General features: G+C 40.2%; 1 protein-coding gene and 1 non-coding gene across 7 annotated transcripts; both read right to left on the bottom strand.

Moving 5' to 3' along the window:
- Window positions 1-38,855: 38,855 nt before the first annotated feature.
- Window positions 38,856-114,018, bottom strand: LOC148018087 (WD repeat protein). 6 transcript variants are annotated; one of them, XM_087661765.1, is made up of 10 exons: window positions 113,717-114,018; window positions 107,206-107,304; window positions 89,555-89,667; window positions 89,200-89,474; window positions 88,982-89,044; window positions 88,690-88,832; window positions 88,557-88,594; window positions 88,410-88,458; window positions 88,159-88,323; window positions 38,856-39,104 (listed from the first exon to the last, which is right to left on the bottom strand). In XM_087661765.1, the coding sequence occupies exons 2-10, from the start codon at window positions 107,264-107,266 to the stop codon at window positions 38,938-38,940; spliced, it is 1,074 nt and encodes a 357-aa protein (XP_087517891.1). In that variant the 5' UTR covers window positions 107,267-107,304; window positions 113,717-114,018; the 3' UTR covers window positions 38,856-38,937. The 6 variants fall into 6 exon arrangements, with proteins under 6 accessions (XP_087517891.1, XP_087517890.1, XP_087517893.1 ...); XM_087661764.1 differs by lacking the exon at window positions 107,206-107,304 and having other exon boundaries at window positions 89,200-89,347; window positions 89,420-89,474; XM_087661767.1 differs by lacking the exon at window positions 107,206-107,304 and having other exon boundaries at window positions 89,200-89,335; window positions 89,420-89,474.
- LOC148018088 (U6 spliceosomal RNA) lies at window positions 82,955-83,057 on the bottom strand. The gene has a single exon (XR_015687801.1). It is a non-coding gene; the product is annotated as a U6 spliceosomal RNA (small nuclear RNA).
- Window positions 114,019-144,179: the final 30,161 nt, after the last annotated feature.

The following is a 144,179-nucleotide window of genomic DNA, read 5'->3' as shown; positions in this document are numbered from 1 at the left end:
CCTGAGGACAAAGGAATGTTTGTTAAGAAAGATATTCAGTTGTCAGATTCAGTAGTCTTTTGTTACATAAGGTAAGGATTTTTGGCTCAAATTTTTTTAATTGAATGATAGTGTTGTTTTGTTCATTGCAATTGACATTCATTTGGTTTTGCTTTTGGTTTTAGGGCGTTGATTTCTTCTCTTAGCCAAGAAATCTCTAAAACTATATTTATCATTGATCCACTGTTATCAGTGGAATTGTTTTCAAAATCTCCTTCAAACCTAGAATTATTTTTCAGATTGCTTGATCCAATTACAAACTACCATATTTTTTTTCCTTACGTTGAAAGGTTTGCAATTTTGCAAAGAGTTTAATGTATACTTCTTTATAATATGCATTTCTTACTAACGTTTTACTTTGTAGAGGACATTGGAGCTTAATATATATTGATATTTTCACTCGAGAAATTATCCTTACGAACTCTCTTAGGGGTATCCACGGTCAAGCAAAAATGTGCGTTGAATACAAATCCTCACTTTTTGGTTTTTTGTTTATTTTATTTATTGTACTTTTTTTATAACATGTTTCCATTGACAGCGATGGGAGGTTGGTGGTAACCTTTTTGGATACTACATATGAGGATATTGCTGATACTCAAAAACCATATAGTTTTCTCTTACAAGAAGTACCCTTACAAAATGATGCGTATTCTTGTGGATGGAGAGTAATTTCAAATGTTTGTAGGATAATAGATTCAAAGATTCTCAAGATAGATGGGGTTAATGTAAGTATCTTTCACATTCTGTTTTGAGCAACATTATTAGATTTTGAGCAACAACATTATTATCAAATTTTATAATCATTCCATTTCTTTGTTTTTACGCCCTACAAGTACGAACTATCACTCACCTTACAACTTATTACAATTTTCCTTGCAGTGCAAAGATTACCCCGATTCATACACATGGTGGATAAGAGAGAGATGTATTGAGTTAATTTTGGATAGGGCAATCACGCCAGTGGACCCCGACTCTCCTCCACATAAATCCTTAACTAAGAGTAAGGCAAAAGGCAAGTCATCTGGAAAGACAAGTAAGGCAAGCTCCACAAAGACAGAAATGCCAACACTTTCTCATCCATCTTCTCATCTACCCCCTCAAGAGAAGAGGGCCCATGTTCAATTTAAATTCTTCAACCAACCAAAAAAAAAAGCCACTGCAATAGCAAGATCTATCTTTTCAAAAAGTGACGAAGAAGTTACAATGATGAAAGAAGACAAATAGATACAAATGGAAAGATCTTTGTATATCTACACTTCAATTTTGTAACTCTTCATTCAATGAAAAGCTTTTTGTCCAATGTAATGTTTTCAATTTTATGGCTTGAAGCTTACAATTGAAGGAGGCAAGCAACTCATACAAGAGAAAAAGCGTTCAGCTCTTTTCCCTACTACTTTATCATTTACTTTGAACTTATATTCTGGGGATGTACAGACTAGCATCTCCAAGGTATCCCTTACATCTTTAAGATTCCAATTGGAAGTGATATTTATTTCCTTTTCTATAACTTGCACCTTAAGATTGAAGGGCATGCAATCTGTATCTGAATCCAAGGGAATCCACATGCCTAGTTTAAGTTTGTATATGCTATAATCAAAACCCAAAGCAAGAGTTTGTCATGCTATATTATAACACAGAGAAAAGGATTGGGGGCATACAATACACCTCATGGTGTCGCCCTTATGGTCAACATCTCTAGATTTCCAAAGCTTCCCTATAATGTTATCTAGTTCTACGCTTGCAAAATTTCTACTAAGCCAAGATACTTTTGTTCTCTGTAAGTTTGCTATTTTGAAGCAACCCACAAAGATATGTAAGGGGATAAACCATGACAGGCGTATTCTTCTTGAGATCCTTCCAGCTATCATGGACTTTTGAATATCTTGACATATTTTGAATTTAAAACTACGCATGGTTGCCTTATCAGGAACCTCCCAAATAAGAGAGGAGAGACTTGGCAATGGCAAATCCTCGATATGTCCATATGTACCCTCTTTAGATGGAACCACATATTGTGCATAATATATAAAAATTCTTCTCTCATTGAAAGAACTGACGGTCTCATCAGCATATGTAATGTCCGCAAATGCCTTATGAATCACATTCAAAGTTCCACTCAAACTCTCCACAGGTTGCCATTCAATACTTGTTGATGGAAATATATCTACAACAAAGAATTCAATAGTAATACTTGCTTAAATTTAAAAAAATATCAAATATGTTATCAACTTAAGACTTACAATGTGTTTGCTAGCAACCATGTTCATTAGGAGATAAGTGCATATCCCTGGCCATGTAAACATGTTGCACTTTAACTAACCACCCTTCATGCGTAATTTTGAAAGCAATGATACGCCCCTTCCAGTGATGTTTTATATCCTCTCTTTTTCTTCTTTTGACCTTGTGAGAGCTTTTGCAAGAGGGAAACATGGTCACCCAATCATTTATGCAAAAGGTTTTGGGCTCCCATTTTCCATCTACTCCTTGGCCATAGACAGTGTAGGAGTTTACTAAACGAGACGGGCGCCTTTTGGATGCCATACTTAGATTGAAATCGCAGAGAAAAGCGCTCACTGAGAAAGGCAAATGAGCAAAGAAAGAAGCTCACCAAGAAAGACGAATGGACAAAGAAGAAATAGTGAAAAGACTAATGAAAATATAGTCGGGGTGCCAAAAGCTCCCGACTTTCAAAAAAGTTAGTATTAACTTCACAACATCGTTATCATAACTTGTTTTGTCAGATTTTATAATTAAATAAGGACTTCGGGACCATCAAAACATGTCAGAGTTTGGAGATTTTGGCTAAAAGAGAGAAGAGAACCACGGAGTCCACTCAACTATCTCCAAAAAGGAGGAGACAAGAATACCATATTCTTGCACACGTGGCAAATTCTCTTTGGCCCTTTCCTTAATCACGTGATTAACAAAAGTGCATTTTTTGAAGCGTTTTTGGGCCTAATGAGAGACAGCTGAAAGCTACTTGATTGATCTCATGAGTGATGGTCAACTTCTAGCCATTCATGCCCGATGTATCACTATTAAGCCCATAAATTTGATTCTTATTCGTAGGATTTGCAATAACAAGGATACATTTAATCTTAATGTCAACAATATGCTTTGAGAAGCTACCTTATAAATGGATCTATGTTTAGCTCAGGTCTAGTTGTAGATTTTATGGAGCTTGGTTTTTGGTTATCCTTCTAGTAGACCTTCAAATATTTAATTGTAGTGGCCTTCAAAATGAAGCTAAATTTTGCCTAGCTCTAGTTGTGCTTGGTACGATGTACTATCTATCATGTATTTTGTGGTTTTGTAATATTATATCTGATATGTGATATTCTATTTTGCCCATGACTTGCATTTTGTGAATTTTTAAGTTTCCAATGTTGCAAGTAGTTTCGTTGAGGATAAATTTTATGTGCAATCATGCATACGTTGATGAACAGTTATACTTGGGTCGATATACTATATCTTTATTGTATTTTATGGTTTGTCAATACTATATTCGATATCTGATATTCCATTTTGCCCATGATTTGTATTTTGTGAATTTTTAAGTTTCCAATGTCATATATAGTTTGGCTAAGAATACATTTAATATGTAAGTACATACACTCTATCACTAATCGTAGTTTGGCCAAGAATACATTTAATATGCAAGTACACACACTCTGTGAATTGTTTTTATTCTCAGTGAAGTATAATCCAATTAATGCATTCTTCCAAAAAAGGATTCAATCGTCAATTTTATAAATCGAAATCTGGTGAAACTTCACCCATGTGTTGGGCTTCATAAGGATTGATAAACTAAAAAATTTGCCCCATTAGAAGTCTCTAGGACACCTAATTGAAGACTCGTGTGTGTGGAGCCCAGATTTTCCAGATTCAGGGCCCCACATGCGAGCCTTTGGCTAGGTGTCTCATATGCTTCTTATGGGGCAATTTTTTTTTTTGGGTGGTTGATGTGTCCTAGAAGAGTCCACATATAAAATTTCAAGTCAATCTAATCACTGGTCGTATATTTTCTAAAATCTGGATACATTAATTCAAGTTTATGGATTTCTAAAAAATTTGGCTATAAGTTGAAAGTAATATTATCACCCATTTTGGTAGTCCCCTCGAGCTGGTAAGTGATAGAGGTACTCATTTCCTAAAGAAAATCATGGAGGAGCTGATGAGGCCCAACAACAACTTAATACAAAGGTTTTGGAGTTGATAGGAGATCCCATGCATGTTCAATGTGTGGAAACACTAAAGGTTGGGACCAAAAATGCATATGAGGTGAAGTTCACTGAACTCAATAATTAATATTTAGATTTGAACAAGGTGCAGTCGGCAATGGTAATGTACTACAATATGTCTGTTGAGGAATGTAATGGTAAATTCCAGTTTGTTATAAAATTAGATGAAAGTGAGGTCATCAAAGGAGTAAAGCTTGAAAGAGTTAGTGTAACTTTGATGAATAGAGCTTTACAATTCGACAAGAACAACCCAGGGAACTTTAATGTTCAATCTGAGCACCATGTGTGGTGGCTCACTGCATTTGAAGTTCCTAAGGAAACATTTGAGGTATTGCAGCTATTCTTTATGCAGACAAGCATTCCAAGCATCATCAATCGTTAGGAACATCGTGAGATGCTCTTGGTTGAAGGGTATGGTCAATACTTGGTTGAATGGCATCTTGCTGGAGACTTGAAAACTTTAAAATGCATGTGTGGAATCTCCAATGGTGCAAATACAAAGAATCCATGCCTATATTGCTTGACAAAGAGGGTGGAAGGAAAGGACGGAAAGAAAAACTGGCGAAAGGTGACAAGTGCTGCACTAACGCGCAATAGAGAAGATCCCACTTGGAAGCCCATCTTCAACATTCCCTTGGATCGTATTCACATTTGTTCATTGCATGCTTTTGTCAGAATCATGGAGAAACTTGTATATGAATACATTTGCTTTGCTTATAGGATGCAACCAAAAAAAGAAGCCATTGCAACGTGTAGGAATGTGGAGCGAGTGCTATCAGAAATTGGGCTACACAAGCATCAAGTGACCATTGAAAAAGATGAGAAGAGATCAGGAAAATCTGGTAACTTGCCAAAAAAGCCTTGCTTTGGAGGAGCAAAGGCTAGGAAGTTTCTCTCAGTACCCATCAATGAGGAAGGGAATGTCATGGTTCGTAGGCCGCATGACTACGATGGGTGGAAAAAGTTACATTTTGCAGTTCCTGATCGAAGTAATGGAGGAAAAACAAGATTGGCCAAAGCTAAGGTTTGGATAAGTCTTAACAAATTGGCTCCCTTACTTTGCAAGATGGTGTTTAACAATGAAGATAAGCAAGAATTTATCAATGATATTCATAGCTTCTATGAAAACATGGAAGCATGGGGCAAAAGCTCTATCACACATTACATGGTGCATACTAAGTTAATATTTTAAAATTGTATGAATTGTATAAACTATTGAGCATAGTTTTACTCATGTGTGATATATGTCGTTGTAGCATATCCTTGAGGCACATGGGCCATACTTTACAGAAAAGGGAAGCATTGGAATTTTCTCCACACAAGGGATGGAAATTTCACATTGGATAGCGCATGGTGCATACCAAAGAAAAACTAACCATGGTGGAGGGGTGAATGGTAGCAATCCAATGATCCAATTGCTATCTTGGTGGTACAGGATTATAGTAGCGGATGAAACTAAACTCTCGCAAAAGAGAGCAAATGAAAGTGCTGATGAATCGGCTACAGACATGATGGAATCACGTCGTGTCACTAAAAGAGTGCATTATGAAGCCTCAAGTGCCAAAGAAAACCATGCCAAGTGGCTAGAAACAAGGCTTCGACAAGGCAGCAAATGGGTTCGAAAAGAGCTAAGATAGTAAGATAAATAATGTGAGTCAGTGTGAATGCAATTCATAGTTTAAGAGATAAAGAGAGAGTGTGCATCTATGTGAATGAGTCTCACAGTTTAGGGTTATATAAAAGAGGGTTTCATTTTTTATCTTATTCATTGAGTTCTCACATCTCTTGTGCAGGAAAGATGGCTAGGTCTAAGGCAGTTGCAAATAAGCTTTCGCTCAGAGCCCCATATCGTGTTCAGCCCCTTGGATCATCTACTAGCTCAGATGCACCCCCTTCTCAACCTAATCCACCTTCCTCAAGTCGCCCTCACAAGGGTCCTCCTCAGCATCCCCACAAGAAATGCAAGTGGAAGCCAGGTACAGTGGCCTTGAGCACACTTTTTTTTTTCATATGGATCATACAACTTTGGTCGACTTGGTCAAGCAGCAAAATATCATTGGTTCCACAGTCCATATTCAAGGCCACAAATATACCTTGTTTGCAAATAGAGTACAAGAGAAGTTATGCCTGCCTAGCCATGATGAAGTGGCGATCCACCAACATTCTCCACTGCACACACATTGAAGAAGTCTTCGACCCCATGCTCAACAAGCAGTACCACTGATCAACCTTATTAGACACCCACAAACCCAAACTCGATGTCGTCAGGTTCTTGGTTGAGACCTTCTAGCTCTACATGTTAAGACATTTAGCATCTCCAAGAAGGTAGCCTCTCTTTGTCAAGGTGAGGCACCTATCCCAGAGGCTACCCTCCATCAAAACCATGAAGGTGATGTATGGACAACACTTTACCTTGCTCTTTCCTCCACCCACTCTCCTTAACCCTCCCTATTAACTTTTATCACCTATAGTGTGGATGTCATTGAGTCTCAACTTGAAACTGGAATCACATATGAGCCCATCGCTAATCCTCCCCAAGATCCCATGGAGTAGTGTGTTGAAGACCAAGTCCTCAAAAAGGAGGACCAGCCTACCAATGACAATGCCAAGCAGCCTACCAAGTAAGACCCACCACCCCAAGAGAACCAACCTCCCTAGTCCCCCAAAAATTCCACCTCTACTACCAGCCTCTCCTCCAAACTCGCCCTCATCAAGTCAAAGGACCAAAAGTGACAACGAGGGGAGGAGACTCTATAAGATAATAAGCCCCTAAATGTTACTTCTACCCTCACTAGTAAAGATGGTAGCTCCTATCGGCTACCATGCCCCTCCTCACCAACTTATCCCAACAATTGGTGCTAAACCCTAGGAGTTCAGTTGGGAGATAGCTCATCAGTCTCATTGAACTTTATCAATGGATTCTTGATCAAGCAAGCACATCACCAGTAGCAATAGAACCTCCCTTGCTAAGTGGATTGCCTCAAGTAGGCCAACACCACCTTCGCCAAGCAACTCCAGCAAAAGAATACTGCTCTTCAAGAATACTAACAAAGGCTAGAGGTATGCCAAGTGCCTTAAGCGGTGCAACCCCACTGTACTTGGAGATGATTGAAAAACTCAAGTGTGACTATAAAAGGGAGTGGCTCAACTAATGGAAAAATCTCAAATGAGAACCCAAGCTGCCATGACCAACTCTTGCTCCAAGCTCATGTCTCTACCGCGACAAACTAGATGAGTGAAACTCTGATGCTAAGTCCACTCCCCTTCCTTCACCATAGTAAGATGAAAGTGCCCTTGCTAGCTCTACTTCCTCTCTCTCCCACTTTGCATCAGGTTCTATAGTCAGGTTCAAACTTGTCACCCTACCTCGGATCGGACTATCCACACTCTAGATCCTTGCAGACCCGCCACCCTGGGAACAAGCAATTGCAGCCAAGCACTCCCTATCCACTGATAAAGGAAAACAAGTTGCCACAAAAAAGCCCATTAGTACCCTGAGCGAGGAGAATGTATCTCCACAACCCCCAACTCTAGACTTCTTTGACTTCTCTGTTGGCATTAGTTCCACCAAATTGAAGTGGTAGATCATGGTGGAGTAGTGCCAAGCATTGGAATAGTGAAATGCTGAAGCACAAGAGAGGATCTAGGTGTTGTAGCAAGTGATGTTGGACCCAAATCGAAACTAGAAGGTGGAATGACCTTCTTTGGTAGTACATTGTAGAGGAGTAGCAAGTTAGAGTAGCTCGAGAGATGAAGAAGGCTGGTATTCCCCATCTAAGCCAGGATTCAATAGATCCACACCCTAGACCAAAGCATCACCAGATTGCACACCTCAACTCCAAGGCTAGAGTCAAGAAGGAACTGTGCTTGGATCAAGGAGAAGACTCCCAAAATCTTGATGATCCAAGCAAAGATCAAGGAGGCAAAGATCCCAATCCTGATGATCCACTTTTTGAAGACCCCTTCACTCCCATCTCTCATATCCTAAAGTTAGCAAATATTAACAGACTTCGGACCCACCAAACCAAGTCTGAAGCCCTCTCGCTAAAGCAATGGCACCACATCCATGCCCTTTCTCACTATCAAGTCTAGACATAAACTCAAACTAGAAGGAGTCCTAACCAAGTTTGAAGATCTCTCCCTAAAGCGATGGCACCACATCTATGCCCTCCTCAGTACTGAGTTTAGCCATAAACTCAAAGTGGAAGGAGTCTAGGCCTGCCTCATCCCAATTACCTTCAAGTATAACCAACTACAACAACAAATCTAGCTCAGACTCATCTACCTAGAGAAGCTTGCAGCTGAGCTCATCTATCATAATGTCCCATAGTCTCCCCTTTAGACTCACATGGATCTTTGGCTATAACAACACTACCTCTAATATAATGCACTCCCTCCATTCCCCTTATTCCTTACTACCTCCCATCCCACCTCTTTCCCTTATCACCCCACCTCTGCTCTAGCAAGGCGATGCACCCAACACAAAGGATGAAAGGTGATATCAAAACATGTAATTCTATGGGCCTGAGTCCACCATGCATACCAGTATTAAAGGAGGCAATAGTTGGCAATCTTTAAAGCTAGGAGCTGCTAATGGTGAATTAATGAGCTGACAAGTGCATGAACAATGAAGATCATTTGGGATGGCACATGGGCAAAAAGAATGTTGCAGTGACCAATAGACTATATAAGGGAGTGATGAGATCAAGAGTTCCACAGTCAAGGAGATCAAGGGATCAAGTATCCAAGGGAAATTAGGATTTGAAGGAATAGGACTCCCATGCTCGACTATTAGATCTTTCGTGTGTACCTTCAACTAGTCCTTTGACTGGCATCTTGAGTGTTACCTAGTACTAGAGCTAACACTTGTATTTTCCTCGATCACAGTATCTGATAGTAGTACTATCATTTTCTTGTATTCATTAGTTGTCTTGAGTTCATGAAGGTTCCATGATCCCTCATCACCTATCCCCAATATTGACTCGATAACACTTCTATCTCTCCTAAGATAGTTGTATTGTTTCAAGTAGTAATACATTCAAATTATTTTGTTATTGAGTATTATTGAGTACATTTGATATATGTTCTCTCATTGTTGTGACTATATCAAGCTTTGCACTCTGGACGTTGATTGTAGAGTAGGATATTGGTGTCCATCTATGTTGGGTTTGAGTATGACCTCACACCACTCTGTTGGCAATAGTACTCATGCGTGAATAGCTTCTCGTAGGAGTACTGCACCAGATAGCCAGGAATAGAGCAACCTAATGCTTTAGATTTAGGCTTTATTGTATTGATTTCAACTTCTACTTCGTTATTATATTGGATTCAATCTCTCTCATGTTATTGCATTAGATTTAAGACATATTTGTATTAAAGTCAACTACTACTCTATTATTCTAATGGATTTAGTCTCTCTTCTTCTACTATTATATTAGATTTAGGGCTTATTGTAATGGATTTGACTCCTATTCCATTATTTATTGAATTCAATTTCTCTCATGTCATTCTATTGGATTTATTTGATTATTGTGATCTCCTTTGTTTGCTTGCAAATTTAGATGGTCTCATCAAATTCTACCACAATGAAATAGGGCATGTCGAGTCACCAACTCCATAAGCATCAATAATTAATCATAATTTTAATGAGTGTAAGATGTAAACACTTAATTCATTATACATGCATCGAATAAACAAAAAACAAAGACATGAACACTTGGTGTCATTGTAGTCTAACATCAATGCACTAAATAGAAGACAAAGACATGAACACTTGGTGCCATTGTAGTTCGATAAATTATGAGAGATCACATGCAAAAGCCAATGTTTATAGATTCAAATCATATACTTGAGAAACACAGTAATTTAGAAATAATTGGGATGAATGTATAACCCTAAAAACTTAGTTGATTAAATGTGTGTTGAATAAACACAAAACAAACACATGAATAGCTCGTTAGATGAAAATTTTGTTTAAATAAATATTTTATCGCATAATAGCCTAATATAGCATGCATGTATTGAAAGGTGGAGCAGAAGGTGGAAGCATGAGAAAAAGCAAGAAGAGAACAAGAACTATGGAAGTTTAAGCAAGAAGAGAGACACCAATGTGTGAGAACTCCACAATGTGTGAGAACTCTAACAATCACAATGTGTGACTTGCCTTTCCTTATTCTATTTGTTACTAAAAGAATAAAGAATAAAGTGACAGTGTCATATGTGCCCACCACCTATAGTGTACATGTGTATGGGTCAGCATACAAGCAAATATAGGCAACTAGACACAAGTAGCATTTAGCCCACAATAACCTCCCACTTAAAGATGAATGTGCCTCAGTAAGGAGTAAATGGAAAAAAAAGGTACAATATGTACGTAGAGTATAACAGGATGAAGAAAGACGTCATCTCATCCTACACCTATCATCTTCCTAAGGATAGCATATCGCTCTATTGGAAGACTTTTAGTGAGCAAAACTACACAATTCATATCTATACAAATCTTGACAAGCTTAATGGACTCTTATCTACCACCTCTTTGATAAAGTGATAGTATATCTCAATGTGCTTTGTCCTCGCATGGAAGATCAGATTACAAGCCAACTAAATGGCACTCAATGAATCCAAAAGTAGTGTAGGAGTCATAGTCATACCAAGAGTTATAACCAAATATCTTAACTATAGGGCCTCCTTGCAAGCCTCAATAGCTACAATGTACTCAGCCTTGGTAGTAGATAGGGTTGTGCATTTCTACACCTTGGATATCCAAGAGATTGCACCTTTAACATAGGTAAAGACATACCCAGAGATGGACTTCCTATTGTCTACATTCTATATAATTTGAGTCAGTGTAACCCGGAACTCTTGTATCCCGGCCACCATAGCAAATGCCCACTTCTATTGCATCTTTAAAGTATCTAATGATACCCTTCATGACATCCGAATGTGTCCTACCAAGTATAGCCATATAATGTACTACAACTCCCACTGCAAATGCTATGTTAGGAAGAGTGGCTATCATAGAATACATAAAACTATCTACTATGGATGCATATAGAATCTTAGCCATCTCTAACTATGGACAATCAGCCTAACTAACCTTTATATGAGAAAGTAAAGGACAACCAATCGGCTTAGCATCCTAGACATGGAATTTCTCAAGTACCTCTATGTATGCACTCCTTCTAAGACAATTAGAGAAGTCCCTTAAAGTGATCATGCACAATGTACATATCTAGTATATGTGAGGCATATCCCATGTCCTTCATCTTACAACTAATCTTAAGCTACACTTTTAAAGCATCCAGCTTAGCATGAGCACTCCCATGTTATAAGCATATCATCAATATAAAAGCATCTCATGATGATACTTAGGATTAGGGTACTCACTGTTGAGATATCGAGCTCCACTCGTGATATGCCAGGGTGACCGTTGTGCATTTATATCACCGACTTGTCAGTTGCAGATGCGGTTGGTACACCGCCCACGAATAATAGCTAGATGACAGCTATCCTTATCTACTCTAGTTCGTGGCTCAGTTAGTATGCCACCTTAGTTAGTTGAGTTTGATTTGAGACCCATATATAGGGTTCTTCTATTTCTTTGTACTAGAGTTCTTTTGGCTTACACAACTAAGAAGAGGAAAACTGTTTTCAGCCTCCACCTTTGTGTGTATTCCCCCATTGTGCAAGCAAGAAAGCTACAAGTGAGACTCCTTCCTTCTCTCCCACAATCTTGACATGGTATTAGAGCCTTGTTCATGGTAAGGAGCTCAAGAAACCAAACCAAGTTCGCGGTGTTCTGGTAAGAGGACCAGTGTTGCTTTCATTTTTCTATTTTGGGAGCAAGTCTCTACAGGTAGCACAGCCGGAAAGTGCAAGAGTGCATTGTCTCAGATTGAGAAGCCCTTCGGGGTGTAGCAAGAGGGCCATTTCGGGCCCTGTTTTGGAGGCGGCAGTTTTCTGCACGCACTCAGGAAAAGGCCCTTTTTTTGCTGTGCGACCACTGTTCTACAGGTCGGTGAAAAGTTACTGTAGAAATTGCATCGTATGCCTATGCGCAGAGACATTGGGAGTTACAGAATCATCCTTGTTGCCTGTTGATGCAAAATCATCACTAGGAAGTGACTGTGTGGTCAAATACCACTTTCGTCAGTTTTGCAGATTTGTCCTGTGAGGCTGAAGCTGTCTTCTTTGCAGTGACAGAATTTTTTGCAGTGTTCTGTAATGCCGTCTGATTCTCTTTCATAGATTGTCACTGAAAAGCTTGACAAGAACAACTTCCAAGCATGGAAGTTTAGAATGATAAATTTCATTATGGGAAAAGGATATTGGGAATTCATTGCAGGAAATAAAGAAGAACCAGTTCTTCCTCATGTTCCCAATCAACAGCAAATGCAGGCATTTAAAGCATGGCATAAGAGAGCTAGGAAATTTATGTACTGCCTGTCTATCAGCATTTCAGACTCTATGATTGTGCATATTCAAGATGCAAGTACGCCAAAGGAGGCATGGGATACTTTGTCAAAAATGTATACCACAAATACGCAAGCCAGGAAAATGCAGCTCAAGCAAGAGTTGCATAATGTGCAAAGAGAAAGTATGAGCATCAATGACTACCACATGAAGATCAAGAAGATTGCAAACGCACTTGCTTCCATTGGGTCGCCAGTGGAAGATGATGATTTAGTTTCTGTGACCTTGAATGGTCTAGGAAAGGATTATGCACAGTTCCAAACATCCATTTTCGTCCATGAAAGATTTCCTGATTTTGAGGAGTTGATTGCTCTTCTAATTCTGAGGAGCAGAGAAATGGTGGTGCATCTTCTTCAGGACGAACTTCAAAAGAAGCTGTCTTCTACTCAAATGCTGGAAGAGGTAGAGGCAGAGGTAGAGGAGGCCATGGTAGAAATCAGAATATGCAGCAAACTCAAGAAAACCAGTCCTATGGAGGAGGACGTGGTAACTCTAGAGGCAGGGGGAGCCAAAGAGATCGTGGTGGATGGCAAAGAGGCCAAAATGCAAACAGCAATGTTGAATGCTACTACTGTGGTAAAATGGGTCATATGGCTAAAGACTGCTATAAAAACCAGAATGACATCATGGATGGAAAATTGCAACAAGGGAATTATGCATCTTCTAGTAGACAGGGTGATGACAGAAATGAGCATTTGTTTATGGTGCAGCACATGACCAATTCTGTGACAAGTGTAGAAGAAAGCAACGATGTGTGGTATGTTGACTCAGGTGCATCAAACCACATGACAGATCATGCAGAATGGATGCAAGATGCAAGGAAAATGGAAAAACCAGGATTTGTGGAGACTGGTGATGATACTGCACATCCTATTGTGCAGATTGGAAAAATCCCTTTGTCTATGCAAGATGGAAAAAAGAAATACTTGTCGGATGTATTTCATGTCCCGAATATCACCAAGAACCTGGTCTCTGTTGGTCAAATGGTTGAGCAGGGCTTGCAGGTCAGATTTAATTCTCATGGATGCTTTGTTGAGGATATGAAAAATAAAGGTCGCTTGATAGCAAAAGGAAAGAAGAAGGGCAGAATGTTTACGTTGGATGCAGACATGCCTGAATTGAGTGCAGCAATGTTTGCACATGGGACCGGTGTAGTTGCAGATATTGATATCTGGCATAAACGCATTGGTCATGTTAATGTATAGTGACTTAAATCAATGCAAGCCCAAAATATTGTTGCAGGATTGCCTAAATTCAAGGTTGCAGAAATGCATAAGGTATGTGAAGCCTATCAATTTGGAAAACAAGCAAGGAAACCATTTCCTAGACATGTTCAAGAGAGTAAAAAGCCATTGGAGTTAATCCACTCTGATGTGTGGACTACTAAAGCTGCATCTCATGGAGGCTGTCACTATTTTGTCGCTTTTATTGATGACTGTAGCAGAAAAATTTGGGTGTATTTTATGAAAAAGAAAAGTAAAGTTTTTGGGCATTTCAAAACTCTTAAAGTTATGGTTGAAAAAGAAACATGCATGCAAATAAAATGCCTAAGGTCAGATGGAGGGGGAGAGTACCTCTCAAATGAGTTTGCAAGGTTCTTGCAGGAGCATGGCATAAAGCAGCAATATTCATGTAGTCATACCCCACAACAAAATGAAATTGCAGAAAGAAAAAACAGGCATATTGGAGAGGTATCTTGTTCCATGCTCAATGAAAAAGACCTGCTAGATTTTTACTAGGCTGAGGCAGTTGCTATAGCAGTCTACATAATGAACGGGACTCCCACTGCAGCAATATATGACATGACTCCAGAGGAGAGGCATACTGGTAGGAAACCAGATATTTCTCATTTAAATTTTTTTTGTTGCATTGCCTATATTCGTGTGCCAGATGAGTTGAGATCCAAGTTGGATCCAAAAGCTGAGAAGTGCATCTTTATTGGTTACTCTCTGCAGCAAAAAGGGTATAGATGCTATAATCCTTCTACTCGTAATTTTACAGTGAGCAGAGATGTTGTTTTTGATGAGATGAGTAGCTGGTATAAACCAGTAAACGTGATTGATAATGTAGATGCACAAAATGGTAATGCTGCACAGAATTCACAGCAGCAGTCACAAGATATTAGTGGACCTGCAGCGTCCTCTAGCAGTGGTTCACATTCTTTGCCATGGACAGACAGATTGAGATCAGGAGAATCTTCTCAAAGCAATACAGATAGTGGTATGCAGGTATCACGAAAAGGAAAAGAGAAGGTAGATCAGCCCATATTTGATGTGAATGCAGGTCACTCTTATGTGGATGGTGAATCCAGTGGCTCAGAACAGAGCATTGATGATGAGTTGGGTATTCCTTCTATTGTTACACCTAGAGTAAGGAAGATCAGGGATGTTTTGAGAGCACCTGGGAGTGAACCTACTTTGTGTAGATCTACCAGAGCTAGGTATCCTATGGATAGGCTGAAATATGATGGATTTACAGCCATTCACTATGCCTATATGGTCAAAGTGATACAGGAACCAGAACCCACTTCTTTTGAGCAAGCCATGGAAAAAGAAAAATGGGAGAAAGCCATGGATGAAGAAATGGATGCCTTGGAAGCAAATGCTACATGGGAATCGGTACCTTTACCTAAAGATAAGAATGCAATTGGTTGTAAGTGGGTTTATAAGGTGAAACACAATGCAGATGGTTCTGTGAATAGATACAAGGAAAGATTAGTAGTCAAGGGGTATGCACAAACATATGGCATTGATTATGAAGAAACATTCAGTCCGATTGCAAGGATGGCAACCGTAAGAGCAGTCATTGCTATGGCTGCATCAAAGGAATGGTCTTTACATCAGATGGATGTAAAGAATGTTTTCTTGCATGGTGATTTGTAAGAAGAGGTATATATGGAGCAGCCACCAGGTTATGTGCATGCTGTTCATCCTGAGTTTGTTTGCAGGTTGAAGAAAGCCTTGTATGGCTTGAAGCAAGCACCTAGAGCATGGTTTGACAAGATAGGAAAGTATCTTGTCACTATTGGCTTTCAGATTTTCAAGGCAGATTTTTCACTTTATGTGAGAAAAAACAAAGAAAGGTATTATGCTACTTGTCATTTATGTTGATGATTTGATTATGACAGGTGACAGTGATGAAGATATCCTTCATGTGAAAATGCTATTGAAGCAGAAGTTTGAGATGAAGGATTTGGGAGAGCTGCATTATTTCTTGGGCATTGAGGTGATTAGATCACCAAGTGGGATATGGCTCTTGCAGAGGCAGTATGGATTGGACATGCTGTCCAAATATGGGATGACAGGCTGTAAGCCTATTTCAGTTCCTTTGGAGCAGAATGTGAAGTTGAGCGCAGATGCAGGTGAGCTTTTGGAAGACCCTACTATGTATAGACGCATAGTAGGAAGTTTGATTTATATGACTATTACCAGGCCAGATTTATAGTAGGTCTAGTATTGTCACTCCAGCATGGGGGCTTTGGTCATTACATTTAGTGGAATGGGCATGGCTTTATCATCTAGTGACTCAACTCCACAGAGTCCTAGGGGTGCTGATGGCATGCTTGTATTACTAGTGCATGTGTTTCTCCTTAGATAATCTATGTACAATTGTGTGACTTTGCACTTTGGGCATCTAAGCTCATCATTTTTATTGGCATGCTCTTTATCACAACATCATGATGAAATGTGTCCAGGGTATCCACAATTCCAGCAAGTCAAAGGATCTTGGGATTGCATTCCACTATTACCTCAATCCCTTCATCTACCCAAGGTCATCACAATAACCAATCTATAATTCATAAGATTGGATTTCCCTCTTCATCATATGGCATATAAGGGTTCAGATATGGCTCTTCCTTCATTAGTTCCTCTATGTAGTGGTGGACAAGTGCATCACATCGTGGGAGAGTTATAATTGGTGTAGGTGGTCTAGGTATACCAATTGGATTCATGTCTACCCTGGGTCCATTTAGTCATTGGTCATTGGGCACTGGGAGAGCTACTGATGCTCCCTGTCCAGCATGGAACTGCTTGTTCATTGGGTATGCTTGTTGTTGGTATAGCTGAGGATAAGGCAAGTGTGATAGTGGTTGGTAATGTATTGGTTCATGCTTGCTTCATGCCTAAACCGTCCACAATTTGCACAAATCCAAGATTTAGGTTTAAAACACTATTGAAAAATGGTGTCCTCCATAGTGCACTAATTGAATATTGGGTCTTGTTGGCCTTCTCAGGTCCCCTTGTAGCTTCACCAATTCTACTTTTAGGTTAAACATTTCTTGTGTTGGGTACAATACTTTTTCTTTCTCGTGGGTCTTGGTCATGGGCTACTCACTGTGAATAGTTGCCCATTCACTATGAATGGTAACAACCCAAGTTGGTTTGATAGTCTTGTCGCCTCTCTCTTTTAGTAATTCATCAACTCTTATGGCTTTCTCAAACATGCTAGCCAATAGGTCTCTTTTCAAGTTTAGGGCTTTGTACAACTCTGATTCTTAATGCTATTAGTAAATACAATAGATACTACTCTAGGCATGGATCTTTTAGTTACATGAATTCTTTTTTAGAGACTGCATATGTGATATAATCTCATATCTCTTCCTTTTCCTTCTTGCTCACATTCAAGAGCTTGGCAATCAAGTTATCTACATATCCTGATGTTTTGCGAGCTGTGATCGATGATGTCTCTCTCACACAACTCAAAAACAATATGACAAGGAGTGCCATTTATTGAATTGAATTTGTCTAAATACAACACAAAACAAAAAATTTCATTCTATATATCCAAAACACCAGCAAAACCAATCCAAATTATATAACTACTTTTGCCTCTTGTAGCCTCAATTACACTAAAACACACTCAGTGTATAGCAACTTCAACTGCAAGCAACAAAGCGATAAAACTTGAGTTTTTTAAAAAATAACTTCGTTCAATTCTTTCTACCTCAAATTTTAAATTGTTGTGATACATCAAATAATTGACGTCATGCCTAAAAATGTTCGAAACAAGTTGCCTCTGCTCCAGAAACTTTGGGTGTGACCCTCCTCTCCTCTCTAAGGTAAGAAGGAAAATCGCATGAGAAGGGCCCCTTGCTATTTGTTTTCTCTCCTTTTGTAGACTTCTTCTTCTCTTGGTCACATATTCAAAAGCTTTGCACTAAAACGTTTTGCTTTTTAAGGCTTTAAAATTTATTGAAAATGTTTCGTTTTGGAAATCGTTTTGGGCTTTGGAAAGCCTAAAAAGGTTTTCATTTTTAAAACATCAATGCTTTTCTCAAAATTTTCTAATGGTCATAATTATTTTTAATCACATGTGAATTGTAATCCTTTCTTCCTAAGCTCGTTTTAGAAGAAGTTGTCTACTAACTATATTCGCATGTTCCTGTGTTATTGCCAAGCACATCTTCTTATGTACATTATCTAGCATCCTTTTTCATGCACTGCCAATTCTCCATTTGCATTACTACCTGAAGCAAAGCATGATCATGTTTTTCTTTCTCACTAAGAGTTTGTTTTAATCGTGCTACATCATCTTCAAGGCTTTCAACCATTGTAGAGAGCAATGGTCTATTATCTTCTCTATCTGATTCCATGAAATCAGCTTCAAGTTCCTTCTCCCTAAGCATTGCTACCATTCTCACGTCAAGAGCTCTTGAGAGCTCTGCTTTTAACTATTTCACCTGTTCCACCAATCCTATGACATCGACCGCATGAAGTATCTTTCCAACTCGAATATCTTTTTCGCATGCATTGTCTTTCTCCCAACACCCATAAAAAAAACTAATAATCTTTAATAGGCTTCCTTCTAAATAGCTTCGATCATAATTTATTAAGACCCTACTAGATAAAGGGCTCTCCCCACTTGAGCCCTCTGGCAAAATTTACACTAATATTGGGCTCAATTTCTCCTTTCCCCCATTCTAGACAACATGTTCAGTTCTGCATTCCTTCTCAATCTTGCATGGTACCTCAGTAAAGCCTTTTCCCCAACATGCTAGCAGTTTGTGCTCTTTGAGTAGTAAACAAGATCAAATGATACTAATAACCTTTGATATTATCGCAAAATGATGATGCCCATCATATTCTTCTTTTGCATATCGATTTCTTTCTCCCAATCATCCCCTAAGAAAAATATTGAATTCCCTTCCAACCATTTCATACACCTTTAGTAATTCAAAATGAATGTATGCCAACTAATAACGATTGTAGTAAGTTTTCACTCAAATCTAGAAATTCAGAGTGTATCTAGACTTTCAATGCATGAAAGAAAGTCTCTAAGTTTGTTCCTCTGTAATTACACTTGCAAGAGCATCTTCCGAACACACCCTTTGAATATCCCAAGCAAGTACAATCCCCCTTCATAATTCTCCACGAAATATTCTTCCATAGATCACCCTTGAGTCTTCTGTTGTTTTCTTCAGATATACATACATTGTCCCAATACAATGTGTCCTAGCAAGAGTATGCTATTGAAGATAAACTTTGTGCTCCATCATACATGATTTGAGAAGAAATGCAAAGTTGGATCCATGCTATGCAATCATACAAGCAATGCCCCACATGAAAATATGAATGCACTAAAAAATAGTGCTTAGCCTATCTATATGTGCATGTGTATCATGTAGGATGCAAAAACAATGCCTTGATTACTTCCAATCCTTAACCTCACCTCTCATCACTCGACAAAGAAGAAATATTGTACTCTACTCCACCCTCCCAAAATCTCACAATCACTTAACAAAAATATGGTCCTCATGATATTGACCAAGAAAGCAACCCATCTCACAATTGAAGGCATCCTTCACGAACCTCAAACTTACCCAACTACCTTTCCCACTCAACTAGTGATTCCTATTTTAGTGATAAATATCCCAACTCTTGTGCATGCAAAGAATTGTGCATGCACAATGAAAGGTACTCTCTCAAGTGTGCATGTATCTAAGATTTACTACATATAGCTGTAGTAGGCATCATGTCATGCTTGTGCTCAACGATGGTGCAAAATGTGCATCAACCTAAGTTAACCCTTGGCCTCGAAATAATTGATAAAATCAGAAGATGACCCCCAAGTGCATTGTGAACCCATAATTCCCGTGATATGCAAGACTCTCTTCAAAATCAATTAAAGTTTCCAATCCAAAACCTTTAAAACAACCCACACCGAATAAAAAACACATCATTTACAACAATCCACATAACCCTCCCATTCATCCTAAGAGAAAACATGACAATTCTAAGGTTTTTGAACAAGGTTTCACCCCTTTTCATGTTGCCACCATCCACAAAGGCATCCAATCAATGAGAAATGTCTCTAGAAAATGGTAGAGAAAGATCTCCCATTACTAATCTCATTATCATTCATATCAATCTGAGTCATCTTCTGTTGACTAAACTCATCAAAACATGGGGCCTCTCCAAAACACCCATTCAAACTACTCATCTCTTCAACAAAACGAGGCTCCAACTCTTCTACTCGAACAATACAATGGTCAACCCTTTCCATTGCATCTTCACAAACAATATTAGGAGAAATCTAACAATAAGATTCAACCGCATCACAAACATAAATACTAGGCAACACAGCTATGCTGTTGGATTGGTAAGTCAGTTTATGCAGGCGAAACACTCTGAAATGATATACTTTCACTAGTACTTGGTGGGCAGCAGCTTTGGTTCCACTTTCTTCGCCATTTTTCCTCTATTTTGGTGATTTTTTGGTCATTTTCTGTAGTAAACAGCAAGCAGTTTTGAACTGTCTACAGTCTTCCAGCCTGCATTATGGCGAGTTCGTCCACTGATCATGCTATTTTCAACATCACTAAGCTTGATGGTACGAATTACTATTATTGGAAGAGCCAGATTTGGCAAGTGTTGGTGCAAAAATCGCAGATCAAACCTTTGAGGTTAAGCGGGTATCCGCCTGCAACTATGCCAAATGAGGAATGGCTTGAGCTTGATGAGTTATGCAAGTCCACTATTGTATTGTCTCTCACAGAATAGGTTCACTATAATGTCTTTGAGGAAGAACAGAGTGCATGGCAGTTGTGGGAAAAGATAAAAAATCTCTATGACAAGAAAAGTCCAACGAGTCAGATGTATTGGCTGAAGCAGCTTATGGATCTGCGCATGACGGAGAATGTGACTATGTCTGCTCACTTGAGCCAGTTCCATGCTATACTCAAGAACTTGACTTCGCAGGACATCACTTTTGCAGATGATGTCACTCCTCTTTTCTTGCTTGGTACTCTTAATGAGTCATGGGATGTATTCTGCACTGCATTATGTGCCTCTACTGCTACCTTGAAATTATCTGATGTTGAGAGTGCTCTTCTGCAGGAAGAGGCAGTGGTAGTGGCCGTGGACGGGATTCTCAGAAATCTCGATCCAAGTCTCGTGGGAAATCACGTAGCAAATTCCGTGGCAGGAATGCACATGTTACTTGTCACCATTGTGGGAAAAAGGGACATATTAGGCCACAATGCCATGAATTGCGCAATGAAAGGTGCAAAGATAAGGAGAAAGACAAAGTGCAGGATAAGTCTTCTGATCGCAGCATAGTACCTGCAAAGTCCAGTGTTAAAATTGAAGAGATCAATGTTATGCAACCTAAGAATGTTGATGATGATGATTATATCCTAGCAGCTTCTTTTAGTGCTCCCCAGATGACAGAGATACACTCTATGCATGCACAGTGTTGGCTCTTGGACTCAGGTGCGTCCTTTCATGTGACACCTTGCCGAGAGTGTTTTCATTCATACCGTACTGTTTCGGCTTCTGTGCGCTTGGGTGATGACAGCTCTCTTGGTATTGTGGGCATTGGTGATGCTTGGCTGCAGTTTCCTTCTGGCAGCAGTTTTGTTATGCAGGATGTACGTCATGTACCTGCTTTGACACGTAGTCTCATGTCAGCTGGACAGCTTGATGATGCAGGATATCATGTATGTTTTGGAGACTCTGCATGGAAGATCACTCGTGGCAGACTTGTGATTGCGAGAGGTGCCAAGGTTGACAGTCTCTACCCCTTGATTGTATCATCTTCTTCCCTTGGTAATGTTTTGTCTATGGGTTCTATCCCACATGTATCTCTTTGGCATGCCCGTTTGGGCCATATGTCTTTGAAGGGAATGAAAATGCTATCTGGTTTGCAGTACTTACTACCCCTTGATTATGCATGTTTTGATTCATGTGAGAATTGTCTTTATGGCTGGTAGACTAGGTCTACGCATAAGAAGTCTGGTAAGCCACGCATGAGTGATCCCTTGGCATTGGTACATTCGGATGTCTGTGGGCCCATGCCTTGTCAGTCTATGGGTGGTGCAAAGTATTTTGTTACATTCATAGATGATTTTTCACGGAAAGTTTGGGCTTATCCCATTAAGCTGAAATCCGATGTCTTAGCTGTGTTTCAGAGATGGCTTGCATTGGTTGAGAACCAGTCTGGGTATAGGTTAAAATGCCTAAGGACAGATAATGGGGGTGAGTATGTCTCACGTGCTTTTGAGTAGTTATATGATGAGAGAGGTATTAAGCGTCAATTGACCGCCCCCTACACCCCCCCTAGAATGGTTTGGCTAAGCGGATGAATAGAACCATCCAGGAGCGTGTATGTAGTATGCTTAGCCATGCAGGCCTACCACACAGCTTTTGGGCTAAGGCAGTTAGTACAGCTGTGCATGTCATAAACAAATCATCCTCTAGTGGTTTGTATTTCCAAGTTGTAGAGGAGGTATGGACTGGAAACCCTCCCTCTTATGCGCATCTCTATGTCTTTGGATGTGAGGCATTTTGCCATGTGCCTAGGGACAAGAAAAGTAAGCTGGATCCCAAGAGTGTCAAATGCATTTTCCTTGGTTATGGGGATGCACGCGAGATGGGTTACCGTCTCTGGGATCCGCAGGCACGGAAAGTCATTCGCAGTCATGATGTAGTATTCCATGAAGACAAAATGCATAGGTAGCCTAAGAGAGTTGTTGAGATCCGCAGGGTCATATTTCAGGAGGAGCCGAGAGCTCCCACATAGCCAGTTGGACAGCCTACAGCTGCAGCAGATGCTCATGGTCAGGGTGTTGGACATGCAGTTGGGCAGGCAGCAGAGCCTGCCGTGAGATAGTCTATTAGAGACAGACATACAGCAGAGCCTGCCATGAGACGGTCTACTAGAGACAGACATCCACCTGATAGATTTCATCCCTCGATGCATTATGTCTTGGTTACAGATGCATGAGAGCCTTTCACCTATGATGAGGCTATGCACAGGGGTGATAGTCACTCCTGTGAGAGGGCTATGTAATAGTCTGAGATAGACTCCCTGCATAAGAATGACACTTGGGATTTGGTTTCCTTGCCTACGGGTAAGAAGGCTTTGCCATGCAAGTGGGTGTACAAGCTAAAAAGTACCCCTGGACATCCCAAGCCGGCATACAAGGCTAGATTGGTAGCAAAGGGTTTTAAGCAGGAGCATGGTGTGGACTTTGACGAGTCTTTTCTCTTGTGGTTAAGATGACCACCCTACGCTCAGTCTTGGCTTTGGTTACTCAGCTTAACTTGGATTTATACCAAATGGATGTCAAGACGGCTTTCTTACATGGGGACTTCCATGATGAGATTTATATGGAGCAGCCTAAGGGCTTTGCAGAACCTGGCAAGCAGCACCTAGTGTGCAAATTGAAGAAAAGTCTTTATGGCTTGAAACAGGCACCTAGGGAGTGGTATCATAAGTTTGATGCCTTTATGCAGTTACAGGGCTACAGCCGGAGTGTATGGATCCGTGTCTTTACACGAAGAAAGTCTGTGATGGTTCTTTATTGATTTTGGTACTCTATGTGGATGATATGCTGATTAGCAGGGAAAGCTCATGATGAGCTAGATGCTCTTAACGCTCAGCTCAAGAAGAGCTTTGAGATGAAAGATCTGGGACAGACCGCTCACATACTTGGTATGCGCATTAGACGCGACAGCAGGCATCAGGGACTCCTCTACTTGTCACAGAGGGAGTACATTCATAAAGTCCTTGAGCGCTTTCACATGCAGGACGTAAAGCCTATTGGTTGTCCATTTCCTTCTTACGTGAAGGTATCATAGGCTGATTGTCCGTTGACAGATGAGCAGAGGGCCGAGATGGCCAAGATTCCCTATGCATCCGCAGTGGGCAGTCTTATGTATGCCATGATAGCCACTCGTCCAGATATTGCCTTTGCAGTGGTGTTGTGGCATGCTATATGGCTACACTTGGCAAGAAGCATTGGGATGCCGTGAAGGGTATCATGAGGTACCTGAAGGGCACTACAGATATGTGCATATGCTATGGCAGCCAGGATACAGGAGTCGTTGGGTACACTGACTCTGATTATGAAAGATATGCAGATAGTAGGAAGTCCACTTCCGGCTATGTATTCACCTATGCTGGAGGTGTTGTTTCTTGGATGTCTAGGGTGCAGAAATACACAGCCCTTTCTACTACAGAGGCCGAGTATGTTGCAGCCACTGAGGCTTGCAAGGAGGCCATTTGGTTGGGTCGTTTAGTTGCTGACCTTGGTATTGATGCTATCCCTACACTACATTCGAATTCTATGAGTGCTATTCAGTTAGCCAAGAATCCGATCTTCCATGCGAAGACGAAACATTGAGGTGAGGTATCACTTCATACGTGGGGTCATTGAGGACAAGTCTATTGATCTTGTCAAGATCTCAACTGACCAGAATCCTGCAGATATACTCACGAAAAGCCTCTCTACAGAGTGCATGCCTTCCTCAAGAGGTTGATGGGCATGGGATGAGATGACGTTTTTCCTCATCCTATTGTACATGTGTACATGTTGTACTATCTTTTTTTCTTTTTCTTTTCACTCCTCACTTGGGCAGATTTGCCTTTAAATGGGAGGTTGTTGGGGGTAAAGGCGCCTCTGCCTAGCTGCCCGTGTATTACTACACTGACAATCACTGCCACTGCACACTGCAGGTGGCGGGCACCCGTCATCGTCACTTTATTTTTTATTATTTTAGTGACATTTTGAATAAAGGAAGGCCTGCTCACACATTGTAAATGTTGGAGTTCCCATTTCTAGTCTCTCCCTTTCTTGCTCTTGCTCTCCCGCCATAGCTCTCGAGTCCAACCTTCGATCTGTCTCTCCCTTTCAAGAAGAGAGCAAGTTATGTCTCTCACTCAAGCTTCTTCCCAAGTATGCATGGAGAAACACACAACTAGTATTTCATAGTGTTATTAATTTTGAATTACAACTTGCACACAAGTAAGCTCGATAATCAAATAATAATAAAAACATCCAATAGGCCCAGAATTCGAGTAACAATGTAGTTGATGTGCACCTCCTCAGCCCATATGCATCTTAGATTCTCCCATTGGGATGGATTCCCCCATCCACATCCTGGATAACACCATACATATCCCAAATTCCCCCATATATGTCTCAGATTTTCCCATCCTTGATTCTCCCATATGCATCCCGAATTCCCCCCTTATGTAAAATGTCTAAATAATTTTATGTAATGGCGACATCCCATGGGGGGAGCACCATGGATTCTCCCATTGTATGCATCTTGGATTCCCCCATATTTATAAAATCTAACTAATGTTATGATATGGAAAGTAATTTCCTTCTATACTAGTAGCAATATCTTTTGTACTTTTTAATAAAAATGTGTATTTTCATAGTTAAAAATAATTTAATTATTGTGACACCCCATAGGAGGAACACTTTTAAAAATTCTTTAATCATTTGAAAATAAATCCTATTAATAAAAAATCATACCATACTCGATCCCCACGTTAAACCCATTAATGCAAAAGCACTTAGCACTCGATCACCACACCCTAAACAAGTTAATGCATGAGCTCTTCCATTAAACTAGACTCTACAAGCATTTGGTTGTTTTCTTACTCTCGCATTCACATGGTCCTCTATTCTAACTCCCACCCAACGTAGCCTTCATGCCCTCCACTAGGCCCACTAAACCTACCAACATTGTAAGTCCACCAGCCATCTATGGAACCTTTTGTACCTTCCATTAGGCCCATTGACACTACAAAGCTATCGCAAAGGAAGAAACTCTATGAGATGACGTGAGTAATCCTATCACAACCTATTGACTAGTAAAGCCCTGTTTTGTTTTATCATGACATATTTGCTACATGTTCAATGTTCTTGTCTTTGAGGCTATCCTTTGCCCAAGGAAGCCTATATCTCTTGATGGTTACTCTTTTCCAATGTTCTAGTCCTCGATGGTCACCATCAACAGGTTCCTAGCTACCTTTTTCCCAAGGGCAATCTCTATTGCTCAATGTGATCCTTGTTAGTGGTTTGGTCTTCAATGGCCGCTGCCAAGTGATTCCCATCTACCCTTTGCCCAAGCACAACCTCTATCACTTTGATGGTGACCCTCATCTAGTGTACCGGTCTTTGATTGTCATTGCTAAGCGGTTTTTAGCTACTCTTTCCCCAAAGCCAACCTCCATCACTCAATTGTGTCCCTTGTCTATTGCTCTAGTCTTCAATGGTCACTACCAAGTGGTTCGGGTCAATCCTTTTCTCGAGGGTAGCCTTTATCATTTGGTGACCCTCATCTAATTTTCTGGTCTCTGATGGTTACCACCAAGCAATTCATGCAACCCTTTTCCCTAGAGACACCCTCTATTGATCAATGGTGACCCTCATCTCGTATCCTTGTCATTGAGGGTCACCACCAAAAGTAGCTTATGGCTACTCTTTGACCTTGGGTGATAGAGGTTGCCCAAGGGCAACCTTGATCACTCAATGTTGACCCTCGCCTAGCATCCTTGTCATCAAGGATCACCACCAAGTGGCTCAAGGCTACCCTTTGCCCAAGGGAAACCTCTGTTGCTCAATAGTGACCCTCATCCAGTGTCCTTGTCATCAAGGGTTACCACCAAGTGGTTCTTGGCTACCCTTTTCCCAAGGGCAGTCTCTATGGTTCAATGGTGACCCTCGCCCAAGGTACACCTAGCTCCCTCCTACGAAAGGCGTAGGATTTGAGGCTCACCATACAGTTCCTAGTGAGTTATGCAAGATAGAGAGACAAATGCAACCCACAATACCACACATTTCCTTTCAAAGATTGGTCTGGGAAATCAATGATCACGGATCCATAGAGGACCATATCGACAATTCTCACAGTTTAGGAGATTTCCAAATACTTTCTCATCAAATTTTCTAAAGATGCATATTTTATCGCAACCCATGCCTAGAAGGTGATGGTCATACCCACAAATTTTGAGAGCTTATGTCACTTGTGACTACAACAGAATAAGTTTCTGAATCCTGTGGCGAATACAAACCATCACATGCGACCTCTTCATTGATGATGAGCTAGGCCAAGATCCCCCAATCGACATGAAAGGGGCACACTATTACAAAGAGCACTAGTAGCAAAAGATTCCAAGACCAGGACAAAGCTTGCCAAATAGCATTAATGCTTGAGCACAGCAAAGAGTGCAAGCGACACCCCAACCCTAGACCCTTGGACAAAGCCCTAGCTCAACAAGCCCCATGAGCCTGCCTAACCCATTAAGCCCCACAAGCCTGCCTAGGCATGCAAGCTCCATTTAAGCCCCACAACCTTGAGCCCCAACTCGAGCTCCAAGCCTAAATGCCCCACCCCACAATCCTAAGCCCAAGCCAAAGCCTAGATGCCCCCACCCCACCAGATCTAGCCCCAGCCCCAACCCCAACCCCAATCGTCCCTACACCATGAGCTCGAGCCTGAGCCCCAGACCCCTAGGCTCAAGTGCCCGTTCCCCACAAACCCCAACCCCAGTCCTAGCCCAAAAGTGCCCCCATCCCACGAGCACCAACCTAGGCCCCAACCCCAACCCCAAGTGTCCACACCAACTGAGGCCCACCAGCTACCAACCCTTGCCTCTTTCGTACAATCTCCATCCTCATCTTTACTACAATTGGCCCCAATAGAGCTTGCCAACCACTACCATTCTTGAGTGACGAAGCAGGGGCATGTTCTTGAGAGAGAGCTTGATGTCATCCTTGACGAACATATGGCCGTGATATTGAGCATAGAAGCCACCATGGAGACCATTATACCCTTGAGAAGATATCATGTGTGGGTTGAGCTCAACATTGTCGACATTCAGGTGCTCTCTCATCCTTATGAAGAGCTGTTGACCAACTCCATCATCATTGGCCTACAACTGTAAGTTCTTAGTGTTTGTTTTCTAGGCATCTTAATCCATGATCTCATTAGGTATGTTGCTTTAATCATCTTCTTTAACCTTGTCCCCTCCCCCTCGATTTTTGATAGCTATGTTGTAACTTTGTTGCCACTGGCCCTACATAATTGTACACATGGTCTCAATCCGCTAGTGTCGAGGGTCCTATAAGATGATAGACAATTGTACCCCATCATTTTGAGGAGATTTCCTTCAATGAGGATTGATATTTTGTGAGTCATTTTCATTTCCCATCATGACCAGTAAGTGCTTGATCAAGAGCATTGTTTGTTTGTATTCATTGGCTTCTTCTATCCTAGTTTTGGCACTAGTACTTTGAAATTCTTATATTGTTCTATGATTGAATAGGGATCACAAGTCTTATACGATTTGGAGACAAATATATGTTAATTTACAAATACTACTAGTAGAGACTACCACAAAAGTGCTCGATGGTAAGTATCTACATCTCTCCTTTGAGGTTAGTTTGTGTTATTAGAAGGTGTATCGAGAATAAACTTGGGGCATGTGTCCCTAGGTTTGCATGCAAGCTTGTTGTCTACATGGAGGCCCTTCTTACTAGTTAACAAGACATTGTGGATACGATGAGAAATCGGATTGTGCAAGTCCTACAACAGCCTCGATCAAGACATGAGTTGTGGGTGGAGAATTTCTTATGTTTTCCAATTGAAGCTCACATTTTGTAACTTTACTTTTAATGCAAGAGTGCATCTCATATACGCTGCGGGGAAGGGATGGTTATTACTGAAAGAGAGAGCATAGACGTAGGCGTGATGCTGGAATGAAGAAGCATTAGCAATTGTGTATGAGCATGAAATGGCCATATGACAATTTGAAGCCAACATGGCAAATGTCAAAGAATGGGTACAATCGAGACAAGTTGTGGAGAGCAAGTCCGTTGAACAAGCAACTAGAGGGGGTGGAGATGATCAGGTCAAGATTGGAAGCTTTGTGGCATGATACGAAGAATGCCATTCCACATCAACCCTCCCAAGCCCAATCCCAAACCCAACCTCATTGCTACAATCTCAATCCCAATCTCACCGCCCACGACAATCTCACCTCGTAGGCCGCAGCTGCCCCCATACTCCATCTTTTGGTCCCTACCCTCATGAGGGGACTTGAAATTTTACAATGGCTCATCCATTCATCAGTTTGTACAATTTTACACTATAATGGGAAAATGAAAATATAAAAAAAATAGTACTCCATATTGCTAGGATTCTTGATTACAATTTTTTGGTAGAATTGTCTCTCTTATATCCAAAAGGCACCTAAAATGTTTGTGTTTCTATGTGAAAAAGACCTATGTAATGGCCTCTATGAATATGGATGCACAAGTTAAACTAATGACTTTCTAACACACATACAAGATATTGTTTGTTATCTCTTTGTACATAATGCTCTTTTCCTTTCTCGTTGGGACCTGGTAGACATTAAGAGAGTCAGAGATATTGTGATGCAAACATTTGATTGTGTATATGTAAAGAAAAACAAGAAATGCAAATAAAAATATACATTTTTATCATTAACATAGAAGTTAAATGAAGTTGGAAGTTGGATGTCTTCATTCTGCAAGTCCATCCTCAATTATCATAATGTGCATGTTGTCCCTAGCTTCATAATGATCAATAGTTCACCATTCAACCAAATATCAATGTCTAATATTGAATCTCTAAAAAACTCCCTCATGTCTTGGTGTAGTGGAACTAACTTCCCACAAACATGGTGCCATCTTCTGTATGAGAATGTCATGATGAAGTTTTGAGTGGCAATCATATACTTACAAACAACAGAATCGAGTTATACCTTGCAAGAGATTCCATCTTGCACCTTTGTATCCCCCAACATGTATCCACAAACTCTAGGATGCCATCTGCATCTAGGCACTTCACTAGGAACATGGTTATTGAGGTCCAAGATTTAGTGCTAGAGAATAAGTCCACAAAATTCGCTATTAAATGTAAAGGTGGATATTTGACTTTGCCTACTTACAATGTTGAAGCTTTTGGCATTTCTGCACCTTACGAAAAATTTTGCACCTATAACTCTCGCATATCCTTGAATCTACTAGCAACCACTTTCTCGTCTTAAAATCTGGAAGGGATAGGTTGGACAAGGTTTCCCATTGCTCATTGGAGGGAGGTGGTACATAAAAATTATCATGCAAGAATATGCCCCACTCAGACAGTGCCGCTTTGGTCCTCCCATTGTAAAGCTTCTCACCAATGAAGGTGTGGATGACATCTAGAACATCTACTACACATTCCAGTAGTAGTTACCACTCCTTAAGGCTTAATTGATACAAGTCTCTTAACATCAACGGTCTTATTAGTTACAAGATGAATAAAAAACACTAATGTGCATTCATAACTAAAAGTGAAGACCAAATTGCACTTATAGTTGAGTCTACCCAGAGGAAGATTGAATGCATTGGGCCCAAAATGAAGCTCCTTATGAATGAAAACATGCTGCACACGTACTTCTTTGATTGTTCTCTTGGAACCACCAAGCCTAAAATCAGTTGCCATACCATTCTAGCATGATAAGAAAGGGTTGGTTGTCGAGGATCTCTTTCACTTTAATTGCTACATGATTATCCCACTTCCCTTTTTTATAGTCAATGGAACCCACTTGTCTTGTTCATCGAGCATATTATAAGTGACTATGGACTCAATGGAAGCACTGGCCCTTCGGCACCAAGTAGACACGTCCATGGAGTGGAAAGATGGAGAGCAAAAACATGTGACAAAGTGGATAGAAAACAAAGAGGAACTCCCATGGCTGTTTAGTGGAAGAAAGAGAGAAGAAAATGAACACGAAAAGATTTCAAACAAGAGCACTCCACTACCTTCTTTTCGCCTCAATAAGAGAAATGGTTGAAATGTGATGGCAAAGCATTACTATTGGAAAATGACAATCACTTCAACCCATCTCAATGAAACTGACATTTGATCCACTTTACTACTAGAAAGTGGTAATTAATCGAGCCATTTCGATCAAATTAGCAATTTCAAAAATGTCAAAATGATTTTTCAAAAATTCCAAATTGATTTTTAACAAAAACTTTACATAATAGAAACCTTCTCCTAAATCATTGATAAAGCCCCCACTAAAAGGACAAAAAGTGACAAACTCCCACTAATGGCATGACCATTCTCCAAACAAAAAACCTAAGGAGTGATCCCCAAGGATATGGGATAGACCTATAAACCTAATGGAAAACCACAAAAAAGACCCAAACCTCATAAGAAAAGTCATCAACGAAGAGCTAGTACGCAACGGTGGGTTCCAACAAAAAACCTAAGGAGTGATCCCAAGGATATGGGATAGACCTATAAACCTAATGGAAAACCACAAAAAAGACCCAAACCTCATAGGCAAAGTCAACAACGAAGAGCTATTACGCAACGGTGGGTTCCTCAATCCCTCATGATTGCTTAAGGGTCAATGCAAAAAATTATTAGTTGTGGTTGTCTACACCACCTGAAAGACCACCTCCATCACAATGCACATAGGTATCTCCTCAATGGAAGAAAAACAAACATTAACATTAAATGAAGCTTAAAAAGAAACAACCAAAGAAGGCAATACTAATTATGATCCCTAAGGACAAGACTTTCATAATCGAATAGGATAAAGCACAGAGTCAATAACTAAATAGGAACAATTGCTAGCGTACATAAATAATACACCTAATGAAGAAGAGATGGTAGAAAGGCTTGACTTTTCAAAACAAAAGGCAATGAAATCATTGTAACTTAGCAATATTGCTCAACCCGACCTAGGAAAATGCAACGAGAAGACAAAAGGAAAAGAGATTTCTAGTTAATTATCCAATGATACAATTGTCAAACCAGGTGAAGGAAAAAATTTTATTAGGTCCACAACTTCATTATCCAAGTGAAGGAAAAAAGTTTCTTAGGTCCACACCTTCATTATCCAAGTGAAGGAAAAGGAAGCAAATGAAAAAACAATTAGCAGCGAATAGCTACTACTGCAAAAGCTATAAAAATTGAATTCAAGGAAAAAAGTGAGAAGCCAATAGCCCTAATTCACAACCAATCTATAGATATCCCCATTCCCACATCTCCCAAAAGTGTTAAACCTATTAATTCTTTTGAAAGTTTCAAGCATTCCAAGCAACAAGTGCTCTCAACTATTATAGATGAAACTCAATCCATGGATAACAAGGCGCATGATGTCCAATCAAGTGCAAAAATAGAATAGTCACAACCATTATTGTGACTATTCTTATCACATTTGATAAGGAATAGGACTTGATAGTGGCCATAGAGCCTTAGGAATAAAAGAACCCTAAAAGTACAAGTAATCCTTCGCTCCTACAATCTTGTCCAACTTCTCTTAAACCTCATGCCATGGTAAAGCCCAAAGAAACTATCAAAATCTTACTAACAACGAAGCAAGCTCACTTAAAAATTAGGAATAACATCGAGTGTCGCATAGAATTGGATGCTAGGTTGAAATTGCTCGCACGCATCTACATCCACGCTAATATGGGTGCATTGCCTAAAGAACATGAGGAATACCTACCATATCCACTGATATATGAGGAGCAAGAACAACTTGAGGAGCATTATGATGAGCTACTAGATAAACTTCTACGGCACATCTCAGATGAGGAAGCCGAAAAATGCCACTTAGCAATTACATTCAACACATTGCTTTGTCAACTTGATACATCCAAGATTGAGAAAAGTAAACAACAAGCTAAGGGTCAAATTCAATTTTTAAAATGGTGGTTTAATAATCAAGCTTTGATGGCTAAACTCAAAGGCTAGGTAGTGACTATCTCAAAGGAACAATGAGCCATATGGAACTCTCAAAGAGACCCAACCTATGTAGCCCCTACTTCCTTTCATATACTAGCAACTGTCCATGGTATGGTCTTTGTGGGACCCATTTGCTTGACAAGATTCCAACGGAAGAGGAACTACTTGTTGCTATAGTAGACTAGGACAAGGAATAGTACTACTTGATATTGCACAATACTTATCCTTCCTACTAAAGTTTCCACAACTCCTCAATGCTTGTGTTGCACTAGAGTATAATCCTAAGTTCTACAATTGGCTTCTAACATCTCAAAGTGATAGGAATTCATAGTTATAAACATGTATATAAATTCATTATGTTTTCAATGATTGTGTACAAATCAACCTGACTTTTGTTTATTTATGTTTTTTTAATAAAGAGAAAAAAGAAAAATGGCATACCTATAAGTAATGTCTATCAAGTAGAGATAACCACAATCAAAGTCAACACAACTAGACTCAAGTAATATTTTCTAATAGAGTCCTATCAATGAATTTTAAATCGTGTCACCTGCATGTACTCATATTTTGATCAAGTAAATGAAGGATAGTGAGGTGATTACATGGGAAGATCAAATATTCAAAGCAATCAATGACTACTATCCCTCGGAAGAACTACCAAAAGCACCATCAAGCAATGAATGCCTACCTGGAATATATCACTGGAAGAAACTTTAAAGATCACATTTACAAGATCATACTCCATAGAAAAGTCTCCCTCCATTGGCATCCTCTCAACTATTCTGCCTTTCCAAGATCAAGGCACAATACAATCAAAAGACAAGTGTCAATCAAGGGTGGCAGTTGTACTTCAATTAGGCCTCAATCTCCAAATACCACTACCTTGAGTCTCACAAACCACTCTATCATTACTTCTTCGACATCAACTGGGTTATCCCATCTTAAGATCCTCCTTAAGTTTTGTCAATATTATCATATTTCTCACCGAGGATGGAAAGTCCTATACTCTATGGTATTTTTCCAAAAAAACGAGAAAAAAATGAGAGAAATATGCACACACAAACACAACACCACACCTAATCCTTAAGTTATGTATGTTCGATGGCCTTGGTTGACTAGCTCCATCCCTAATCCTCTAGCCCCACTTCGTATTCTCCCACGTATACGCAGGGCACATCAAGGGCAAGACACACCTAGGGTAGACCTATCTCCCTGAGTCACTGCACTACTTTTTCCAATCTTTTCCAATCTCTCACAACTACACCAACAATACAAGAAGCACAACCACTAGCAAGTCATCTGGGCATCACTCAATGTTGCAATCCTACTAAGCATTGTAATCTCTATTTATTAAAAGAATACAAGAAGCACAACCACCAACAAGTCATCTGGGCATCACTCAATATTGAAATCCTATTGAGCATTGTGATCTCTATTCATTAAAAGGAACCTCCATCATCATATCCATGAATGTGAGTCCAATTGGCCGCACAACACTTCGAGGTTTTTCCCATGATGCCTCATTAACTCCTCTATCCCTCTTGTCAGGAATAATAATATTTCCCATTACCTACCCATCAACAATTAGTGCCCTACTTTATCAACGATCAACAAACGAAAGCCATCATGCTATCGTCTAACTATGCAATAGTCTATGTAAGCATGTGCACTTATATAATAATTGCACCTTAACCTATACATGAATTGGGTCCTCAATCAAGTGTGGGACAACACTCTAGCTTTTGCTAAGAGTACCCATCTCCCAATCCATACATACATCCTATGCACACAATCAAACTAGCACTCCCATCATAGGGACAAAGCACAAGAGGTTTGCCCTTGCAAGTACAAGCAAATATACCAGCTTGCAACTTCTACCTCGAGCCAACACCCTCTATGGTGCCTTAGCTTCAACTAGTTCAATTGATTAAAATGGCCTCCCACTAGGAGATTTTAATTACATGAGTTACATCTAAGTCACATTACAACTTTCTACTTGGTGTCCAAAGCACAAACCAACTCCAATTTCCACAATGATCTTTCAACAATTTCAACATCTAAATCAATTGACCACCACCATTCTCCTCATAATAATCCCCCAATTGTCTTGACATTCTTTATCTTTTGTGCAAGATAAAGCATGCTATCTCCGACAAAGAATGTAATGGGATTAATACTCATCTAGGAGGGGGTTAATGTTACTCGAAAGATGGCATGTGGTAGCACAACAAAGCAAATCAAGAAAGATGCACAAATGCGAAAAAAGTAAAGAGAAGTGCAAATCAAGCAAAGAGTGCAAGGCATATAATTTTTTATCAAAGCCTATGATCATACAATTAATTATAATATTATTTTGAAATCGCATGTGCAAGTTGTAATATTAAAACCCCATGTATAAAAATAAAAAAGTGAATGGATAAGCTTATTCTTATGGTTTGCAAACTTATGAGCATGCTTCTTCTTCTTACTTCTATTCTATCCACTTATGCTTCCATCTTGAGAGTGAGGGAGAGAGTGAGGGACTTAAGAGGTGAAGCTCCTTCCTTGCACGTGCTCTTTTCTTCATCCCCTTCCTGGGTGAGAGGCGGATTGAAGGGGGAATCGAGTGATCATTCTCCTTCTTTGCATTTTCTCTCATGGATCAAGTGCCGATGGATTGAATCAAGAGCCATGAAGTAGATGTTGTGGATCAAGTACCATCACATTGATCGAAGAGCCACCATTGAGAGGTTGTCTCATGACATTGAGGAGAAGATAAGGGGGTGAGTTCATTATACCCTTGTCAATTTATTTTTTCTTACTTTCGTGTAATTTGGGAGAAAAATGGATAGATGAATGAGTTTGAAGGATGTATAGCTATGTGAGATATCAATTGCCAAGTTGGATGAAGCACTTGAAATAATAAGTGTTTCGTCAAGTCCGACAAATCAAGCTTGTGAAAGCTCTGATAGTTCTATAGACATAGCTTTTTTCTTCCATGGCTTTGTTCTCTCTCTCTCTCTCTCTCTCTCTCTCTCTCTCTCTCTCTCTCTCTCTCTCTCTCTCTCTCTCTCTCTCTCTCTCTCTCTCTCTCTCTCTCTCTCTCTCTCTCTCTCTCTCTCTCTCTCTCTCTCTCTCTCTCTCTCTCTCTCTCTCTCTCTCTCTCTCTCTCTCTCTCTCTCTCTCTCTCTCTCTCTCAACTCAATGTGCTAGGATCCAAAATTTAGCACAACTTTAAATTATCCCCAAGATTCGAACCTTGAAGTGTGATATCACGAATAATAGTACAACTTATTGAAAAACAAGAGTGATATTATATCAAGGAAAGCAAGGTGCTCCTTGAATGCCCTAGCATTCTTAATATAAGTGAGGAAGTTACAAGGAATCAATTCCTTAAGACTCTAAAACTATTCACATGCTTCATAGGGCTGTGACGGCTTATACTATTCCATATCAAATGTTATCAATCTTGACATAGAATAACACCCGCATTTGTTCTTACCCATAGGCTCAATACTTATAGAAAACAAATTAGCCTAATAAAGTGTCAGATCTAACATAAGCAAATTGGTGAGTGTTAGGAAACAATACAGGTGTTAGGGAAGGAATGGAGAAGTTAAGGATGTGATGAAACAAAAGTGTGAAATGAGACACTAGTAACCCTTTATATATAGAGAGAGAGAGAGAAAACACATACAAAAAGCGTATTCACTTTAAACCAAGCTAATCAATATGCAATTACAATAGGATTAGATGCAATAAACTTCACCCTATGAAACATTATCTAGGTCCAAGTTCACATCAACACCATGGGAAAAACTTTAGACCATGAAGGCCTTGGAGCATTTTCCCAACTCATAGTTTACATCATCTCAAGGGAGTAAATGGACAAGGGGGCAAATTTTCAATGTCTTCCATGTTTCAAAGCCAAATGTGGCATGCATAGTGGTTATAAGAGATAAAGTAACCAAGCAAGACAACAAACATTATCTTACAAGCATCTTTATCCACACCTACCATATGCAAGAGATCTTACTAGACATGAGTATCTTATGATGCTTATGCCAATAAACTTTGCTAATTGCCATTTTCTATTTTTCTTTTCTTTTTTTCAAATTTTTCCACAAGCATTGTCCACCAATAACATGCAACTTTAAGATGATCTTCCAATTAACATACAAATCTTGTCATCTAATATATCAACTTGGTATTAAAGACATTACTTGTGAGTATATATCACTTGCACACATGCATTCACACCCATGCACACATTTTTTCATCCTTATAATGGATCAAGTCCCAGCTATACATTTGAATAAATGATATTGTTGAATAGTCACACAATATGATGCAAACTAGGTTGTTCATATGATTAGTTTTCTTACTATAGATAACACTTTCTCAAGAAGAGATGTACTTTAAAAAGATTCACATAATCCTCTTTATACAATGTAGCCGAATTTCATGCCATATTAATCATCTCCCCATTTACTTTTTAGCCTTGCTCATAAAGGCATACTCTTGAAGGAGTTGAATTTGCCCATATGGTTTTTCGTAAATTACTTCATATTAGCTTTAGTTCAAGTTAAAGCAAGGACATTAATGTTTTGCATGAGCTTATTTTCCATTTCAACTTTGCTTTAAAGGTCTACATTGAAAACCAACATATACATATACTTTTTTTTATCTCCACAAACTTTTTATATAATGGGCCAAAAAAACATCACATTTAAGATAATGTAGCTAAAAAAGATGCAAACAAGTGAAGTTAATGGATCCTAAATTATTGCCATAAGAAACATTAGGGCTTGATTTTCAACAAAAAACACTCAAGGTTTCTACACTTGGCTACATACTATACTCCTTTGACTTTTTATCACAAACTAAAGATGGTGTCACATCTCACTTTAAGTTAATGGACCCTAAATTATTGCCATTAAAAAACATTACTACATGCTTGATTTTCAACGAAAAACACAACATTTTTTCTCGTGAAATTGGTTAAATAGTATAAGATATTGACACATCTCACTTGCGACAAATGGGCTACAAAGGCCCATTTACTTGAATTCAAGATGAACATTTCATGCCTTGAAACATAGCATTCCACCCTAAGATATATCATCTTCAAGCAAGTCTATAGAAGGCCAAGTGAAACAACTAAATTAAACATATCAAGTAAACCTTAAACAATGAATTACAAGTTATGCATATATGCAAACCCTTTTAATGTCAATAAATGATGTCTTTAATTGGACACAAGCCTACACATGCACATGTGCACAATGGGATAGAGTAGAGATCGAGCATAAGCATCAAGCATTAGTCTAAGATTCTCAAAACATAAGATTTTTTACATTTTATTCCAATGCATCTACTAAGGTGAAGTTGGGCTTTTATCTTTAACTCATCTCAAAGATTCAAATACCAACTTATAGTCTGTCATCACCACTAATGTCTTAGAAGCAATAGTGCACCCTTATGCATAGTCTCTTATTTGCAATATGTGTGGAAAACCCTAAAAAAGGTTTCCAAATTTTGTTACTAAACAATCATGTCTCAATCATCCATTTCATTCACATTCTTTTATGTTCCTCTAGATTGTTTCATGCATTATACATGTTTCATAATTACTTTGCTAAAATTAGATTTTTTGGAAAGGCTACAAGAGGGCATACTAGTAAAACTTTGAAGGAAACAATACATGCATTCTAATCTTGATGTAAACTTGCAATTGGACACTTTCACATATCGAGTGATTTGGCATATCCTTGGTTTAGTTTCACCATATGGAAAACTGGGTATCTTGTATCAAAGCTTACCAATGATAAATAATATGTATTTTTGATACACATGGTCGTGCACGTGTATACCCACATTCATGCATTTGTTACTACACAAATATGCTATGGGCAGGAAGAACCACTGTCAAGGTTACGCAAGAACCAAACCCAACCCTCGATAGATTCTTTGCATGAGACCACTAGCAATTGGATAAAACAAAGGCTTGGCATTCTCTCTCCAAAAACTACTAACCTATCGTCCAAACATGCCTAATTACATGCACAAATCCCATATCTTTCAAACCTCAAGAAACAAGTTAAACAAACAATGATAGCTTAAGCAACACATTAAAAGAACTTCATAGTTGCTTTAGATGCCCATAACCAACAATTTAAAATGGGTAACAAATTAACTTACTGAGAATTATTGGTATAATCCTTAATTATCACAAAATCTACAAACTTCTCCGGTATTTTTTCCACATCTTGGCCCTCAATCCAACACTGACCAACCAAAACCCCAGGTCCCACTTGTCGAAGATAATCAACCATGGCATCATTGAATTTAAAAGGGTGTCTACCTGGGAAGGTAAAAAACCATTTAATTAGAATTGCATAAAACATTATTCTAACTAGCTTGAGATAGTCATATAAACATGAGCTTATGAGGAGACTCCTAATAGGATGGATGCCAATGATTATCTTTAGCATCAATAGTTTTCTCCCAAGTTCTAAATCACTTCCATAAGGTACAACTAATTGCTTTTCACATAAACAACACAATTACCAAAACCACATGCATGTGTGTAAAGCCTCCCACACCTCTCCTTATGTCCCCTAGATCTTGAACACACCATGATTGCTTATTGTGGGTAAAATACGATGCAATATTTGTGATTTCAACCGCATTTAGATACTTCATGTGAGGCTGATCATTATACTATTTCAAACTAACACATAAAACCATTTGTTCCCAAAACAAATGTACTCACACCATTTGCCAAAGTTTGATGATAAGGGCAATGTCTTGAAAAATGAACACATGGCTTCCTCATGGAGTTCATCGTCATCATCATCCAATGAAGATTACAAATGTGATGCTCAACTATCATTTCTACACTTTGCATGTTGTCTACATGCATTCCATAGTTGCTTGAAAAACCACTAGATGATGTTTTGATAGTCGAACTTGCAAAACAACATTGTCATAGGCTAAATAATGACTTGTGCAAACATAGCACAACCTCTCATCCATATAGAATCTACAAAGGGAGACAAGGTATTTAAGGATATCATGGGCCTTTATTGAGCTATGGATGTCTTTTAAGTTTTGGTAGTTCTTTAAGTTTCGGTAGTTTACTCATTACTCATTGACGATGGATTATGGGCCATGATTCAATGAAACACTTTCATATTGTGGATGCCCTTAAGATTGGCTCAAGATTGGAGGGGAAAAGACAAAACTTATGATATATTTTGTAAGGTTAACTTCTTTGACTTTTGCTCCATTGCAATCCTATGTCCAAAATCCTCTTCATGCAAAGAATATACAAATTGAGAAGGTGCCTAACACACAAGTAGTTGATGATGCACTAGATGTTTTAGTAGGCATTTCTCCATATGACAAGTGAGCATCTAGCCTGTTTTGATGTGTAGTACTATTCACATGATATTTTGTTATGCTCCAACATCATCTTGTTATTTGGTATCTATAGTTGTTTTGGCTATTTTTGGTAATGAAATCATTTTAGAAGTACAATACTTAAATTGTAAAACTAAGTATTTATTTTTGGTATCATGTACATATCATTTAGATAGCAATAGAACACAATTTGAGCTTTTTATCTAGTATTCAGGTCTCTTTGCAAGCTATGAGTAGAAGTAATTATGAAAAAAGTGATAATCGAAGAAAATCAATGCATGCTGATCTCTAATTTTGCCCCATGCTTTGTATAACTCAATAGCATCATCATTTGGCTAATCACTAACATTAGGTACCAAGCCTACTGATGTTTTGGGCTTCTTTCCTTTAGAATCTCCCTAATTTTATTATTTTCCAGATTGCTGCCTATTGGGACAATCCCTTGCAATGTGACCCTCTTGTTCACAAATAAAACATTTATTTGTTGCCATCAATTCCCTACATTGTGTCGATGTTTTCAAGCCCTTTCTTTGTTGTTTTGGCCTCTTTACATGCTGATTTTCATATTTGCCCCCTTCTCTCAACCTTAAACAACTTTTTATTCAACTTCTTCCCACTCTCTACGAAGCTCCAATCCTTCCCACACAACAAAGCATCGGTTATAGCAGTACTCTCTATGAGTTGAGACATACTAGACACGATGGATTTAATGCAAAATCCTTGATTCCTTTAGGCAATATATTTTTCCACTTGCTCATGAAGGAGTACAGGGTAATAACAAGTAATAGGCAGCAACGCATCCTAAAACTTCTTATTATATTGCTCCAAATTCTTACACTCCTTAGCATCCAGCTTATTCCAAGCTATCATGATGTCCACCTTAAAGGTACTTGTCAACCAATTCAATGAAAACATTTGCTTGAATTGTACCCACGTTAACAATACTCTACCCTGTATCAAAAGACTAGACCACCATTGCAATGGATTCCCTTTCAAGAAAGTGACTGCCTTTTGAATCTTCGAGGACTCCATGAAGTTTTCCCCTAAATAGGCTACATCAAACTGATGAATGAAAGTTAAAGCTTTCAACATATTTTGTGCAATACTGAAGGACTCAACTTCACTGCTTTTCCACCCTCATCATAGTCTTTTGCTGCCCTGACTACTGCAAAAAGGATGCATTCACTGAATTTATATCAAAACCAATACCAATCGAAGCATTTGCATGACCAGCATTCATTCCTTGAGTCCCATAAGCATTTGAGGATATAGATACATTATCAAACATGCTACTTTGTGGCCCAAGCACCAGGCTAATGTTGCCATATATAGGGTTTTACATATTTCCAACCATATCCAAATACATTGGACCTTGCATACCATGCATTGGCTGCTACATACCATGGGGATTTATGCCATACATTTCCGTATGCCGTCCATGTCCAACCATAGCATGAAAAATTGTACTTCCACCAAAGTATCCTAGCTACCCCATCATAGCATGCATGCACGACCATCCAAAATCCATTAAGTTGGCACTTCCATGATGGCCTTGCATTTGCACTCCTTGCCCCGTAAGTATCAACTATTTTGCTTCATTAGCATCTTTGGGAGCTTCAAGTGAAGGCTTTAGCATTACCTTCGATGTACCTTGTTATCCCAAAGGTATAGAAGATGTCTTCTTCTTCTTGCCCTTGATGTTCTTCAAAGCATTCAAAAATCGGGTAAGTTGAGGATCCTTTGCCAATTCAGTAAAGAGATTTATTGTTGTCCTCATCCAATTCTTGAACTGGTCATTAAATTCCTCTTCACTTTGCTAATCATCAGTCTCATTATGTCTTAAAGGCCCAACAACTTGCCAACAGTAGCAACATTTCCAGGTTGTTGTCCATGGTTTGAGCCTTGTCCAAGATCAGACATTGCATTTTCTTCATTCCCTTATGAATGCTCATACTAAGAGGCATCATCACTGCCTAAGTCCATCTCATTGTATGAATACATATTTCTATAATTTCTTAGCCGAGAGCAAAAATCAACACTAGCACAAAGCTTTAGCTTGCAATCAGGTGCCTCGAGCCCACCAAATCATGGGATTGAGTGGTATCCCAACAATGGAACCATGAAACCAGTTTTCCTTCTTGGAAAGGATGGTAATCCCCTGATTAAGCACTTATTTGCAGCAATCACCAAATAAACATCAATTGAAATGCATAATCTATCTTAATAATCTTGGACAATAAACACTCGATTGGCCCCAAAACTAACGCCCCTTTCGGTATTTCTTTAACTTTGATTGCTAATGGATTGAATACAAGTTGAGATTCCACAACCTCCTTTCGTGATCCATAAGCCCCTTGCTGTACATATAATCAACAAGTAATCTAGTCAAATTGCCCCTTGATTTTCACCTAGGAATTGGACAAATGAAACCACCAACTAGCCAAATGTTATCCCAATTAACAATGGACGGCCTAGCATCTGAAATCCATGTCCATTCCACGAATTTTAGATGTTGATTTCAGTGTATGATGTCTTCTCTTGTTGGTACGACTCTCAACGTGACTGCTAAACCCTACTTTGTACAAAAATATAGGGCTTAGATATCTCTCTGTTGTCCACCAAATTTAGCTGAGATCTACTCAAAATGGTTGAGAAATATTGAGATCTTCTGAGAATGGGTTGGAGAAGGTGAGAGAAAGCCAAGATGAGAGAGAAATCCCTAAATTCTACCTATTGCTTGCTCCAGCCTGCATTCAATACAATCACCTACTACTCCTACACACCTCCAAAATATTGTCACCTGATCAGCAATGCTATTGCCAGCCCCTGGAAGGTGATTGCCCTTGTCTACTAAGGCCCCCAAATGGTTGCCTTTAGCAGCAAATTGTTGTTCTATAATCAAAAAATGGACCAACAGTACTCTCTTTCCCTCTCCTAAGCTCTAAAATGACTGAATAACTGAGACCCAATCCCCAAAAACGTTTTCTCAATTTGCATGGGCATTTTTGCCAAGTGGTAGCCTTTTAAACCCATTTTTCAACATTACCCAACCATTTCATTATTTTTCAAAATTAAATAATCCTAAAAATTAATTTCAACTCTTTTGATCCTGCCCAAAATTAAATGTGTCCATCCATAATTAAATTAACTAGGCCATTTTCAACTCGAAGTAGTCCCCAATCTCTGTTGACCCTTAGACTAGTCCCTAGTGTTACCATCGACAATTATTGGCCAAATAGCTGTCTTAGGGTCAAGACTCACACCAACTAACCCCTAAAACCCAACTGACATAACTTGTCATAACTTTTGCCTTTGACACCCACTGCATCCTTGGGGTCCTTCGCCTGTTACCATGAAATAACTGCCATGTGCATCACATATGCTAAACAACCTTACACATTTGATTAATAACTTAATCAAATGTTATCAGCAAGAGTAAAGCATCTCAAAATTTCACGTCCTCTTGACAAATCTCCCCCTTGAAATCCCTGCAATCGTCCTCGATTACATTGCATTGTATCAAAGGAAAAGCATACTGCATTGGAATTTCCATAAGGCATCACAATCACAACATTGGCCACTATTCTCCAACCATGCTACATGCCCCAAACCTATAGAAATTCTCCAGCTAGCATATATATAACATTAAATTCAAAATCACTCCAAAATTGTTACTACAAACTCATTAGATAAATCTATAACTCATGCTTCTCAATTGTTCTAACTACCAACCATAGAAAAACATTAATTCAGCATAAAGCATGGCTAAAACTATCAATGGCATTTACTAACATTTTTTTGTTTTGAAACCAATCGTAAACCATTGAAAATTGAGCATAGTTTGATCATAAATTGATTACTTGTTGATCTGAGGACTAAACATAAACTGCTGCAAATGTGATCTTAAACTGATCAAAAACTCATTGTAAAAGCTGACCAGCAATCAATGCAAAAATTGATGCAAAATAATCCTAAAAGTGACCATAAACAGTTCTCAAACCGATCCAAAATTAAGCTAAAATCAAAATTTTTGCCTCAAAATTGAGGCAAAATTCATACCAAACTTATCATAAGCTGATGCAAAAATATAGTTTCAGTGCTCAGTAAAACTCATACCCATCCGCATACATCTCACAATGACTAGTACATGAAGTAGTGACCTCATGGCAAATATAGTGTCAACACAATATCTTGAATGCATGCTAAATACATCCAAGACCTACTACATACAAGAGCTATCCACAGTTCATGAAGTGGAAGTACTATCTCCCCCTTGAGCATCAGGCAATACTCCAAATCCATGCTTTTGCCGAACCCAACTAAGCCCAAACTAATGTCAGTTTTAACTGAAAGGCACCTAGGTAAAGTTGTAACAACTGAGAATGGTCTCCCAAGTCATCCTCTTCCATCCATTTGGCATTCATTGCTAAATAATTCTAAAATTTCACCAAATATCTCCTGAAAACTTTGCCTTTGACCTTTCCTTCCTTATGTGCTAAAATCTACTCGAGTATCAAAATCTCATCCAGCTCCTCAACTCTTATGTTGAATTTCAACAAACATATCCTCTAGCACATCATCATGAAAAGGCCTTAACAAACTTACATGAAAGGCATTGTGTATCCGCCAATGTGGAGATAATTTCAATCGGTATGTCACATGCCTGATCTTCTCCAACACCTAGAAGGGCGCATAGTATCTCATTCTCGACTTCAAATACGGTCTCTCTTCCTTTCATATTTTTCAGCCTTACCTTTTCAAAACGCAACAATATATAATCGCCCACCACTGCACACTGCAAAGCACGTCTATGATAATCAGCTACCCTCTTTTTCTTTTCCTATGATCTCTGAAGTGCATACTTTATCTTTGCATAGACTGCATCCATTTTTTCCACATAACAATCAACCTCAAAGATCTTGAGCTTAGTTTGCAAGATAGATGGTACCTTTTTGCTACCCTCAACCACCTCAAATGCAGCTTCACTAGCGAAACTATACACTGTGTTGCTGTAAGCAAACTCAACCAATGGCAAATATTACTCCCATTGTTTCTTCTGGTTTAAAACATAGCACCTCACAAGATCTAACACTGAAATTTGCTTCCTCAAATTGACATCTATCTGTGGTCGATTGTCTGTGGTCGGGTTTGCGGTCGGATGAAAGCATGATAAGAATCTCAACGTGGTATCCATATTCTCAAATAACCCCTTCCAAAATAAACTGGTCATCTAAGGGTCTCAATCACTAACGATCAATTCAAGCATATCATGATGAAGTAGTTTTACCACTTGAAGATTAATTTCAACCCTTCAGACTCTGCCCAAAATTTAATGTAGCTATCCATAATTAAATTGGCTAGGCCATTTGCAATGCGAAGTGGTCTCCAACCTTTGTTGTGTTGAGAAATGACAAATAATGTATGCTCTAGGAAGAGATGTCCTAAATCCCATATGCACAGTGAGGAGAGTGGAACAACCCAACTACTATAAAGCATTGTACTTGCAAGATGAGTAATGCAAAATGATGATACTTTTGTCCTTTCAGTTGAGAATCTGAGTCATTGTCCAACCACACAAGACTATGTTTATGAGTCCAAGTCTCAATCTTGGTGTGACATTCTATCTTCAACTCTATATCTTCATGAGTTCAGTATATCTCTTCAAGCCAACCACCATAGCCATGCTCTAGATCCATTCTTTTGGCATGGCATCAGAGCTCAGCTGAGCATGGCCCAACTCAATACTAGTTTATGACCTCATTTTCACCTCTAACTTCATTCCAGCCTTCATGGCTGCCATAGCCAAACAGCACCTACCCTACTTGGAGCTCTTGGATCTCCCCAACTAGAGTCTATCTCAGCTAGCTTTCTTCTAGAGATTTGTTCCCTTGCTCAAGGCGCATCACTGGATCACATCAAAGGTCGACATTACACACTCCCTACTCCAACATTTCGAAAAAACCCAGCTTGCTGAAATTGTGCATCTGTCATTGTTCGTACTGTCGATTCAACTCTTGTACGTTGCGGCTCACTCTGTAGCTATAGGCCTTTCAAAGCTCCATATCCAAGCTCTCTCCCCATAAAATATTTTTAGGAAATTCTTCTCCTACAAGCTGCAAATAAAAAACCAGTCAGCCAAAAAACCCTAAACTAGAGACTCCATAGCCTTGAATTTCAAGCTCAAAATTTATTCATATTTTCATCATTCTTAGTCAACTTGAGCTTCTGTCATTTAAATCTGATCGGTTCCAACAAGTGAAAACTTCAAGAAGAAGATCTGAAGCAACTCACCTCAATTCAAGCAATCCATTTGAAGATCAAGAAGACCACCTAAAATCAGGAACATCAAGTCTTAAATGAAGCTAGTATCTCTTGATACTAACCTAGTGTTTCTTGGCACCTGTGTTTTTGGACATATCCAAGAACGATTCAATTGCTAGTTTTACTTCAGTCTTGCAATGACAAACATGAAGAATTTTAATGTGCAATGCCCAATTGATTAAATCTCTTGTAAGCTTCAATCTCGTTGTAAAAGGATAGACACTGCCCAAGTACACTCATCATGGTAAGACCTCCTTCAGAATGTTTGAACTTGAGCAAATAGCCAAGTTCAATGGAGAAGGCTTTCATGCCTGGAAAGAGAAGACTATGTACCATCTTATGTGAAAGGACTTGTGGGACCTGTTTGAGGATGATGCAAATAACAAGAAGGAAGATGATAAAGACAAGTTCATTGAAGAAGACCAGCTCATGACAAAGGAGTGGAAAAAGATGAACAACAAGGCTCTAGGCATCATTGCCTCAGACTAATTGATGATATGCTACATCATATCTCTAGCATCAGAGATACTAGAACTGCTTGGGAGGAACTTGACAGGATGTTTGGTACCCAAGCAAAGAATTAAAAAAGTAAAATTACTCATGCAATTTTATAAACTGGATATAAAAGACTGCTTCCATGACCATACACATTAACAAGTTCAAGAGCCTAAAAACCCAGCTTGCAACTCTTAAGAAGAATATTGATGAAGATGAAGTAATAGTGGGTACTGCTTTCAAGTGTAAGTAAGGATCCATACGAGAATCTTATGTCCACCCTATGTTCCAAGTCTCTCACTTAAAGATATTGAGCACTCTCTTCTTGATAAAGAGAATAAACAGAAGAACAAGAATGCAAAAGATGGTGTTCCATCATCTAGGGAAAATCTCTTATACACCAAAGGAGTTGTTGGATCCAAAGGAAGAGGTCGAGGATTCAACACCAATAACAAAGATCGGATGACATGTCATTATTGTGGTAAGACTTGCCATATAGCCAGTGAATGTTTCCACCATAGAAGAGCACAACAGATGCAGAATGGTAACCACTAGAATCAGTTCATGAATGAAAGAGAAGAAGAAGAAAAGGATGTTTCCGCCATCAACAACTCTGACAGATTGTTTTGAATAAATTATCTTTTCCATAGTGGATCTTGTGTTTTTCCTTAGTGGATTTACTTCGTAAAACAAAACCCTTACCAAAGATGTCAAGTTTCAAGCTTTAACTTGACTAGGCTACCTATGAGCTACTCTCCCGGACCATGTTATCATGTAGGGGGGAGGGGGGGGGAAGGGAGGGGGCAAAAGCCAGCGAGTGTAGGAACTCATCATTTGAGGGGGGGTGTTGAGAAATGACAAATGATGTATACTCTAGGAAGAGATGTCCTGAATCCCATATACACAATGAGAAGAGTGGAATAACCCAACTATTATACAACATTGTACTTGCAAGATGAGTAATACAAAATGATGATACTTTTGTCCTTTCAGTTGAGAGTCTGAGTCGCCACACAAGGCTGTGTTTATGAGTCCAAGTCTCAATCTTGGAATCTAATTCACGGTCCTTGTGTGACATTCTATCTTCAACTCTATGTCTTCATGAGTTCACTCTATCTCTTCAAGCCACCATAGTCATGCCCTAGATCCGTTCTTTTGACATGTTGACCCTTAGATTGGTATTAATTAATAAATTAATGCTAGTCTCTAGTGTCACCACTGACACTTATTAGCCAATTAACTGTCACAGGGCCAAAACTAATACCAGCTAACCCCAAATCCCAACTAGCATAACTTGTCACAATGTTTGCCTTTGACACCCACGGTATCCTCAGGGTCCTTGATCTATTACCATGAAATAATTACCAAGTGCATCACATATGCTAAACAACCTTGTACTAATCAAATGTTATCACTAATATTAAAATATCTCAAAATTTCAAGTCCTATGACATCGGATCACAGCAAAGATATGGACAAAGATATCTCCCCGTTACTAGTTGAAGACCTTTACTCTACATATTACACTAGAGAAATTCACATGAACTGAAAATGCACACTTTACCACATTAATCTTGGATATTAGACACCCGATTGGCCCCAAAATTAGCGTCCCTTGCAGTATTTCTTTATCTTATATTGCAAATGAAAGGAGTGCAACTGAGATTCTCTCATCTCCTCCGCTAATCCAAGTTTCCCTTGTCAAAACTAACCAGTAAGCCTCCAAACTAGTTGACCCCTTGGTTGGCTTGGAAATTGACCTTCACTATGCTCCTTGAAAGAAAATTCAAATCTTAATCTAATATTGGTTGGTTGGCCTCTTAGATCTCCCTAAAATTCCTTAATTCTGAGCAGCATCCCAAGGCCACTATTAAAACCCTAATTTTTCTTATAAATTAGAATTTACATTAGAGATTGACTAAAATCTCTTTTTTTAATGGCTTCAATTGCTAGAAAAAGCTAAAATAACTTAAGAGATGGCTAGAGGATGAGATATAATGCTGTAGAGAGAGAAATTTCAAAGTTTCATTACGAGAAATGCTAAAAAACTATTATTGCCCTACTCAAACAGCCATGGAAGCTCTCACATATAGCTTAGGACCGCTGGAAAGACTGATGCTGCCTCTTGTATGATATCTGCACCAAAAGAACCTTGGGATGTTGTCACTTGCTCCTAGAGGCTCCAAACTACTATCACATGTTGTAGGATTAATCACTGGTGGCTGCAAATCACAACCACCACCTCTCTTTGCTCTCCAACAACCTCTTGTTCTCTCACAATGGCTAGAATAGACTTCGATCAACCCCTGAAAACGTTTTTCCCACTTGCATAAGCAAAATCTACGAAGCGGAAGCCTTTTAATTTTATTTTTCAACATTATTCAACCTATTAAATTAATTTTTTAATTATTAATTCTAAAAATTAATTTAACAAGTATTCTAGTTCTCAAAAAATTAATTTCACCAGCTAATAATTAAATTGACTAGATCAATTTATCTTTCAAGTATCCTTGAGCTATTATTGACCCTTAAAATAGCAGTAATTACTTAATTAATATATAGTCTCTAATATCACCACTGACATTAGTGGCCAATAAATTGATCTAGGCCAAAATGTGACACCGAATACCACCTAGTACCTATCACGCATAACTTATTACAACTTTTGCATTTGGCATCAACTACATCCTCAAGGCCTTTGGCTTGATATCATAAAATAATTGCCATTTGCATCACATGTGCTCAATAACCTTGCACATTTGATTAATATCTTAATAAAATATTATCGACAAGATTATAGCATCTCAAAATTTTACGTCCCCGTGACAGACCTCCCCCTTGAAATCCTTGTAATCATCCTCGATTACACTACATTGTGCCAAAAGAAAAGCATACTGCATTGGAATTTTCATAAGGCATCATAGTCACAACATCAGTCACAATTGTCCAATCGTGCCACACATCCCAAACCTTCTTGAAAATTTTCAACCAACATAAACATGATATAAATATAAAATAAAGTCCAAAAATGTTGTTAAAAACCCATTTGATGCATCCATAACTCACATTTCTCAACTGCTCTGACTTCACAATCATAATAAGACATATTCTCAGCATAAATCATGGCTTAAACTATCAATGGTATTTACTAACATGTTGCTGACCATGGAACCAGCTATAAACCATTGAAAACTGAGCATAAATTGATCATAAACTAACGATTTGATCTAAGAACTAATCACAAATTGCTACAAATGTGTTCTCAAACTGATCACAAATTGATTGCAAGAATTGATCAATAACCAATGCAAATTTGATCCCAAAAGCAATCATAAAATGTAAGAACTCATGCCAAAATAATCATAAATTGATACAAAAGTATAGTTTTAGTGACCGGGTGAAACTCATACTCATCTACATACATCTCACAATGACTAGTACACTAAGTAGGAATCTCATGGTAGACATACTGTCAATACAGTACCTTAGATGCATGCTGAATACATCCAAGATCCACTACATATGAGAGCTGTCCACAACTGATGGAGTGGAAGTGCTACCTCCCCCTTGGACATCACTCTTGAAGATGATTTCCTCTTCTTGACTTTGTTGCCCTCCCTGAAGGGTTCAAAAAGCGCATAAACTGAGGATTCATTTGTCAATTGCATAAACATTTTAGTTGTTATCCTCAGTTGATCTTTACACTGGTCATCATATTCCTCTTCCTCTTGCTAGTCATCAACTCAAGAGACCTAAAAGGACCCACCTCTTGACCAATTCCCTCATTCTCAGCTTATTGTCCATGCTCAATACCTTGTCCAAGACCAAGCATTGCATTTTTCCCAACACTGAATTTTCAAATTGAGAGCCATCATCCCTGCTTGATTTTATCTCACCATCTGAAGATATTCTTGTTGTAATGCTCAGTTGAATACAATTTCAACACTTAAGCAAAGCTTTCGACATTCAATCAAGTGTCTCGGGCCCACCAAATCAAGGAAATTGATGGTGTCCCAGTAATACACAACCATGAAACTAGCCTCCCTCCTCGAATAGGGTGGTAAATAACTTGATTTAGCACTAATTATAGTAAGCATAAAATTCACATAAATTGAAAATGCACACTTTATTACTTTAATCTTGGACACTGGACACCCTATTGGCCCCAAAATTGGCGCCCCTTGCAGTATTTTTTTATCGTATATTGCAAATGAAAGGAGTATAGCTGAGATTCTCTGATCTCCTCCGCTAATCCAAGTGTCACTTACTATCAAAACTAACCAACAAGCCTCCAAACCAATTTGCCCCTTGATTTAATGGCCTTTACCTTGCTCCTTGAAAGACAGATTCAGTCCCAAATCAGATACTATCTGGCTGGCCTCTTGAATCTCCTTGAAAATCCTCAATTTCAATTGTTGTAATTCAAGTCCTAGGCCCTCGATTCCAAGCACACATCCCAAGGCGACTATCAAAACCCTATTAGAGTTTATAGCAGAGATTAACCAAAATCTCTTTCTTTGTTGGCTCAAACTGCTAAAAAATACTGAGATAACTTGAGAGATGGTTGGGGGATAAGAGAGAGTGTTGTAAAAGATAAATTTCAGAGTTTCATCGTGAGAACCACTGAAAAACTGCTGCTGTCTTGCTCAAATAACCATGAAAGTTGTCACCTACAGCTTAGGACTACCAGATGTTAGATATACTCAATATCCCACCCTTAAAGTGCCACCAATAATCCATGATGCTCTAAGTTATAAGGCTCCCATTACGAGGAGAAGCCATGTGTGAGCACGAACATTGGGTGGGTCCTAACTTGTATATCAAATGAGATCTATATGATTGGATGGCAAAAAGGTGACCTTTGTGGATCTAACCTTTGTGTTAGATAGAGTAGTTATACTAGTGGTAACTCGAGACACAATGCATCGAGTTGCAAGGTATGGGAATTATCAAGGGCCTCTATTTTGGAGTCTGGGGGCCGCAAAAGCGACCCCTGGTTGGAAGGTCTCAGAGGGGTCAGTAGCCCCCTTGATGGGAGTTTGAGAGCAATGCCCTCGGCCAGACAGTAAAGAAAATATTTCCTGGAATATAGCAATGCCCTCGGCCAGACAGTAAAGAAAATATTTCCTGGAATATTCCATGGCTGACTAGAAAAGGTTCACAATATAATATGGTCAAACATGCCGATTAGACTACCTTCTTGGACTATAAAAGAAAAACCTCTCTAAAGTCATCGTCAAACTATCTTTCACCTAATCAGCGTCCTTTCAACTACCCTTAAGCTCTTCGCCTATCATCTATCTGAATCGCCATCTTAGCTTCATAATGGAAGCGAACCATTGGACAGCCATCTTTGTATCAGTTCATTTAAAATTAAAGCAGTCCTTGTTCTTCTCATATTTGTTGTGTGTTCTCTACTCCTTGCTCAAATTTTGACCCCTGTATCATGTAATTTCTACACCAAAAAGACTATGCCCCCTCTTGTATACTATCGTCTGCACAGGACCTTGGATTGTTGTCACCTGCTCCTAGAGGACTCCAAACTACTATTACATACTATAGGATTGATTCGTGGTAGCTGCAAATCACAACAGTAGCCTCACTTTGCTCTCTAATAGCCTTCTCTCTCACAATGGTTGGAATAGACTTCTACCGGCCCCTAAAAATATTTTTTCCACTTGCATGGGCAAGTTTTGCGAAGTGGCAAGCTTCTAATCCCACTTTCTAGTATTATCCAGCTTATTAAATCAATTTTTAAAACATTATTTTTAAAAATTAATTTAATAATTATTCTAGTGCTCAAAAAATTAATTTCACTAGTCAATATTTAAAAGCTAGGCCAATTTGTCTTTTAAGTTTCATTGAGCAATTATTGGCCCTTAGACTGGCATTAATTACTTAATTAATGCCTAGTCTTATGGCCTTACCCTCCTATAAGAGCCATTCATACAAGAGATTGGCAAGAAAGGGAGCTATAGAAGCTTTGTTTCCCTTCCATTATTCAAGGTCCTCGAAGACACTTACCTAGTATGGCACCCATTACCGATCATGCACCACTCATCCCAAGCTCAATCCCATCCCCCATCATCTCCTTTGAAGGTTCCCTCGTATCCCCAATCCCTTTCAGAGGGCGACAATATCAGTTATGCCATTGTGCATTTCCTAGCCCCTTGAGTTTCAAAGTGGGATTCCTAGGGTCATTAGGAGTTCTTTCATCGATGGACTTCATTAGCATTGGCAATTCTTTTTGCCACTATTGGATCCATTCCATCTTCTTTGGCCTTCAACCACATCCAAGATCTAAAAGGGGTTTTAGTAGTCATTTGTATCTTATACAAGCATCTCTTGCCTATGAGTCTAAATCTGAATGAAATGAGGATCTTGATGGAGGAGGCAACCCTTTCTAGAGCATGCATTACAATCGGTTCTTTTTCAAATCAGTTTTAGTGTGTCTTTACTAGTTGAGGGTTCTTTCCTAGAAATTGCATTTCTTTTTCAATGGCTAGAGGGTGCATTTACACTAGTTCAATGAGGCAACCATCCTATCTAGAAGACACATCATTATTTTATTAATTTATTGCTTAATTACAAGTCAACTTTACATCATTTGGCAACAATGGGCCATATTTGGCACATTTCTACCATATATAGCACTTCCCCAAACCCCACATCATTGTTAGTACAAACTTTCTACAGCAGGTGTCACGAGGACGTGAAATTTTGATGCTTTGCTTATGTTTAATTGACATTTGATTAAAGGATTAATCAAATGTGCAATTAAAAGATGCACATGTGTTGCACATGTGAGGTGCAAGCTACTTTCTCATGGTTGAAGGCCGAAGGACCCTATGAAAAAGATGGGTGTCAAAGGCAAAAGTTGTAACAAGTTACACTTGTTAGATTCTAGGTGAATTTTGGTGTTTGTTTGTCCCTAGGACCTTTAATCAGCCATTAAGTGTCAATTACGACACTAGGGACTAGATATTAATTAATGGATTAATGCTTGTCCAAGGGTCAATTAACGCATGGGACCACTTGGGGTTGCAAATGGCCTAGCCAATTAATTTTTAGATGGGCAAGGTCAATTTTTTGGGCATGGATTAAGGGCTGAATTAATTTTCAGAATTAATTAATTCTGAAAATTAATTAAATGCCTGGATATTGCTGAAAATGGATTAAGAAAGTTGCCACTTGGCAAAACTTTCCCATGCAAGTGGGGGAAAGGTTAAATAGGGCTGAAGGGAGAGGAAAATCTCGTTTTTTCATTTTGGAGCTGTTAGGAAGAGGTGTTGGACTGTTGCTACCAGCTTTTGGGGCCATTTCCCAGCCATTGGAGACCATTTTGGTGATGGAGATTGCATATTCTTGACCTTGGGAAGCTGGCAATTGCTGCTGATGCACTTTCTCCTGAAGATCACAGTCTCTGATACTCCTATTGTTGTTGGTGCATCCGTTTGGGGCTGGTACAGCAGGGCAGCAGCTAATTTTGATCAGTTCTTCCCAACAAATCTCAAAATTTTCTCTCTTTACAGCATTCTCTCATCTCCCTCAACCTATGTTTAGCCATTCTCCGTAATTCTCAGCCATTTGGAGGAGATTTCAGCCATTTTTGGTGGGCTGATCTGTAATTTCTGCAGTAACTCTAATTTACAGCAGAAATTAGGATTTAGCAGCCACCTTGGGATCCATGCCAGAGATTGAAGGCTCAAGGGGCTGAAATCACAACTGATAATTGAAGATTATCAAGGGATTTCAGGAGCCAACCCATCCCGAATTGATTTGGGGCAGCATTTGGCCAGCCAAGGGTCAAATTGAAGAAGAAGTCCTGGGTGAATCAAGGGACAAATGACCCAAAAGGCTTGCTAGTCATTTATGATAGCAAGAGCAATTGGTTAGTAGGAGGAGATTGAAGAATCTCAAGTTGTACCCCTTCCAATTGAATGAAAGCTAAAGGAAGGCCGCAAGGAGCGCCAATTTTGGGGCCAACAAGGTGTCTATTGTCCAAGAATGTTATGGTAAAGTGTGTATTTCATTTTATGTGCATTTATTTATTATTGTAATTAACTCTTAAATCAGGTTATCACCACCCATTCCAAGAAGGAAGGCTGGTTTCAAGGTTCCATTGCCGGAATACATCAAATCTCTTGATTTGGTGGGCCCGAGGCACCTGATTGCAAGCCAAAGCTTTGTGCTAGTACTAATCTTTGTCCTCAGCTGAGAAATTACAGCAAGATGTCTTCATACAATGGGATGCAATCAAACAGTAATGATGCCTCTCATGATGCACATTCACATGGGGAAGAAGGGAATGCAATGCGTGATCTTAGACAAGGCACGAATCATGGACAACATGCTGAAAATGTGGTTGACGGCCAAGATGTTGGACCCTCAATGCAGAAAGATGATGATGATCAGCAAGGGGAAATGAAATTCGATGATGCATTCAAGAATCGAATGAGGGCAGCAGCCAATATCTTTGCTGAATTGGCAAAAGATCCTCAATTTACTCGGTTTTTGAACACTCCTATGAAGGACAACAAGGGCAAGAAAAGAAAATCCTCTTCTAGAACTTCGGGACAGCAAGATGCACCAAAGAACAAGCCAAAGCCTTCTCAAGTTGCTCCTAAAGATGCTCATGGTGAAAAGCAGTTGGTGCCAGTTGGGCAAGAAATGCATATGCATGGTGGTAGCACAATTTTTCATGCTTGGTGGGTGAGCGACCGAATGTGGGAATGTATGGCACACCTCCCCATAACTTTCAGCAACCAATGCATGGCTTGCATAACCCAATGTACTCGGGTATGGCTCATGGAATGCATAATCCGATGTATGGAGGCATCAGTATGATGCTTGGTGTGCAAAATCATGCATATGGGCAAGCATCAATACCCCATCGTGCTTTTGGGGCTCAAGGAATAAGTGCTGGTCATGCAAATGCTTCCTTTAATGCTGGCTATCATGGAAATTGCCTCTACACCACCGGATACACTATGCCTTTCATGTGAGCTTGTTGAGGCTTTTTTATACTGATGTGGCCTAAGGATGTATCTGCTGAAATTCAGTCCAATGTAGAGGAGCTGAATGAGATATTGATATCCGAGCAGATTTTGGCACATAAAAAGAATGCGAAGTTTCACAACTGTTCACCAATGGATGCTAAATGGATGGAAGAAGATGACTTGGCAGACCATCCTCAGTTGTTGCAGCTTTACCTTGATGCCTTTCAGTTAGAGCCAACTTTGGATCAGGCTCTTTCAGGTTCAACAGGCCAAGGGTCCAAAGTACCACTTGATACTCAAGGGGGAGGTAGCACATCTACTCCTCCAGGAATGGACTGCTCTCGTGTATAGTGGATCTCGGATGTATTCAGCATGCATCCAAGGTACTGTGCTGACAGTATGTCTGCCATGAGGTCACTATTCAGTGTACTAGTCACTGTAGTATGCATGCAAATGGGTATGGTTTTCACTGCAGCTCTGAAACTGTACATTGCATCAAGTTATGATTATGAGAGACTGATTAATGAGTGCTAGTTTTTAGTGTATGATCATTAGTTTCAGTGGTATTCAGTTGGTTCTATGGACAGCATGTGTACTGAATGCCATTGATAATTCAGCCATGGTTTCGGCTCGGTTTATGCTTGACAATGGTTGTGTAGTCAGCATTGTTGAGAAACAAGAGTTCGGATGCATCCGATGAGTTTCTGGCAACAGTTACGGACTATTGTTGAGCATTATGCTATGTTTATGCTGGCTCGAAATTTTCAGCAAATGGTGGGCATATGAGATAGTTAGCTAGCAGTGGCCAATGTTGTGTTGACTATGATGCCTTGTCAAAATTCCAGTGCAATATTGTTTGCTTTCACACATTACAGTGCAATCGAGGACGATTGCGAGGATTTTAAGGGGGTGGTCTATCACGAGGACATGAAAATTTGATGCTTTGCTTATGTTTAATTGATATTTGATTAAAGGATTAATCAAATGTGCAATTAAAAGATGCACATGTATTGCACATGTGAGGTGCAAGCTACTTTCTCACAGTTGAAGGCCGAAGGACCTTGTGAAAAAGATGGGTGTCAAAGGCAAAAGTTGTAACAAGTTACACTTGTTAGATTCTAGGTGAATTTTGGTATTAGTTTGCCCCTAGGACTATTAATTGACCATTAAGTGTCAGTTATGACACTAGGAACTAGGCATTAATTAATGGATTAATGCTTGTCCAAAGGTCAATTAATGCATGGGACCACTTTGGGTTGCAAATGGCCTAGCCAATTAATTTTTGGATGGGCAAGGTCAATTTTTTGGGCATGGATTAAGAGCTGAATTAATTTTCAGAATTAATTAATTCTGAATATTAATTAAATGGCTGAAAATTGCTGAAAATGGATTAAGAAAGCTGCCACTTGGTAAAACTTTCCCATGCAAGTGGGGGAAAGGCTAAATAGGGCTGAAGGGAGAGGGAAATCTCGTTTTTTCATTTTGGATTGTTGGAAAGAGATGTTGGACTGTTGCTACCAGCTTTTGGGGCCATTTCCTAGTCATTGGAGACCATTTTGGTGATGGAGATTGCATATTCTTGACCTTGGGAAGCTGGCAATTGCTGTTGATGCACTTTCTCCTGAAGGTCACAATCTCTGATGCTCCTATTGTTGTTGGTGCATCCATTTGGGGCTGGTACAGCAAAGCAGTTGATTTTGACCAGTTCTTCCCGACAAATCTCAAAATTTTCTCTCTTTACAGCATTCTCTCATCTCCTTCAGCCTATGCTTAGCCATTCTCAACAATTCTTAGCCATTTGGAGGAGATTTCAACCATTTTTAGTAGGCTGATCTGTAATTTATGCAGTAAACTCTAATTTACAGCAGAAATTAGGGTTTAGCAGCCACCTTGGGATCCGTGCCAGAGATTGAAGGCTCAAGGGATTGAAATCAGCAAGCTGATAATTGAAGATTATCAAGGGATTTCAAGAGCCAGCCCATCCCGAATTGATTTGGGGCAGCATTTGGCTAGTCAAGGGTCAAATTGGAGAAAAAGTCCTTAGTGAATCAAGGGGCAAATGACCCAAAAGGCTTACTGGTCATTTATGATAGCAAGAGCAATTGGTTAGCAGGAGGAGATTGAAGAATCTCAAGTTGTACTCCTTCCAAGTGAATGAAAGCTAAAGAAATACCGCAAGGGGCGCCAATTTTGGGGCCAACAAGGTGTCTATTGTCCAAGAATGTTATGGTAAAAGTGTGTATTTCATTTTATGTGCATTTATTTATTGTTGTAATTAACTCTTAAATCAGATTATCACCACCCATTCCAGAAGGAATGCTGGTTTCAGCAAACCATATGGAGTTGGCCAAGGTTCAAGTACATTGGGACAAACTGAATGCCTACATCCGATCGTTTCTCTTTCACTACAACTGTGATAGCCCATATAGAGCACATGACAGTGATGGTTGGAGCTTGATCAAATGTACAACAAAAAGACCTCTATGAAACGTGTTTCTTTAGAGGTACAAATGAGAGCCTTGAGCGTCAACAAATCATCTTCTATGTGGAAGCATGTAAACAAGCCAAGGCAACTATAGATGTGGATACAAAGCGCGGGGAAGATCATCACTTCCGAAGACATGGCAATAACACTTCTTTCGCACTTACCGCCTAGATTCAATGCATTTTACTTTTTCTTTGATTGCGTCAAGGGGGACAAAGACTCTTCATTGCAAGGAGTTGACTCCTATGGTTTTGGGCCAAGAGAAGCAATTGAAAGGGCCAAATGCTTTCAAATCAAAGGCATTGATAGGTCAATCCTCTCAAACAAAGGAAAATGACCAAAATAAGGAGGACAAATCAAAGAAGGACAAGGAGAAGGACTCCACTTGTCACATCTATGGCAAGTCAAGTTACTAGAAAAAGGATTATCCCGACAAGGAGAAGGAAGACAAAGATTGAGTCTTCAAAGGATTCAGGAGCACTAGCTGGTCCCTCATTAGTTGCCTTCCTCCATTTGGAGGTGGTTCAGGCGTCGACCCCTAGGAATTCTGATTCTACGTTGACAACCCCACACTCTCATGAGTGGATTGTTGAGAGTGGTGCCTCTTGGCACATGACTCCTTCTACAACACGATTGCCCATTTGTGGCCTTCGCATGGGCAAATTCTTATCAAATAGCTCTTCTATTCCCATTCAAGGGAGACATAACATGCAACTTATTCCAGACGGGGAGCTGGGTGGTGCCCACACTTCCGAGGTGCTTTATGTGCCAACTTGCCTGGATTACCCTCTGCTTTCGATGCACAAGATTTGTGCCCTCCACCTCTTGGTTGAGTTTGACGAGGATTCCTTTCAAATTCTTGATCATGGATCGAGACAAGTGCTTACTTCCGGTTGCGAGGAGAATGGAGTCTATAAGTTATAGTCTCCTTCTGCCTTGGCTTCTCTTCTTCTTACCTCTCACACACAGTCCGAGCTTTGGCATGCTCAGTTTTGCCATCCAAATTATGATTACCTTCAGAAGGCATCTAGGGTACAGCTTGTTCGAGGCATGCCGAACTTCGAGGTGGTCTTCAACACCCTTGGAGCTTGTTTCTACAAATCTTTGTGAACCTATGCGAACAGAGTCCCTTAAGTGGAGCTTGTATTTCATGCTAATTGTGGACAATTTTAGCACGCTGACATGGGTTTATTTTTTGCAGCTAAAGTCAAAGGCTTTCTCCCACTTCAAGGATTGGTTACTCTTTGAGGAGAAACAATCAAGTTGAAGACTAAAAGGGAGGGAAATTTATTTCTAATGACCTTGCTAGGTTCTATGCAGATCATGGTATCCACCAAGAGTTTCCAAGCACAAACACACCTCAAGAAAATGAGATATTGGAACAGAAGAACTGAAGTGTGATTGAGATGGCTCACACCATGATGGATCATAGATAGACACCTCAATGTCTCTAGGCTAAGGTTGTGGCTACTGCTGTCCACATGCTTAATCAATCCCCCACTCAAACCATTGTTGGTACGATACCTTACGAGGTGTATTTTCGGTCTAAGCCTGATGTTTCTAATTTCAGGGTTTTTGGGTGTCATGCATGTGTCCACATCTCGAAGACACAACGCAATAAATTTGAAGCGACTTCCCAAAGACAAGTGTTTGTGGCCTACAATTCGCAATCCCAAGGTTACTGATAGTACGATCTCGTTAAACGAAATGTCTACACGAGTCGAGATGTTCGGTTCATGGAGGTTCCAAACTCAGAGGGGGGCCAGGAACACACCGTGCTTGGAGATCCAGAGGTGATAGTTGGGTGCCCACGACTGTATCTTTGGAGCTCGTGCCTCATGGAGATGCTTCATCTTCAGATGAGGATACTACTTCCCCACCACCTTCCCCGATTGCGCCATCACCGGTATATATTCTAGAGACTTCAGTAGATGGAGTGCGACAAGGAGAGATTCGGCCTCCTCGTTGGACACAAGACACACTCCACGATTTAGGGATTGAAAAAGTCCCATAGTTACCAGGAACGGGGAATAGGATCCCCCGAAACATATATATATATATACATATGTGTGTGTGTGTGTGTGTGTGTGTGTGTGTAGAGAGAGAGAGAGAGAGAATCAACACTTAAGTCTTAGAATCTAGAGAGAGATATCATATCAACCATAATTCGTGAAATTAGAGACATAATGATCAAGTTTCAACAACAATAAAGATTCAAAACATTGTAATCAGCAACGGATTATCGCATTCATGATTCAACATTGTAATCAACAATGTTGCATAAGTCCAACAAGTGTGCATTGCAAAGACACAAAATATGCACTAAACTTTAAAGTCTAAAGATCCAAGTTACAAGAGCTCCAATTTCCAAGTCAATATTCTAGAGTTCCAAAAGGCTAGCCGCTAAGTGCTCTAATTCATGGAAGATGGCTCCACTGTGCCTCAATGCTCATCCTACTTTTTCCCAATGTATAAAAGAACCTGCCTTTGCAACTGATACACGAGCTAGCAAGCGAAGATTGGAGCTCACATAAACTAGGTCATTCGTCTTCATTGTACTAAGGCGATTTCTCTTCTTTGAGTAAATGTGATTGAATGAGCTCCATAGTTGCTCTAAACAAGAAGAGCTAATTGTTTGACTAAGAATACGACTAGCCAAACTCTGCAACTCTGGAGCTTTTGCCCCGTAGTCCTCCCACCATAAAGCAGCCCCAATATTTGTCCGGTCCTCTAGTGCATCCTATGTACCAAACATCCCTAATGTTTGCCGATACACAGAGAGCTGATTTTTAATTTTGTGTTGCATTTCATGGCTAGGATAAAGCCTTGCAAGCAATGTGTTCCAAGCCTTGACCACCTCAAGGACTCTTTTTTGCATCTCTCCTTGAAACTTAGAATCAAGCACATACGCTCCAGCATGCATAGGAGAGACATACTCATTCCATCTGCTGATGCATAACTCCTTGATCTGCTCATACCTATCTGCATTTGGTTCCAAACTCTCCAACCTCTCAATCATGTGATCCATACCTTCATAGATCTTCCCAATGCATGGATCCATGCCATCTACAAGCCTCAACATGTGCATAATAGAATCAACCATTTGGTTGGTGGGATTCACCTCATCCCAAAAATCTCTATCAGAGACATATGCATTACGTAACGCAGCAGTAGCAGTGGCAGCCCTAGTCCAATTTTCATACTCATCACTAGCAAATAGCTCCCTAATTGCACCTTTGCAATAGTGCAATCGACCAAGCATAAGAAAGTTATATGCAAATCATGTATCTGAGTACTTGAGAAGTTTCTTTGTCACTTCTCTTGTGAAACTCAACATGCAAGTATTGATGATTACATATAAATGTGATAATCTTGTTTCCTTTCACAACAAGAGATGCAATCCATGGCAAGTCCCCAATATCCTTCAACAAGTTATTCAAGCAATGCACCATGCATGGACTAAAGGTGATATGTGGATACATTGCCATTAAAATGTTTCATGCTGCCCTGTTTGTAGGTTCGCCATCTGCCACAAACTGTACTACAGTTTCTGCCCCAACAGCCTGCATTGCCTCGCACAACTCGGATGCCAATACATTTGCACACTTTCCAGTCTCTGAAGCATCATGACTACCAATGAAGTATACATCCCCACGAGAATATGCGACAACACCATGTATGGACCTATGGCGTGTGTCACTCCATCCATCTGCTATCAACGCTCTCCATTTCTTGCCCATTGATTGCGAATATTTGCTATTACAATCTCTATGGTTGCTTTCTCCTTCTGAAGCATTGTAGTCATGATAGTTTTTTATGAAGGGGTTTATATGTGGGTCCATACTCTCCAATCTTTGTCACCATATTTAAAATATAAGGTGACCTGGCTGATTTGAATGCAATATGGTCATGGTAAAAAAAATGTGTCACTGCTACATCTGTTTCCTCTTTTTTCTTTGGTTCCCATGAAGTGTGCAATCAACTCTGTCTAACACCACGACCTGCTACCACTAATGGCCCACAAGAAGGCTACATAGCCACTAATCCTGGTGGTCTTCTGCATGAAGCACCATGCCCTGCTGGCCTTGGAGTCCATGTTCTTGGATCCATTGCTATATTTGGCGTCCTCCTTGCATGTGAATTCCCCAAAGAAGTGGCTATGCGGTCAAGTAACTCCTGCCTTTTCTCAATTGATACATTGGTGCAAAAACGCACCTCTTTCCCCTCCTCATGTAGAAGATGGGCTCTCACTTTATCAGCCCCACTAGTGCAAGCATAAGAGCAAAGTTTGCATTTCCAAGGGCTAGCCTCTCCACCTCTCGCATCTACCTCATCCCACCATGACCAAGTAGTGCTTTGACTTCGTCCAGTTGTTGATGAAGTACCTGCTAAGGATGATGAAGATCCCATAGATGTCAATGCTGCCATCTATATAAAAGTGGCAAATAATCAGTAAAGTTCAACGAAATTGCAGAAATTTGCAGTCAAAATTTCAACATGCATGTGTTAAATGTTTGCTAAAAATGCACGAACTTTGGTGCTACTTCAGCCTGCATTCCTTTTACTGAAAATGCCACAAATTTGAGGCCTTCCATCCTACATTACATTGCTGAAAATGCCCCAAAATTTGGTGTATTTTCAGCTCCCAAATTTGGAGCAATGACTGATTCAAAAGGCCACAAATTTGGGGCATTCCAGCTTGCATTCCCTTGCTGAAAATGCCCCAAAATTTGGCGCATTTCAGCTCCCAAATTTGGGGGCTCTTTTAGATCCCAAGATGATGGATTCCAATGCCCCAAATTTGGGGACATTGCAACCAAATTTGGGCCCCAATCCTTGAGAAACCCCAAATTTTGGGGCGACTGCCAACAACTGATCCAAAATGCCCCAAATTTGGGGGAGATAATGATCCCACTGAACAAAAATCAATACTAAGTAGACAAATACTTTGGTTGGTGCATTACACGAGATTCCTCACTTGCGGGAGTCCAGCCACACATGAGAGGCGAGCCAGGCAAACGGGAGAGGCAGGCGAGAGAGGCGCGAGCAGGCCGGAGTAGGCAAGCGAGGCAAGCGGAGCGGGCGGGTTAGGCGAGAGCAAGCAGGCGAGGCAAGCAAGAGTAGGTAGGCAGGGCTAGCAGGGCAAGTGGGAGAGGCGGGAGCAGGCGGGGCAGTCAGGTAAGGCAGGCGAGGCAAGAGAGAGAGGCACAAAGGCAAGAGACGCGGCGAGTGAACGGGAGACATCAAGCCAACGAGTCGCAATCCTAAACGGATATCGGTCCAATGATTTTTTTTTTATGTCCGCTGCTGGAACAACCGTTCCAAATTAGGAAACGGCCCTAGAACAGCCTAGAACGAGAGGGAACGGGACAAGGAACGGGCTAGAATGTTCAGCTAATGTTTCCTAGGCTCAAACCTCCCAAAACGTATTAATCCATTCCTATGTGCCAGAACGGGCATTCCTTGTCTCTATGGGAAGTCCCCTAAGGAGTGGCAGTCGCAAGATGGACCATAGTGGTCTCGAAGGAACCAAACACATACTATCAAGCTTGTTTGTATTAACTATTGTTTGATGACCCATGTTATACAGGATAGAAAACCCACCTCCATGAAGCAAGCTTTGCAATCACAACATTGGAAGAAGGCTATGAAGCAAGAGTTGGATGCTCTTGAGTGGAATGGCACTTCAGATCTTGTGTCTCGCCCCGTTCATAGAAAGGCAATTGGTGTGAAATGGGTCTTCAAGACCAAATATCACAATGGTACACTAGATAAGCACAAGGCATGGCTCATTGCAAAGGGCTTCACAGAGCGCCTAGGGGTGAATTTCCATGACACCTTTGCACCTACATCTCAGATGGTTACCATTAGGGTCGTTCTTGCCTTAGCCAACCATAGGAGATGGCCAGTTCAAGGTAGTCAAGTATAACCCGTCCGATCCATTCAATCCGTGGACTTAGTACGATACTGAACGTACACAAAAAAATGTTACATAAAATCCGATGTTTCATACGATCATTAAAAAATACATAGAAAATTAAGGGATTAGTGTAGTAAATATTACTTATTTTAATATGAGAGTCTTAGCTTTAACCCTCAAATATCACAAATACACATGAGACTCAAGTTTCAAGTTTCAACAATACTTCATAAACATAACAAGTGGTTGAGACAAAATGTATACTCCGAATTTCAATTTCATTTATGAATCTGAAGACATGTACAATAGGTAAAAAAAGAGCCTTGGGCAAGTCACAAGTTACAAGTATCATATTCAAGACTCATGTACAAAAAAGCAGGAGATACAAGTGTCTAAGCTTAAAAAGTATCTAGATAGTAGAGGCTGTCAAGGGTACTACTTAGATGAATTCTCAAACCCGTCACTTAAATGAGACTCGTGGTCATCACTAGGTGAGTCTGACATGTGTGGAACAAAATCCCCATCACTAAGGAGATTGCCATGCTCATCATACTCGGGCTCTTGAACAAGGATATCCTCTGAAACACAAGCAATCAGAGCAGAAGAGCTTCCAAAACCACGCCTCACATAGGTTTTAACTACTACCTGTGTGTTTCTACCAACTGCAATGTCTCAAGGAGTAACCCCCCTTCCCCTACGAGTACGTGACACTGGACAGTCAATCTCCTCTAGCTCCATGTAAAGCTCTTTGAAGATGGTGTCCTGCTCTTCATCTCTCTCTTTATTCACACTTTTAAGTATGGTCCCTATTAACTTGAACTCATCTACATTCACTTGAAAAATTGAAGTTGAGATATATAAATAATAAGATGGCTTAAGAATTTACATTCACAAATTTAAATTTTAGAATAAGTATGGACTCAAGTTAAAAATTACTTATTGTGCCATCGGCATCTTATGCATGTCCCTAAGCATACGCAAGTTAGAACGACAATAGATAAGTCGATCTAATTGCCTAGTGCTAAGTTTATTTCGGATCTTGGTGTGTAGACCTTGGTGTGTATAAGAGAATAGACTGACGAATTTCTCTCACACACACCAAATGGACAATCCTATTCAAGTTAATCAAATGACTTCAACTCATTAAAATTGAAAATTTATAAGATAATTATAACCTTTGCTGGAAACAAAATGATAAGATTTAAATTTGAATTACCTAAGTCAACACTCGTAAAGCCACCTTCTGCATGTTTGCTAGCTAATACCCAAACGACTCCCACCAAGGTGGCTTGACCAAAGAGACCCTTTTCCAGTACATTGTGCTAGCAAAGGCCATTTCCCTTTGGTCTCCATAGTTGGTTAGCTCCTAGAGGAATGGACCATGCACATCCTTATGCAAAGCCTTCGGGAGATAAGCATCCCTATCCAAGGCTAGCTCCTAGTCCATGAAGAGAAAGGAACTCTGGTAAGTCAGATGCAAGAGAGCTACTATGTTAGATGGATTCGTAAAGACAATGAGAAAATCATGAAACTTCTGAGCACGAGACATTCTTCTCCTCCCAACCACGCCTAGATCAGTGCTGGCCCTCTCCCTCAGATTCCTTTGCCAGCCGTCAACTTCCTGGAGTCCTACTATTCCTCGACTCTCTAGGCTCACCTTAACCCCGTTCGGGCGCCCAAGAGCCCGAACGGTCATTCTCGTGCATGTTCCCCTAGATTTACCTTAATGTGACATTAAATGTCACTTTTAATGTCACATTCCATATTTATGACCTTAATGTGACATTAAATATCACTTTTAATGTCACATTAATGTCACATTTCCTTCCCCTTAAGAATCGGTTTCGTCCTCGAAAACGATACTTGGAAGGTCTAACTGTAAATCGGGAAACCTTTTCTTTAAAGTACTTACTCGCTCCCATGTTGAGCTTTCTTCTGAACAATCTTTCCACTTAACCAAACATTCTTGATAAATAGTATTCCTCGTTTGTCTATTACGAACATTTAATATTTTTTCTGGTTCATGTGGATTAGATTGGTCATAGAATAACTCCTCAATATCATCATTTAAGATTAGATTATCCAAATCACCCAGCTTTTTCCTTAATTTACTTACATGAAAAACTGGATGTATTTTACTACCAGCAGGTAGTTGGAGCTTGTAAGCCAATTCTCCCACCCTTTTAAGTATTATGAAAGGACCACAATACCTTGGTGAAAGCTTTGGACAGTGTCCCTTTTTCATAGTTTTAGTTTGTTCAGGCACCTTAAGATAGACCAATTCTCCTTCTTCAAAGGAGATGTCTCTTCGTGAGGATCTGCATATGCTCTAGCTCGATTTTGAGCTTTTTTAATATTTTCTTGAGCAAATTTTAACATACTATTCATATCCTCCAAAAAATCTTTAGCTACCTGAACCTTTTCCTTATGCAGTCCTACTGCAAAAGGAGCTCTGGGCTGAAACCCATACATTAACATAAATGGACTATATCCAGTGGAAGAGTGCTTGGCACTGTTATATGCAAACTCTGCTATCGGTAAATACTCTTCCCAATTAGTTTGCCTTTTACTTACATATGCCCTAAGCATATCTTCAAGAATTTGGTTAACCCTTTCAGTTTGCCCATCTGTTTGCGGGTGATCCGCCGTACTCATGCTAAGTTTAGTATCCAATTTCCTAAATACCACACGCCAAAAATGGCTATCAAATTTTCTATCCCGATCAGAAACTATATTTGCCGGAAGGCCATACAATCGGTATATGTTCTCTACGAACAATCTAGCCAATTCTGGTGTTTTAACATCAGTTGAAGTTGGAATGAACCTAGCCATTTTGGTTAACCTATCCACAATCACCCGCACAGAGTCGTGCCCCCTCTGTGTTCTAAGTAGAGCAACAATAAAGTCCATGGAGATACTCTTCCATTTTCCCGAAGGAATTTCTAATGGATGGAGAAGTCCTCCCATTTTTAATTTTTCAGCTTTATTAACCTGGCATTTATTACATTTGACCACATAGTCAAGGACGTCCTTATTCATTCCAGGCCAATAGAACTGCCTTTTAATAAGACTATAAGTCTTATTAACTCCTGGATGTCCCGCACTAGGGATATCATGACACTCAAAGAGTATCTGGCGCCTTATTTCTGTATCTTTCGGGACACATACCCTACCCTTGTAGAGTAAATAACCATTATCAATGGTAAAATTCTTCCACTTGAATCCAGTTTGAGCAACCCCTGATGCTCCATTTCCTTGTTGAACATCCTCAGATATTCCTTCCTCAATAGAAGCACTTTCATTTGGATCCCCATTTTTTATTGCTTCCCATATGTTGGAATATGCCGGATCAACCTGGCATTTTCCTTTTAAAGATTCAAGCAGGTTGGAAGTGAACTGAGTAAAACTCAATTCATTAATGATGGCATTTTGCTGACTGCATCAGCTACTATATTATACTTTCCTTTTCTATATCTTATCTCATAGTCGAACTCTTGGAGGAGTTCGGCCCATCTGGCTTTACGCCCGTGTAAATCCAGTTGATCATTAAGCCACTTAATGCTTTTATGATCCGATAAAATCAAAAGTTTGGCACCATACAAATAGTGCCTTCATTTCTTCATTGCATGTACTATTGCATACAACTCCCTCTCATAAACAGAATAGTTCTGTTTTGCACGATCTAATTTCTTGCTTTCAAAAGCAACTGGTCGACCTTCTTGTAATAAGACCGCGCCTATTGCCTTATCACTGGCATCAGCTTCAACCACAAATGGTTTATTGGGATCCACTATTAATAATACTGGAGCTGTAGCAATGGCTACCTTAAGTTTTTGAAAACTTTCATTTTGGTATGTTCCCCAATTAAAACTTTTCCCTTTCCCTTTAAGTTGGTCTGTCATTGGAACAGCTATTTTGGCATAATCTCGAATGAATCTACGATAAAATCCAGATAAACCTAGGAAGATCTGCAGCTCTTCCAGGTTCCTTGGAGGTGGCCATTCAATAATTGCTCTTACTTTTTCTGGATCCATGTTGATTCCCTATTTCGAGATAATATGCCCCAGATATTTGACCTCTTGTGCAAAGAATTCACATTTAGTTTTCTTTGCATAAAGGGAATGTGTTCTTAACAGTTGGAATACTAATTGTAAGTGTTCCAAATGTTCTTCTCTTGATTTACTAAAGATCAAGATATCATCCAAAAAGACTACTACAAAATGTCCTAGATAGGGCCGTAAGACACTATTCATCAGTTTCATAAAGGTAGCTGGTGCATTAGTAAGGCCAAAAGGCATCACCAAAAAATCATAATGCCCGTATCTAGTACGAAATGCTGTCTTGGAAACATCTTGTGCCTTAATTCTTATTTGGTGATAGCCTGATCTTAAATCTATCTTTGTGAAGAATTTTGCCCCTTGCAATTGATCAAAAAGATCTTCCATTCTGGGTATAGGAAATTTATTATTCAACGTTATTTTATTAAGTGCTCTATAGTCAACACAAAGTCGCATAGAACAATCTTTTTTCTTTACCAATAAAATTGGTGAAGCCCAAGGTGAATTACTGGGTTGAATAAACCCTTTATCCAGGTAATCCTTAATTTGTCTTTCAACTTCTTGATGCTGTGTTTCACTTAACCTATACGGTGGTTTTGAAATTGGATGTGTATCCTTATTTATATCAATTGGGTGATTTATATCACCCCTATCTGGTGAAAGGCCACTTGGTAAATCAAAAGGAAACACGTCTTTAAAATCATCTAATAAACTATTCAATTCATTATTAACATTCAACTCACAAACATAAGAAAAATGTTGCTTTATATTACAGAAAGTAAAAATATTCTGTACAAGAAGAGACCATAGCATATATACCTCACAAACTTCCTTCTTTATCAGCTTCTGAACTTCAGTAGAACACAGCAAAGGATTATCAGATACTTCATGTTCACCTTGAATGACAAAAGTCTTACCATCCCTTTCAAATTCCAGTGTATTATGGTGATAGCTACGTTTTAAGGATGGTTCCAATCCCCATAGCCACTCCCTCCCTAGAGCAATATCAGCTCTTTCCATGTTCATTATTTGGAAATCAAGCTTATCTTTATATCCTTGAATCTCAATTTCCAAATTGGATACCATTGTATCCCATATTTTATTGTCTTGGCCTTGCATCATACAAAGAACATATTGATGCTCATTGTTTTGTTGGGGAAGTTTCAATTTTTTGACAAGTGCATAATTTATAAAATTATGTGTGGCAGAGTCATCAATCATGACTCTAACCCGTTTTCCAGCTATCAATCCATGTACTCTAAGTAAATCATGTGGCCCAAAAGTAGGCTGCCACATAGAAGTTGACATACAACACTTATGTTGTACATCCCTGTGCAAGACCTCTAAAGATTTGTACTTTTCATGGCCCTTTAATTCTAAGGTCTGCACTACATGGATTTGTTTTTCTTTTCCCTTGCCCTTGTCCTTATCTTTTCCTTTGTCTTCCCGCTTTTTCTTTTGAGGGCAATTCCAAGCAGCATGGTTAGGGGATAGGCAATTGAAACACAACTTTTCTTTTTTGGCCTTATCAAAGTCATCAGGACTTAACTTTGGCCTCATATATGGTTTCTTTTCAAAAGGTTGTTTTTTACCCTTTAAAAATGGCATTTTTCTTTTAAATTTGCCCACAAATTTTGAGGTTTCCAATTCCTTAGACTTGGGCTCCGTATCCATGAGACTAGTAAGTGTACCTGGACGCATACTATCTTCATAAATTAATGCAAATTTAATTGCCTCTTCCAGCGTCTTAGGTAAACTCTGTTTTACTTCCTTTTTACAGGCTTTATCTAGTCCCCTAATGAATCCTCTTGTTTTTTGGAATTCATCTATTCCTTCCAGTTTGAGGATTATCTCACGATATTCCTCCAGATATGTCAGCAGGGGTCTTCCCTTTTGTCTGACATAATCCCAATCTTCCCAATTTCTTTCCATTTCATTTTCAGGAAGAAATTCTTTCAAAAAGACGGATTCAAATTGAGCCCAAGTTTCAGGTATTTTATTCGCCTCCTTTAAAGTTCGCCACCACTTATATGCTTTGGGCCCCAAAGTTAAACTAGCCTCCAGTACTTGTAGATGTGGTGGGGTATTTTTTAATTTATGTAAATCTTCCCATTTTTGGAGGAAATTAAAGATTGTGTCTTTATTCCTATCTTTTTCGTCCCCGTAAAATTGAGGTGGTTTCATATCCTTTAGAACTGGATTATCCCTCAATTTATGGTAAGATTGGGGTTCCTTAGGATCTCGCATAGTCACATCTAAATCTTTCGATGAAGATGGGACATCCGAGGTTTCTATTTTATTTTTATCTCTTTCCAACAATAAAGTTAATTGAGATTTTATTTCAGTAAGTGTTTGGGTTAAAAATTCCATTTGAACCCCCTGAGTTTGCACACGAGCAGTAAGATCATCGAATTGCTCTCGCGTAGCAAAAAATTCTTCCCATTGTTCTTCTTGTATGTCTGGTTCATGGGGATCTACCATAGGTTGATCCCCGGAACTAGAACTTTCCATTACCCTTTCTTTCCCTTTTTCTACCATTAATACACTGGAATTGGAAAGCAAAAATAAGAAATTTGCATACAAAGTAAAGTACTTCCCTGATTTTTAATGGCAGACAGTGGCTGTTGATTTGGAAAGAAACTTGAAGAGTAAGAAACAGATTGTATCTTCTCGGATTAGAACAGTGAAGTAATCATGCTGGAAATTCAATTTCCTGACTTCAATCGTGTATGATATTTTTCCGTCCGTCTCACAGCAGTTGTCTCACGCACAGCAATCGTGACAACAGTCGTGTCACATTTTATATTTTGCCTCCGTTGATCACTATCAGATCACGTTTTGCCTCACTGTTGATGCCTCACGACTGATGCAACTGACGCCTCACCTTTGTTGACCAGAAACAGAATCTTTTGTCTCACGCTGGTTCATCCGGCAGGTCGGACCAGAGACGAATCCCCTTTTCTTTTTCGCCTTACGCCAGTCGTTTTCTCCCAAAAAAAATGTCACTTACGTGACGTGGCGTTTCTCACCTTTGTTTTTCTTCACGGCCCGTCGCGTTTTCACAGCGCCTGGTACTCACGCGACTTTACGAAAAACTGACGGCCTGACGACCGACGACCTGACGGATTACTGACAATTTGACGAACGATTGACGATCTGAGACGTTGAACCATAGGCTCTGATACCAATGTTAGATGGATTCGTAAAGACAATGAGAAAATCATGAAACTTCTGAGCACGAGACATTATTCTCCTCCCAACCACGCCTAGATCAGTGCTGGCCCTCTCCCTCGGATTCCTTTGCCAACCGTCAACTTCCTGGAGTCCTACTATTCCTGGACTCTCTAGGCTCCTCTTAACCCCGTTCGGGCGTCCAAGAGCCCGGACGGTCATTCTCGTGCATGTTCCCCTAGATTTACCTTAGTGTGACATTAAATGTCACTTTTAATGTCACATTCCATATTTATGACCTTAATGTGACATTAAATATCACTTTTAATGTCACATTAATGTCACATACTAGGTTATGGATAGGCCTCTTCATCCATTTCTACCTCTTTTCAATAAGGTAAAGAATATTATCCCTTTGCAAGATATCATCCAAAATATCAATTATGCCACTATTTACGAAAAAAACCAATAGGCAGTAAAATTAGTGAGATTCATTTTGCATTTCAAAAGGATTGAATGTGCATTTTAAAAATAAATTTAATTTCAAATTATTACCGTGAAATCCTAACATCAAGAGCAGTGGAAGCCATGATCTCCTCCACACCCTCTCTCATGAAATGAGTAAGGAGGCCTATAGTGGCGCCCTCCATATCTCTCTTGCGAAAAACCATATACACGGGTGTGATCACAATGACCATTGCTCGCATCTCAGCCCAAAATGATTCTTTTAGGCAAAGTCGTTGAATGGCTTTGCCCTCCTCCATGCTTGTTATGGGCTCCTCGTCCATCCATGCTTTAAATTCCTTCGAGATCATATACTTTTGCAACTTACTTTGCACGTCATAGAGTCGCTCAAGGAGTAACTATGTGACAGCAAAGTGATTTTTTAATGCCTTTTTTAACTCCACATCACTACACATGCGGAAAATAGCAAGCACTTGTATATTTTTTGTGATGAAATTGACGATTGCATTTACATCCGCCACAATTTTTTTCACCCACTCCAAATTGCCTATGTCCTCCATGAGGAGGTCAAGGCAATGTGTGGCACAAGATGTCCACACTATAGAGAGGAATTCCTCCTCAAGCAATCATCCCATCCTCTAACAATTTGAAGCATTGTTGGGGTGATAACTTGGACAACATTGCTTGGTCCCACCTATATACACATAGAAATTTAGAATATAGTATAGCTTAGAGGTGGATAATCAAGTATGGAGATGAAGATAGATACAGAGAGAGAGGTGGAGATATTCAAGAAATTAAGGTTCAAGAAGCATAAAAGTTTAAAGTTTAAAAAATAAACGATAAAACATAAAGTATAAAAAATAATATTTAAGAAGCATAAAATATGAAAGATAACTTATAAAACATAAAATATTCAAGAATGTTGTAGGCGAATAGGCCAATCGTTCTATTCCCCTTCATGCCCACATCCACGACACGCAAGAAATAGGTGCCAAGAGGGCAAGAGACAAGTATATTAATAATACCTCTATTCTTTCAATCACTCCATCCATCGAAGAGGATGGAGCACCCATACTTCACCCACCAACCAGCTCAAACGGACTCAAGGGACTTGTTGATCCTCTCTCCAAATCTAGCTTCTTTGTGTGCAGGTCCTTGTAGGTAACTCCATGCCACCCCTCGCATGGACCCACGACAGCGATAGCCTTCACCATTCTTCTCCACCTCTCCACTCTTAGAATGTGAAAAGAGAGACTACACTCAATGATGATTCGTACAATCTTGATTTCCCCATTTCTCTGTTGCTCTCAAAGGAATAAGAGTGGGCTCGGAACACATCCATTTGTCTCAATAAGTGTGGCTTGTCTCTTGGGCCTCTTGGACCCATGAGTGGCAATGGCGACAGAGGCGGCCGAAGTGGAAGGGAAATTCAAGAGATTTATGAATCCCTCCTTGGTAGCCGTAGGTGTAGCCGAAGGGGTGGCTGTGGGTGTGCATATGTCGAGGGAGACTATCTCCTCTTGAGCTTGCCCCATACTAGAGGATACCTTGCTCGATACCTTTGAAATGGGTGAGTATTTCTCGATGATCTCATCAGCCATAGCTTGAGAGATCTTCGGACATGGACCACATTCTCCACCTATCTTGGACAAGTGGATGAGAAGCCGTGTCACACTACTCGTTTGGACCTTGCCAAAATACTTGCGAGTCCACCAATAGGCATTGGTGTGATTCATCGCTTTCTCAAGGTGTGAGGTGTGAAGAGAAAAGGCTTCATGAAGGGCTTAAGAAAAGATGGAGGTGGTAAGAAAGGTCAAGGTGTAGATAGAGGTGGTAAGAGAGGTGGAAAAGAATGTGGTAAGAGAGTGGTATGGAGTAACTTGGAAGTGGTAATGGAGAAAGAGGAGGAGACAGAGGGAGATGGAGATTGAAAGTTGGAAGAAAGAGGAGGAAGAGGGAGATGGAACTTGAAAGTTGGATAGAAGAGAAAGAGATGGAAAGATACTAGATAGAAAGAGGAAGAGAAAGAGATGACTTGTGAGGTTCAGGAAGAGACTTGAGCAATGAGGCTTGAGTGGAGAAGGCAACAGACTTGAAAATTGAGGGTGAAGATTAAAGTGGGAGGGGGATATTTATAAAGGCCCAAAACAATTTGAATGTTGGGAATAAAGGGTCACGTGCTTTTTATGGTGTTTGAGTGTGCACGCACCCTTACACATGTACTATCTTTATATATATATATATATCTCAAAAACCTAAAAGTGATACTTGGAGGTTGTATCCACATTGAGCCTTGTGCTCTCTACTCTACACTCTCTCTCTCTCACTGTGTGAACCATAGCATCACGTCTCGAACCTCGTGCACTCTGCTGACAAACTAGTACTAGAGCTCAGGTTACTAGAGCTGTGTCCAGATAGTCATCAGAGCTGCATCAGGACAATTTGTCAGGCTATGTCGGACAGAGCGTCAAACTACGTCAATCCGTGAAGCAGCACCACACAGTCCGTCAGATTGCATCGATATGTCAAGCTACATCAATTCGTTCGGCTGCATCAGACAGTTTTGAGCCGACAAATTGGGGCTTTTCTCGGATTTGGGGATTTTGATGCAAAACATGACAATTTGATTCAAAAATTGCAAGTTTGGTGTACATTTGCCTAGAAAATTTGGGGCTTTTCATATTTGAGTGAATTTTTGTCAATTGCACTTAAGTTTGTGCACATTGGACCTGAGAAAATTGGGGCTTTTGCAAAATTTCATCAAATTGTGCAAGAATTGCCTAGTATATGCACTTGGTTATATGTATTGATGCAATTTGGGCGGAGTTGCCTTAGAAAATTTAGGGCTTTTGATTGCAATTGTCAAATTTATGCCCAAGAATGCATTTGGAGTAGAAATTATACCAGAATTTTGCGGATTTCACATGCAATTGGTGCATTGGTCTATAAATCTAATTGTAATTGATTGTGGAGTGCAGTAGCAAACAATATCTAATTATGGAAATCAATTTGCAGATTTGAAATTTTGCAATATGGCAAAAAAAGGGCTACAATGTCTTGGTGCAAAAGAAATAGGTGAAGCCCATCAAAGCGAAGGGAATAAGACCAGCTCGTATGGAACAAGAAGAGTGGGATGATTTGGATGAGCTTGCACGCTCTACCATAGAGCTCTTAGTGTGAGACAACTTGCTCTTTAACATTGAGAAGCTGAATTCTGCATACGAAATGTGGCGAAGACTTGAGGAATTGTATGCTCAAAAAAGTGCAACCAACAAGGTTTATTGGCTGAAAAGGTTGATGGACCTTCGCATGAAGGTACAGCCATGTCTGTACATTTAAATGAGTTCAACTCAATTTTCAGTTAGCTGATTTCTTTGGATTTCCACATTGATGATGAGTTCAAGGCTACTTTCTTGCTATGCACTTTGCCTGAAAGTTGGGATACTTTCAGGACGGCTTTGACTAACTCAAATGCTCAGCCGTTATATTCTAATGTGGAGAGTTCTTTGCTTATGGAAGAACTGAACAAGCAAAATAATTCAGCCAACAAGTCTTCTAATGCATTGCACACTAGGGGCAGATTTCAGCAAAATGATAGTTCTGAAAATAGAGCACATAACAAGTCAAATGGCAAAAATGTGGAGTGTCATCATTGTGGCAAGAAAGGGCACTACAAACGGGACTGTTTTCAATTGAAGAAAGAGAAAGGCAAAAGCAAAAACACTGAACACAACAAGGCTGGAAAAAAAGACAGCCAACCTGCAAAGAAATGGAGTGTGAAGATAGAGGAGGTAAATGTAGTCACTCATGAGAATGACAGTGACGATGATGTACTCCTTGCTTCTTCTTTGGGCGCACATGCATTGATTGCAGATTCTAATGATGATATGCACACTTGGATACTTGATTCAAGTGCGTCTTTTCATGTCACACCACATCATTAGTGGTTTTCTAACTACAATGGTGGTGCACGTGGTGTTGTTCACTTAGGCGATAACTATGCATGTCAAATTGCAAGTATTGGTAGTGTGAAATTGGAATTTTAGCATGACTCCATGTTTGTTTTGCATAATGTGAGGCATATACCTCAGCTCAAGAAGAGCTTGATAAGCATAGGGTAGCTAGATGACAAAGGCTATCATACCACCTTTGGGGATAGCAAATGGAAAATTTGTAAGGGCTCTCGCATTGTTGCCAAGGGCTCTAAAAGTAATACTTTGTATCCTTTGTATGTATCTAGCGTGTGTGACCATGTAGTCTCCGTAAACGAGCAATCAAGTATTTCTTTGTGGCATAGCCGGTTGGGACACATGAGTCAAACTGGAATGAAAGTGCTTTCTCGTTTAGGTTATTTGCCGTATTTAAGGTATGCTAATTTTGAACAATGTGATCATTGTATTTATGGTAAGCATGCTCAAACGTCACATGAAATATCTCTTTCTTTAAAGTCTTCACCCTTAGAGTTGGTACGTTCAGATGTATATCAGATGCCAAGGTTATCTTCTAGGAGGAAAGAATTTCATTACTTTTGTTGATGATGCCACATGCAAAGTATGGGTTTATCCAATCCATCATAAAGGCGAGGCCTTGGATAAATTTTAAAAATTTCTAGCACTTGTTGAGAATCAGATCAGCAAGACATTAAAGTATCTTCGCTTTAACAATGGTGGAAAATATGTCTCCAAAGCCTTTCAAGACTTTTGTGACAACAAAGGGATTAAAAGGGAGCTCACCACCCTTCACAATCCACCCCAAAATGGTATTGCAAAGCATATGAATAGAAACATTCAAGACAGGGTCTATACAATGCTGTCATGTGCTGCTTTACCTCATGGATTCTGGGCAGAGGCTGTTATGACAACCATACACTTGATTAATCAGTCACCAAACACGTCTTTTTTTTTTGGGTGGGGAGGGAAGAGGGGGGAGGGAGGGGTGTCGGGTCTTTCAAGAAGCATGGTCAAGCAAGCCACCTTTGTATGCTCACTTGAGAGTGTTTGGCTGCAAGGCATTTCTCCACATTCGCAAGGAAGAACAAAGCAAACGCGAGCCAAAGTCCTGCAAATGTATTTTCCTAGAATATGGTAATGAGGGTGAAATGGGATATAGGTTATGGGATCTTGAAAAAAGAAAAATTATACGCAACAATGATGTTATCTTCCAGGAAGATCGCATGCACAAACAACCTTAAAAGATTAAGGAAGTCAAAAGGGTTGTATTCCGAGAAGATATATCAATAGGACAGGAAAGAATGCCCCCTAGACAGCAGCAAATACTTGTTGTAAATGGCTCTGAAAATGCAGGGAATGATACTGAGAATGATCAACAAGATATTGCCCATGATGTACCACAATTTCAGCAAAAACAAATGCCTTTTAAACAACCAAAAACTGGCTATATAGCATGCTGAACTTGCAGAATAGAAACCTGTTACTACAGATTTGCATGCTGAATTTGCAGAACAGAAAGCTGTTACTGCAGATTTGCAAGCTGAATAGCCAACAAATCTTGATCATTGGGTGGTCCATAGGTCGACCAGAATGCAAAGACAACCAGATAGGTTTGTCCCTGGTGTCAATTATATGGCTGATTATGTCATGTTGATAGATTGTGGTTAGAGGAGGCAATGGACAAAAAAGACAGCAAGAAATACCATAAGGCTATGCTGTTAGAGATGGAATGTCTCATGAAAAATTGCATAAGGCTATACTATCAAGGATGGAATCTATCATGAAAAATGACACTTGGAATTCGGTGCATTTGCCTGAAGGGCAAAATTTGCTACCATGCAAACGGGTTTACAAAATGAAAGTCACTTCTGGTTCTTTGCCAAGGTACAAAGCACGACTAGTTGCTAAAGGGTACAAGCAAGAACATGGAATTGATTTTGATGAATTTTTTTCTCTTGTAGTCAAAATGACTACTTTGCGAACCATTTTGGGCTTGGTTGCATCAGAATATATGAAACTCATACCGATGGATGTAAAAACACATTTCTTTCATGGTGATTTGCATGAGAAGATACAGCAACCTGAGGGTTTTGTTGCAAAGGGGAAAGAGCAAATGGTATGTAAACTCAACAAGAGTTTGTATGGGTTGAAACAGGCACCACGAGAATGGTATCATAAATTTGATACATTTATGCAATCTCAAGGATTCCATAGATCTCAAGTTGATCACTACTTATACACCAAGAAGGCAATAGATAGTAGCCTTATTCTCCTGGTTTTATATGTGGATGACATGCTGATTGCAAGCAGGGATGTTCATGCTTTAGACTCCTCGAAACAAAGCCTACACAATAGCTTTGATATGAAGGATCTTGGTGAGGCCAATCATATTCTTGGCATGCGTATACTCGGGGACAAATCGTAGGGTCATCTCTATCTATCACAACACGAGTATGTTACTAAGGTTTGGCAACATTTCAATATGGAGGGGGAAAAGCCATTTCTTCTCATGAAGGGTCTTCCAGCAGAGCAGTTTACTCATTGCCACTAGATGATGGGGGTTGGATAGTATATGTATATTTCAACTTTGTACATACATAGACATAGCTGATTCTTTCCTCTACCTTCAGGCACGTTGCCTTTAGGTGGGAGGTTGTTGGGAATAAAGGGTCACCGTGCCTTTTACGATGTTCGCATATGCACACACCCTTACACATGTACTCTCTCTCTCTTTTTCTTTCGTGAAGATAATTGAATTAAGTAGTAAATATTTACATCAGACCATCAAGTCAACCTAGAAAATAACAAACATAAATGAAAGTCTACCAAGACTCTAACACAGAAATGTCACACAGAAAGAATAGCCGGAGTGGAGCAAACAATATCCAATCAGGGAGCAGCAATGTCAGGAAGAACCAAATCAACAGACACCATAGAGGAGATCTGTCACAATACTAGACCACGAACACGGGCCACATGACCATGGATGCCCAATACTGAATCAAAAATGAAGGCATTTTGAGTACGCCAAATATGCCACACGGCTATCCATCTAAGGAAATGGAAAAGGCAGGAATAATCTAAACACAAAGAGGTCATAGAGGTCATAGAGGTCATCTTTTCAATAATCCACGAACGAGCTGATATCCAAAGTTAAGTCATCGAGGACCACACACAAGAAACAAACTCCAAATTTGTCTCGCAACAAGGCAAGAGACAAAGAGATGAAGTACTGTCTCATCGCATGTAGTGCAGAATATACATCAACCAGCAGAGATATTGCGAGCATGCAACACATTCCCAGTAGGAAGAGCCCCAATAAGCATCCTCCACATGAACACTTTGCCCTGATACGAAACCCTGGATTTCCAAAGCTGGATGAATCTTTACTGCCACTTCTTTTTGCTATCTTGAATATGCCATACTTTATTAGCCTTACCCCGTGACCCATCTCTTGGCCTCCACCATCTGATGATATATCTGGTTAGCTAACCTTTTCTCGAAATCATCAGAAATCACAAACATCCAATCACACCAGGGAGACAATGGTTGTAACGTAGACAAAGGAGAGAACCTCAAAAGTCTATCCTGTATGGACGACCAAATATCGTGATATCCTCTAGGCACCCGAAAGTGGTGATGAATACGCTGAAAAGAATAAAGACATGCATGCCCAAGAATGACACCATCACGCACTGTCTGAAAGCCCAAACAAGCCATTCAATTGAACTTTCTCTTTGCAGATCTTTATCATGCCAATCCAACAACCTGGAGGTAGCCAATACTTCACCTTGCACAGAATTCTTCTCCTTACGAGAATCAAGAGGGTGCCAAACTGCAAAACGTAACATCGCTTGCCAAGATGCAATCAAATGAGAAAGGAGAAAAGACTGGAAGACCTTAATAGATCTTGTGGAGTTAAGCACATGCCGCCACGAAGCATGAATAACTGTGCTACCATGAGAAATGTCAGTCCTTTCTGTAAAAAAATTTGCAATATCTATCCAAGGATGACTTTCTACACACAATGCCTACAAAAGAGCTAGCCTCAAAGCAGCCATATGAAAATTAACATCCAATAGAGCTGCACCCCCCATCCTTTTTTGAATAGTCACATGAAACCACGAAATCCACACCTAGCCCAGGCAATTCCCTTTTTTTTCCATAACATGAATCGAATAGGCTGAACCAATTCCAAAAGAGACTTCTTGGTTCAAGGAAGCAATGGCAGGAAGAATGAAATCATGCTAATCATAATGCATTGAGCAACTTTAACTCTCACATGGAGAGGCTAGCCTTGATATTTCTAGTACATAAACTGATCAAAATACAAGATGACATCCAATCCAACAAGGCACGAGGAGCTACCTCCACACCAATAGGATAACCCAAGTGTCTAGTTATATTTCCATTAGGAATCACAATTCCATGCTAGTCCAAGGCTTGGAAATCATTCTCTGTACAAGAGAGCAATGTAGATATCTGAGCATTAATATGAAGTCCCGATGCCATAGCAAAAAGGTTCCACACAATCATTGGCTTATTAACACTCAAGCAATCAACCTTAAGGAACACAAATGAATCATCTGCCAAAGATTGACCCACAAGTTGAGTCCCACTGGAAAGAGACAAACCAACAATCTTACCTTGATCGGCCAACTTATCCAACAATGAGAGCATCGGGTGAGTGACTAAAGCAAACAGCAAAGGGTTGAGAGGGCATCCTTGCCGAAGAGACCGAGCTAAGGCAATTTCATCAGTGATCCCTCCACTAGTGCAATACGGGCCACTACACCCTAACTAATAGTATCAACAAAAGAAATCATATAAGATCCAAAACCCATGGTGAACATTGGCTGCCTTAAAAAAGGCCAGCTTACATGATCAAATGGCTTTTCAATATCAAGCTGAAGCATAACAACCTGTTGGCCTGAAGCTTTAGCATAGTCAATCCCTAGTTGAGCATTCAAAATATTATGCATTATATTCCGGCCCTTGATGAAACTGTATTGACATGGATGAACCAAACACAAAAATACTTTCTGCAATCTATTCGCAATGATTTTAGAGAAGATTTTGTATAAAGAACCCATAACAGAAATGGATCTCCATTGTTTCAAAGAGGTTAGAGAGGGAATCTTACGCAATAAACGGATGACTAAAATCTTCCAGTCCGAAGGCATGATACCAGAATTCCAAACTTACTGAAACAGGCAAGTCAACGGATCCTTAAGCTGTTCACATGGGCTGAAAAGAACCCATTAGGAAGCCCATCCCAACCAAGGCTTTTCCTTTGAGGCAAATGGGACAGTACCTCTTCCACTTCATCCTCCGAAATATCAGCCTCCATCAAATCAACCCATTCTGGCTGAACCTAGTTACTAACCAAATCACAAATGTATCAGCAAGCAGAGTGAATAGTATCAAAAAAGAATCTCTTGCGGGCCCAACAGTGATTTATAAAAGTCAACACACATCTGAATGATGGATGCCAGATATGTCACCATAACACCTTGCTCATTATTTAAACCCACAATATTTTCCCGAGCGTATTTCTGATGTAATCGAGCAAAGAATTGATGAGATTGACAGTTATTGTCATGTAAAGCTTCCGCTCTAGCCAGCAATTTATATTTAGCATATTCCTCTTCTTGTAGAGATTGAACTCTGCCTTTCAACCATTCGATGCATGTGAGCAAGTCATCAGTGGTATCCCCCGACTAACACAAAGACAACAAATGAGCCAACAAAGATTGTGCATGCTGCAATTCAGCGCATTAAGAGGAAGCATGTTGAATACCATACTGTTGGGATAACGATTGTGCATTATCCCTAAAAACAGCCCATGCTTCCATCCCTTAAATAGGACCCTGGAGCGAAACGAAGCAATTAATTGCTGAATACATTCCAAAAACTGATTTTGCAAGATTGAAACGAAGAGGCAAACGGGCTAGGAGAGCCTTATAGGCATGAACACGTCAGTGTGTCAATTCCAAGATCAAAGGATAGTGATCAAACAAGACATGCTGTCGCTCCACCCACATATCAATGACTACAATAAGAAAAGAATCACTCTAACAAATATAGATCTTATCCGGTCTGGCCCAAGTGTTTGGATGCTGAAGAGAATGATAAGTATATCCTAATTTAGAAGGATGCATCCAAAACCACATGTCTTATTTCAAAGACACAACTGCTAGAGCATCCCAAGCCTATTGCTCAGGACCATCCATGACCAAGTGTTGTGAAGTCGCCTGATCCACAGATATACATGCATTAAAATCACCCATAACAAAGCCTTGACGAGCCATGGCAAGGCAATGCAAGTCACCCCAAATTTGATGACATTCACGAGCAATAGAAGGAGCATATGCACCCACTAGCCACAAAACCTCTCCCTCATATAGGATTTCCAGCATCATAAATCTGTCGTGATGGTCCTGAGAGACCAAAGATGGTTGCGATGAAGATTTGACGGCCAACATAACTCTAGATTTATGTGGAACACGACGACTAAAAAAGACTGTATAATCCTTGTATACATAAGAAGATCCTACCAAAGCATATTGTTTATGCTCCACAACACAAAAAACATTTCAATTGCCAGCTAACACAACTTTCCACAACCGATACTGCTTACTATCCGAAGAAATACCTTTTAACATTCCATAAACCAATTCTCATGATGAATCACAAAAAAGAAAAACTACTGAACCACCACTTTCCCTTTCCCTTTTACATCAACTGCTTTGGCTGCCTGGAATCTCTCCATCGCACTTCCGATCACATCTACCAGATCTGCCCATTGCAAAGTAGCAATAGAAGCACAAGAAGCTCTCTCTCTCTCTCTCTCTCTCTCTCTCTCTCTCTCTCTCTCTCTCTCTCTCTCTCTCTCTCTCTCTCTCTCTCTCTCTTTTTTTAAAAAAAATTGGACCATTTCTCGATTTGTGCGTGTCATCCTTGCGCAGGGGCCATGCTAATCTTCTCTGTATCGTTCCAATTTTATCAGATGTCTCCGAAGAGACTCTCTCTCTCTCTCTCTCTCTCTCTCTCTCTCTCTCTCTCTCTCTCTCTCTCTCTCTCTCTCTCTCTCTCTCTCTCTCTCTCTCTCTCTCTCTCTCTCTCTATATATATATATATATATATATATATATATATATATGTATGTATGTATGTATGTATGTATGTATGTATGTATGTATGTATGTATGTATAAATAAATAAAATCAAAAACCTAAAGTGGTACTTGGAGATTGTAGCCACATCAAGTCTTGTGTTCTCTCACTCTCACTCTCTACTCTGCACTCACTCTCTCTCATTGTGTGAACCATAGCATCGCATGTCTCAATCCTCCTGCACTCCGTTGACATTGAAAAGGGAAACTTTTTGGAAAAAGAAACGGGCAAAAAAACAGACAAAAAAGGGTTTAAAAACGGGTAGAAACAGTCAAATTTGACCCTCGGCAACGGTCACCTACATAAGTACAGTCGGGACTGGACGGATCCAACGGATCCGACTAGACTATACGGATCGGATGGGATGGTTCCATCCGCAAACGGAATGCAACCATGGGCCGATTTATCAACTTGATGCTAAGTCTGCCTTTCTTGATGGTGATTTGAAGAAGGAGATCTATATTGAGCAATCCCTTGGCTTTTTCTCGTCAAATAGACAAGTATACAAGTTGAAGAAGGCCCTTTGCGGCCTCAAACAAGCTCCACATGCTAGGAATGAGAAGATAGACCCGTTCCTCCAAGGGAAGTTGGGGATCAATGTTCCTCTTCCGATCCTAAGTTGTATGTCCACACCTCAACTAGAAGGCACGCGTTGTTCGTGCTCTATGTGGATAATCTTATTTTAGCAGGTGACCATGCCCAAAAGGTCAAGGCGACTAAGACAGTACTACATGAGGTGTTTGAGATTATGAATATGGGCCTTCTCCACTTCTTTTTACACCATGAGACTTACCAGACTTGGAGGGGGACTTTCATCTCCTAGCAAACAACGATATGTGCATGAGCTTTTGGCCACGTTTGAGATGGAGGGTTGTAAGGCCATTGCTACTCCTATGGATTCAAACTAGACGGCTATGGCCCATGCAAATTCTCCTTTGGTAGATGCTCCCCGCTACAGGTAGTTGATTGGGTCCTTAATATGGCTCCTCAACACTTGACTTGACGTGTTTTGCTACAGGTTTGCTAGCCAGGTTCATGAGTGAACCCAAGATGGTGCATTGGTAGGCTGCTTAGCAGATTTTACGGTTCCAAAGGGGAATCCCCAATCTAGGGATCTATTATCCCACAAGTGCAAATGGTTCAAATCTTGTGCTTATAGGTTGGAGTGATTTGGACTATAGTTTGCTTTATCTACGGCATTGGCTTGATAAAGAGAGTGCAGGAGTGTTTTCTTCTCTTCCTTGAAATTAATTCTATCTATGAATGTTGGAGTACTTGCAGTAGCATCATCAATTGCCCTAGATGTAGGGTGAAAGTTGTTAAGAAGACTACTAGGGTTTGCACCGAGGACACACAGAGTGTACGACCACGACATAAACACAAAGACACAGACACAGAGGGCAAAACTCAAACCCTAAGCGCAAAACTCAAAACTCAAACACAAATAGAAGAAGGGAGAGAGAGAACACAACTCTGAAGTGAATGAATGCTGTAAATGAATGTAAGAGTGTACAGTGTGCTCAAGAGCAGAGCAATGTCGGAGTGTGACGTCCACCGAAGACGGATCCCAAGTCTGTGACCACCAGTCAGAGTGTAGGAGTGCTGAATAGTGAATGGCAGCAGGCTGGTCACCAAGAAGAAAATGCTTGAGGTGCACCAAATCCCATTGATAGTAACATCAGCCAAGTGCTACAAGGTTAAGAGAGCAAAGTTCATCCCACACAATGGGCATTGAGAAGAGTTTCAATAGCCAATAGGGTGAAGTGCAGTCATTGGGTTTCAAGAAAGAAAAGCAATGATTTGATTTGTGCAAGTGGGGTGCTTCCAACCTTTTGGAGTGTCTACCAATTATGCCAATGGAAAGGAGAGAAGTTTTGCTATTTTTGCAATAACGATTTGTGGCATTGCTAGAAAATTAGCAAGGTAGTGCTACATCCTCCAGCTGATATTCCATCTATGTGGCCAATTGTTATAAGGACTCACCTAGGGTTGCAAGAGGCAAGAAAGTTCGTAGCTGCAGGCTTTGATATTGGTGTCTTGTGTGGGGAGATAGAGGTGGCAATTCAAGAACAACAAACACCTATGAACGTGGACCCTCTGATGAGGCAAACCCAAAGGTTTCCTTATAAGCCCAGTATTTTCAAAGCTGCACACACCTAGATATCACGAGCCCTTGATTAATCTGCTCAGATAGTCAATGGATGAGAGATAAAAGAGATGTTGAAGGTGAACATTACAAATCCTTAGTCAAGCGTAACAAACTTTGTGGAAGCGCTCATTAAAAAGCAACCAGTGTAGTCCTGCACAGGGTTTCAGCAGACAATAAGGTCATGCAAGGCATACCTAGCATGTGAATGTATATGCTTTGTTTTCCTTATGGTCTTTGGTTAAGATGATAACAATAGTATGCCCATCCATCAATCCAGGATAGTATGCCCATCTATCAAGCCAACATAGCTGAGAATATAGTGGTATGCTCACAGCAGCTGTTATAACTGTCCTTATGAGGCATTTCCATAGCTAATTTGGCAAATGTACAGACTAGAATATAGATTTGTGCTCACTCCAGTACTTGTAGTATGGCTTTTACATTTCTGAAAAAGATGGAAACATGTAAGTATTTACCAATCTTTGAATACCCTAAATCTTCTTTGCTGTATATTTCTTTTTTTTTTGTCTTTTAATGTGATGATGAACTTGTAGCCTGCTCACTAGTCTTAGATTATTCACTATAGTTGCTCTCTCAAGCACAATGCTTGGATAACAATCTTGGTTTCATGCTCACTGCTTTGTGCTCACTCCATACATGCACCCCTGCTAGCAAAATCAACCTCAAAATGCATGAACCTCAATGTTGGGCTTGCTGTGGGAAAGGGGGTTGATGTTGTTTGCGGCTTGCCCAACAAGCAAGTTCTACAAACATCAACAATAGTATGCCCATCCATCAATCCAGGATAGTATGCCCATCTATCAAGCCAACATAGCTGAGAATATATTGGTATGCTCACAGCAGCTGTTATAACTGTCCTTATGAGGCATTTCCATAGCTAATTTGGCAAATGTACAGACTAGAATATAGATTTGTGCTCACTCCAGTACTTGTAGTATGGCTTTTACATTTCTGAAAAAAGATGGAAACATGTAAGTATTTACCAATCTTTGAATACCCTAAATCTTCTTTGCTGTATATTTCTTTTTTTTTTGTCTTTATATGTGATGATGAACTTGTAGCCTCCTCGCTAGTCTTAGATTATTCACTATAGTTGCTCTCTCAAGCACAATGCTTGGATAACAATCTTGGTTTCATGCTCACTGCTTTGTGCTCACTCCATACATGCACCCCTGCTAGCAAAATCGACCTCAAAATGCATGAACCTCAATGTTGGGATTGCTGTGGGAAAGGGGGTTGATGTTGTTTGCGGCTTGCCCAACAAGCAAGTTCTACAAACAGCCGCCAGCTTGTCCCTTAACAACTTGCATAGAGAGTCATAGGCCAGATGTCAAAGACAATAATGCCACAAATGCCTTGCATCAAAAGTGAGTGCACATTGTGGAACTCTTAGCCTCTGCAATAGGCTACTTGGGACATCTCATTAAGGCCATTAGGTAGCATTTTGCTGCAAGCGAATGCTAGATCAGCCATCTCATCTATGATTTCAACACTAGTCTTGGTGAACTTGTCCCAACTGCCAAAGCTGGTTGACTACAAGTTCACTCTTAACCTAAGAAACATGATATATATTGTCTATCAAGGTGACATTTCAGCCTTGGTCAGTGTCAAAGAGTGCTAAGCAAATGCTACAAATCTGGGCCTAGAATTAATACCAAATCCTGTCGCAGGCCTCTGCAAGAAAAAATGTCGTGTATGGGGATCATATGGTGAATAGCACCACTGTCCACAATCCATTGGACTGGATGGCCACAAGGTAGGGTAGGGCGCACCTCAATAGGTTGCAGCCTTCTACAAGAACTGCCTTATGTAGGCTCTCAAGATGGCTTCGTCATCACACTAGGATACATGGATGTGAATGTGCCATCCAGGGTGACGTGCTATAGGCCATTTGTGAGCCTCTACACACCAGCTCTAAGTTGCAAGGAGTTACCCTAGAGAGCAACTCAAGGAGTCAAAGATGCCAGATGGAAGTAAAAGAGAGGAGCTCTACATATGCAGATGCACTGCCCTTCCACAATGGATTTCATCCCCCAAGTCAGGTTACGGCACTCGTCAACTAAAGATGTTTGAGATACTACCTTCTGAAAATCCCCAATCATTGATATTCACTGATCAGTCCACCACGTATAGCAGTTGCCGATTGGTGTGCAACAAGACTAAGGATTCAAACTATCGTCTCTTATCAACCCAAGTCATTCCTAGAATCTCCGTGCATAGTATTAGTGATGTGTTGAGATCCCTCCACCAAGACTATATCAGGAAAGCAGAAAAACTGTTCTGTGCCTGTCTGGTATATTATATGCAAACATACCAGGAAACAGAAAAAAGAGTCAAGCAGCCTGCATTTTAGAGGGAAGTACAATCTTAAGAGATTACTGCAAGCACAAAATCTTAAGAGATTACTGCAATCTTAACAGCTCAAAATCTAGACCAAGAAGGAATGATCATTAGAGTGAAAAGAAAATCTTTAAGAATTCATTCAAAAAACATGTTGAAAACTCTCTCTCTAATATGCAAGGTCTAGCACTCCAGCAACAATGGGATTGTGGACAACTCCACAACAAATGCAGCATGTAATCCCTGTTTGTCCCACATCTCCTAGACATAGCATCACCAATGACTAATGTATCATATAAATAAGCTAAAAGGAAGCAGAAATTGAAATCTTTGTTCTCTCTTTCTTTTTTCATCTCACATTTATCACCGATTTTTAACCAGTTTTAAATTAATACCTAAGTACTCAAGAGGACTATGAATTTGATGCATGTGTAATTTTACCTGGCTTTGGAAAGCCTTTGGGAAGATCCAGAAGGTGCAGTTGCCCATCACCATATTCAAGGGCTATATTGCATGGCTCTTCGGTTGCAATAACTTTCCTCACCTCTCTGACTTCAAAGTACAGAGGAAAAATTTGTTTTATTATTTTCTGAACTGGCCAACCACCTGGACACAGCCAGCTTCTTAAAAATCCAACCTTTGAAAAGAAAATAAAGAGACACATAAGCTTTAAAATAAAGTAGTCACAGGACCTAGTGTCACTCGCCCATAGACACTCCCATCATTAGCAAGAAAAAAGTCCTGCAAATTTTCACAAGTCAAACTTGGAAAGCACAACTGCAGATGGAATCAGTCGAGAACAGCTAGCCATTTAGGGTTAAGGTCATTAAACAGCTAACCTTTTGAAAACGATCCAGCCATCGGTAAGGCCAAGGTACTGCAAAGAAAAGGAAAGATAGTGTCAATGTCAACCATAGAGACCTTCCAGATTGATGTTCTAAGTTCAGACAGAAAACAAAGTGGAAACATCACCATTGAAAGATTTTCCTTGCCACTTTACTGGTTTAAAGAAGTTTTCACTCTCAGGACCAAGTAGTATAGTCCCCAATTCTGGCACTGGTGATGTATTATCCTCAAGCAGTTCGGCAGCAATTTCCCACATATTTTCTACATGCCTGCAGTAAGTTTACCTTCATGAAAACTAAGACAAACTTGGAATCCAGAAGCTTAACTATGCTAATCTCATCAAATAGTACTTCTCTTTTCAGCATTCCCAGATAATTTTCATTCACAAAAGCAGCCCGTACAAGTTTAGGAGTAATACTTGGGTGTCAATAGATCAAGGAGGCGATGTCTACGTTCCTCTGGTATGTCCCCTATCTTTTTCCTACAGTAAATCAACATCTCAACATCAATCCTGATTCCTGAAGCCCCCCAAAAAGGAACAAATAAAAACCGCACAAGTTTCTGCGATTGAGGTTTGGTTTTGACAATGAGATAATGAGTTCAAAATTTGGCCAAATGGTTCATGTACTCTCATACCAAAGGAAGGCAGCCTGACTGTAAGAGCTGGCATCTGTGGGTATGAGAAAGGAAGGGGGATCAAGCAATGTCAAGACATCAAGCTCATCAAGGTACACCTTTCTTCCACTTTCAAGAATTCGATAAGGATCTTCCCCTTCATTGCCAACTTTTGTATTGGTTAATAAACCCCTTCCATCATCCAACATGTTTGCAATAGCCAAATTTTTTGAAGACGTACTCGTTTTCTTGCGATGTGTTAGAGATGGTTGCTCCTCGCTATCATCTCTTCTATGCTAACAACCAGGAATACAGCCAATCACAACTCAATCTTGAATAAGAAGACTTTCAGAAGTACAACATACAGGCTCCCTACCTCCAGACTTGAAAATGTTTCTCTGCCATTTATAGCCTTTACCAAACAAGGCTGCACTCCACTAGCTCCGTATCGGCCCGTAGAGTTGTTCACAGACACTGCTGAGTTTGCTCCTGCACAGAGACAAGAAACATATTTTGACTCAAGAAAAGAATGAACACAACTATTGACACATATTGCACTCAGCTCATGACTCGGACACTCACATGCATACTGGACAAGAATGAGGAGCTAATATGATCATTATAGGCATGTAAATACTCTTATTTTAAAATTTTGCCAAAGGAATGAAAAAAAACCATTTTTGAGCAGTGCATCTCACACTTTAAAGATAGATTAGGCAGAATTTCTAAATGTGAAGGGTGACATAATCCGTCCAATAGCTAATCCATTAATGGCACACAGTGTGAATGCCCAACCCTCCCATGTCTCTCGGAAAGAGGTAACTCAGAATCCTGCATCAAGCAGTGTAAACGCAAGGGGATCACATAGAGCTGCACATCCTGTGAGGGAGGCTGAGGGGTCTCCATTACCTGTGCTGCACCTACATCAGAAAGCAGTCCCCCCCTCCCCCCAGCATGTGAAGGAAGCTCTCCCTCTAGCAGCTGGGTATCCCTCGAAGAAGACTCTGGGAGGGGAAGGTAAAGGACGGGGAGGTGGGGATGCTGAAGAAGAGGAAGGGTGCAAAGAGGTAACCTGGAAGGAAGGGGCAGAGTCTAGGGTGGGGAAGGGAGGGGAGTCGCTGAGGATCCAACTACTAAGCTTTTTAGTCATCATTTCTATTTTGCTTATTTGGTGTTGGCTATTGCTCTTGGTTACCTATAAACTCTATGGTTTTCTCTTGATTGATCAAGGTTTGCCTCTCCTTATGGATCTCTTCTACTCTTTTTGCCCATATTAGTTCATCTCTTAGCCTACCTCTTTATTTAGGTCTGGTTCTTCCTCATCAAGGGGCCATTTAGGTTTTTGTATCACCTAATGGAGGTGGTCCCTGGGCAATGTAGACAATCATAACCAATAATTTCATATGTAGTACTCTTACACATGTAGAAGGGACTTTAGAGCCCATTGCTACATTATGCTAGCTTATTACTGATGTCTTTGTCTATAAGCCCTAGGTCTTTTCTTCACTTCCTAGGAGTCTTTTGTTGCTTAGTCATTGTTGGCTATTGCTCTTGGTTACCTATAAACTCTATGGTTTTCTCTTGATTGATCAAGGTTTGCCTCTCCTTATGGATCTCTTCTACTCTTTTTGCCTTGCTCTTGGTTACCTATAAACTCTATGGTTTTCTCTTGATTGATCAAGGTTTGCCTCTCCTTATGGATCTCTTCTACTCTTTTTGCCCATATTAGTTCATCTCTTAGCCTACCTCTTTATTTAGGTCTGGTTCTTCCTCATCAAGGGGCCATTTAGGTTTTTGTATCACCTAATGGAGGTGGTCCCTGGGCAATGTAGGCAATCATAACCAATAATTTCATATGCAGTACTCTTACACATTTAGAAGGGACTTTAGAGCCCATTGCTACATTATGCTAGCTTATTACTGATGTCTTTGTCTATAAGTCCTAGGTCTTTTCTTCACTTCCTAGGAGTCTTTTGTTGCTTAGTCATTGTTGGCTATTGCTCTTGGTTACCTATAAACTCTATGGTTTTCTCATTGATCAAGGTTTGCCTCTCCTTATGGATCTCTACTCTTTTTGCCCATATTAGTTCATCTCTTAGCCTACCTCTTTATTTAGGTCTGGTTCTTCCTCATCAAGGGGCCATTATGGTTTTTGTATCACCTACTGGAGGTGGTCCCTGGGCAATGTAGGCAATCATAACCAATAATTTCATATGTAGTACTCTTACACATGTAGAAGGGACTTTAGAGCCCAATGCTAGCTTATTACTGATGTCTTTGTCTATAAGCCCTAGGTCTTTTCTTCACTTCCTAGGAGTCTTTTGTTGCTTAGTCATTGTGGTTTTGTAGGCCACACTAGATCCTTTGTTACCTAGATTTCTTGCTTGGGGGGTGGTTGTGCTAATGCAATTTCCTCTCTTCATTAGTATGTCTTAAGCAACAAAGATGCAAAAGTGGGTAAAAGAAGGCTTCCATCCAACGAAAGCTGATATGGAGTCATATTTTGTAAGGCATCACATCCAAAGATGAAAAAAAAAGGAAATAGAAGACTTCCGTCCAAAGAATGATTAATACAGAGTCGTATCATGTAAGGCAAAAGTCAATGACCCATTGCGTGTATGAACCACAGTGGATATAAGTTCAGCCCAAAGAGTGTGTGATAACCCTCGTTGCTTAAGCATAGAATGGGCCATCTCTAACATGGTGGAAATTCCATAATTTCTACACAATAACCTAGCATTTCCAGAAGAGGTGAAGGGAGGCAAGGGCGGACTGGTCTAGAAAATGCTTGATCTACAACACCATTTTCAACAAGTACATATTGGTATGAGAGATCTCATGCTGCCTGCAAAACCTGTCAAATTCTTTCAAGGTAAACTCTCCACCAAGAACAGCTCAAACTCCTCAAATCCTAAAGGCAATGTGCATCTCAAAAAAAATCCTACACCCACAAGATTGGGAGCATAGATGGATGTCAAAAGTGCCTTTCTAAACCGTTATCTAGAGGAGGAAGTCTATGTGGAGCAACCATCCAGATTTCCTTCTCCTAACTGGAAAGACAAGGTCTTCCGTTTACAGAAAGCCTTTTATGGACTGAAGCAAGCACCGCGATCTTGGTTCTAGAGGATGGACAAGTTCCTTCAGACTCACAAATACCATTCTACCCCTTATGAGCCAAACTTATATATTCGTATCACTTCATAGGGGATCAACCACATCCTGCTATATGTAAATGATTTACTTCTCACTAGCTCAAATTCTGCTCCCATAGTGGAAATTTAGCTCCAGCTTAGTGCCACATTTGAGATGTCCAACCTCAATCAATTGTCTTATTTAATATATACTCTAAGGGTTGCTGCCAGAGGGGGTTGAGGGTGGGGCCTTATAGACATACAAGTGTTGTATGTCACGAGGATGTTAAATTTTGAGATGCTTTAATCTTGTCGATAACATTTGATTAAGATATTAATCCAATGTGTAAGGTTGTTTAGCACATGTGATACACATGGTAGTTATTTTATGGTAACAAGCCGAGAACCCCAAGAATGCAATCAGTGCCAAAGGCAAAAGTTGTAATAAGTTATGCCCAACACATCTAGGTGGTAGCCAATGTCAGATTTTGGCCTAGACCAATTTATTGGCTACTAATGTCAATGGTGACCTTAGAGACTAGGCATTAATTGAGTAGTTAATGCCAATCTAAGAGTCAATAATTGCTCAAGGATATTTGAAAGACAAATTAGCCTAGCCAATCTAATTATTGATTGGTGAAATTAATTTTTTTAGCACTAGAATAATTGTTAAATCTTGGAGATAAAGTTTCCATATGCTTTTTGGTGAAGCTTCAGCATTGTTTCACCAATAGATGCAAAGTGGATGAAAGAGGATGACTTAGCAAGCCATCCTTAGTTGTTGTAACTTTACATAGATACCTTTCAATGAGACCGGCTTGAGTTCGCGCTCAGTTAAGTTCAGCAAAGCCAGGGTCTAGAGTATTGCCTCAGATTCAACAAGTAATCAAATTATGCTCAATTTTCAACGGTTTACAGCTGGTTCCATGGACAACAGCATATTAGTAAATGCCATTGATAGTTTCAGCCATCCTTTATGCTGAATTGATGCTTTTCTATGGTTGATAGTCAGAACAGTTGAGAAACCTGAATTATGGATGCATCCAATGAGTTTCTAGCAACAGTTCTGGATTGATTTTTAGTTTTACATTATGTATATACTAGCTGGAAATTTTCTACAAGTTTGGGACATGTAGCATGGTTGGACAACAATGGCCAATGTTCAAGGAGAGGCTCCTGATGTGATTTGCAGCCACCAAGAATCACTTCAACAATATGTGACAGCAATTTGGAGCCCTCCAGAAGGAGGTGACAGCAGCCCAAGGTCCTTTTGGTGCAGATGAAAGCATATAGAATGGGGTTGCAGTCTTTCTAGTGGTTCTAAGTTGTAGATAACAGCTTTCATGGCTGTTTGAGCAAGGCAACAACAGTTTTTCAGCATTTCTCATTACGAAACTCTAAAATTTCTCTCTCTACAGTATTCTCTCTCATCCCCTAGCCATCTCTTAAGTTACCTCAACATTTTCCAGCAGTTTGAGTCAAAGGAAGAGATTTTAGTCAAACTCTACTGTAAACCCTAATTTACAGTAGAAATTAGGGTTTTGACAGCCACCTCAGGATGCATAATCAAAATTGAGGGCCTAGGACTTGAATTTTAGTAATTGAAATTGAGCAATTTCAAGGAGATTCAAGAGGCCAGCCAACCAATATTAGATTTGGGGCTGAATTTGTCTTTCAAGGAGCAACGTAAAATCCAATCCCCACGCAAACCAAGAGACAAATTAATTTAGAGGCTTATTGGTCAGTTTTGACAGCAAGTGACACTTGGATTAGCAAAGAAGATCAGAGGATCTCAGTTGCACTTCTTCCATTTGCAATATAAGATAAAGAAATACCGCAAGGGGCATCAATTTAAGGGCCAATAGGGTGTCCAATGTCCAAGATTAAAGTGGTTTTCAATTTATGTTAATTTTATGCTTACTATAATTAGTGCTAAATCAGGTTATTTACCACCTTATCCGAGGAGGGAGGCTTTGAAGGAACCCCCATCGTAACTCTCGAACCCACTTAGCATACAAAGTAGTTAGGACTTGGCACAAAGATGGAAATCTTGAAATTGAAACACCCAATAGTAAACATTAGACCATAAGTCACTTGTACAAAGGCTAAGCATCCGCCTAATGAAACATCAAAAACCTGGCTACCAATCATGCCCAAGAAAACCAGATGGCCAATAGAGACAAAGCTAGGGACATGGCTAGGAGCAACATGTAACAAAACCAAAGTCCTTGTGTCTATAACCAAAGTGAAGATCATTTTAGCAAAATCAGTCAAAATTTCAATTAAGGTTAAGATATTGACTTCAAGAATTTAACTAAGGACATCGGCCGCAACCAAATTAGTTGTGCCCTTCCTATAGTAAATTTTGAAGTCAAACTCTTGCATAAGCTCCAACCATCTCGCCTTATGGCCACAGAATTTGGGCTGATCAATAGATATTTCAATGAATGGTGGTCCATCCAAATACTAAATCAAGCACCATACAAATAATGGCACCATACGTTTAAGCGTATGGATGACCACCAATGATTCCCTCTCTTGGATAGTACAACGTGTTTGGGCATTAGTGACCTTACGGCTCGCGAATGCGATAGATCAGCTATCTTGATAAAGGACAGTACCTAAAGCATAATTGCTCGCATTTGTATGAATCTCAAAAGGTTTATTCGGATCGATAATCTACAACATTGATTCAGTGGTAACAAGCCATTTCAATGTTTGAAAACATTAATTTAACTCACTAGTCCAAATAACCAACGGACTAACTGTTAGCGATCAGATTCTGGTCCGGTCAGTCGGACTGACCAGTCGGACTGCCACGTGGCAGTCCGACCTGGTACTGTACCAATCGATGCAGCCGACCTGCCTATTTGTTGCGCCCAGTTTCTGGCTATTTATAGCCGATTTTCCAGCAGTCTGCCCACTACTTCTGATCGCAGATTCAGGCTGGAGATACGAACAGATTCCGTCTCTGTTCGCAGATTTCAGACAGGAGATCGTGCAAACTGCAACGGACTTCGAGGTGAACAGCAGGTTGCATCGTCGAGGTGGAGACACGCAGTCCAACGCACTGTGCCCGTGTATATATCTGCATATCTTTGTATACAGCACACTTATACAGCAGATCTTCATCTTCCACTGTCTCTTTCTCTCTCTTCTCTCTGCGTTCTCTCTCTCTCAATCTTGGTCCCACGCTTCCACATCGCTGCACTCTGACATGGTATCAGAGCAGTGTAGAAGGGCTGGCTGAGTGTAGAACCAACTTGAAGAGGAGTGTTCATCGCGACACAAGGCTGCGTTTCCAGCGTTTGAGGGCGAGCAGGAGGGCTGCGCCTCGGAACAAGGCTGAAGCGAGCATGGGCGTGCGAGAAAGGAGTCCAATTGGTGGATTTGCTGCTGTCTGAAGAGGAGGAAGGCTGAGTTTTCAGTCTTCAAGTGCAAGTTTTGCTTTTTCATCGCCTCCGGCAGGTGAAGAAGGTTCGGGACGCGGAAGAAAGAGCTGCGTTTTCACAGTCAGAGGGGGCTACTTTTGTGTTTGTGAAGGCATTACAGGTGCAGATGTCTACAGAGATTGACTTGGAGTTCCAGACGATAATGGACCGGAAGGTGCCTGTCTTACCGACTCTTCCCGCAGATCAAAAGCTCGATGGCGACAATTACCGCATCTAGCGCGTGATGATGTTGGCCATCCTTGAGTCCTACGATTTGGCGGAGCTTGTACAGGAGGAGATCGACCGGCCCTCGGTGAGAGATGAGTCCAAACTCTCTTCCGATGCTCGTGCGGAGTTGGCCAAGGTACTCTCACTGAGACAAACTGAATGCCCGGATTTGTTCTTTTCTTTTTCTGTCTTGTACTACAGCTGTGATAGCCCACATTGAGCACTTGACGGTGGCTCGGGAAATATGGCTGGAGCTTGATCAGATGTATAACCGGATGACCCTTATGAAGCGGGTTTCTTTGGAGGTGCAGATGCGGACCTTGTCCGTGAACAAGTCTTCTTCGTTGCGGGAGCACATCAACAAGCTTAGACAGCTTCAGATGCAGGTTCAGAATGCGGGGAAGCCGATTTTCTTCGAAGACATGGCGATCATACTTTTATCCCAATTACCGCCACGATTCGGTGCTTTCTACTCCGCCCTTATTGCTTCGGGGCGTGAGTCTACTCTTCGGTGGGAAGAGCTGGTTCCTATGGTCTTGGACCAAGAGGAACAACTGAAGGGACAGCATGCTTCCAAGTCGGAAGCCTTGACAGGTCAAGCCTCTCAGAAGAAGAGGAAGGACCAAAAGAAGAAGAAGGAGGACAACAAGTCAAAGAAGGACAAGGACAAAGAATCCACATGCCATATTTGTGGAAAGACTGGCCATTGGAAGAAGGATTGCCCTGACAAAGACAAGAAGGACACCAACAAGAAGGACACGAAGGATTCTGGAGCGGTGGTTGCACCCTCATCAGCTGCGTTTCTTCATCTAGCTGTCATTGAGGACTCCACCGAATGCTTCTGATGCTGCGATGACAGCCCCCCAGGCTCGAGAGTGGATCGTTGACAGTGGTGCCTCCCGGCACATACTCCTTCATCAATTGGTGTTGCCTAGTTGCGACCTTCGCGTGGGCAGATTCTCATTGGAGATAGCTCTTCGGTGTCTATTGCAGGACGGGGTGAGATGCAGCTTATTCCAGATGGACGTGGTGGTACCCATACCTCGGAGGTTTTGCATGTGCCAGGTTTGGGGTATCATCTTCTTTCGGTTCATAAGATTTGTTCCCTTGGACTTTTGGTGGAGTTTGACAGTGATTCAGTGCGAGTCCTTGATCGTGGGTCGAGAAAGGTTCTCTCATCAGGATATGAGGAGAACGGCATCTACAAAAAACTGATGTCTTCTACCGCCCTCCCTACTCTTCTTCTTACCTCTCAGACACAGTCAGAGCTATGGCATGCTCGGTTTGGTCACCTCAACTATGATTATCTTCGGAGGGCGTCACGTGGACAGCTTGTTCGAGGGTTGCCGGACATAGTGGTGAGCCAGCAGCCATGCGTCTCCTGCATTCGTGGGAAATAGCATAGGGATGCGATTCCCAACAAAGCTTCGCGGCGGTCTACTTCACCGATGGAGCTTGTCTCTACGAATCTTTGTGGCCCTATGAGGAACGAGTCCTTGAGAGGAAGCTCGTACTTCATGTTGATCGTAGATGACTACAACAGGATGACTTGGGCCTATTTCTTGGCGTTGAAGTCGGAGGCTTTCTCCCACTTCAAGGATTGGCTTCTCTTTGAGGAGAACTGATCGGGCCGGAGATTGAAGACCTTGCGATCCGACAAGGGTGGTGAATTTGTTTCTAATGAGTTTGCTCGTTTTTGTGCAGATAAAGGTATTCACTAGGAGTTTGCTAACACCAACACTCCTCAAGAAAATGGCATTCTTGAACGGAAGAACAGAAGTGTGATAGAGATGGCGCGCACCATGATGGAGCACCGACAGACACCTCAGTTTCTGTGGGCCGAGGGTGTGGCTACTGCAGTTCACATCCTCAACCGATCCCCCACTTCGGCTATTGATGGGATGACACCTTTTGAGGCTTACTTTGGGACTAAGCCCGATGTATCTTATTTTAGGGTTTTTGGGTGTGATGCCTATGTTCACATTCCCAAGACTCATCGTGATAAATTTGAAGCAGCTTCCCGAAGACAGGTGTTTGTTGGCTATAGCTCTCAGTCCCAAGGCTATCGTTTGTATGATCCCGTCAAGCGGGATGTGTACACCAGTCGAGATGTGCGGTTCGTGGAGGTTCCGGCCATAGCAGCGGGTGAGGAGCGTCCCGTTCTTGGAGATCCAGGGGAGAGTTGGGCTCCCGAGCCAGTTCCTCTGGAGCCCGCGCCTTTTGATTCCGATTCTGTTTGCGATACAGAGTCTACTGTTCCACCGGTCACCCCCGAGGAGTTACCACCGGTGGACATCCCAAAGTCTTCAACTGATGGAGAGAGACGAGGAGAGGTCCGGCCTCCTCGTCGTTGGGCCCGTGACACACTCCGAGATTCAGGGATCGAGGGGGTCCCTGAGGAGTGGGGACCGCAGGATGGTCCGCGACGGTCACGGTGGCACCAGGCACATACTACGGAGCTTGTTTGCTCTAACTATTGTTTCATGACCCGTGTTATGCAAGATCGAGAGCCCACCTCCGTGAAGGAGGCTTTACAGTCCGCACCATGGAAAAAAGCTATGGAAGCCGAGTTGGAGGCTATTGAGAGGAATGGCACTTGGTCACTCGTGCCTCGCCCCCCGAATAAGAAGGTGATTGGCGTCAAATGGGTTTTCAAGACCAAGTACCTTAGCGACGGTTCTTTGAACAAGCACAAGGCTCGCCTTGTTGCTAAAGGTTTTGCATAGCGCCCAGGGATTGATTGTCATGATACTTTTGCCCCCACTGCTCGTATGGCGACTATTCGAGCTGTTTTTGCCTTGGCTGGCCATAGGAGATGGCCTGTCTACCAGTTGGATGTGAAGTCTGCCTTCCTCAATGGTGATTTAAAGGAGGAGATCTATGTAGAGCAGCCTCCTGGCTTTGGATCTTTAGATGGGAAAGTCTACAGGTTGAAGAAGGCCTTGTATGGCCTCAAGCAGGCTCCGCGTGCATGGAACGAGAAGATTGATTCATTCCTTCAGTCACAGTTGGGATATCGGCGTTCCAAGGCCGATCCGCAACTTTATGTCCACACTTCTGAGGCTGGTTGTGTGCTTTTTGTGTTGTATGTTGATGATTTGATTGTCACAGGTGATCATGCACAGAAGGTCAAAGAGACGACGGCAGCTTTACATCAGACGTTCGAGATGACGGATTTGGGTCTACTCCATTTCTTCTTGGGCCATGAGATTTATCAGTCTCAGAGGGGGATTTTCATCTCTCAGCAAAGATATATACAGGAGCTCTTGGTTTCTTTTGCGATGGAGGATTGTCGGACCATTTCTACTCCTATGGATCCGAACTGGAAGGCCACTTCACATTCAGCTTCTCCCATGGCGGATGCTTCCCACTATCGTCAGTTGATTGGATCATTGATTTGGCTCCTCAACACTCGTGTTGATCTTTGTTTTGTTGTTGGGCTCTTGGCGGGGTTCATGAGTGAACCTCAGACGGTGCATTGGCAGGCTGCCCAAAGGATACTTCGGTATTTGAGGGGGACATCTGATTTAGGGATTCACTATCCAGCAGGCACAGGTGGTTCAGATCTTGTACTTGCAGGTTGGAGCGACTCGGATTGGGCCGGTGATGTGGACCACAGGCGGTCTACTACAGGTTACTGTTTTACCTTGGGTGCTGGTGTTATCTCATGGAGTAGCAAGAAGTAGCCCACGGTAGCCCTTTCGTCTACTGAGGCGGAGTATCGGGCCGCATCTTCCACCACATGTGAGGCTATGTGGCTTCGGAGATTGTTGGAGGAGTTGGCTGCCCCCAGACTCTAGCGATCAGATTCTGGTCTGGTCAGCCGGACTGACCAGTCGGACTGCCACGTGGCAGTCCGACCTGGTACTCTACCAATCGGCTGCATTTAATGCAGCCGATCTGCCTATTTGTTGCGCCCAGTTTCTGGCCATTTATAGCCGATTTTCCAGCAGTCTGCCCACCACTTCTGATCGCAGATTCAGGCTGGAGATACGTGCAGATTCCGTCTCTCTTCGCAGATTTCAGACAGGAGATCGTGCGAGGTGAACAGCAGGTTGCATCCTCGAGGTGGAGACACGCAGTCCAGCGCACTGCGCCCGTGTATATATCTGCATATCTTTGTATACAGCACACTTATACAGTAGATCTTCATCTTCCACTGTCTCTTTCTCTCTCTTCTCTCTGCGTTCTCTCTCTCTCAGTCTTGGTCCCACGCTTCCGCATCGCTGCACTCTGATACTAACATGCTTCTTTGTAATATTCCCCGCCCATGGCCCATAGAAACCCCCCCTTCCCTTTTAATAGATTTAGTTGAAATTTTTTTTTAATCTTCGCCTCCCTTGTGGTCGCCGACAAGTGGCGGGGGGAAAAGAGGAGGAAAAAGTGGATGACGTTGAGGAAAGAGGAAGAAGCAAATGACGACAACAAGGAAGAAGGTGACGATGGCAGAGCTGACGAAGACGATGACGGGGAAGATCAGGACGAAGACGACGATGGAATCGATGGGGGGGGGAGGGGCACACGTATGCCATCTCACTCCCCTCCCCCCCCCCCACTATCTCTTCCCCCCCCGCCCCCAATAATAACCCCCTTCCACCATTATAAAACTCCCCCCCCCCCAATCGTAAGCGGACAGGAGGGATGAAACACCTGGATGCTGCATAGGCAAAGAGAGAGTGTGACAGAGAGAAAGAGGGAGAGAGAGAGTGAGAGAGAGAAAGAGGGAGAGAGAGGGAGAGAACCTTCCAAGAAGGCTCTCCTTCTCTTCCCCTCCTTAGAGGGTGACCACACGCATTGTTCTTCTCCTCTTTTCCCCACGAGTTTAACCCCCATCGCAATCGAGAAAAGTCACCTCGACACACTCTCTGACGAGAGAGAGAGAGAGAGAGAGAGAGAGAGAGAGAGAGATTGAGATTTATAAGCCGAAAGTATGGCTCCCAGACGGAGGGAGACACGCACCCATGATAATCCCGCATCCAACAATAGAGCCACCGCCCAGGGCGTTACTGCTAATACAAACACAACGTCGGGTATGGATAATTCATATCCGAATATCCAAGTACTAATTACCATCTCCGCTATTCATTGAGACATAGGTTATATCGCTTCGGTATGCGCATGAGTTCATTTTAACAAGTAACCTGAATTTATTTTTCAATAGTTAATGAACTCATAGGAGATTATAGGAAAATTCTTTCCGCAACCAAAGATAACCGCATAGATTTATGCACATGGCGCATTGAGGTTCGCACAAATCCTTGTACCCAAATACAATCAGTGCATCCCAATGCTATGCGACAAAATCATACATAGCATGAAGAGTATATAAGGTTACCTTGAGGGTTATGCACATAGATGGTACATGCATGGAAAGGATTATACAAAATATACATCGATGGTACACGATTGATCTTGCATTAAAGTCTTGCATTCATTCTATGAAGATTTCGCATAAAATAACGATCAAGGAGTTACCTTGTGCTGTCAAACCATGAGTTGATTACAACTCGCACAATAATTCAGGGATTATTTTACTTTGGAAGATAGTCTTACATCGTTACAAATTTGTCTCGCATTCTTTGCCTTAGAAGAAAGGAAGATAAAGTCAAGCTAAAAATTCTGCATAGTATCGCTCTTTGAACCCAAGGGAGAGAGCAAATATACGATGGAAAGATTATCACAACTATTCCTGCAATGTTTGGAAAAGAATACCACTGCTTTTGTTGGTTGATCGAACAACACCCTAAATGCTTTTGCATTCAACTGATTGTTGTATTGTGGCTTGAATGATTATTCCAAGTGCTTGTGATTAATGATAAATGCATGGCAGGGGTCTGTGATGACAAGTTGCCATGGGGATAAAGAAATGTTTTCTTGAAAGATGATATTAGGTTGATTGCCTTGATTGTGCTTAATTCCTAACTCGATTAATTAAGGAAATGATATTTTACGCGGGTGGATCATCTCCAAGGTCACACCGTGTTTCAACCCAAGAGGGCACTGCTCGATTTACGGGCTGAAGATCGAGTGGTGAAAAAGCCAACCACGGAAATTGTGTCACACTCCTAGACCGCTTGTGGGTCAAGTGGAGCTCTAGACACCCCTTGCCTAGTCCGGAATGGAGTTGAAGTCTACTATGAGCTCAACGTCTGTGGCGTTGGAAGATCCTATTCTAGATAATGAATGGAAATTGTGGTGCCATGTGATTTGGACCAGTTACTTCTGCACAGCAAAAGGGATACATAATTTCTCCTGTATGGGCAAGAGACAAAGATTAACATGAAGATAAGTTAAGGAATTTGTTTGAACTTGTTTGTCAAAGGATTGCTTGCTCTGTATTCATGTTTGTGTCGTAAATTATGCGAACGAACCCTGTTTCCTAAAAGGCTTAATTAAGAAAGCTGATTTTAAATGTCACACATAAATGTGATAGGATCTAATTAGAAAACTAAAGCTATCAAGGGAAGCGGGTGGGCGAAACCCTGACAGATCCGTCCTATGGTAGGGTGGTCCCAAAGAACTAGGAGGCTTCTCACAAGATTCTATCATTGTTCGACCTTTAGGTATTGTTAGATTAGAACCTGATTCCTGCCGTTTTAGGGGACTGGAATGGGACTATGCCCTACGGGTAGAGAGGTGGAGAAGCCCTTCCCTCTCGTTTTCCATTCTCTTTGAACCAAGTGCGACATGAATCTGCTTCAAGTTGGGTATCTCTACATAAATTAGGATGTCCAAAACCCGACACTAGAATGCTGTTAGGAGATCTTGACCACTAGGAACCCAGATTTCAAGTCGATCCTAGTGGATTCAGCCACGAACATTCCGTTGCGAGACGGACTCAGAAAACCCTAAGCGACAAACCCCGAAACATTCCATGGAAGTGCCACGCAGCGACGCTTAAATTCGTTTCTTGATGGACTGCTAAAACGTGCTTGGACACTCGATAGACGAGCACTTAAGCAAGTGTATCAAGGGTTCAACGACATGAGCATAGTCCTTAATAAGTTTTTGAAAAAACCCAGTAAAACCTAAAAAAGATTTTACTTACCTTACGGTCCCCAAAATAGACCAATCTAACACTACTCGCATATTTTCAGGATCAATCCAAATGCCATCAATCAAGATGACATGACCAAGGTATAACAGCTCCGTACGACAGAATTTGCACTTAGATAGTTTGGCAAATAATTGCTCTGGTCTTAAGCGATATAAGATGATACACAAGTGTTTAGTATGCTCCTCCAATGACTTACTATAAACAAGGATGTTGTCGAGAAAAACGACAATCAACTTTTCAAGATACAGATGAAATAAATCATTTATCAATAATTGAAAAGTTGCGAAAGCATTGGCCAATCTAAAAGATAGGACCAAAATTTGATACTGTCCATAGCGTGTTCGAAATGCATAAAGTTATCATTACATGCCTTTAAATAAATAAATGCTACACATGAACTTAATAAAGTGATGTGTATTAAATTTAAATAATAAATCATGTGGTATATAAATTTAATAAATAAACAGTATATTTAAATACAAATAATAATAAATGATATGTATCACAACCTACATTGCATGCAAATCCAACAACATCAATTTTTATTAATATAAGAGAAGATTACAAACTACGTTGCATTGCAAAAGAGACATCATTAGGTAGTAAGTACATCTAATCTGTCTTAGACTTCTTGGAGCTAGGCTCCCTATGGTCAGAGCTACTCTTTATCATAGGTAACAATACATTTTTCCTTAGAAGTTCCTGCCTAATGATAATGGGGTCTTCAACTCCGGCAACCATACCACGAGCCACCATGAAGAAAAGTGGGCCAAACCTAGTACTTGTGAACAAGTAGAGCAGCTTCAAACGTCAAAGCAGCACTACTTTCTCCAAAACTAGAGTATGTTTGGATGGTCTTGAAGGGGCTAGTTTTCATTAGTACCCTCAACTTCAGAAAGTTCTCAGCAAAAGCAAGAGAACATGTCTTATGAAATGCTACTATGCTGCTGATAAGCTAGCCAATGTACTCTTTCAATGTGGAGTAGTGTACCCTTCCTTGGCCACCAGATCTGCCACCTTGCCTAGATGAAAACTCATCTATATAAATAATGTCCTACATCACATAAGTTTAGTATCAGACTCACTATTCATAGACGATGAACATATACCATGTAGAGTCGCAATCTCTACATCAAGAAGAGAAATAAAGTTATAAGTAGAGTCATTATTAAATAAAATTGTAATGTCTTGGTCATTTATACGTCCAATGATCTTTAAAATATCATAGGGACGAAATTTTGTTTTACTAATGAGAGTACTATAGCTATTGCTAGCATTAACGAAACATTCATCAAATAAAATTTCAAAAGAAATGCATGAAGCCTCAAGAGTATTTATCGAAATCTTGGAAGTAAACTTCACCTTTTGGTTCTCAGGACACTCACAATCACTATGAAAACATCTAATAGTAGATGAAACAACGGCCCTTCGAGCAATCCTCGCAACCAAATGGCCTTATGCTTGCCGTTCTTTTTCTTATGGAACTTCAAAGTCTGCTGACCAATTGTTGCCGAAGTAGACGACTTCTTCGACTTAAAGACTAAGACAGCTTTATGGGAACCCCCAGTTGACTAGCTCCCTTTACTTGCAACCAAAGTGTTACCATTCTGTAAACATCCTAGAGCGAGTGAAGAGGATTGTGAAGCACCTCATTTTGGTGGTTTGACGGCAACCAAAAAGATATCACATCTAACAAAATGCTTGAGAATTGTCCAAGGTTTGTTTTATGCAAAAAATCTTTAAATTCTTGCAAGTACGCATCCAAGCTTTTCTTTCCCATATCAAACTCAAATAATTTTCGAAAATTTTCAATCTAATCATTGGTCACAAAATGTTTCCGAAAAACTAATGGAAAATCAGCCCAAGTCACCAACTTAGGACATAAGCCCCCCCATCAAGCATACACCTTCCCCTGTAACATGATTTGCATCTGCCCAATGCATTGGATGTCATCGAATTGATACAAATTAAAATATGTTGTCCATTTGGTCAACCATGAATCAATATTTGTTGCATCACATTCATTTTTTCTCTTTAAAGGAATCGGTTTGGAATTGAAGAGGCAATGTCCTCATGGACACAGGCACACATGGAAAATGGAGAGTGCGAAGCTCGGCTAATTGCCGTTGCATTTCTTTTATTAAAGCTTGGAGAATCGCCACAATGGACAAATCTCCTTCAGACTTGAAAGAAGAAGAGGCTTCGAGACGCTGTCCATGCATGTGTTCCGGTTAGGACGGCCATCCTCCATGTGCCAAAGTTCAGTAGAAGTGGGCACATCAAAGGGATATACTTCTTGTGAAGACATGATATTATTAAGATAAAACTTTTACAAAAAACGTTGATAAATGGGTTTGGACAGATAACTAATGGTGAAGAAGGGGAAGAAATTTATTTAGTAAGATTACCTGTTTTAAATGTGCATTTTCCCAACTAAAAAAAATAAGAGCATGTGGACTATAATCAAGACATCTCGAGAATCCACACATCATGTTGATACGATATCATTTGACCCTGTAGCATTAATATAAACATTTAAATATTGAAACCAAGATAACATTTAACATTACAATAACATTAAAATTAATTATAACATTAACATAACATATTAAATTACTATCAATGAAAATTCTCTTATGCTCATTCATGCTACAAGGTTTCAATTTACAATGATGGTCTATCATAGCTCTAGAGTAGCAACTCCTCGAACTTCAACCGTCAAAACAATTGTAAGACTCTTATATATAAGCATCATTCCAACATAAAACCCAAGCATAGGTACAAAACAAAGAACATATGTCATGAGGACATGTATCTTTCAAACCTCACTTAACATGTGAATTAATTTTTAATCACATTGTTAAAGTAAATGTTGCACATGTGAGGTGTAATTGGAATTAGAGTAAATTTACGAGCCTGGGGCCCAAGGAAATCACGGGATATAAAAGAAAAAAGTTGCTATAAGTTATGCCGCACAGGTACTTAGTGGTATCTGGTGCCAGTTGTTGGCTTAGGTCATTCATTTGGCCATAAGTGTCGATTGGTGACATTAGAGAAGTGACATTTAATGGTACCTAACACCAATCTGATGGTCAAAGATGGCACAAAGACACTCGAAAATGAAAGTTGCCTAGCCAATTTAATTATTGGCTAATCAGATTATTTTTTCGGGCATTGAAATAATTATTAGATTATTTTTTAGTATTTAAAGACTGAAAAATAATACTTAATTATGGATAATGCTGAAAAAACCATTTGAAAAGGCTGCCACTGTAAAAAATGCCCATGCAAGACTGAAAAACGTCTTTAGAGACTGGAGAGAGGCATTTTAGTGCATTCAACCTACAAGAGAGAGAGAGAGAGAAGATACTGCTGGTCTAATTTGCAGCCATTGAAGGACCTTCTGAGGAGGTAGCCAGCGGCAGGAGAAGACCAATCAATAGCAGGTGACAGCAACTACAAGCTATTGAGACAGGGCAATAGTAGTAAATGACAGATTTTCTACAGTTCTTTGCATCTACAAGCTGTTGAGACAGGGCAGCAACAATAAATGACTAGTTTTCTTCAATTCTTCGAAGAAAGTTTGAATTTTTTCTCTCCTCAGCATTCTCTCTCATCTCCCACCCTTTCTACAGCCTTGCTCCGAAGATTACAACATTGAGATCACGAGAGATTAAGAAATTTTAGATTTCTCTGTTATAAACCCTAATCTAGAGGGTAAAAATTAGGATTTAGCAACAGCCTCGGGAAGCATGCCAAAAATTAGAAGCTCCAAGACTTGGATTCAACAAGGCTGAAGCTGTTTTCAATCAAATTCAAGTGGAGGGACCAACAAATCAATGAATTTGGGGCATTTTCCATCTCCATCTAAGCAGGTGAAGGCCAATTGACTGCCCGAATCAAGGGGCAAATTGGATTGAAGACTTGCTGATCATTTTAGACAGCAAGGGGAGTTGGAATGCCGAAAGGGATTGGGAGAATCCCATTGTACATCAACTTCTTCGATTCAATTAAAGAAATACCAAAAGGGGCACCAGTTTTGGGGCCAACAAGGTGTCCATTGTCCAAGATTGTAAGTTAATTTGCATTTATTAGTTTTATAATAAATGTTATTGTTGTAACTGAGTTGTAATCAAGGAATTACCACCCATCCATGAAAGGAAGGCTGGTTTCAACGTACCTTGCTCTCGTACCCACCACCCGCAACACGTGCATCCCATGCACACCCCTCTTGCCAGCATTGTCTTCTTGTACCACCCTTAACGAGATGAAGGCATACCTATCAAGCAAAAACCATCAAGGTTCCGTGAGTAAAAATAGTTTTATGCACATCATCAAATCTTGCATCCAATTGCAAGTTGATGCTCTGATACCAATAAAATGTTACCATACAATCCAACATGCACATGAGACGACACGACGCAAGCCAAACTCACCATAAAAGAAACTAGATATCAAACTCACCTCCCACCCATAGAACCAAAGAAGCTCCACCCCAAGCCTAGGAGCTAGCAACACTCTGTGTCATGACCACATCCCAAGGGTTGCCTCCCATTGTTGCCCTAATGACTGCTGGTCATGTGGCACACAAACAATCCCAACAAACTCTATCTTTCAATACTCCTAAAGGATTAGCTGATTGGTCTGCTAGCTCCACACCCATTGCACTTTTTACATCCATGCCTAGGTTATCCTCTATCCCTCCATCTAGGACCACTTCTCCACATTGTCAAGCATTGCATTGGCAAACAACCTACTGATGGACATACACGATGGCGACCACATCCTTAGGTTTTCCTTCTTTAGTCTTCCGTTGCATTCACTCATACATATACACTCATTGCATTGTTTCTTCATTTAGCTTTACTTTTTTATTTTGTTTTGCTTTGAAACATCTCACTACTAACCTCTATTTTGCATATTCCGATCTCTCTTGCATGATTTCTTCATTTAGCTTTACGTTTCTATTTTACTTTGCTTTGGGGCATCTCACTACTAACCTCCATTTTGCATATTCCGGTCTCTCTTGCACGGTTGTGTATTTCAGTGTAGGGCTACCATACACGTTTACACCGGTCCTTCCTGGGCTAGAGAGATGGGATGCACACCATTCCTTCTTTCGTGGTTTCATCTTCCTAGAAGATTTGCTCTTCTACTAGTATGAAGGCTTCCTCTCCCAAGGCAAATCGTGCAGCTTCTCTCTTGATGCTATCATGGCGATGACTTCTATCTTGCTCTTACAGTTAGAATGCTTCATCCTCATCATCATGGTTCTCAACACCACATGAAGACCAAACATCAAGCTCATCTTCCTCCTCCAATATTAACATCTAGGGTTAAGAGGGGATTCCTACCCTTTCATGGTATTCTATATGATTCGGCACTTGTCTTAAACATCAACCTTCCCCCCCCTATTGTACCTTCTCCTTTGCATTGCATTATTTCATCATCTTTGTAAAGGGCGCTTGGGCAAGTGAATAATTTTCCCATGAAGGATGTTGTCCAAGTGACACCTGCCCATGCGAATTCTCATCATGTAACATACTACAATGCATCTCATTGTATAGAGTACATCTGGGCAAATCCTGAGCTCTCTCTATCGAAGGTTCTTTCACTACTAGCTCATCATCCTTCACCTTTTCTCTCATCATCGATACCCTTGAGTGGTTGGGTTAGCTTGTTTGTTTTGTGATATGTTGAATCTAACCATCCCTTTTCATTCTTCCCACAAGGCCCAGTTACTTGAAAAGCTGCAAACCATATCTATTCATTCAAAAAAAAAAAAAAAAAAAAAAAATCGTTGTGGTTCCATCCGCCTTTGCAAAACTTAGTAGGGCATTGGACAACCGATGATCACCCTTTGTCTGATGCCTTGTCCTCTCTAGGGTGACTACTTGGACTCCCTTGATAAGTTAACTATTAACTCTATAATCTTGGTAGGCCACTCGGCAGCCAACGTGCACCCTTTGTTTAATGCCCTAACTACTTTGGGGTGGGACGCCTAAAATGGGCTCAAGCTTTTCTTCCAATCCCTTCTTGGTTCTTGTTTTGGGCCTGAGAGGAGGTGTCCAGCTAAAAATTCATTACCCACTGATTAGCTCTTTACAACAGCCCCAAGAGAATAAATTACCAAAAGTTTCACTAAATAGGGAGTAGTTCTAGAGAGTTTCTTTGTCCCATATGCAAAACCCTGATTTGGGAGGATCCTTCCACGTTTATACATAGACAAGCTGCCCACCATTCAGCCTCATCCTTCTATGCAGGTTTCTCACATTTACATGTAGATTTCAGCCATCAACTGCCGACCATCTGCTGTCCACCCCACATCGACTGTAGCCATTCTCCTTCCAGCCCTAGAAGACCTGATTTCAGCCATCGCCCTGCTATTCTAGAGATTCCCACTGCTGCATTTGCTGCTCCACAAGAACCACCCACATCACAGCACCCAATCTGCCTGCATTTACAGCCTTTGCAGCGGGATGACAGGCTGCTGTAACTCTCCAGCCTCCTGGACAGACTTCACAACAGTTTGCTGCCCCAAATCTGCCCAGCTGCCACCCTGATCAATCACATGTCAAAACTGCTGCATTTCTGTTGCAACATGGTCACACAGCTGCTGCCCTGTTCGTGGAGGTCTCCATCATCACCCCCACACCCCTACAAGCTGTGTTTTGCTGCCTACCCCCTTCGACTCATGGATACAGCACTTCAGATCCGTCTCTGGTGGATGTCACACTCTGGCACACACTGCTCTGCCCTTGAGCATTCTGTACACTCTTACATTCCTTTACCACGTTGATTCATTCACTTCAAAGTTCCCTTCTTTCTCTATCTATGTTTGTGTTTTTGTGTTTTGAGTTTTGAGTTTTGTGTTTAGGGTTTGAGTTTTGCACATCACTGTCTGAGTCTTTGTTTTTAAGTTATGGTCATACTCTTTGTGTTTCCTCAATGCAAACCCTGGCATATCTTCACACTTGATATAGTGTCTTTCTATCATTTTATGTGTCTTAGATATTTTAGATGGAGGTGACCACAATGCTAATTAAATTCTAAGGCTTATATAATATGTACATTAGATTCTATCACAATCAGGAGTGATGCAAAACTGGATAGGGATGGGGAATGGTAGTAATTGCCGTTGTTTGTGATTATATAGCCATATGGAATGGGATGTGGGGCTAAAAGACACTACTATCCCCACAATTCTCAAGCCCAAAAATGACACTTGTGACTATGGATCATTCTATGATATCGAAAGGGTAGTCAACCCTAGATCACATAAAACCAACCATCAAACTCAAAAGAGATTACATGAGATTTTTACTCCATGAAGAGTGAGGAAGATCTATCAAAAACTACAGCATGCCAAGATGGCACCCACATGGTCAAGATTCATCAAGTGGAAGCACAAAGGCTCATGGTATAGCTAAATCGAAAGATCTAGGTGCGGCACCAACCAATCCTATGATCCACAAATAGACCCTCCACATAACGGACATGATACACTCAATCAATTAGTGTTGTGTAGAATTGTAGTCTCTGCACCAAAATCGAGACGAAAGAAAATTGTTAGTGGAATTGTTGTCAAAAAATAACATAACTAACTGACCATTAATAGTCCCAATGATATTTAAAAGGTCATGCAAACCAAATACAATCTTGTTTACAAGCCAATCAAGGCACCTACTTGCATTTACAAAACAACTATTTACTGAAAATTCAAAAGGCATACTTAGAGCTTGAACGTTGACATGGAGCTTGTCTTCACTTTCTTACTCTATTGACAATCTTTGCCCCCATAGAAGTGTCTAGTCTAGCAACATGCAAAGCAATGACCCTTTAAACAATCATCACTACAAGTGGCCTTGTGTTTGCCTTCTTTTTTCTTCCATGCTTCCAAAGTTTATTGATGAGAAGCTGCTATCGTGGGAGCCTTCTTTGACTTAGAGCTAGAGAGGGCTCAATGGGATCCACCCATCAACTAATGACCTTTGCTTGCAACCAAAGTGTCGTCAAAGTGTTTCATGTACCTGTAGACATTCTCTAAAGAATGGAAAGGATTGTGCAATATCTCATTTTGGTGCTACAATGGTAGCCCAAAAGGTAGTGCACGTAGAGCAATTTTTGCATGCCATCCAATGCCTTTGTTTTGTATAGGTCCTTCAAATCTTGGGAGTACGTGTCTAAGGTTTTCTTTCCCACATCTAGATTGAATAATTTGCAAGAAATTTCAATCCAATCGTTGATCACAAATTGCTTCCAAAAAACTGATTGAAATTTCACCATGTCTCAAGCTTGGGACATAGTCCCACCCACCAAGTGTACACCTTCCCCTTTAACATGATCTATATCTGACCGTTGCATTGTGCATCATCAAACTTGTACAAATCAAAGTATGCCATCCATTTGGCCAACCACGAATCAGTATTTCTCTCATCACACTTGTTCTCCCCTTTGAAGGAATCATGTTGGAACCAAAGAGACAAAGTCTGCATGGCTACAAGTAAAGGCAGAAAATCGAAAGTGCATAGCTCGACAAGTCGTTGTTGCATTTCTTCCAACTGGGCTTGCGAAGCCATCAAAAGCGACAAATTTGTATCTGACATTCGAGACGACACCTATGCACATCTATTCATGATCAAGAGAAGTCGAATGGGCATCCTCCATGCGTTCGGATTCACTCACAACTCGTACATACTATTTTAGGATCATGAGAAGTCAAATGGACATCCTCCATGCATTGGGATTCACTCACAACCAGTGCATCAATGCGAGGCACGTCATGAGAGGACATGGTGATGAGAGAGAGTTACTGTCTATAGGGAGTAACACGAAAGCGAAAGAATTGGTGAGATAGGGAGAATTGGTGTATATAGCTGCATCCTAAAAGGATTTTAGAGAGGAGAAGTCGCGTTCATGCGTTGAAGAAACTTCTTATCCCATTTTTTCTATCTCACTTGGTGCAAAAGATCATTTAGAAAAGGAGGCGGTGGCAAATAAGCCTAATTATAGGCACAGTCATTCTCAAATAGCAAAGACGACATTGTAATATCCATGGCATTGTTTGAATCGGTTGTGGTTTCACACTCTCATTTAGACTAATGTTAAATGAAGTACTTATTAATCTTGCATTTTTTTTTTCATGCCTATTCAACTTTTATAACATTTTGTCAAACCTATGATGGCCTTTTACAATATTTACACTTCTTGGACTTGTTTCATTTGCATCAATCATCTCCATAAAGATAACAACCATTTCTTGAGGAGAGGATACTCATATTGCCTTGAGGGCCACAACAATTTCTCTAAATGACTAGGAAGAATTACCTTCTTAAGCACGCCAGGAATATGTGGGTGAGAATCCAAGGTGAGCAGCGCACTCTTTACATTGCCATGTGCTATTTCCCCCCATGATGTCCCAATAAACTCCACATGAGAGGCAATCACCATATATAGCTTTGGATGAGGATATTGGGGAGTTCTTGAGGGAGGGCGATGTCATCCTCCTGGGGGGACTTTAATGCCAAGACAACATCCCACCAAGTGTCTTTAATGCCAAGACACCATCCCACCAAGTATCTTCCTTTGATATATGTAAGGAGATATTACAAGACCAAGATTTGTCAAAGCTACAAATGGAGAGGACCTACCAAGACATTGGGGAAGTCATTGTGTATAGTAGATATCTTGTGGAGATGGGTATAGCACACAGACTAGCCATCCTAATTGCCTAGGAGACAATGATCATCTTGCCTTGAGGGCTACAACAATCTCTCTCAATTTTTTTGAAAGGAAACTATAAGAAGAATTACCTTCTTAACATCATCATTTGGGTACTTTTAAATGCAACAACGTATTGAAAAAAAAGCGTGAAACCTTTCACGTGTTGCTTAAACCTCTCGAATCCTTGTCAAGTCATTTACAATACAGTTCAAGTCCAAATAATATACGATATTGTTTCATAAAGTGGGCCCAATGGTGGCCAATGCACACCCTGTTCTTCATCCATCCAATACGTATGATGACTTGCATCACTTCAAATCACTTCTCTCGTAGACCTAGCCCAATGACGACCAAACCACACGTGTTCTTCATGCATCCAATCTGCATGATGACTTGCATTTGGCATAGCAAATGGATGGCAATGGCTTCTGGTTGAAGATTGAAGAAAAAGAGCGTTTGCAAAGTATAGCAACTGCAAAGAGCAGACCTCAACTCTAAAATGGAAGATAGAGTTTTATAAAAAGGCTTTTCAGAAAATCCAGTTTTTGGTCCATTTTGAACATGTAAAGTCCAATTGTATAAAAGATAAAGGATTTAGCATCTAATCTTGAGTCGTCAAGAGCTTCTCAATGCAACGTCATATGATAGATATAAACTTCAGAGCCTTTCTTATATCAAATACTTATTGGAACTTTGGAAAATGAAGCAATCTCTCTCTCTCTCTCTCTCTCTCTCTCTCTCTCTCTCTCTCTAAAGAAGAAGAAGAAGAAGAAGAAGGAGAAGATTGAATTGATGAATTGAAATATTTACAATTTACAAAGGGCCTTCTGGCAAACCAAGCACATTCAAACTAACACATGGAGCCAAAAGGCCAAAAAACCACAAGGCTACAAGGATAGAAGAATCACAACCCCCCCCCCCAAATCTCTCTCTCTCACACAGAAAGAGCCCGGTTTATCTGTACCTACCCGACCTGCAAGACCACTGCAGTCCCGGAAGCTCGAACGCTGCAGACGTCTGTTGGTGAAGAGGAACGTAAGCTTGAAACTCCATGGTATGGGGCCCGGGGGGAGAGAGAGAGAGAGAGAGGGAGAGAGAGATCATCAGCACACGAGTGCCGGCGGTTGAGCTTTAAAAGTTTGAAAAGCTAAGAGGATGCCGCACAGCGTCGGCTGAGGAAACGCGGTCGAGAGGAGCGATGGTGAGAGTGACGAGTCGCTTCGTCGTCGTAACAGCCACATGGGGACACCATGTGGGCTACTGCGACACCGTCAAATTTTAAGTTTACCTTGATTTTTTTAGACAAAAAAATCCTATGAATTTCCAGAGATAAAGGAATTTCCCCCTATAATTTTTTTGTGTTTTTTGCTAGCACATGTCAAGTAACTATAGTTTTTTTAAATGCGAAACTTCTTACACGTGCACCTAAAGGACAACTTTGATTTATCTTTTTTCTTACTTTTTGACTTCTTAAAAAATTTTAGGTTTTTCTTATATTTTTTTTTTACTTTCACTTAGGCTTTTTGTATGTATTAGTAAGTATTTACAGCCTTACAAATGGATTTCATGCTCTTATGGAGCTAGGTAGCATATAAGACAGACGATCTAGCATCTTTGATCTTTTGCATTGGCTTTCAATAGTCCTGACACCAAGACAAAACTTGCCAAAATAATATGAAGAATCAGAGTACAACTAGGGTTTCCCTCTCTAGACTAAGTTGTTTCTAACATCCCAAATCTTCTTTAAAAAAGGAAGAGCCCTAATTACACCAAGTCCATACATCCTAGGAGACATTCTTCCCTTTCTGTCCAAGAAGAGCCATTTTCCAAGTAAAATCATCGAGTTGAGCATGGATCAACTAGTCATGCACTTTGATCAAAATTCTTCTAGCATAGGGGCAAGCCTAGAAAAGATGAAACAAGTCTTCATCCGATCATTTGCAAAGTGGGCAAATACTACTCACTTGCTTTCATCTCCCTATGATATCTTTAGTAGGAAATTTACCTAGGACCACCCTCCATAAGAACAAATTAAACCTCATGTAAGGCATTGCCTTCCAAGAGAAGAAGATTAGGGACCTCAAATTCCAAAGTGAAAGTGTGTGATGATGCTTGACCCAAAATGCATGTGCTTTGATTACCCAATTCTTCACATGTTGCTTAGTCAAAGTCCTCAAATTAGCTACCTTGATGTCTCTCGTTGAGAACTGATTCCAGTCGAAGTTAATCATGTGAGAGGGAGATGAATGGCCATCCTTCATTGATCCTAGAGAGCAAATCAGTGAGCCTATTCAATTCCTTATCAATGAGTGAGTATTTACCCTAGACTTCATTTATGGGGAGCCAATCTATGTGTCTTTGATTATTGAAAACCAATCCCTCTGTTGAATATTGAAAAAGCTTTTTTGGGCCAATGACAAAAGAAGGGACATCCATCTAAAGCAGCTACAAATGTAAACTAGATCGAAAGGCTGAGTGAACTATCGCCCCTAACAAGAGGATCCCATTCAATACTAGGGATAACCCTATACCAAGCATTGATTATAAGCTATGCAATATCGGAACCTATAACTTTAATTCTCTCATCCTTAAAGAGCAATCTATGAAACCATCCCAAACCCAACCGTATCTTCTTCTTGATAGGTGCCCTTGAAATCCAGTTTCAAAGGAGGATGGTTTTGGGCTACATTGAGGAGGGCAATTGTTGAAGCCATCTTAGGCTAAACTTTGCAGCTTTGTCAAATAAAGAGTTGATCCCCAAACCACCAAGACATGTGGATTGAACTTTGGCCCAAGTCACAAAGTGCCATGCATGCTTCCCTTGCCAATGCCATAAGAATTCCCTAAACTTATTCTCAATCTAATCCCGAGCTAACTTAGCAGATGGGAACGCCATAAAGGCAAACATCAAGTAAGATTGCAAAATATGTATGAGGATAATCACATTTCTAGCAAAGGATAGTTGCATCTTAGCCCAATAATCTACCTTGGAGAGCAATTTCTTTTTCAACCAAAGAAAGCAGTCTTTCATGGTAATACCAAGACAACGGACAGACCAAATACCTAAAAGCCTTTCCTAAATGAATATTCTATAGTCCCAAATCTTCAAGAATGCTCGGTTCATCAAAGTGGGAGAGCCAAAGAACCTCATTCATGTCCATGCTTACCATAGACCTTGACACCTCTATAAAGGCATCATAGGTGGAAAATAGGGGCTAAATACTATCTTTATCCTCCTCAATAATGTCTGCATTGTCATCTACAAATATCTAGCATATGAAGTAAGAACCGTCCAGAAGGGACAAACTCTATACATTTTTCTTCGTGTTGTGCTACATAAGCTCAACATAGTGGGACCTTGGGCACACACTTATTCCTTCAAGAGCTTTAACTCACGAGAATCAACAACTACCTCTCACATAGTCTCTCACACATGAATGCAAGCATTCGTTTGTAGTGAGCAACATGGCCTTTCTTCAATCCCATGAAGGATACACTTTGCACATTCTATGATCCAAGTGAGTGATCAACTCTCAATCCTCTATAACCCCTACATGCAAAAGAGAAGCATGGGCATGGCAAGAGAGAGTGCTTAGAGAGAAGATGATTAGAGCTTCACTCTCTTGGTCCCTTACCCTCACTCTTTCACTCTTTTGCTTTCAATCTCTCACTCTCACGCTCACTCACCTTCTCACAATGAAAGTAGGAAGGCAAGTGAACAAAGTTTGCACACACATGAATAGAATGTTCTATTCATTCTTATCCTTTTTATACATGATTTCTACAGTTAGGGTTTCCCCATACCTCTTGGGCATCTAGCCCACTTTTGGGTCTCAACACCGATCATCTCTTATTGCATGCTTTTCTCATGGTGAAAACGAACTAGAATCTTTGCATTTTTACATTGGAGCCTACACTATCATTACAACTTACACGATGTCGCAGCGCATAGGGTTGAAGGTCACCGCAGGGGTTTGGCAAGAGAAGAATGTATGGGGGTTCAAGAGCTTAGTCTCTGGAGATGGTAGAGATAAGAGAAGGGCTGAAGGTTTCAAGCCAAGTTCTTGAAGATGTTAATAGAGCTTCCAACTGCATGTTCTTAGCAAAGATCACAAGAGTATTATTTCATAAGTTCTAACTCAAATCAAGCTTGTTTTCTTGACTGTAAGAGCAATCACAAATTATAAAATCAAGTACAATATGTTGTCATGTATCATAAATAACTCTGCATCCCATCATTCATACATGATGCCATAGCATGAATCAACTTTGCATGATTACATTCAATGTAGACTATTAGGGACAAAAGCTTATGAGTCAATTACAAGGCTTGTAAGGCAAAGAAACTTGCTTCAAGAGAGCTTCAAATTGAGTTCTTGATAAGGATAAGTTACCACAGCCAATAAATAAGAGAAAAAAACTCCTCTTAATTCAACTCAAAGCATCTATGAATGATCTACAAACATTGTCCTGCCATAGGGGCACATAATACTTGCATATTTTGACAAGATGTCTTCTGTAGAGTAAGAAATGAATTAAAAGAACACTGCTGTAGCTAATTCTCTGAATATGGCTGAAGATTTCAGTCCCAAATCAGCCCAAATATCTTCCGGAATTCACCTCTGATGATAGCATAAACTTCCCCTAACATGGTGTCGAGAGTCCACCACGTGGGTAAGAGATAGCAGGGTAAAGGTAGATTCAGGGAGAGGAGTAGACGGAAGAGAAGGGGTTCGAAGAAATTGAAGACATAGAAGAATACTCCCAAAAAGAATTAGAAAATGCAGAAGAATGCTCACAGAGATGAAGCCTATCAGTTTATTCCTGCATTATGAGAAGATAAAACTCTAATAGACAAAAACTCTACTCATAGACAACTAATTCGTGCATTATGAAGAGTTTTTGTCTATTAGAGTTTTGAACCATGGACACTAACACTAATGTCTAGAATGGCATTGGCTCTCTAAATCAATAAGAAAGCCACACTCTAGATTTTTTTATACAGTGTGCGTGTAGCGGCACAACAATGGAATCAAGCTCGGCTTGTAGATTTACATAATAAATCAAAACAATTGTTGCAACCATTTGGGTATTGGAATATACATGTGCTTCATGCACATTATAGTGTGGTTAATAATCTGAATACTATTTTCAATTATGCTCTTCCTTGTGCTTGCTTGCATGTTATACTCTACATACTTCTTAGGTTGCATACTTCAAATGGTTAACATTATCCTCCTCCTAGATGAGTGCCATTCCCATGGCACTCTACATCATAGATGGCATGCTTCAACTTGCACTAAAGACGTTAATGCTAGGAGCTATCATATACTAGCCTTGGGGGAGTTGTTTAAACTGATGGCGTAGAAGCTTCTAGTTGTTGTAAAAAAAAAATTCGCTCTAAACCCATCAATTGTTGAGATATCAAGCTCCACTCGTGATATGCCAGGGTGACCGTTGTGCATTTATGTCATCGACTTGTCAGTTGCAGATGCGGTTGGTACACCGCCCATGAATAATAGCTAGATGACAGCTATCCTTATCTACTCTAGTTCGTGGCTCGGTTAGTATGCCACCTTAGTTAGTTGAGTTTGGTTTGAGACCCATATATAGGGTTCTTCTATTTCTTTGTATGAGAGTTCTTTTGGCTTACACAACTAAGAAGAGAAAAACTGTTTTCAGCCTCCACCTGTGTGTGTATTCCCCCATTGTGCAAGCAAGAAAGCTACAAGTGAGACTCCTTCCTTCTCTCCCACAATCTTGACAGTTGTAAGGTAAGTTGTTGTTGGAGTGGTGGTAGATGTCCTTGTTGTTGAATCTAGTGGGATTCTTTTGGGATTCTCCTCGTGGATAAGATTGAAAATATTGGTATGGAAGATCTTGGAGAACAACTAATTGTGCATTGATCCTTGGAATCTTTAGTACCTACAATTGAAAACCATTTGTGTAGTCTCTCCCTAGGGAACCATGCTAGTATTCTTATTGTGCATAGGATATATTGTGCTGGTTTGGGAGATGAGTTGAACTCTAAGGAAACCCGAAGTGTTGTCCCACACTTGAGGACCCAAACCATACATAAGTTATGGTGCAAATATTATGTGAGTGTACATGAATAATTAGGTATTACTTAGTTAGAAGATAGCCATTTTGGTTTCTCACAGTGGCATTATTGATGAAGAGATGGAAAAATCATTGTGACTACCTAAAATTGTCCTTGAAGGAGATTCTAAAGATGTCATTATTAGCTAGACAAGATGCATTGTAGTTGAATGGCTTGACGATAAGAGTCTCCAATAGTATTTACTTGTAATGAGGTTGAAGAGAATGGTCTCTTCTTCCATCTCTTTTCCACCTTGCTTTGTCGAGGCATTTGATGTGATATAGGAAATGAAATGTGCAAGTGACCCAAGGTGATAGGTCTAACAATAGGCAAGGTATGCTTCCTAGGTATACCCTGCCCTTGATGTGCCCTGAGTGAATGTGGGGGGAATGAGCAAGAGGGCTAAGGGATTAAGGATGGAGCCAAAAGTCCAAAGCCACTAAGCATACTTATGTATGTGGCTAACTTCCCTACAAATACTTGGTATTGTATGAGGAGTCACACTAATCAGACCTCTCTTAGACCTTCCCTTACTTAAAAAATCCTCATAGAAAAAGAGCTCCATGTCGCGATCTGATTAAATCAAGGAGGTGTGGTACTTGATATTGCATCATATCTAACCCTAATGGAAAAATTTCCATAACTTCTTGACAAATATGTTGCACTCCAATACAATCTTGATTTTTATCAATGGCTCATATATTGGTAGAGTAATCTTGTACCATAAAAACTTGTACATTACAATTTTGTACACAATAGAATTTATAAAACCAAAACCGAAAACCAAAAAAATAAAAACACATTAAAATTTTCACACACACTACACTATTAATACCTCTACAACTCATGGAAGCATTACATCATTTTTCATGCAGGGAGGGAGCACACAGAAGCAACCAATTGTTAACAGCATGAATGGGTAAGTGATGTTAAACAATAAATTTTAAAAATTTGATGAACTCAAGTGCATATGCTCTCAAATTTTATCAAGTGAATGTAGATAAATAAGTGGACAATATGCTTAATGCACCAATAAGGAAGCAACAAGTCACCGAGCTATGGAAGACCTAAATGACACAAACAAAACTAAAGAGTTAGACATGTAGGATTCTCAATAAACTCCAAGGGAACACAAGAATAAAGCTAACATTAAGGAGTTGATTTCATCGAACAAATCTCACCTGCTACCCTAAGCTCTCTACCATTCTAGCATGAAGAGCAACAACTACCCAAAGATTTCAACTATCTCTCAAACTTTCAACTCTTCGTCGACAATAGGTTCTTTACAACTTTTCAAATCAAGGCTTAAAGATCAAACAAATTTACTTTCTCAATGAGTGATTATTCTCAGCCTCCCAAGCCCTAAAAAATCTATTATCCCTTCTGTAAGTCTAGAATTATTCAAAAGAAAAAGCACGCACCATCACTACACTGCACATAGGGGTTCTATCGCTAGTAATTCCTTGATGGTTGGGGGGCATAATGGATTGCAAAATGTGGGGACCAAATGGTTTTTCTCAGCATCCTCTTCTAGAATGAGTCATATAAGGTTATCTAGTTGATCACCATATTGCTCTCGTCGCATTGAGATGTTCATGCTCTTCCCAAGATAGTGGCCATGTTAAGTAGTCCTCATGGAGGATTCCAACATTAGACTAGGCATAAACACAAGCAAGGAACGTGATTTTATCACTTAGCTCTTGAAGGTAGACATGCAATGGTTGATTCTCATTTTGGGCAATTTCTGTTGTAATGTCCTTCAATCCTCACATCCATCTCAAGGGAGGTTTTAATTGAGCTAGAGGTTTTGAGTGGATTGGGCTTGACCTAAGAACTAATAACTCTTGAGGGCTTACTAGGTTTGTGCTAGTAGCACTCTTTTCGAGGTAGTAGGCATATTTTCCATGGGGGAGTTGGTGGGTTTATTCACAATTGGGAAGTGCAATTATTGTGATTCCACTTCTTGATGGGAAGTAGTAATGATTGAGTTAGTGGGTTTGGAAGTTGTAGCAATTGAGGGCAACTGCAGTCTTAGATCATGGTTTTGTTCAAAAGGATTCCTGGGATTAAGGGGCTCTTGTGTGTTTCAAGTTCTATGGATGTGTCTTTGAGGGCAGTGACTTGTCCCCTTTGGAGCCTCTGTTAAGGGTTCCTTTAGTAGGAGGTATGGATTCTTGGCCTAGGTCTTTGGGATGACTTTCTATTCTACCCATGTGAGGCAAGGTCGTGGGTGAGTCACTTTACCTTTCATTCTTTGATGAAGGAGTGGATGGCACTAGGGCAAAATCACGAACTGTGGAGTCAACCACTTGAAGAAGTCAGGATTGTATTGAAGCAAAGCATAGCTACCTAGGATTATTGGGTCTTGGGTAAGGCATAATACATATGCACTAACATCATGCACCATGCTTCCTACTCCTAGCCTACTAGCCACGTGTAGGTCTTCTTTTGCGAGAAGTTTATTGTACAAGGGGTATTTTTGGACATTGGTGGGGCTGAAAGTTTGAAGTTGTGGATGATTGATAACACCCATAAGGATGTAGGAGCAACATATGCATGATCATGCGAGGATGTCCAAAGAGCTTTCATTGCTTAGCTATTGTCATTAGTTGGTGGCTAATTTTAGTTGCTAGATTGCAATTAGAATGCCATTTGTTCTTAAAAGCACCTTCTCCTTTCCCTTTCTATTCTAATGCTTCTAGTTTTCCTTTGTTTGTCTCACATAGGGCAATGTAGAAAGAGGAAATTACATGCAACTCTCTAGCTGTGGCTTTTGGCATACCTTCATGATTTCCTTAGCAATGGTTGTGTAGGGAGAGTAAATTTATTACTAGTCATCCCAGGTCAATGGCTTTTCTAAGAGCTTTTTGTGATTGTTCATTAGCTTCCTAATGTCAATGTAAATGCATGCTCATGTGAGCAATGCTAGCTTTGCATCTAGCTAGACTAGACACTTTATTACTGGCCCATTGGTCTACTGTGCTACCTCATCGCCATCTCCTCAAGTGTTTTCTTTATGAGCATAGGCTTAAGGTGCATAGGGCTTTCTAGAGGTGACAAAGATGTTTCTTAGAACATTGTTTATGTGAGTGGGCTGACAAGGGCTTGCTCTTATGTGGACATGGGCTCTGTCTCGTAGCCAAAGGCAGTGATTGTTGAGATTCTTGTTGGAAAATAATAGTAGCTAAGTTATGGACTGGCTACTTTCATTAGTTGAGATAGATTGCTTGGTCAAATCCTTATCCTAGTCGAGTGTGGCTATGTCCTGGGCTGATTTGTGTGGGTTTACTTGCATAGGTTGAGTAGTTTCACAAGGTTACTGCTGCTCGATAACCTATTTCTACTTAGGCAAAGCATTTTTAGGAGGCTCAAGACTCCTAAGTGGGCTATTTGATGCCTTTAGTAGCTGCTCATTGCTTGTTTGATGGTGTGACTTTTTCCTCACTTGGGCAGCCATGTGCAGTTTGAGTAGTACCATGAGGTGGACACATTGGTTTCCCTTTTGTACTTGTTAGCTTAGGAAGCTTCCCTCTTTATTTGAGCTTGTTGATAGCTATCGTTGGCCACATGGGGACCCTCCCCATCATCTCCAACACTTGGACCAGCATTCCAACACTTGGACCAACCTACATTCAACTTCAGGTCTAAAATACATAGTATTCATATCTGAAATAAACAGGACATCATATATCTTTGTGTGTCTGGTGCATACAGATCATGCTCATTTGATGGCTATTGAATGTCAGTGGTGAATGATGGATGTCTCAGGGATCATGTGGCATTGTCTTGAGATCATTTGGAGCTAATCTTGGCAATCATTTTACTCAGTTTGTAGACTTGCTTGTAGCTGGAATACACAGTCCACAGCCTGTAATTACATGCAGCTCTTTATCCTTTAATGACATTGGTCCTTTGACATGCATGTTGATGCGTATACATGCTCAAGTCATGTCAAGACACTGAGGAATGATATGCCTATGTATTGAAGTGCATTTGGGTTGATTTTGACTGAGATTTCACTTGGTTTTTGACAGAGATTTGGGTGTTGGAATAACAAGGCTGAATGACATTTTGGCTGCGTATGCATTATCTCTTGCTTCTGGACTTGGTCTCGAGCATTCTATACCATGTATTCATGCTTATGGTTGATGTTACATGCTTGGATTTGATTCCAAAATGCATATGAGCAGTGATTAGAGCTCATTTTTTGGATCAACTTTACTTACAAGTCTATTGTTGTACATTCAGGACAGTTTTCTACATATCGAGGACAACATACCTCACTGTCAGGAAATTTGATATGTTTCTATGCAAGAACATTATGGTGATGTTTTCACCAGCTTTGCATGGTCTTTGGAGCTCAATCTCAGTTAGTATGAGAGGTTATTTCAGTTCTGAATTTTCATGACAAATTTTTCCTTAATGCTTGGGGGACTGCACTCCTGAATTGCAGGACAACCACCTGTATTGTCAGGAATTTCTAGATTACACTCCTGAATTGTAGGACAACCACATGTATTGTCAGGAATTTCAGGATTGCACTTTGTTTTTGTTAGGAAATTGGTATGTTTATTGTCATTGAATGCTTTTGAGGCATTTTGGGCAATGAACTGATATATGTTCTTGTTGCTACATACTTGGGGATATTCCTAACATACTGCTTAGTGGATTTTGGAGCTGTCATTACTTAACATTAGTTGTCATTTACTGTCATATAGTTACTTGACTATGAATCATGGCTAGCAGCAGTGACAATCATCTTATGCATATCAAGAAGCTTGAAGGAGCACACAACTTTGCAGTTTGGCAAAAGCAGTGCTATAACATCTTGTTGCAAAAGAAGCAAGCAAAGTCGATTAAAGTAAAGGGAACAAAACCAACTAATGTAGAGCAAGACCACTGGGATGAGTTGAATGAGCTTGCATGCTCGACCATTGAGCTATTGATTTCTAATGCCTTCTTGTTGTTTAACATTGAAGGGTTGGATTTTTCTTATGACATTTGGAAGCGACTGGAAGAATTGTATGCCTCAAGAAGAGTGCTACAAGCAAAGTCTATTGGCTAAAGAAACTCATGGATTTGCGTATGAAAGAGGGTACTGCAATGTCTACTCACCTTAGTGAATTTAACTCCATTTTCAGCCAGCTTGCCACTTTGAAGTTCAATATTGATGATGAGTTCAAAGCTACATTCTTGCTTTGCACTTTGCCAGAGAGTTGGGATACCTTTAGGACTGCTATGAGTAATTCTAATGATATGCTTTTGTATGCTGATTTAGAGAGTGCTCTACTCATGGAAGAAATGAATCGGTAGAATAATGCATCCAGTAAGTCTTCCAGTGCTTTGCATACTAGAGGCAAATCATTGGAAAAAAGGCAAATCTGATAGCAAGGGACATAGTAAATCATGTGGTAAGGATGTTGAATGCCATCACTATGGCAAGAAGGGTCACTTCAAACATGACTCCTATAAATGGAAGAAAGAGAAAGGGAAGGGCAAAAAGACGAATGACAGCAAGGAAGAGAAGAAAGAGAGTTAGCCTGCTAAGAAGAGAAGTGCAAAGATTGAAGAGGTGAATGTAGTTAGCCATGAGAGAGACAGTGGGAATGATGTACTATTTGTCTCTTCATGTTTCAGTGCACATGATTTGATAGTAGCTGATAGAGATGATGGCATGCACACTTGGATTTTGGATTCAAGTGCCTCTTTTCATGTCACCCCTCACTGTCAGTGGTGGTTTATAGACTATACAGGAGGTCGACATGGTGTTATGATCTCATTCCTCAAAATCAGCATAACAAAGACAAGGCAAGTAACCCAAACAAGAAAGTACTTTCACTCCTATTTAACTCATGTGTCCCAATCGGCCACGCTACAAGGAAACACTTGGCTTCTTGGTTATGGTGACAACATGGTCACACACACTAGATACATGAAGTGGATACAAAGTATCACCCTTGCAACCTCTAGCAATAACCCTAGATCCCTTATAAATCTTCCATTTCCCATCACCAAAGGTGGTATGAAAACCATCATCATCTAGCTAACAAGTACTAATCAAGCTCTTCTTGAGCTACAGTACATGCCTTACATTCTGAAGAGTGAAGACTGATCCATGTTGAAAGTGCAATTGCACATTGCCAATGCCTGCAATGTCACATACATAATTGTCCCCAAGATGTGTTTATGGGAAGCATGCGCAAACATCTCATAAAAAGTCTCTTTCATTGAAATCTTTGCCTCTAGAGTTAGTACATTCCGATGTATGTCAGATGCCAGAGTTATCTCAAGGAGGAAAGAAATAATTTGTCACGTTTGTCAATGATGCTACTTGGAAGGTATGGGTTTACCCTATTTGTAACAAGGACGAAGTGCTTGATAAGTTTAAAAAATTCTTGGTATTGGTAGAGAATCAGACTGATAAGACACTTAAGTGTCTTTGCTCTGACAATGGTGGGGAGTATGTGTCCAAAGCCTTTTAGGCATTTTGTGACAGCAAGGGGATAAAGAGAGAGCTCACTGGCCCTCATAATCCACCCCAAAATGGAGTTGCAGAGTGCATGAATCGGACCATACAGGATAAGGTCCATACGATGTTGTCTCATGCTACATTACCCCATGGCTTTTAGTCAGAGGCTATTATGACAACCGTTCATTTGATTAACAGGTCACCATGGGAGGGAGAGTCCCTCAAGAAGAGTGGTTGGGCAAGCCATCTTCTTATGCTCATTTGCAAGTGTTTGGTTGCGAGGCTTTTGTGCACATACGGAAAGAAGAACGCAGCAAACTAGAACCAAAGTCCTGTAAATGCATGTTCCTAGGGTGAGATGGGGTATAGACTTTGGGATCCTGAGAAAAGAAAGATAGTATGCAGCAATGACATCATCTTCCATGAAGATTGCATACATAAGTAGCCCAAGAAGACTGAGGAAGTCAAGAGGGTTTTTTTCAAAGAGGATGTACCTTTTAGACAGCCATTTGTGTCCAGTGGATAATAGCGTATACCTATTGTAAATACTCCTGAAAATGTAGGAAATGGTGCTGGAAATGACCAACAAGGTATTGCCCATGATACACCACAGTTTCAGCCTAAAAACATGCGGTTAGGATAGCTTGAGCTATTAGGACAACATGCTAGAATTTTAGGACTGCAACTTGTACATGTAGAATTACAGGCCCGTATTTTAGGACATCAACCTGTCAATGTAGATTTGCAGGCCTAGTAGCCAGCAAATGCTGAGCCTTTGCTCCATAGGTTGACTTGACCATTCAGACCACTTGATAGGTTTGTTCCTAGTGCATAGTATGCTGCAGATTATGTCATGTCAATGGATTGTGGTGAGCCGTCATGCTTCAAGGAAGCAATTAGTAGACCAGATAGTAAGAAGTGGTTCAAGGCCATGCTGTCAGAAATGGAATCAATTGATACGAATGGTACTTGGGACTTGGTGCAGCTGCCTAAAGGGAAAAAAACTCTTCCATGCAAGTGGGTTTACAAGATGAAGGTCACTTCTGGTTCTTCGCAAAAGTACAAAGCGCGGTTGGTTGCAAAGGGGTACAAGCAAGAACATGGAATTGACTTTGACAAGATCTTCTCTCCCATAGTCAAGATGACTACTCTAAGAACCATTTTGGGCTTGGTTGCAGCTGAAGATATGGAGCTCATATAGATGGATGTAAAGACTACATTCTTACATGGTGCTTTGTATGAGGACATATATATGCAGCCGCCTGAAGGTTTTGTTGCTAACGGCAAAGATACGATGGTCTGTAAACTGAAACGGAGTTTGTATGGGTTGAAACAAGCACCAAGGGAATGGTATCATAAGTTTGATACTTTCATGTAGTCTCATGGCTTCCAGAGAAGTCAAGTTGATCACTACTTGTACACCAAGAAGGTAGTAGATGGCAGCCTGATTAGCTTGGTTCGATATGTTGATGACATGATGATTTTGCTAGCAGGGATACTCATGCCTTGGATTCATTGAAGCAAAGTCTTCATAGTAGCTTTGACATGAAGAATCTTGGTGATGCCAATCACATTCTTGGGATGCGGATACTCAGAAATAGATCAAAGGGGTTACTCTATCTATCTCATTAGGAGTATGTATCCAAGATTTTGCAGCGTTTCAATATGGAGGGGGGAAAGCAATCAGAGTTCCATTGCCCCCATATGTGAAACTCAGTGCAGAGGACAACCCTACATCTAATGATGAAAAGGCTGAAATAGCCAAGATTCCATATGCTTCAGCTGTTGGCAGTTTGATGTATGCTATGGTTGCTACACGTCCATACATTGCCTTTGTAGTGGGAGTGGCTAGCTGGTACATGGCAAACCTTGGCAAGAAGCATTGGGAAGCAGTGAAAGTTATTATGAGATACCTCAAAGGTACAAAGGATTTGTGCATTTGCGTTGGTAAGTAGAAGACATCTATCGTTGGCTTTACATATGCAGATTATGCTGGATATGTAGATTCAGGAAGTCCACTACATGGTATGTGTTTAACTTCACAGGGGGATCTATCTCTTGGATATCCAGGCTGCAGAAGTGTGTTGCACTGTCTACTATGGAGGCAGAGTATGTGGTTGCCACTGAGGCATGCAAAGAGGCCTTATGGTTGTCACGTTTGGTTGTTGAGCTTGGGATTACTGAGGTTCTTGTTCTTCACCGTGATAGTTAGAGTGCTATCATGTTAGCACAAAACTCTGTCTTTCATGCAAAGACAAAACACATTCATGTGAAGTATCATTTCATCAAAGAGGTACTTGACAACAAGAGCATTGAGCTGGTCAAGGTCCACATTGATGATAACCCTACAGACCTTCTCATGAAGGGTCTTCTAGCATAGAGGTTTGCCCATTGCCAGTAGATGATGGATATTGGATAGGTATAGTCTCTTCAGCTTTGTAGATACTTAGACTTAGCTAATTCTTTTTCTCTACCTTTGGGCACATTGCCTTTAGGGGGGAGGTTGTTGGGATAAAGGGCACTGCTTGTGTCTGCCCATAAGGGCTAGGTTGTACATAGTACATATACCTATCTAAAATCATTATTGAGGTACACTCTTCAGTACCACAAATCGTGTGTCTCTATCTCTTCTCTCTCTCAACCTGCATCTCTACACAGAAGCTCCATTGCAACTAACTCAACAACTCTGCGCTAAGGGGATCTGTTGTTGTTCTTGTGCCATCAATAGTTCTCAAAGAACTTCATGACTCACATGGCTTGAGTTTCTATCTAGCTTAGAAGCTGATTGCTTACCCTTGTCTTGAGCAATGACAAGGTTACTTTTGCTAAAGATTGCGATGATCTTGACACTAGGTAGGGTCAAGTGGAGTTGTTATGTCATCTTGTAGTCAACATCGCACTTACTTGTGCATTTGAAAGGTGCGGCAAGTAAGATTTCCTTCCCAACATCCTCTCAATTAGGAAAAATGTAAAACATAGCTAGCAAGCTTTTAGTTTCTAAGGCCATTAAGATCTTGTGTTTGCCTAGAAGAGAGTATGGTCATCCTCCATAAAGAGTGATTGTAGCATTTGTTGGCACTAGTTCATTTTCTATGCAAGTCCAAGTGGTATAGGTGAAGATATTGTAATCAGCTCCTTTGTCAATGAAAGCTTCATTGATATGCTCTCATTTCGCAATGATTAATTTGACCCTAAGATGGGTAGGTGGGATTAGCTCATTGTCTTTAGGGTCAATGGTGACAGATTTTCCATGTGAGTATGAATTTTAGGGCCATTAGGTGTAGGGAAATCACTATTGGATGTTGCGTGCTTTGGACATTCCTGACACACGGAGGTGAATCCAATGCATTGAGGGTCCCAAGCATTGGTTTGTATGGGACAATAGCAGGACACATGGCCTGAATGATGCATTTTCAACAAGCACTAATCTTGCAAGGTTGTATGATAGATGAAGTGTGGGGTGGGTCATGAGATGATTACATGGTGGTTGGGTTTTGTCTCCTTTGGGCACATATGATTTGGATTTTATCTTGCAGTTGGTTGGTCATGTTGTGGAGTTGAAGAAGAAGTTTTTCATTTCTAAGCATGTGATCTCTTTTCGAGTTTCGATCCCTGGAAAAGTGAAGGTTTGTTTGATTTAGGTCGAGTGTGTCATTGGTTTCCCTTGTGGCAATGGAAGGGTACTCAACTTTATGACTTCCTAGGGTGTGGGCTTGGTCATTTATCCTTATAACTCTTGAGATCATTGTGGAGAATTCGAATATCAAAATGTGTTGAGAAGGATCCAATGTATTCATGAAGTAAGTCAAGAGTTATTGTTGGCACTAGGGTTTTTGGTGTGTGATGAAAGTGAAGAGTTGGATAGTAGAAGAAAGTTACAAGTCCTAGGTCCGTTTTTGATGTTTAAGCACTCTTGGATTTCCTTTTATGTGTCCTTATACTTTGTGTTTTTATTGATTCTAATTTTCACAATCACATGATGACTTGATTTTAATTTCATGCAAGTGCATAGTGCACAAGTAGGCTTTCTCTCCTTTCAACACTTGTGGGTCTTTAAAATATATTGCGGCACTTTAACAAGCTAACGTAATAATGATTGTAAGGATTGTGGTACCTTTTCTCTTGCTAGCTCTTGAGCTTTCAACTTTCATTGGCTTCGCACGTCCTTTGGCTCCTTATAGCTCAGGTCTTGCTTGCTCGACTCTTTGTTGTTCCACTTTAAGTGTATGTGCTTGAAAGTTCACTATACAATCCAAGTTTCACACGTGCAAAGGTGCAATCTAACCTACGTGCCTTAGTCCTAGATGCATGTGGTAAGGAGGTGCAATGTGAATGTGTGGGTGTGTGGATTAGTGCATGTATGTGTGGCTGCTATGTATGTCCTAGGATGCAACAATATGTGCAAGGTATTTATGGCAATTTTAATGTGTGGGGGGTTGGATGATAGTGCATGCTTCTAGGCATATGCGTATGTGCACTGCAAAAGTATGCTATGTGCACTAAAAATGCACTAATGTCCTTATGTGCATGTGTGAGTGTGCACTTACATTTGTGGACCCTAGATGTAATGCAAACTATGTGTGTGGCTACGTGCCAATACAATTGCAAATGCTTAATACAAGTGCACGATGCCTTGCAAGGTAGGTGTAACCTTGTAGTATAATGGTGTACATGAGTGCAATGCTCACAAGTGCATGTGTGGCTAGTAATGTGATGCGTCCTAAGCAAAGTGGGAGCTAATTAAGGTCCGAGGGGTTGGGTGTGTTAGTGCATGTGTGCATTGGGGCTTAAAGGGTACCTAGATACTAGTGCACTTGAGTTTTTGCCTATCCTATATGAACTAATACATGATGCATTTTAGTGTGTGCATGTATGTGTAGTAGGGGAACAAGGTGCTTAGGCACAAAATGTTCTTGGTGGTGGTCTAGTGCAACAATGTACTAGGTGTGGTTGGTATGCAAGCACAGTATGTACATGTGAATAGGTTCTTAGTGCAAGGGTATGCTAGTGCATTGAATGCACACAAGTGTCCTAGTGTACGTATGAGTACACCTAAAAGTAGTGTAGGTGCACTAGATGTATGTGTGATAAAGGTGTATGTGACTAGGATGTGCATGTGCGCATAGGGTGTAGTGTGCGTACATGCATGCACAATGCACTATGCAGTGTAATGAGTGTGCGTGAATGGATACTTAATGTGTACTATGTGCATCTAAGGTGCTATTAGTATATGCACATATGTGAATGGGTGCATGTGGGGGTGTGGATGCATATGTGCATCTATGGATGCACATTTGTGTGTAGATGGGTGCATTGTGTGCAGTCGGATGCACCAAGATGTACACATGTGCAGTTAGATGCACTAGGGTGAATGGATGCACATGGTTACCTATATTGCGGTTGTGATGCACACTATGAATGTATGGTTTATGGGGAGATAGATGCACAAGTGAATGTGCAAGTGTTGATGACTGTAATGTAATGTAAGTAGATGCACACATGTGTAGTCGAATGCATATGAATACACACACGTGCGATTGGACACACATGGTTAAAGGTGGTGAATTGCATAAGGGCTTGTGTAGTGGTGTGTGTCTATCTGCAAGTGTGTGTGCATGTGTGTGCATCTTTCCTCCTCCTTCCCTTGACCCCCCCTCCGATGGGGGCAGTACTAGGGTAAGTTGAGAGGAAAGTGTATACACATGTGGCACACAAACTAGGTGATGCTTGTGTGTTTTGTGTCTAGGTATGCCTATGTGCATAGGTGTATAGGTGTTAGTGCGGTACATTGTGAGTGGGGTGGTGATGTGCGGGTCGCGCATGTTTATGTGAGCCTAGTTGTGGCTTAATGTGCACATGCTTGTGGGTGGTGTATGTGTGCATATGGGGTAAGGGTGCATACGTGTATGTGTGGGTACTTGTGTCGATGAGGTGGCACACATGTGCTCTGTGTGCCTTTTTTCAGTTAGAAGCCAAGGGGTCGTAGGTATCTTGTGTGTGGTGTGTGTGTGTGTGTGTGATGCATTATGCATAGTATTGTTAGTGTGTATAATGTAAGCATGCATGTGCGTTAAATGCGTGTGTGCATGGGTGTTAGTTGGATGTGTGTTGTGCGATGTGTGTGCATGTGCGTGTGCATGTGTTCTATAGTGTATGTGGTATTTATTGTGGTGTCTGCATGTGTTTATCATGTTTGTGAGGGGTGTGAGTTATGTGATTAGTGTGTGTGGTGGGTGTGTGTGCGTGTGTAGGTTGTAGGTTTAATGTGCGCATATGTGTTGGGGGTGTGTGTTGTATATGTGCACATGGGGTGTGTGTACATGTGTTGTGAGGTGTGGGTGTGTGTGTGTGCACGCGTGCATGCATGCATGCATGTGTATTTATGTGTGTGTGCATTCGGGCAGTTGCGATGGTGGTGGGATTGGGAGTGTGGTGGCATGGGAGCTGGTGGAAGTGGAGGCGAGGGCACAATGGTGGCGGTTAGCCTGTAGAGGTGGGAGCGAGCAAGTGGATTGGGTAGAAGTGGTGGTGCAGTGTTGGTGGGAAGCAGTAGTGGTGCATCGCTGGGCAGTAGTGGGAGAACTAAATAAGGGTGGCCTTGGCAAGAGGCCTAGTGGTCGGACGACGAAGGGAGTGGGCCACGTGCGGGTGCGGTGAGGAGGAGGCGATCGGGCTAGGCTGTGTAGCAGGGCAAAGCGCAAGGTGACAATGCGACGGAGAGAGAGAGGGTGGTGGCTGGCAGGGCGACAGGCCACAATTAGGCCAAGTGTAGCAGTCAAGTGGATCTAGGGACATTTAGGTGCCGATAGGGCGGGTGTAGGGGGCAGGAGGTCAGATGGTGGCTCTTCTTGTTCTCTTTCATGAAATACAAACGATGCCTAGAGTGAGTGCACCCATGTTTTCTTCTTCTAGCAAAACATGAACCCCCATTAAAGTCAATGTGCCATGATTATAAAAATGCAACCTTAATTAGATATGGAGTTAATCCAAGATAGGATAGCAAGTGGGACTTTAGCCATTCAAAAGCCATCCAGATAAGAGGCCAATTTAGACTAAGATCCTTCACCCGGGACAATGAATAGCCCCTACTTCACTCCCTAACTTGCCCATCTCTGTGGTAAAACGATTAATAAACTCAATGATAAATGGCACACTATGATTGGTATAGGGCCAAAAGAAGATGACATTTTTTTGAAAATTCTACATAAGAGCTCTTAAATTGGCTATTGGAAATGGATCATGTTCAACTAAAACTCTAGCTTTAAGCATACTTAAGATCTTGGATTTACCAAGCTATTTATGGGGAGTTTTCTTCCTCGCCCATAGTGACTCTATTCTAATTCCACTTGATCTACATAAGAGCTCTTAAATTGGCTATTGGAAATGGATCATGTTCAATTGAAACTCTAGCTTTAAGCATACTTAAAATCTTGGATTTACCAAGCTATTTAGGAGGAGTTTCCCCTCCTTCCCCATAGTGACTCTATTCCAATTCCACTGGATGTTGTTGCATACGATAGCTCTAGCTATATTCCAAACCTTGTGACTCTCCTTATCCAAGTTGGTGCCATTTCCAAATAAGATGATATTCATTTTGAGGTTTGATTTCAAACCAACCCTATGAAACTAGCCCTTTATTATACTCCACAAAATCTTTAGATTCCTTTTTGACACCAACATATCATGCATATCACAAAGTATGGGGAGATCTTAACTTTAGCCAACATATCTTTGGTGGGAAACTTCTTGATTACCGCCCTCCAAAGAGGAAAATTGAGCTTGTTGCTAGAAGTGGCTGGCCATAAACTTCCAATTCTCTTCTTTCACTTATGGGTTTGGACCTTTGAAAATATCTTCTTCCATGCTAGCTCGGTTCTAATGAAAAGTTTAGTGGTTGAGGGGTACAAATTTGCTTTGATCATCTTGCAAGTAGGCTTGCCTTTATAACTCACAAATGCCTTCTATATATTGTCTCACCCACAAATTGAGTGGGGGACAAGTCTTTGTCTTGCTTTGCAAAGTATCGCTACTAACCACATACTTTCTTTCTTGAAAGGTTGATGAACTCTCCAATGATCTCTTCTAAGGTGATCGATTCCCTTCTTTCTATATTCCAGATATCAATCCATTGGGCTACTACTTTCTTTTCCATAAAGAGCCCATCCTTGAGTACACTTAAGAAAATGACTCGGAGAAGGACATGACCCCCTTTCCTACTAGCCTCTTCCCTCCATCTCAACTTCATTATGATAACTTGCCAAAAGCTTTTGCAAGCCCTTACATTACTAATTTCCTTTTAATCGGAAGCTCATGGTGAAAGGGTAAGTAGGATGAGAGATAAGCACAAGTGAAAGCAAGGGAGAGCAATGACTATGGATGTTTAAATGCAAGAGAGAAAAACTGATATGTGGGAACTCCAACAGTCACAATGTGTGACATGTCTTCCCTCTAGTAAACAATAAATAATAAACATGATAGTTATGGGTGATTGCCACCTGCAGTGTACAAGTGTGCAAGCACTAATTGCAAGATAATTATAGGCAGCAAGGCATAGGTGGCCCCTAACCCCCAACAATCTCCCATTTAAAGCCGAATGTGTTGCGAAGTGATATCAAGGTCTGCAACTAGATGGCCTAACCATAGGGTCTCCTTGCAAGTCTCAGTGAGGTGGTTGTAATGTATTTAGCTTGAGTACTAGATAAAGCAATACATTTCTATACCCTAGACATCTAAGAAATAACACCTTCAATGTAGCCTACGACTCCATTATCTTGGCTCTATCTTTCCTACAATAGTGTACAACGTCCTAATGGTGCTTGCCAGGTGTTGCCATATAATGAGCCACAATTGCAAATGCTATGTCAAGTTTATTGGCTATTATGGCATACACCAAACTATCCATTGCAAATGCATAATAAATCTTAGTCATCTGAGCCCTCTCATCATATGATTTGGGACAATCTTCTTGACTGATCTTCACATGGGAAGGCAAAGGGGTGCCAATGGACTTACCACCCTGCCTCCTATGAAACCACTCAGGTATCCTATGAATGTACTCCTTCTATGAGAGTCCCTTAGAGCTATTGCACATAATATGTCATGCCAAGTATGTGAGAAGCATACCCTATGTTGTTTACCTCAAAGCTCCCCTTGAGATGAGTCTTCAAGCACCTAGCTCATCATGAGCACTCCCAATTATGTGAGAAGCATACCCTATGTTGTTTATCTCAAAGCTCCTCTTGAGCTGAGTCTTCAAAGCACCTAGCTCATCATGAGCACTCCCAGCACAATCAATGTATCATCAACATATTAGACCAAAATGATAAGGCTACCATCACGAGCCTTCTTCATGTAAAGATATGGATCCATAGCATTGTGGGCATAGAATGTTGAATGCATGAAGATATCAAACTTATGATACCATTCCCTAGATGCTTGCTTAAGTCCATAGAGACTCTTTCTCAACTTGCACACTAGGTATTCTCTTCCCTTTTCTACAAAGCCCTTAGGTTGCTGCATATAGATATACTCATGGGTCCCCATGTAGAAAATATGTCTTAACATCCATTTCGTACAAGCCTAGATCTAACTATCCACCAAGGCCAAAACCAAGTGAAGGGTAGTCATCTTGACCACCACATGAGAGAGGATCTCATCAAAGTGAACTCCCTTCTCATGTTTAAAACCCTTGTAACCCATCGGGCCTTATATGTTGGCTTAGGGCAACCAGGGGTGCTCTTTAGCTTATATACCCACTTGCATCGAAATGCAAGTTTTCCATTAGGTAATGAAACTAAATCCCAAGTATGATTCTTGTGCAATGAGTCAAACTTAGACTAATAGCCTCTTCCAAGCAGAATTGTCAGCCTACACATAGCATTCTCATAAGTAAGGGGCTCATCAAAATCTATCATTATGACATAATGCATAGAAGGATCATAATGAGCAGAAGGATAGGAGACTTTAGTGGAATATTGCAAGATTGGTTGTGGATTCGGTACATCTTGTCTTCTCTATCCATCACCAACATTATCTTACACAATAGGCTGATCTTGGGCCATTGGAGCATCAACAATAGTTGTAGGCTATCTAACTAGGGTGGCTGTATAGTAACAAGAGGTTGTTTGACTAGAGCTAGTTATATAATAACAAAAGGCTCCTCCTGAAAGATCGCCATATGCACTTCAATCACCTTCTCACATTGCTTATGCATCTTTTCCTTATAATATACAACATTATGGCTAGGATAACTTTCCTACTTGTAGATTCCAAAGGTAATAGGCCACCTCATCTACATCAGCATATCCAAAAAAGATGTATTTTGATAGAATTTGGATCCAACTTGTTGCATTTTTGGGAATATAGTAGAATGAGTCACATCCAAAGACTCGCAAGTGTGCATATAAGGGTGGTTTACTAGACCATACCTCCTCAACAACCCTTCCACCAAGAGTAGTGTGAGGGAATTTATTAATTGAGTGAATTGGAGTAGTAACTACCCTAGGCCAAAATGTATGAGGTAAGCTTGCATGATTAAAAGCATACTATTGACCCTCTCTTGAATGGTCCTATTCATACACTCTCCAACACCATTCTGGGGGAGAGTATAGCGCTTAATACCCCAATCATCACAAAACTACTCAAAAGCATGTGAGACATACTAACCCCCATTACTAGATCCTAGGTATTTCATTGTATACCTAGATTGGTTCCCAACTACATCAACAAAGCAGTGAAATGTGTTAGAACCTCTAACTTCTGCTTTATAGAGCATAGGCCCAGACTTGATGTGAAAAGTCATCAATAAACATGATAGCACCTAGTAGCACCCAAGGGCATCAGACCACAAACATCCAAATGAACAAGAGCCAGGTGCTCGCTCATGTGTGTAGGACCAGACATCTTAGGAGTGTTACATCTTTGCATACCATATAAACAATGATCACAATAATCAAAAGATGAATCATCTAGGGGGGAGAGATATTGCAAATGAGAAAACTTTTATTCCTTTGAGTGGCGTACCCAAGGCGATGATGCCATAGAGATACATGAGGGAGATCAGTATATATAGCCAATACATGATTAGTGAATCCAAAGACAAGCAAATAATAAAGAATAATAATATTGGCACCTTTACCTAAAATGAAATTTCCATGAGTGATTTTCCACGAAAAATCACCAAAAGAAAGATGATACATAGCATCATCCAACTATTTTGCAGGCTTGTAGTCAAAGTCGATATGTGACGTATATCATGATGGAGAACAAAGGAATACCAATGGGAAACTATAAATATACATCGATGCCAACAATATCACATATCTAAGATTAAGAGAATAAAGACTAACCATCAATCAATTGTATGACACCAAGCCAAGAAACATCCAAAATATAATCATTTGAATTGTACCTCAATGTATTAGCATCCTCAATCTTGGAAGTGGACTTAGTAATATGTTGATCATTAGATGCCTTAGCATTATCTTGAACATTTCCTTTGACTTTATCATGCCTAACCTAGCACATCCAATGAGGTCTATACTTTTATACCTATTTTCTTGTGGGTCTCTACTATGGTGGTCATGATTGCCTTTAATATCATTATTGCCTTTAACTGTAAGAGCATGAGCGGCTCTCGAGTTGCATCACTATTCTTCCTATTCGCTTAGTCAATAAGCAAGGCTCCCTCTAAATTTGCGCATTTAAAACCATACTTAGGATCATTAATGTTAAGGAATGTATCCTAAGACTTTGAAAGAGTTAAAGCAAAGACATAGACTTTATGTTATCATCAAAGATGATCTTTTGTAAAGTAAGATGGCTGCAAATAGAGTGAAACTCATTGAAATGAGTAGATATATGCATGCATTCCGTCATACAAAGGTCCACAAGCTTGTTGAGCAATATTTTCTCATGTAATAGCCATGCACCACCTTTAGTCTTATTGACATTGAAATATATTTGCTTAAAAAATTATGAAATGATATTGGACTTCAAGGCATGTGCTTGATGACAACTAATATACTCGTTGACAATGGCTCATGATGTTCTTGATAGGGAAGTGGTGTATTTGATGACTTTATGCTTGATTGAAAATGTTGAGTGGTAAACTAGTCTTATCATGTGTGTGCCCTTGCCCCCTTACACACTGTGCCCTTGGGGGGTTCGATACATGTAAACTCTCTATATCATGTGCATTCAAGATCTATTTACAAATACCATTTTTAATGAAACTTTCCAAAATAAAACACACCCCCTTTTCTATTGAATTCATTTGCTAAAGAAGAGATATCATACTTTTGGGTTCCCCATGCCTCACACTTGCTTTATGATATTTAATAATTTGATGCTATGATTTCTTGCTCTTAAAATTATAACTAGGTTCATTATACATAAGGAATGATACTTCTTTTGGATGGACTTGATTGATTCTTCTTTTAGACTTTGATCAATCCTTTCACTTTGAAGCCTTTTTGTGCATCCTTCTTTGTTTAGAGTTAAGACCCATGAATGCAAAAGAACAATAGAAATCCTTTGACTTTGAAGCCTTTTTGTGCATCCTTCTTTGTTTAGAGTTAAGACCCATGAATGCAAAAGAACAATAGAAATCTCAAAGGTCCATTGGACTTACCAAACTTACCCCTCTCATTGTAGAACAATCCATTGAAAAGATCTCTAATGGCCTCAAAATCCAAGTGATGCTCTCTTAGAGAACTAAATCGCCTCTTCCATCCAATTTTCCTTTGATTTCATTGTTGCCACATTGTGAAGAAAGGGGAGAAAAGAACGACAAAAGCAAGAACAGAGAGGGAAATATTCTCCTTTGATCATTTAATCCCTCTCTATCTCATTGATTTTCCCTCACACTCTTTCTTCTATCATGATACGATTCTAGCCATATCAAGCTCTCCATGCGTGGTGATGGTATGAGAAGAAGAAGAAGACGACGAAGAAAGGAAGTGAGAAGATGAGTGCTTCATCCGTGGTTCCTCACTCACTCTCTCATTCTCTTGCACTCTCTCAGTTTGATCATCAAGTCTATTACAATGCCCTTTAGTCTCCGTGCTTTCCTATGATAGATGGATGTTGTAGTATGGATGTTTACACAAACTAACCAATTTTGCTCATAGTTCCACATTACTTGCAGAACTTTCTATACATATACTAGTTTTAATGTGACCTCAAGTACATGGGAGTGAGCCCCAATAATATTTCAATAGGATATAAGGATTTGACCATGATGTCTTGCATAAAGGGAGCCTAAAGGATTTTCATGCCTAATATTATTTTCATAAATTACATGATGATTTTTTAGCACCTAACTAGTTCTCCTCTAGGCTCTTACCACCCTTTACCTCTTAGGCTACACTATTTTGACTAAAAGGAATGTGTTGACTCTTTTTTACCTTCGACATTGAGCACTTCTGACTAGAAGAAATCTGTTGAATCCTTTTTTACCTTTGACCTTGACCACCTTTGACTAACTTCGTCTTCTTTGGCTTTCAACCTTTGACATTTTGGATTAATAGTTTATAACCATTGATGATGTGTTTTAGAGGATTTTCTTCCAAGGGTAACAATTATGAATATCACTAGGATATGTACGAATCTCTTTGTAGGCCTCAACCACTTATGTGAAGCTTAATTTGAAAAGTATTATCCAACTTTGAATTATGCATGCCATCATGTTGCCTTTCTAAATTCCCTTGTCTCTAATCTTCTCATTGAGCCACCCACTTGCCATTTTGCTCATCATATAGAATAAACGATGCCTACTTGTCCAAGCTCAAACATGAAATTTATGCATCCTATATTATAATGTTGAGTCTTTCACATCTATTCAACATTTTCAATGCTGCTATGTCTTATTGTACCAAAACTTCTTGTCAATACAGTAAAGTCAAATGAGATTAAAAAAGGTCTAGATTTTGCAAGTCACTTGTATGCCTCCTCTTTGAAAAATTAAATTTCTCACTCTTATTGTCAAAGCATACTTATAAACCCAAGTAAATTGTCTCATAATTTGCTTCATTATTTCTATATGCGTTCCATAATTCAAAGGACTTACCAAGCACTTTAACCCCATTTGGATGATTTTAAGTGACATATGCATTTTTGTTGTCCAAAATCTTCTATAGGCCCCATCAAAGTGCAATCCAATATTCTTCTATAAGGCCCATCAATGTCCAAGACATGAACATCCTCTAGTTCATTTGTCGCCCGTACTTTATCTGCCGAATATCTAGGATAATTGGGTTATGCACCCTTGGTATTGACAATGCTCAAATTTTGAAAATGAATGCTTTTCTTGGGTTTTCATCTTGCTTCAAAGTAAATTGGTTTTAGGTATGAGTGTTCTTGTTGTGGTAAAATCATCCCTAAAAGATACATTGCCAACACTAAAAGATATATAAAGTGAAGCCACCTATTTTAGAGGTTTAAGTGGAAACCTTAATCTATTCAAAAGCTTCCAAAGCTTAAATATCCCACTTAAAGTCTTGGAATCTCTCAAACCTATTCTACAAAGGCTATAGATATTGATCAAGCATCTACACAAATCTAGACAAGGACCTTAACTTGTGAACAAATATTGCCAACTCCTTAGTCGTTTTAGGTGGATCCATAAGAAGAAAAACCTTGACCTTCTTAGCATAAAATTCAATGCCATCTTATGAGACCACATGGCCCAAAAAGAAAACTTTGAATTGTTAGGATTCAAGTTACCTAACTCATCTAGCCTCTCAAATGCCATCTCTAGCTTTTAGCAAGCTTGTTGTCCTTGACGTATAAGTACAAATTTCATCCATAAAGGTCATTAGAGACTTACCCAAGAAAGATGCAAATACTTGGTCCATCAAACCTTCAAATGTAGCATAAGCATTCAAAAACCCAGAATGCATCCTTGTATATGCATAACAATAGCATGGTGTAATGAACGTGTTTTGAATTGGTCTTCCTTTACTACAGGCATGTGAAAGTAACCAAAGAGTCCATCCATCATCACTAGAGTACTTCTCACAACTTGTTATTACTTGGTTAAGGATTTAAGCTTAAAATGGCAAAGAAAAGTGATTCTCTTAGGAGCTACATTGAGAGGCTTGTAATCTATACATACCTTGACTTTATCATTTTATTTAGGCCCAATGATTATTGGAGATGCCCATTCAATACAATATACTAGAAACATTAAAGTATCCACTAATAAGTTATGCGTTTCCTTTCTAAGAGCTTCTATCTAAGCGCGGTGTTGGAGGGGTTTTTGTCAAAAGGTTGAATCCATCGGGGATCAGAAGTAGAAGGAAGTAGAGATAAGAGATGGAAGAGAAGATAGAGAATACCCAAGTGGTAAACACTACAAAAACAAATCACAATGAATTGAATCAATATGTATTGAAAGAACCTGGAATCTTCGCACTACTCAGAAGCAATCTCTAGGCATTAGATCTCTTGGAGCTTCTTCGTAGAACAAAACATGCATAAAAATTACAGCTCCTTCTTTGCTACTCGGAACCCAAATCAGATGGCTTCGTTGGCTCCGAAAGGGGGTAAAACTCCAGAACACCTGATCACGGATCTCCCAGATCACTCCTTTTTTTTCTTTCAGTTCAATTTGCAGTTTTCAGCTTGTTTACAGTGATCGCGATGCGTGCGATTTCGTACATCTATCCTTCTTGTGAAAATCCCATAATTGGCTGAAAAAGCAACTAGCTTTTTTGCATGCCATCCTAATCTAGAAGCTTTTTCTAAATTTTTCGGATTTTTACAATAAATAATATAAAAAATAGGCTAAATTATCCAAAAATCTAGTATTTTCGGATAATCCATGCAATTCACACTATTACTAATGGCTCAGATCACATTGACTCTCTAGATCAATAAAGAAGTCGGATGATGATGCATTCCATACTTTTTCACACTGTGTCCTCATAACATCACGACATCCACCCCCTCTGAACCTGCACATCCCCCGGTATGTGCCAAAATCCTAGTTGTCACCGGATTCTGAGTCCTCCTCATCCTCTGCAACCATATCCTTTACTTCTTCATCTTCCATATTTTCCTGGCTAGTCCTTGTATCAGGACCACTATTTTCTTCCAATTCTGGCAACTCATAGATAGTAGATTCTCTCCTTTTGAATAATTTGATTCTGGTGCGTAGATCGGATGCCGTATGCTCGCGTAGTGAATGCCGGAAGGTCCCCAAGAACAAAAGAACTCTACTTTTTGCACAAAACTCAAGGTAAAAAGCATGCACGACATGAACAAGACACCAATTGGGTGCAATCTCCCCCCATGCCTTGTATGAGCGCTCCACAAAGCATGTATTTTATGTATTAATCATCTTCAAGCTCAAATAATAGCCCAAATTACAAAATAGCACGCTTTTGGCTTTTGAGTTTGCTTTAGCACAAAATAGAAATAAAGCTAATGGGCGAGCGCCCAAAGAGTCAGGCATACCCAATACAATGTCCAAATACAAATATCATAATTGTGCGCCCATGCGCTACAAATAATAAAGAAATATCCAATGCCTCAATAAATAGGCGCGACAAAATATAGACGCCATGCCTAAGGTATGCGCCCATCAAAATATAAGTGACAACTCGAATACACGCTATGCTCCAATGCTTTCCTCCGCCACTGCTGCTATCTCTACACATCAACTGAAGCATTCACAATCGTTAGTAAAATAATACAATTAAATCGACAAAAGTGAATACCTAGCAGTCTTCAGCTACATAAATAAATCAACTGGTTAGAAATCAATCCTAACCTTAATTTATTATGAGTGTGCACTCTAAACTCATAAAGATTTATTAATTTAATATGCATTTTGCGGAATCACCCGCTATGGAATCACCCATATACACACTAAATTAATGAAATGCCCGAAAAGGATAGGCGTCCCCATCAACTTCTCGCACAAAGAATCCACTTTGTGTATGAGCCCTGGTCAACAAAGTTTACGGAATCCACCGTAAAACCTCACGGAATCCACCGTGGCACGGAATCCACCGTGGCATGGAATCCACCGTGAGATATGCCTCCTGGCATCATACCCCCGGGGTGGGATAGCAATTGACCTCAATTTCTATTAGCTCAATGTGGAGCTAACAGAGTGGGGAAAGCATTTAAGTCTCTAGCGTGCATCCATTGGGCTTCCTCTACAGGATGGTTTTTAAATTTGACTAAATATCTAGAATATCTTCAGCCAGTTCTAGTGGTCATAAAGTCAGTATCTATAATAGCTTCAGGTTCAAGTATTTCAGTCTCTTCATCTAAAAAAGGTGGGTTTTCATAAACAGGGTGTACAGGGAATTGGCCTCTAAAGGGTCGTAATAAACTAATATGAAATGTGTTGTGAATTTTCCAGTGAGGTGGTAATTCTAACTTGAATGCATTGTCATTGATTTTGTGAATGATCTTAAATGGTCCATAGAATTTAGGTGCTAATTTCACAACTGGGTGTTTCTTACACTTTGTAATCTACGTTTTTCTATTCTCAACCAAACATAGTCATCAACTTTGAAATTCATTGCTTGTCTTTTCTTATTGGCTTGTTTGGTATATGATTGTTGCCGGGCTTTGGCAATCATGTCTTTAACCTCATAAAAAATAGTAGCGTGCTTAGTAGCAATATCATCAGCACTCTGAATTCTATTTGATAAAGATGCAACAGGTGTAGACAATCTATAACCATAAATCACTTCAAACGGTGCTTTCTTTGTAGATGTGTGTGGTGTATTGTTATATGCAAACTGTAGTAAATGCAAATGTGTGTCCCATGTCTGTGGTTTAGAAATAGTGTAAGCACATAAAAGATCTAAAATAGTAATGTTACTGGCTTCTGTTTGTCCATTAGTTTCAGGATGAAATGCAGATGAGAAATCAATTTTTGTTCCTAGGTTAGCAAACAAAGTAATCCAAAAGTTGTTACAAAATCTAGAATCACGATCAGAAATAATAACTTTTGGTAATCCAGATTAGTGAAAACAATTTTCAAAAACAATTGTGCTGCATGAGATGCTGTTAAAGTTTTCTTACATGGAATGAAATATGCTTGTTTACTAAACCTGTCTACTACAGTCCAAATCATGTCATGGTTAGCTTTAGTATTAAGTAAACCAGTAATAAAATCCATAGAAATATGTTCCCATGGTCTTGAGGGAATAGATAAAGGCATAAGTAATCCATACTGTTTACCATGATGTCTCTTAACTCTTTGACAAATCAGACATTCAGAAACAAAGTTAGATACATCAGTGTCCATATGTGGCCAATAAAAATCTTCAGTTAATGTACGTAAAGTAGATATGATACCTCTATGACCTTGATATGGAGGACAATGAATCTCATTCAAAACAAAAGATCTGAATGGAACTATAACACATAATCTCTTTTCATAAAACATGAATCCATCATTATAAGACAATGAATCAATAGGAATCCAATTATTTTCAACTAATTTATTCCAATCAGCATGAAAAGTAATGTCCTGATGATAAGTATCTTTCATAGGAGTTAAAGAATCAAATGATATAATAGAAATATTATGAATGGTGGGTCTTCTACTTAATGCATCGGCCACTACATTTTCTTTACCTGGTTGATATTGAATAATGGGATGAAAACTCTGAATAAAAGCTGCCCACTTGATATGTCGATCAGATATTTGAGGTTGACTAAGTAAATGTCTAATACTTTGTTGATCAGTCTTAATCATAAACTCAGAACCCATTAAATAATGTTTCCATTGTCTTAAAGCTTGTACCATAGCTAATAATTCTTTATCATATGTGGAATATTTAAGTTCGGAGGGTTTCAGTTTACAACTAGAATAGGTTATGGGATGATTATCTTG

This window comes from Lygodium microphyllum, chromosome 21 (assembly GCF_053477565.2).
Source record: "Lygodium microphyllum isolate KBCC chromosome 21, Lygodium_microphyllum_v1.1.10, whole genome shotgun sequence".
NCBI classification, from domain to species: domain Eukaryota; kingdom Viridiplantae; phylum Streptophyta; class Polypodiopsida; order Schizaeales; family Lygodiaceae; genus Lygodium; species Lygodium microphyllum.
This window is presented reverse-complemented; position numbering and strand designations above follow the sequence as displayed.

Excerpts from the sequence above, each read along its gene's own strand:
- LOC148018087 (XM_087661763.1), bottom strand. The coding sequence starts at position 113,852 with ATGATCTCTCTCTCCCTCTCTCTCTCTCTCTCTCCCCCCGGGCCCCAT. Across the intron at positions 88,833-88,981 it reads CTTGATCTATTGACACCCAA|GCATGTAGAAAATATGTGGG; the intron begins GTATTACTCCTA and ends AACTTACTGCAG. Across the intron at positions 88,459-88,556 it reads GGCTGGATCGTTTTCAAAAG|GACTTTTTTCTTGCTAATGA; the intron begins GTTAGCTGTTTA and ends GAAAATTTGCAG.